The 108,655-nt window shown below is 31.8% G+C and overlaps 7 protein-coding genes, 5 non-coding genes and 1 pseudogene across 18 annotated transcripts; 2 read left to right on the top strand and 11 right to left on the bottom strand.

Moving 5' to 3' along the window:
* Positions 1 to 6,212: 6,212 nt before the first annotated feature.
* LOC129305115 (probable ribose-5-phosphate isomerase 4, chloroplastic) lies at positions 6,213 to 10,808 on the bottom strand. Of its 2 annotated transcripts, XM_054945046.1 has the most exons (9): positions 10,577 to 10,805; positions 10,072 to 10,199; positions 9,759 to 9,828; positions 9,311 to 9,415; positions 9,104 to 9,199; positions 8,966 to 9,022; positions 8,360 to 8,477; positions 8,204 to 8,270; positions 6,213 to 6,512 (listed from the first exon to the last, which is right to left on the bottom strand). In XM_054945046.1, exons 1-9 carry the CDS (start codon positions 10,739 to 10,741, stop codon positions 6,440 to 6,442), a joined length of 879 nt encoding a protein of 292 aa, XP_054801021.1. In that variant the 5' UTR covers positions 10,742 to 10,805; the 3' UTR covers positions 6,213 to 6,439. The 2 variants fall into 2 exon arrangements, with proteins under 2 accessions (XP_054801021.1, XP_054801022.1); XM_054945047.1 differs by lacking the exon at positions 9,104 to 9,199 and having other exon boundaries at positions 10,577 to 10,808.
* A 2,995-nt stretch (positions 10,809 to 13,803) lies between these two features.
* LOC129307221 (60S ribosomal protein L38) lies at positions 13,804 to 15,970 on the top strand. Its single transcript, XM_054948113.1, has 3 exons — positions 13,804 to 13,930; positions 14,689 to 14,872; positions 15,696 to 15,970. The coding sequence occupies exons 1-3, from the start codon at positions 13,928 to 13,930 to the stop codon at positions 15,716 to 15,718; spliced, it is 210 nt and encodes a 69-aa protein (XP_054804088.1). The 5' UTR covers positions 13,804 to 13,927; the 3' UTR covers positions 15,719 to 15,970.
* Positions 15,971 to 21,154: 5,184 nt separating this feature from the next.
* LOC129304431 (uncharacterized) lies at positions 21,155 to 23,582 on the bottom strand. Its single transcript, XM_054944080.1, has 3 exons — positions 23,200 to 23,582; positions 22,911 to 22,976; positions 21,155 to 21,776 (listed from the first exon to the last, which is right to left on the bottom strand). The coding sequence occupies exons 1-3, from the start codon at positions 23,371 to 23,373 to the stop codon at positions 21,252 to 21,254; spliced, it is 765 nt and encodes a 254-aa protein (XP_054800055.1). The 5' UTR covers positions 23,374 to 23,582; the 3' UTR covers positions 21,155 to 21,251.
* A 3,444-nt stretch (positions 23,583 to 27,026) lies between these two features.
* On the bottom strand, positions 27,027 to 34,978 carry LOC129306490 (putative hydrolase C777.06c). 2 transcript variants are annotated; one of them, XM_054947112.1, is made up of 10 exons: positions 34,687 to 34,977; positions 33,144 to 33,279; positions 31,607 to 31,734; positions 30,196 to 30,343; positions 30,014 to 30,119; positions 28,836 to 28,894; positions 28,106 to 28,141; positions 27,918 to 28,027; positions 27,372 to 27,428; positions 27,027 to 27,258 (listed from the first exon to the last, which is right to left on the bottom strand). In XM_054947112.1, coding segments are annotated over exons 1-10 (981 nt in total). In that variant the 5' UTR covers positions 34,887 to 34,977; the 3' UTR covers positions 27,027 to 27,257. The 2 variants fall into 2 exon arrangements, with proteins under 2 accessions (XP_054803087.1, XP_054803088.1); XM_054947113.1 differs by lacking the exon at positions 27,372 to 27,428 and having other exon boundaries at positions 34,687 to 34,978.
* A 3,644-nt stretch (positions 34,979 to 38,622) lies between these two features.
* Positions 38,623 to 47,014, bottom strand: LOC129305955 (tRNA-specific adenosine deaminase TAD2). 5 transcript variants are annotated; one of them, XR_008592078.1, is made up of 9 exons: positions 46,464 to 47,008; positions 46,142 to 46,276; positions 45,622 to 45,659; positions 44,612 to 44,678; positions 43,663 to 43,822; positions 43,478 to 43,568; positions 42,589 to 42,689; positions 39,158 to 42,332; positions 38,623 to 39,067 (listed from the first exon to the last, which is right to left on the bottom strand). XR_008592078.1 is itself a non-coding variant. In XM_054946195.1 (9 exons), exons 2-8 carry the CDS (start codon positions 46,205 to 46,207, stop codon positions 39,171 to 39,173), a joined length of 561 nt encoding a protein of 186 aa, XP_054802170.1. In that variant the 5' UTR covers positions 46,208 to 46,276; positions 46,464 to 46,997; the 3' UTR covers positions 38,623 to 39,067; positions 39,158 to 39,170. The 5 variants fall into 5 exon arrangements, 2 of the variants coding, with proteins under 2 accessions (XP_054802170.1, XP_054802171.1); XR_008592079.1 differs by having other exon boundaries at positions 46,641 to 47,008; XM_054946195.1 differs by having other exon boundaries at positions 39,158 to 39,208; positions 46,464 to 46,997.
* Positions 40,458 to 40,591, bottom strand: LOC129307501 (small nucleolar RNA snoR86). The gene has a single exon (XR_008592395.1). It is a non-coding gene; the product is annotated as a small nucleolar RNA snoR86 (small nucleolar RNA).
* Positions 40,999 to 41,137, bottom strand: LOC129307504 (small nucleolar RNA snoR86). Its single transcript, XR_008592398.1, has one exon. It is a non-coding gene; the product is annotated as a small nucleolar RNA snoR86 (small nucleolar RNA).
* Positions 41,464 to 41,603, bottom strand: LOC129307503 (small nucleolar RNA snoR86). Its single transcript, XR_008592397.1, has one exon. It is a non-coding gene; the product is annotated as a small nucleolar RNA snoR86 (small nucleolar RNA).
* On the bottom strand, positions 41,822 to 41,955 carry LOC129307500 (small nucleolar RNA snoR86). The gene has a single exon (XR_008592394.1). It is a non-coding gene; the product is annotated as a small nucleolar RNA snoR86 (small nucleolar RNA).
* Positions 42,241 to 42,379, bottom strand: LOC129307505 (small nucleolar RNA snoR86). The gene has a single exon (XR_008592399.1). It is a non-coding gene; the product is annotated as a small nucleolar RNA snoR86 (small nucleolar RNA).
* A 12,928-nt stretch (positions 47,015 to 59,942) lies between the features above and the next one.
* On the bottom strand, positions 59,943 to 70,603 carry LOC129305186 (CBL-interacting serine/threonine-protein kinase 23-like). The gene is made up of 15 exons (XM_054945156.1): positions 69,924 to 70,603; positions 67,556 to 67,618; positions 67,353 to 67,424; positions 67,122 to 67,229; positions 66,484 to 66,564; positions 66,353 to 66,406; positions 66,146 to 66,271; positions 65,450 to 65,539; positions 65,193 to 65,312; positions 64,617 to 64,742; positions 63,305 to 63,421; positions 62,596 to 62,652; positions 62,147 to 62,221; positions 61,020 to 61,092; positions 59,943 to 60,225 (listed from the first exon to the last, which is right to left on the bottom strand). Exons 1-15 carry the CDS (start codon positions 70,104 to 70,106, stop codon positions 60,206 to 60,208), a joined length of 1,365 nt encoding a protein of 454 aa, XP_054801131.1. The 5' UTR covers positions 70,107 to 70,603; the 3' UTR covers positions 59,943 to 60,205.
* Positions 70,604 to 83,089: 12,486 nt separating this feature from the next.
* LOC129304553 (protein FAR-RED IMPAIRED RESPONSE 1-like) lies at positions 83,090 to 84,532 on the top strand. Its single transcript, XM_054944239.1, has one exon. The coding sequence runs from the start codon at positions 83,090 to 83,092 to the stop codon at positions 84,530 to 84,532; it is 1,443 nt and encodes a 480-aa protein (XP_054800214.1).
* Positions 84,533 to 91,395: 6,863 nt separating this feature from the next.
* Positions 91,396 to 99,130, bottom strand: LOC129304632 (cysteine-rich receptor-like protein kinase 44; annotated as a pseudogene).
* Positions 99,131 to 108,655: the final 9,525 nt, after the last annotated feature.

Below are 108,655 nucleotides of genomic sequence, written 5' to 3'. Positions count from 1 at the left end.
AACTCCCCAGATAAAAACTTCAAACATAAAATATAAACAAGTAAATGGAATAGTTAATATTAAAATGTTTAAAAGTATGAATAATTGAATGGATGAACCAAATGACGATATATTATACCAAGTTGCCTTTTTAGGTCGGCTAAGTTCTTTCCTACCATTTTATGTGTTACTACCTTATGCAGTCTCCCCACCCCCCTAACTGGGATCAATTCTTAATTATGACTGCCTAACTCAGGCATACAAGTCTATGCAATGACAGAGAACAGAGGCATGAGAAATACACACACCAAAATTATGACTCCCTAACTCAAACATAAAAGTCTACCTTTTCATTCATGAGCATTGATATGCAATTAAAAAAGATTGTATAACTGAGGATTGTTTGGTTCAACTGATTAAGAAAGTTAAATTAACTTATCTCATAATCTTAAACTTAAATTTTGAAACATATAATTGAGTTAAATAAATATATTAAAGGTATCTCTAAAATACTCGTGAGGTCGAAGTTGGCAGTAACAATTCTACAAAACCAATGGCAAAGCCCAGACACACAACCAGGTGATACAAGATTATTTAATTTAAAAATAATAATTTAATAATTAAAAATGATAATTATACTAGGAAAATTTGTAATAATTTAAGTAAATTGATTGCCATTTTTTAGAAAATTATATTAAATAGGTGGATATGTTTTTTTTATGTAATATGCTATTCATATCTTATTTCATCATTAAAATATTACATTCATAATAAGCTGTTGAGATCAAATATTTTTTATTTAGTGTGGAGAATGCACAATTTACTGACATTACTTGATAACTACAATGCCATGTACTGAAGATGTAGAACTTGAAGCACTATGTCAATGGAATGAGGATACAATTTCTATTTGATATTTATAATTATATTTTTAAAGTACTATGATGCCATGTAAGGAAGATGTAGAACTTGAATTCAATTTGTTGGGAAGAATGCAGAACCAAAGAAGGAACAGGACCAAGAATGCAAAACCAAAACATAAGATGATGAAACACCATAATACCTTGGAAGAGAAGCTTAACGATGAAGACAAGGAAGAAGATGAAACCTTGAATCAAAACACTAGAACCAAAACAAATTTCCAAAACTAGGATAGAAGGTGATAGGTTCTTCATCTCTGCTCTTGAACTAAAATACCAAAGCAAAATGGAAAGCTTTAAGGAAACACAAATTTCCAAACAACAAAACCCAGAAAACAAAAGCTTTAATTCATGAACCTAACCTAGCAAAACCAGAAGATGTTACCAAAACCCAATTTCATGAACCTGAAAATAAAAGCTCAATGACAACTAGTCATGCAAGGAGGAAGTGAAAAGGTTAAAAAAAAAACCATCTTTGTATCAGACCTGTCGCGAGGCCTCGAGCTAAAGAAGGAGAAGAAGAGGCAATGCAAGCTGGGCAACAATGGAATGAGATGACTAAGTGAGATGGGGCAAGAGGGTTGCACGATCTGGGACGATGATAATGGAATTCGTTTATATAAAGGTTGGAGCAGTGAGGGTAACCAATAACGGTGTGATCCAGGTTGATGATGGAGAATTGAAATGGTAATATGAGTTGAGTTCGTGAGCCCAACCTACTAACTTGCAAAAAAAAAAAACGAGTTGGGTTGAATAAAAGTGGGTTCATTTTTATGCGGGATGGTTTTGGCCCACCTTGCATAGCTTGAACTTGCATCGAGCTAACCTACAGGGTGGTGGGTTAGTTCGCTTATTTTTTTTAAAAAAGATAAAAATTGCAGGATTATTCTTTCAATTCTTAAATCCTCGCCATTATTCAAATTATTAAAATGATTCAAATTACGTGCTTGTTACCTACTGTTGTTATTACTTGTCACATTTAATTAGCTGAAAGAGTTATAAATCCATAACCAATTGAGTGCATTAGTGTAGCATGCATTCAACTAAAGGTTTTTTTTCACAATTTAATTTGAGTAAAATATTTTTAAGTAGGCATGAGCAATATAACTATCCTTTTTTTAATGTTACGTGGGGTTCAAACTCTTTATCATTGTATTGCCATTTGAAGTAGTACCATCTCAAGTGGTGTATGAATCATTTTTAAAGTCATTTAAAATGATTTATATATTAACATTTAAATCGTCTTTAACAATTTTTGAATTATGAGTTACTAGTTGTCAAGTTGTGGATAAATACTAACTTTAATTTTTCATGTATTGTCATTGTTATTACATTTTATTTCAATGAATTCAAAATTTCTCAGCTAGCAAAAAAAAAAAAAAAACAAAAGGTTAGCCCGCTAACTTTTACTCAAATTAATGTCAAATTTTAATTTTACTACCTAGACTTCTTCATATTAATTTATTTTCATATTTAATTGTGTAATACTAATAATTAATGATAGATAAAGCTTCTAATATAATAATAATTTTGTAATTTTTAAAATTAAAAAATGTATATAAAAATATTTTTTAACCCACCAACCCGCTGAGGGTTGGTAGAAATACAACATGTACAAGATGCGGGTTATATCAACCCATCCAGCCAAGCCTGCAACTTGTTAGAGGTTAACTCGTTGGTCATGAATTGACCTATATTACTAGCTTTAATGGAGAGGAAGGGTGATGGAAAAGAAGTTCGATGGAGGAGAAGGAGGCATGAAGAAGAAGGTCAGCAGAGATGCAAAAGCGGGTAGGGTCAAATTTAGGCAAAAATGAGAGAGGTAGTTGTGTCAATAAAACTACTAACTAGAAATATTTTAGTAAAAAAAAATGTTCACTCCCAAAGAATGGAGCCATTTTAATAATTTTTTAGAGGGAGGCTCATTACTTCAAATGAGGTAATGGTCATTTCATAAGAATAACTATTTAAATGCACCAAATATTTAAAATAGGTGTTTTTTTCCTCAAAGAAATTAGGAGGTCTCGCCCTTGTGAGTTATCGACGTCTACCCTGTGCAAACTTTTTATTACGAAAAAAGGTATCATTTCATCTATTCCTATACTATCATCACCTATGCCTTATACCAAATAGAGCCACGTTGAACATCTCTTGTTGAGTTGATTTTGTCATAACAGTTTGATACACGTATTAATCCATAATTCTCATAATCAATATTATCATTACTATTTAAATAGAGTCCGTTGCTACTGTAGTGAGTGATAGGAGGAACATGGTGCTCCCTCCGTCTTAAACTAAAAAATAATTTAAAATAAGATTATGTATATTAATAAAGTTTAATAATAATACTTTACAAGCTTACTTTTTAAAATAAAAATATAAACTTTCAAATATATTTTTCATTTAATATAACTTAAATCTACACATTAAATTATTACATTACAAATATTTTAATTTTTTTCACTTAAAGGATAATATTAAAAAATTATCATTAATGAAACTTTTTTTATCAAATTATTTTATATTTTATGATAACAAAATACTTTTAAAGTTGTCTTATAATTTAAAACGGATATGATATTCTTTCAATCTCAAATTATAAAACATGTTTGTAAGAGATTTGATATCCTAAAATATATGATACGTTGATAAAAATAATATTTTAATAATATTTTTTTAATATTATCCTTACTATTATATTATCTATTTTTAATTTTTTTCATAAATGGAGTATTGAAATTTTTAGAAGTTTATATTTTTATTTTTTTAAATAAGATTGTTAGAATATTTAATTAGAGGTGAAAATATGAAGGAAAAATTGAGAAGAAAATAAATTTTTTTCTATTTGGATGAAAAAGAAAAAGTGAGGGGAGAAAATAGAAGGTTGGACCCATCACATTTTTCTTTTCTAAGTTTTCTCTTTATATATGAAGAGATTTTAGGAAGAAATATTTCGTGTGTGCCCTTCTCTCTTCTATTTTTTTTTTTCATTTTTATATTTTGTCAATCTCTCTCTTATGCAAAACCTCTCTCTATCTCACTCTTCTTTTTCTTCTTCACAAGTAGCTACGATGTCCCACTGTACCGTATAGATGATTTATATTTAATTTTAATAAATTATCTCCTTTTAATATTTTAAATAAAAATAATATATTTTTATTAAATTATTTGGTTTTAAAATATAATAATATAATAATATATTTTAATAAACAAATTGATTTTAATTTTTTATGAAGTTAATTTTAATATAATTTTTTCTTTTAATTTGTTTTTACAATAATAGTCAAATGAAATATGACATTTTTTCGTATAATGGTATTATAATCATTATGTTATTTGGTCATTTTTTTTACTCCCTATTCAACATAAAGAATGATACTCCATCTATTAAAAAATATAAAGTATTTTTTGAAAAAGTCAAGTATTAAAAAATGTAAGACATTTTTAATTTCTTAAGGTATGATTATTGTCTTTTTTTCAAAAGTACTCCTATTAATAATAACTTTATATTTATTGTAAGGTATTTAATAGATGTAAATATGGAAAGACAATGTTAGTTTAAAAATAAGTAACTATTTTATTGAGAATAAAATTTGATTAAAAATATCTTATATTTTTGTATGGAAGGAGTAACTTTTTTTTAAATTTTTTTCCTCTTTATTTTTTTTAACTTTTTTTTTTCATCTAAATAGAGGGATACAAGAAACATGGTGCTATTTTTTTGTGCCCCTTTTGTCCTTAATTGTCAGAGAAAATTGACAAAAAGGGAGAAGAGTATTTTTGGTATTTAAAGCAGCGCTGAGAATGTCGGCAGTCTCGTTACATTACAGCTCAATGAAACGATGGTTTAGTACTTTAGATATTGTTTCTAATGACGTTTCAAAAGTCAGACAGGATGTTGAATAAAAAAAATTAGATGTTCTCAATTTTCATGCTCTAACTGATCAGACTAATAATTAAATTAATAAAATAATAATTAAATAAAAGAAATTAAATATATATATATAAATATAAAAACAAACCTATATTATATTAATAAAATGACTATAAATTAATAATATTATAAATTATAATTTATCAAATATAAATAATTTTTGATTAAATTAGATATGAGTAAACTCAAAAACATCTATATTTATACATATAACTGTTAAAATACTTTTTTTATACATGTAAATTATTCAAAAATAAAGTTAACTTTTATTTTAATAAGGATCTAGCTTTGGAATATTTCTAGTTTTTAAATTTTTATATTTTTTAATATTATGTTTAAAATTGTCAAATTTTTTAAAAACCATTCTAATTTCTGATTCAATTTCGATTTTTAACTTAATAGCGGCTCAACTTTAATATAATCCAACTCAATTATTAAAAACAACTTTTTAATCTAAATTGAGTCATTAATGGTTCTGGTCAACGATCCAACCGATTTGACCTTATGTTTGATTCAGTTTTTAAAACAATAATTTATAGAATAGAATGATACAAGTGAAGCAGATTTAAGCATTTCATGGACAGAATCGCATTAATTATTTAATTAGTCGGTTACATGTTTGAGAAAATAAATACAGCCACCTTAATCGTCAGTTTTTTTTTAATTTTCTATTTTCATAATTATATAGTTGACAAATTAAAATTAATTTCATAATCATATCGAGTGGTTAGGAGCTGACAATTCTAATGTTAAGGTTCAACCAATGGAGGAATACTTTTAAGAAATAAACGAACCAATTGATGTGACAATTCTAAATATCAATCAATTGAATAATACTTTTCAAAAATCAACCAACCTATTAGCGGACGCAACAAATTAACAATGCTAAAGATCAACAACCAATAGAATAATACTCTTTAACTATGAACCAACTGATTGATGTAGTTGGGGCTTTCTTGAGGATGAGAATTGAGATGAACCAATTAACTGATTACTCTATTCAAGACTGACCGGTTGAGAGGGACATTCCACTCAGACTCAGTCGATGCAATATAGAGGACAAGCAAAATATGTTGGTGATTATGGCATGAATTCCAAATATATAGTTCAACTTTGTGTTTCCCCCCATTTTGGGTCCAATCTGTGTATAGTTCTAGTTGTTGGTCTCCTTATATTTGTTGGCCCAAGTACTTGGGTTTTTGGTCTAATTAAAAAAATATTCTTTTTTCTAATCAATAACAAGTGTTATTTTACTAAATGAGATCAGCTATATGAATTACATAATTTCATTATACTCTATTATCAATCAAGTTCTTAAAAAAATTATTCTCATTTACAGTGGATCTTTATTATTCGCATTAAATAAGCCAGCCTTCCTGTATTGGCTAATTATTATTATTATTATTTTTTTTTTTGTGAAACACATGCCGAGGTAGACAAGATCACAAGAAACAAATAAAGGGGAAAAAGATGAGAAACAAATGGACCGCCACAAAACTGCACCACATAATATGATAACTAAAGCACTACCTCATTTGATCATCTAAAGACACTTTAGGTGAAAAGTAAAGCATCGCCATAAATTATCACTTTGAGATTCAAATTCTTATCCCACTACCTTTTCTGTCAATTTGTCCACAACATTAAGCCCATTCTGGGAAGCAATTACCACTGAGCATCTGCATTACACAATAAGAAGCTATTTATAATTTTTTTTTCAACCATTTAAAAATTAGTTTGAAAGATATTGAATAGGAATTTAAAATTTATGAGCAGTGTAAATCCTACATAATACAAGATGAATGATTTCTTATAAATTGTAGTTAAAAACTTAAATAAATTTCTAAGCACAACAGCCATGTAGCAAAGGATCTCTATAAAAATAAGTCATTTCACAAATTATCATTCATATATTTCCAATTGAGTGAGTCAATCCAGTCAAAGGCATGTAATAAGAAAGGAAAATTTCCAATAAATCATAGGAGGCTGGAAACTGTCCTATCATCCCACGATTTAAGTGTAACGGCCACTCAAACATGGCGGAAAACAATTGATATGGGAAAGCTAAATTGCATCCCCTCCCACTCAATCGTATATTAATTTGTCACTATTTGAGATCATTATTAATTTGTCACTAATCATATAGGGACAATTATAGGAATACTTAAGTTAGTTATTGATCAAGCTTACTGTTGCAAATACGGAATTGTTATTCCATCATCTAATCCGATTATATTACTATTTATGCAAACTATCTTCTTCAAGAAGCAATGCTTCAGCCTAAAAACAATCTAAAAATATATGATTAGTTATTAATTTGTCACTATTTGAGAACATAATAAATAATTTGTCATCATTACCAAAAAAAAAAAATTGCCATCTACCATATTGGGACAATTATAAAATGAGCTAGGCAAGTTATTGGTTGTCAGGCTTACTGTTTGAGATAGGGAATTGCTATCCCTTCATATAATTCTATTACTATTTACGCAAACTATCTCCATGAAGCGATGCCACTGCCTTGAGTTCATTATTGTTAATGCAAACTATCTGCTTCAAGAAGCAATGCACTGCCTAAAAGTAATCCAAAAATTAGACGATTAGTTATTAATTTGTCATCGGGGCAATTTCAGGATTAGTTAGGTTAGTTATTAGTTTTCAGGTTTACTGTTTGAGGTAGGGAATTGCTGTCCCATCACATAATTTTATTAGGGCAAGATTTATATTAGTATTCTAGTAGATTAGAATATCTTATTTGTGTTGCTTATAAATAGGGCTCTAACTAGTCATTATCATAAACCCCTTTCTCACTGGTTATTAATATGGAGGTTTTTTAAATTTTGAAGTTCTATGTGAGTTTCCTATTGGTTCTACACTAACAAGGCCTTTTGGAGAATTACATGGCTTGACTTCTTTTACTTAATTTATCGTCTTGGTCATTGAAGTATGTCATCATAACATTTTGTTTCGTATTACCTGAATATTATTAACTCTCATATACCGTTTATTATGGCTTGAAGAAAACTGATACTATGGCAAAATAACGATGACACTTTTCAACTGAACTATAACATTTTATCATGAAATAAGCACATTTGTACCTCTTAAAATGTTAAACCTCATGCCAAGTTGTTCTTTCAATTTAATTACTTTTCAGTGTCATGTAAATTAAAGAAGGCTCGTCACACAATAATTGTGTCAGTGAAAGGCTCAGAAGAGGCTCAGGGAAAGGCTATAATTAAGATAAACGACTTAAGAAAAGTTCCATCCAGTGTTTCTGATTAATTACGGCAGAGATTCCAGAAGAAACGCAAATATGTGTGTAAGTTGGCAAATTTAAAAGAGCATAGGAAGGTGAAAGAAAACTAACGGAAATTTTGAAATGACTCCATGCCCTGCAACACCTTTAATTGTATTGAGGTTTTCTGCCACTTCAGCTACAAATAGAAATTGAGATGAAAACCAACGGACAACAAAGAAAACTGAGAAATGAAGTTTGAAACAGTCATCATTGCAAAGAATTTACCAAGGCTTTCAATTGGAGATGTAAAAATAACATCGAGCAAATTATGTCCCTCTTTGGTGACTAGTGGGAAGTCACCTCCTAGGGGACCAGCTTGCCCTATAGATGGTCTTCTCCAGACCTTTGTTTACAGAGATAAACCATAAATACAATCAGAACATGAAAGTATTGTTACCGAGCACCATTGAACAAGCAGTAATATTTTTATATGGAGATGCATCATATTCAAAAGAATAAAGCAGTAGCTATACATTAGATAAAGTGTTTCTTCACATGGGAAGTTGAATATTTTATCAAGTTGTAAAAGCAGGGGAATTAATTGAACTTTTATGTCATATCATATAACTTCTGTAACCAGATGGTCCTTCATGCAGCTAAGTAATGAATCATACAAATAGAGTGATCTGGAAAAATAAAAGCAAACCAAGTGAAAAAACGGATTCCTTAAAAACAAATTATGGCAAATTTTAAGTCCACAACCTTTTATAAAGTCAAGAAAGCTAGCAATAAGACATGCCATTCTAATTATCTGGACCATAGAAAAAGAAGTAACACCTCCCATTATGTGTATGAGACAAAATTTATTAAATGTTTGTATGTCTAGCAAACCTCAGCATCGCCCAAAAACATATCATCAATCGCTTCAGCTGTTTCCAACCAGTTTAACTAGGAAAAGATAGAAATTGATTATTAGTAATGTGCACACAAGAAAATAGTATTGACCTAACAATTTGCATAACCACTTACAGACTGAACTAGAACAGGAATAGAACCTTCCAAACCACCTTTGTACTGGTTTTCCTCAATAATAAATACAAGTTTATTGGCAGCATTTAGTATGGACTGGAAGCAAAAGGATAAAAAACAAATTTTCAATTACCAAAGATGGAAGTTCATCTACACAAAATCAAAAAGAAACACCAGGGGAAAAAAATGCAAGTTACAGTATCCCACCTTCTTTTCTAGTATGGATTCCTCACCATGCAATTTCCGGCGTCCGATGATCGCAATAAGTGATCCTTCTTCTATAACATCAGCATCATCAAATGCAAAATTAATCTGCAACAGCGAAAGTAGACATGAATCTAAGTTTTCAGCAAACAAAGCAGAAAAATTACTTCACAAAAAAGAAAAGAAAAGAAAAGAAAAGAAAAATTACGGATGCACTTAATTTTGTGGGTCGTCAACACTATGGGATAGAGATAATCTAATGTATCAAAAGAAGTTTCAAGAAATGCACAAGTTAGAAAATTCTATTTTGGCAAAGCCTTTACAAAGGAACGCTAACAAGTCATCACGTCCTTCTAAAATTTCTAGCAAACGTCCAAAAGCCTTATTAAACAAGATATGCTCGTGAAACAATAATGGAAAATGTATAAGATTATAATCATTTTGTGCACACTTGAGAACCCTCTTGGTAGCTATCCAGTGGAATTCCTGCCTTCGCCGCCTCGCTTGCACTTGTGACAGACCTGCATAGAGCAAAGCATCTATCTCACCTGATTCGGCGAAGTTACACGTTAAGTTCCTAATTGGAAGTGGTATGGCATAACGAACAACAGTGATCTAAATCTAAACCTGTTATACCCTTTGTTTAAAACAATAATAATTCAAAGGAAAGAAGTGTGAAAAAGGACGAAGAAACCCAAAATTGAAATTGGCATATAAATGAAATCAAAACATCCAACATAGTTATACAAGGGTATTGGACTCACATAGGGATCCCTACTACATTCTTTAAAGCACCAGTACGAAGTTGCTGGCCCAAATGCCTAATGGCCAAACCAGAAGCCTGACCAGACCCCAATCCTATGACCATGCCACTCTTTACGTATGTATCCACCTGGTAGTGAAAAATATATCACTAATCAATTCATAGAAATGAACAATTAAAGAGAAGAGTAGGAAGAGATCAATTGCGTTTCAATACCACGCTATTTAGTTAAATATAAGCAAAGCAATTGTATAAGACTTAACCGCCGAAAAAGGGGATTGATCCATAACAAAAACAACTTCCATCAAATAGGAACACATTGCGCAAAATACAATGTGAGCCATTGTTCGCTGGTGTTAGTGAAAATGCTGAATCAAAGTTAATTATCGACAGATTCTGTTCGAAGAACTTCATATGCGTGTGTGTATGTAAACAGCGTGATTAGAGAGAGAAAAACACCGTTTGAATAGAGATTTTGGGAGTTAAAGTCCAGCTAGAAATCATACAGTGTATTGCGCTGCTTGAGACAGAGAGGAACTATCATCAAGACAAGAGCGAGTGACGATCCTCAGAAAATTGGACCTCGCTGTTTTGTTTCCGTTACCCCATGGAGGAAAATACGATCGTGTGAGGGCAGGGAAAAACGATGAAGATGAAGCTACTGAAGCCATTGCCGTTCACTTCATATCCTCGCAATTTCTGAACTTGTGGATAAAGGCATTAAAACAGTCGCCAGACTCTCAACGGACTGTAGCCGGCGTTCGGTTTCTCTCATGGTCGCTTTTGTGCGGTCAGGACCAGAAGCGAAATCGCAGCCGTCAAATTGATCAAATGGTGGTAGACAATTCACTTAATAAAACGACGCTAGCATCAAGAGTGTGAGGAATCCAATCGTAACCATCGACTTCATCCAGATGCGCGGGAAACCAGATTTGGGACGAGAGGACAGCGATGGATGGCTCCTGAAATGTTATGCAGTAGTAGAAGAAAGGAGGAAATTTTTACGGAAAAATGAACTATCAAAACTTTCATTGCATTAAAAAAAAAAAAACTTATAATGCAAGATTGTATTTGAATTCTTTGAATGTTACCCTTAGGCCTTATTTGATACGATGGAAAGGGTTTTTGATGAAATTAAAATTAAAATTGAAATTAAAATTAAAATAAAATAAAATTTTAAAAATATATTTAATATGAAGATGGAATCTTGATTTAATTTTAATATATATGTATTTAAAATATGAAATGATCAAAATATCCTTTAAAAAAAATCATCTCTCTTATGTTCGTCTCTCCTCTTGGCCATTGTCACCACACGAAGATCTTCGTAACTTTTAGAAATATGGGTTGAACCAGAAAAAATTTAGAGCATATTCATACCCCACAAAATCCCCACGAGAGAACCGTCGAACTTGATTCCATGGTTGGGCGACCTCTGTGCTATCATCCCACCAGTTTACCTTTTGTATTTTTTGTTCTTGTAAATCACATGTCCTTTAGCTGGTTCATCACGGCAGCAAAAGCGGCAATGATGATTGGAGTTTAACAATGAAGTTGAAGGCAAGTAGTTAGAGGCGGTTGAAGGTGAAGCAAATGATGATGGATGAGGGTGGAGTCGTGGAGGAGACAGACAGTGATGAGGGTAGAAGTGGCTTTAAATTTTAATTCTAGAGAATCGAATGGATTTCATAGAGCCTGAGATGGAATTGGATTATACATATTTTGTTGGAATTGGAATTCCAATGAATCCAAAATCTATAATACCAAACAAACTTACATCAAGAATTCATTTATGATTCCATTTCCAGACTTAGAATTCCATCATACCAAATAGGGTCTTCGCCCTTGTTTGGTATGATGGAAGAGTTTTTAATGGAATCAAAATTAAAATCAAAATCAGAATTGGGATTGAAATTGAAATCAGAATCGAAATAAAATTGAGTTTTAAAAGTGTGTTTAATGTGAAGATGAAATTCTAATATAATATTAATTTATATATGTACTTAAAATTAGAAAAGACCAAATTGCCCTTTCTTCTCAAAATTAAAAAGACTTACCTCATCATAAATGAATAAAAAAGATGAGGGTAGTAGGGTCCACAAAATGAATTCAAAGGAATTGAAGCAACTCCATAGTCAATATGATGAAATTGAATTCTAGCATTTTTGATGGAATTAGGATTCTTAAGAATTGTGGTTCTTGTATACCAATCATGTTTAAATTAGGATTCCATCTCTGATTCTATTTTCACCTTACCAATTCAATGATACCAAACATGACCTTAGTGTTTCACTTATAATCATTGAATTTTATGTATATTTAAAAATTATTAAAATATATTTTTTTAAAAAATTCAAAACAATTAACATGATTAGAATATTCATTATTTATATTGTACTTCCAAAAATTTAAAATTTCAAACTTTTTAAATATTAAATAACAAAATTTTTGATAGCCATTCAATGAAATCATATCATTGCCATCATATCACATGAAGTACTCATTAAGTGAGTATAATTAAATCACCAATCGGATCCAAATTAGCTTACCAGAGTTTGTAGATTATCAGATTGGGGGATTGGGAGGCCAAGAAAGCAGGACAAGAGTGAGAAGGAAGTGTACGGCAGAGAAAGGAAGGGGAAATTGAGGGCTATTAAGGGTGGACGATCCTCTTAGCGCGGTCCAGTCTACTTGAGGGCAGTAACGAATCTAGAAAGTGATGAATTGGGGTGACTTGAAAATAAAACCAAAAGTGAGGGGCCTAAAATCTATTTTAACATTTTTTATAAATAAAAATTATATTTTTTTTACCAAAGGACTATTTAAGTCTAGATTCGTCCCTGCTTGAGGGTCGTTTATTGCTGCAGTATCACTACTGTTACTCAATTGGAAATGGCTTAAATTTCAGATTTTGGGAAGATCCGCTGATCATATGAGGAAGATTCGTGGATCATATTCCAACTGGGGATGCTCTGTGGAAAAAGCATTGTGCAACTCATCTTTTTATTTGTTTTGTAATGATTTGTAGGAATCTGTTTGGCACATGCTATTATTTTGTGAGAGGGAGAGGCTTTTGTGGTTTGGGTCTACTTTAGGGATCAGACTTGAAACCAATTCTGCTTATCATTTAGGTGCATGGCTGCTGCAACACCTTACAGCTTCGTGACCATTAATCTTGATCTTATTGTGGCGGATTTGGAAGGCACGCTATGATATGATTTTTGAGCAAGAAGTGTACTATCCTATTTCTATATTTGGATATTTTAAAATCAACACTTCAAATCATTTTTTAAGAAATTAAATTTTATTTGAGATTCTTATATTATTATTTTTAATATCTTATTATGATTTTTAAAATTAAACATTAAAATTTCTTAGAAAATAGGTTCTCATGTTTTTAATAATAAATATTAACATATCAAATACATATCGTATCGTATCTCTACATTATATCATGCAATTTGAATTTTAAAAAAACTATATATCGCCGATCAACATTTAACTCCATTTTTCATATAATTAAATTTTGCTAATTCCAAAGATATAGATTCAGAACATCTCAACACCAAATAAAATATCCTTCAGTTGAAAATATTTTCTACCCACACATATTTATTTATAATATATATATATATATATATTCATGCCTTGTTTTTGTGATATTTTTTTTTTACGCCTACCCTTGATTGGGCCGAGGCCCATACAGACCTTTGGGCGGATAGAAGAAACCAGGCTAGGGTTTATTAGCCGTTGCAACTTGCAATTCCCCTCTTCTACCCTCAACAACTTCTTGTGTGCCGTAGTGCCGGAGCTCGGAGCTTTTTTAGCAGTTGAATCAGACGGTCACGGTCTTCACGATGGTACCCTATTTCCATTGTTCATCTCGTCTTTCTTTTCATTGTAATCAATGAAGTTTCCGTTTCTTATCTTCATTCACTATATAATGGAAGAACTAGAATGGGTCCACATGGGTTAACTTAATTTTTGCACTTGTGTTATGGGGACACGATTTCATTATGCTTAAACTGTGCAAGTTGTTGTACGTTTACTGCATAATCATGTTTTAACAACTTTCTCATTGTTGTTTCATTAAGTATATTCTCATTCTTTAAATATCATCCAACTGAATAATTTTTTAGTGTTTAGGAACATTTGGGAACACTTTTCAGAAATATGGGATTTGTGCATCCAGGCACAATCTTAGGAATTGAATATTCAAGTAACTTGGATGCGAGCTTTTGCTGATTAATGTTGTTGATATGTTGAATGAACTGGTTGGTAGCTCATTCGTTTAAAATCTGGATGTTGTTGTAGACTATATTAAACTGAATCAAACTTAAGTCAAATTTCTGGTTTTCGTCATTGATACTCTATAAGTTTATGCTAAATTAATGAAACCATTCGAATAGTTGAAAATTCGGTAAATGTGTTACCATATCTTCGGATTAGTTCATAACCAGTAATTTTTCTGGATGCATATTTTACTTATAGAATCTAGTGGCTCGTCATGTTTAAGTTCCTCAAATGTCAATGCCTCACCAAGTTGGCGCATATATTATGTCAGTTCTGCTGTAATTACGCCTTTTCTTTTCTAATGTCTTTGCATTGTTCTATACAGCCTAAGCAAATCCATGAGATTAAGGACTTTCTTCTCACTGCCCGAAGAAAAGATGCAAGGTCAGTGAAGATCAAGAGGAGCAGAGATGTTGTTAAGTTCAAGGTTCGATGTTCCAAGTATCTCTACACTCTCTGTGTGTTTGACCCAGAGAAGGCTGATAAATTGAAGCAATCACTTCCTCCAGGTTAGTGATGGATAAATTTTCTGTTTTGGGTGATATTTTATTTTCTAATTCTGATAATATTAGTTATCATCGTATGGCAAATTGTGATTGCTTTAACAAGTAAAAATGTTATTTGGATGAAGTTTACGTTCTTCCTCATCAGACTGAAACTGTATTTGTTTGGTATCTTGTTGCATGTGGCATTTGAGCTAGTAAGTACTCTTGGAAATTACTATGATTTGAAAGTTTTTCATGATTGTATAATTTTTCAAATCAATAAACTTGTTGCATGCTCTATATTCAATCTCAAAACTGCTACGATAACATCATTCATATACCTTTGGATAAATTGTCTCTTTGTTTTGGGATTTTTTTGGCTAAGGGGTTGTATGGTGACATTCTTCTGGTAGTTATATGATATGTAATTATAAATAAGAAGAGGATTAAGAATTAGTTACAGTTATATTTAGGATTTTAATAGGAATGAAATTATATTAGTAGGATCTAGACAGGAGTTAAATATTATCCTTATATTTGTAGGATTTAGATGGGATTTGGTTGGATTAGGATATAAGGCAATGCACCTGATTCTTGAACATGATTCTTTTATATGTGCATTATTCAGATATCTGTCTTTCTCTTTTTGCCGCTACCTCTATTTTTTCTTCTCTCTTTTCCTCTCTCTGTCAACTAAATTCCACAACATTATATGTTTAAAATTGACCAGGGAAGAAATTTAGTTTCAAGATAAATCCGAAGGTGCTGCTAACATTCATAACAAAAAAGTTGAGCGTAAATTAGTTTGTTGTGTGATCTTACCACTATAATCTCTTAATATTTGCAGGCTTGAGCGTTCAAGACCTTTGAAAGCACGGAGTGCTGGAGCAAAATGCTAGCATATTTCTTGTAGTTGTCTGATGCCTGTTTCCTTGTAGTTGAACCTCAAGATTTTGTGGTCTCACGTTTAGCGAGTTGTTGGGTAGAGATATACTTCATCTACTGAAGCGAAAGTTGGTTGTCTTGCGATGGATTTTAGACTTGACTTCTCTAGACCGACACATCAATTCGTTGTCCATTTAATGTTTTTATCAATATTGAAGCTAAGAAATTATTATCAAACAGTGCGTGGAAATTAGTTAAAAAAAATCAATCGTTAATTTTCCATTAAACGTTGTTGGTAACCACGTCATATATGTTTCTAATTTGCATGTTAAAAATTCTGCTATAAATTTGGTAGTTCTATTTAACAAATGGGATTGATTGGTTATTCATAAAATTTTGAAGGTAATAGCAACGATTTTAAAATTGAACTGAATCAAACGGTCAAACTGTTGACTGAAATTATTAATGGCTCGGTTTGACAAAAAAAAAAACAAAAGAAAATTATTTTCATGATTGAGTCTGATTAGATCAGAATTGAGCTGAAAGCTAGAGTTAAATTGGGAACCGGAATACTTTTTAAAAAATTAAATAGTTTTAAATATGATATTAGAAAAAAGCTTAAACATTTAAAAAATAGAAAAATTTAAAAACTAGATTCTATTAAAAGTCAACTTTATTTTTGAATAATTCACTTACATAAAATATGATTTGAGATTATTTTTTTATAAAGATATTGACAATTATAAATATAAATATAGATATTTTTGAATTTATTCATACCTAATTTAATAAAGATTCATTTATATTTGACAAATTATAAAATTATAATTTATAATATTATTAATTTACGGTCATGTTATGTCATTTTATTAACATATTATATTTTTGTCTTGTATTTATTTTATACATACATGTAATATTATTTTTATTTAATTATTACATCATCAATTCGACCACATGCTTGGGTAATAGCCATTTCTCTACTCATACATAAGAATAAGAACCTTTATACCTTGTTTGGTATGATAGAATTGAAACTGAAAAAGTGGAGGTGAAATTGGAAAAATGAAGTGTTTGGTATATTGAAATTTGTTATTTTGAAAACTCACATCCATCAAAATTGATGGAATTGACTTCTCATGGAATTGGTTCGTGAGCATTTTTGATATTTTCATATTATAATATGTATTTTAATTAAAAATTGAGAGAATCACATTTAATGACCATTTGAGCAAATTATTCGCATGTAAAAACTAATAATAAGTTCAATTAAAAAAAAAAAGTCATGTTTCTATTTTAATAATAATTCATTCCATATTGATCTTTATTTATGAATAATTTATTTGAGTAGTAATTGAATGTGACTCTCTCTTAGAAATTATATCTTACTTTCATGTATTTACCAAGCATGCTTTAAAACTTCATTTTCACCTCACTTTTTCTTCTTTCTTCATTTCTATAAAAAACTCCCCTATACTACCAAATGGGTCAATATGGAAACTTTGGCGAGAGGAAATGAGGCTTATGGGCGTGTCAATTTTTGTTCTTTGTACTGAAACTGTTGGTTCCTCAACTTTTAGTATATTTTGAAATTAATTTTTATATTTTTTATTCTTTCAAGTCCTTTTAAGTTTTTATCTATTTGTGATGTTTTGGAATTATTTTGTATGTTAACTTGTTAAAATTTTGATAAGTTGTATAAAATTGAGTAAAAGATTAAAAAATGTAAAACATTAAATTAGAATTTTTAAACGTGGGATCGATAAGATGAATAGTTAGGATAGATAAGTAGAAAAGTCACTTTCGGACTTAACTTGGTTAGTGACAATCAGCGCTGACATTGCAAATTGATTAAATTTAAAGGAATTGGAGCAATGCCAAAAAAACTTTAGAAATTAATATTAAAACATGCTAAAATTATATGATGAGCAATTGTATTTTCTTTTTTTGGACCTACTATATATTTTCTTGTTTCCATGACCAAGTCTCCGAGGAATTAGTCTCTTTCTGAACATCAATTTCAATAGTTCGATACTTCAATTACTCTTTACTTTAGGAATGCAATGAGTGATTTAAAATTTTTAAGGGCAAGCTCGAGATCCTGTTATGCAATGTTCTGTTCAATGGAGAGAAGGGTGAAATTTTAATGATTCATTATATGGTTTAATTGGAGGGGAAGATGAGAAGTTTCAATAATTATTTGAAGGGAGGGGATATATTTCAATGATTTCTTGTTTGGTTTAGGAGTGGCAATTGATTAAAAATTAATTATTTAATTCTTATGAAATATAAATTATGTTCATTTTTATGTTCTTTTTATTTATTAGGAAAAAAGTTATAATACAACCTATCAATTATCACCATACACTAAGATTTAATTTTACTTTATTCTTTTGTAAAAGATACAACGGACGCGAGCAGTGGGAGAGATGGAGGATTAGGGCATAACATTTAGATGGGGTAGAAGAGGAATTTTAAAATTTGTATAACACTAATTATGTTAACATAAAATTCAAGGAGAATTTTAGTTAAGGACCACTATAGAGAATTAATTTCATGTGAGTTCAAAAGAATTTTGACATTTTAATTTCATTTTAAGAGAAAAAAGTCAAAAGAATTTTAATAGTGAAAAGATAAAAATACCTTTAACTTATTATGCAGAATCATTAGTTGTTAATTTTTTTATTTTACTTGTTAATTTACAAATATGAGTTACAAATTACATGAGTTGACATGTCAATAATTTTATAAGACTTGGTATCAATTTTTCAATCATAAATAGCAGCATCAATTGTTAAATTGTTAACTTTACTTATTAATTTACTAACATCAGTTGTAAATTACTGACAAATTTTGTAATTTACTAATATTAATTATAAATAACTGACATGTCTTGTAATTTACGATTGATATTTGTAAATTAACAAGTAAAGTTAGCAAATCAATAGATAATGTTAATAATTGTCTAACCAACGGATGTAATTTACAAGCGATATTGGTAAATTAATTAGTGCAATAAGAAAATTAACAACTAGTGATTCTGCATAACAATTGAAGGTATTTTGATCTTTTTACCATCGAAATGTTTTTGACTTTTTTTTTTGGACTGAACTGAAATGTTATAATTTTTTCTAACCCACCTAAAATTAATTTTCTATAGTGATCCTTAACTAAACTTTTCCCTAAAATTTATCTTCAATATCTCACCCTAAAAAATCATGCTTTTGGAGGGGAGAGACTGAAGCCTAGAGGCTAAAAGTTTTTAGAAATAAATGAGGGGAGGTGAGCCTTAAAAACTTTTTGGACCAAACAACATTAATGATAAAAAAGTTCTAAATCTACAAATTAAAAAATAAATTATGAATATATCATACTTGAAATGTGTCTAACTAAATGACTTGAGTTATTTTAATAAAATAGACCATTTTTAAACATACTTAATAAAAAGAATTTAACATGATATCAAGAGTTATTTGATGGGGCAAAAAAAAAAAAAGGAAATAATGAAAGATGATGAAAACAAACTAAGAGACTAAAAAGAAAGAAAAAAGAAGAAAAATAAAAATTAAATAGACCTGAAACTTTTGCAACAAAAAAAGTACAAGATCGGGCAATAAGAAGAAAAAAGAAAAATGAAGAAAAAAATAGTAGATAAAACATTAAAAATAAAAAGAAGTCCCTCTTTCAAAAACTAGAAGATATGTCATGAATATATAGAACTTGGGATATATTTAATCAAATAGTTTAGTTTATTTTAATGAAATAAACTATTCTTAAGCATATTTAATATAAAAAATTTAATAAATAAGGAGGAAAATAACTCACCTCCCCTTCCCTCCCTTCAACAAACCTTGAACCAAATAGAGGGCATGATGTTTTATGGATACTAAAAGTAACAATCTAAAGAAAACTAATAATAATAATAATAATAATAATAATAATAATCATCATCATCATCATCATCATCATCATCATCATCATCATCATCATCATCATCATCATCATCATCCATCCATAGCAATTGTTTTAATTGATAGTTCCTAAGAACAAGATGTTTGACTTGTCTTCATCCATGTAACCCACTTAAAAGTTTTATGCTTGTCTACCCCCACGTGAAATGCAGTTGTGGCGTGAGATGCTACATAGGCTGCCCTTGGCATGCCATCTACTCTTTTTTGATTGAGCTTCTCTCACTTTAATGGTGGTGTATAAAGTGACAGAATTACCCTCCATGTTTGTATCATAAAAACTAACATATTTTAAGCAAAAATTGTTGGTGTTGCATGAAGGCATCATATGTTAATGTCAGAGCAATACGACTGGCCCAAAGAAATTTCAGACCAACATGTATTTCGTCATAAAAGAGGAAAATGAGGATTATATCGTCTTGGACTGTCATTTTCTTAGATTGACTTGTTTTTTTTGTCATTGATGTATACTGGTGGAAAATATTTGTCACATGAATATAAATGAATGAGCTCAATTGTAGATGCCCTGTGAAAATTGTGAATGTTATTTTGTATAGCTTGAGTGTGTATTAAATTTTTGGTTAGAAAATACTGACCATGATTTTAGTGAAAGTTAAGTGGATAATATAATTTTGGTGGTTTCCAATATAATCTCAGCCACAAACGCAATCTAATTCTCAAAGGGAAGTTTCTCTTGTTATAGTAAGGTGAAAAAGGAAACCTTTCTCATAGCAACATTAGAACTCCATGACACAATGAACATTAAAATGCATTAATGCTACATGATAATCTATTCCATCGATCACAATGTAATACATTTTCTAAAAACCAAAAACCCCACTTAGTCTAAAATACAAAAAAATTAGTAATTTTTATATTTCAAATATTTTCCTACTTCATTCATTATTATCATTATCATTATTAAGGCATTTGTGTAAGATATTTAATGAGAGTATTATCAAAAAGATGAACTCCCTACATCTCAAATCATAAGATACTTTTGAAAAAGTTTTGACCTCTCAAAATATAAGACGTTTTGAAAATATTTAAGTTTCATTAGATAGTTTTATTTCAATATCACTCTTGTTCTCTCTCTATATTTAATTTATATCTCCCTCTCCTTTTAATATATTAAAGGAAGGATATTTTTAAAAGTATATATTTTTATTTTAAAAAAGTTAAGTGTTAAATGATGTTTAATGACATGCAAGATTTTTGTCCAAAAGTATATTATAATTTGGGACCGATGGAGTAAATTTTTTAAGAAATTAATATTTTAACTAGCTCTTTTTTTTTTACAATTGTAAAATAATTACCAATATTCTATATTATAATTCAGAAGTATTAGATTTTGGTGACTCTAATTGGGAATCTCTCCCAATAGACTGCAGTACATTTTCATACAAACCAAAATTTCAATTCAGATTATTATGCCCAACTTAATATATATATATATATATATTCATAATATTCTCAGGAGCGCTCAAAGCTGATATACATCATTTACAAGGCAGAGAGAAGCATATAAGGAGCTAGGCTGGAGTTTGAATTCAACAGGACTTAGCATCAAGTCTAGTATTACTATCTGAGAAGCTTTCTGTTGCATTCTCAAACATCTGATGATGATGTGGAGAAGAAGCTTGAAGATTGATGACATTAATGTCAGCACTAACATAAACTACTCTATAAACATCATACTTTATGTCAGAAGTAGAGAAACGTTCAAGGTATGGAAGCATCCACTTTCTGTGATCAGAGCTGAGAATCCAAGAGTAGAAAAAGTGGAGAGAATTCCAGACATGAATGCATATCACTCTGGGCATGTTTTGGCCTTTCACACACAAACCTGAAGCCATGCCCTCCATTTTGGCGAACCGGGACCGGAACAGCGCCAGCACGGCGTAGCACAGGTCACTCAGGTCCTTGCTGGTGGTGGATGCAGAGTGCATGGAGATTATATCACCACTGCAGAATTTTGCAGCAGAGGAACCATCTCTTGATTCTCCAGCATATGCATCAAGGAAGCTATGCTCTACTAACACTCCCATGCTTGATACACTTTTTAGCATTGATAACTGAACAACAAACAAAGGAAAATGGTCATAGGCTTGCTCTGATATATATATATATATATATATGGGGGAAAATACAACAGTAATTCTTGTTTTCTGATTGCTCTAGTTTCTGTAGTTTTATTTTGTTGTTTCCTTTAATTTGATTTGTCTGCAATGTTAGTCGGTCTTGAGAATGTACATAAAAACTAGAAATTGACACTCAGAGTATTTAACTCTTGTAACTCCTTTACTGATATGCACTTGATTGCGTCTTTATCTCCTATATTCTATTTAAGCTAAATATGAAAGAAATTTTTTTTTCCCATAGTTGCATTCTATTTTTAATCATACCTAGTCAATTTATCTCCATATCAACAAGGAAATTAATAGAATTACGGCGAAATGAACTCTATTAGTGCCAGCTCATAATCTTTGTGTGCATTTTTAAAATGGTAAAAATTAACGTTGTAAATAGACCAAATCAAAAGAACGAAAAACAATGAAATAAAATTATAAAAACTAAAAATAAATTCAATTAGATATATATCATACAAACTCAATTAGATATGTTTTTTTTTTTTTCATGTAAACGATATTTTGTAATTTGTATTCAATACTGCCACTGAGTCCCAAATGGGGAACCATGAGATTTTTTTCATTTATAAAACTCAAACTTGAGACTTTACTTAGAAGATATCAAGTCTCTTATTTTTCATCCAACCATATATACATATGGCTATATAGATTAGATTTGAGCATTGTGAAGCTCAATTAAAGTAGTTCTTTCAAAAGTCTTTTCTATATTTATATGGATTTGAATTTCAGATTTTGTATTTAAAATATTATAATTCCTTTCACTAGGACCAATGCTTGTTGGTCTAACCAGATATTTTAAACAAATTGTATGCATGCATTATCATTGAAATAGTAGATAAAAAAAGAACCAATAAAAATTGAATCTCATATAAAGGATTAGTCCTTTACAATATGACGAACCAATATTTAAATATATGTTAGAAGAGGTACTTATATTTAGTATGCAATTGTATTATGAATAAGATTGTTTCTAGAAAAATAAATGTGGGCAATCGAAAGACACAAAAGAAAATAAAGCAGGGACTGAAACTGAAGTAGTTATGGGATTACGTCACATACCAGAGTTTCTGCCAATTGCTCTTTCTTCTCGCTAGACCGCTTCTTCCATGCTCCATACCATATGATCTGTTTAAAGGACAACAATTTTTTTTTTTTGGGGGAATTCAAAGGACAAGCATATTAATTAAAGTCATAACTTCAACTTAGAGCCAAAAAACAGAGTAGAATATTAGAGCCAAAAAACAACAGAGTAATCTTTGTTGCCTTCTTTGATAACATCTATATGTGAATCAACAGTACCAATAAGCATAGTAAGCTTTAAAGTATTAAAGAACAAAAATCACGTTACCCGGTTTCCATGGATGCTTCTGAATATAGAACTCTGCAAACAACCAAGCGTTTCGGTCTGCGAGGAGAATTGTTTGAGACCATGAACAAGATTTTCGACAAGAACAACGGTTGGTTTGAACACGAAGAAACTTAAGTCCAGATTTTTGCTGTTGAATGGGACACAGCAAGCCATGATTTCTTTTTTGTTTTTTGTTGGTTCTTCTGTTGAAGTTTTCGATCGGGTCTGCGAAACTGAGGATAGGATTCAAATATGAGAAGGGAAACACAGAACGCGCCTACGACAAGCTTCGATCAAAATCTTCACACAAAGGTTGCTGCTTTATTGAATCATTCCAAATATTGAATTTATGCAGAGGAATTCAGTTTCGCTTCTTTATTTTGTTTAATTTGTTTCAGTAAACAACCAATTTAATTTGATCAATATTATAAAGGAAGAAGACTTTGAAAGACTTTGCATCACGTTTGTTGACTGGCTCAACTTGTTTGCTTCTAAGAAACTTCTCTTTGATTTTTGTTCCTAGAAGCTTTTTGAAATTTACTAATCCTTGGGTTTGAATACGTTGTTGTCTAACCTCGTTGTACTGAGATGGTATATGATGCAAGCGCGTTTGGTTTAGGGCCCATCACTTGATGAGCATGGTGCTCTGTTCATCATTTGATGAACAATACCGTCTAGTTTTTAAAATTTTATTTTATATTTATGATAAAAAATTATAAAGTTTTAATAAATCTATCTTATTATCAATTTATTTGAATGATTTAATTTATTATTAATTTTTTATAATCTTTATAAATTAATTACCTAGATGTATTCTAGACTAGCTAAATGTAATAATAATTTTTTTAGAATTTTATAAATTCTTATTTTAATAAATAAAATATTAAAAAATAAAAATAAAGATAATATTCAAAAGCATCATTTTAAAAGAATTTTAAAAAAATTACAACTTGAAAATTTTAAATCCAGATTATTTAAAGTATATTTGGATAGTCAATTTATAAAAATTATAAAAAAATTTAATATTAAATTGAACAATTCAGATTAAATTTATATTATCCAAATTAATAATAAAATAAATTTATTAAAAATTTATAATTTTTTATAATAAATATAAAAATAAAATCTTAAAATCTGAATGGTCTATATCACTCATCATGTGATGAGCATCAAAACTACAATAAACTTAGTGCATGTTTGAATAATTTCTAGGATCAATTTTAAAGGTTAAAACCATGGTAGATAATTACACTTATTTTTATTAGATTACATGGATGTGATCAATATCCATGCTGTATATTTTAGTAGTGTTATCTTTTATTTAAATAAGAAGGACTAAATTGATATTACAACAAACTTAAATGATTAAATCAACAAAAATTAAATTTAAAGCATGAAATTGACGATTAAAATAATTTAAAGGATTAAAAATTTTATTGTCCCTTTAAAAATTTTTAAATTGAGAGAAAGTAAACTGTTAGTTTACAGATTGCTATAAATTTTTATTAATGTTATATGAAATTTTATACTTTTGCGTTAATAAATTATTTCTAGTCAATTTTGTTCTATTATTTTTTTGTCATGTTTTAATAATTATAAAATGAAAAATGATAAAGTTATTTAGAAAATTAAGGTGAAAGTAAATTGTGATTGAATATTGTTAAACATTATTGCATTTTGAACATATTTAAATTTAAACATATATGTTTTATTTTTTATAAATATTATACATACATACATATATTAATTTTTATATATACATATAAAAAGACCTATTAATCTCTGGTTTTGCATTTGGCTTAGCGTTTAAAATCAATTTAAATGTATTGTAGAAAGTTCTGATGGGGTCATCACTTTTGCATCTGCTATCTTAAGTATGACTTCTTAAAAGTAAAAAAGATTAAAGTATACAAATATTGTTAGAAGTCCAAGGTGACAAGCTAAAATTTAAAAAAAAATTAATTATTTAATTCCTATAGTTTTAATATTCACAATATTTAAAGATTAAAATATTAAAATTATAATATTTTAAACTTTAATATTTATAATATTTTGAATTTTAATATTTAAAATATTTATAATATTAGTAATAAAATTATAAAATTAAAATTATGTTAAAATTTGTTACTAATATTTTAAATTATTAGATCATTTTAATCTTTATAAATATTAAAAGTTCAACATATTTTCAATATTTTCAATTTTATTTTTTAAAATATAGGGGCCAAGATTTAAGTCACTAGAATTATAAGGACTAAATTGTAAAAGATAAAAACTAAAAGATTAAGTTATAATTGAGTCAAAATTATAAAATTAAATGATTAATTTTTTTTAAAAAAATTCTCATTTAAAACTCTGATGTCAAAATGATGAAAGCATTTAAGCACAAAAAGTGACGCAGCCACATAATTATGATTGTGATGAACCTGGCCTTTTGTAACGAGCTTCTTGTAAATGCAATTAAGCCTCATGGAAGTTGATGAAAAATTATAGTTTTCCTGGTAGTTGAGGGCCCACCATAAAGTTTTCTTTTATTATTATTATTTTTTAACAGGTATCCTCTTGAAGATAATCCATCATAATATTGATCAGAAGCAAATTAGATACAAAAGAGATATATCATGTGTCATCTTCATACTTACAAGACCATTTAGTATATGAGTTTAGCTGTAAATTCAAGAAACTAGACAATGAAACTTTCTCCTGACCTTTAGTTTCTTTATCCAAATTGACCAACCAGCATGATAATTACCAATAAGCACAAGGGAGGATGAGGACAGAGTGACTTTAGTGAAAGAGCTAAGGTTCCATTGACAAAATTGATGAAATAAAGCATATTAGCTGTTGAACTCTCTCATCATGTGTTGATGGATGTGTAATAAGACCCTAATGAATTGATAGGTTCCTTGAAAACCAAATGACCATCCTGATAAAGTTTCTTGAAAGCATGCAAAATTCATTCAATAATTTCCAGTTTGGGAAAATTTCGAAGTACGGATGGATGGACAAGCAAACCACAAAGACTTGGAATAACTATAATGAGCAAAAACATGATCTAACGTCTCATCTTTAAAACTATCTTAAGTATGTTTTATTGCCTAATAAGGTACTTATTTTTTTTTTCCTCGAGTTAAAGGATATTTTTGCTTCTCAATTATTCACTTGAAAAGTTTGGTTCCCTAAACTTACATGTGTTGTAATTTTTCCTTTTAACATTTAAAAATGTGTATTGGACACCTTGCTATTAAAAAATAATAACAATAACTTTGACCATTAGTAAAATTACAAAAAAAGGCCCCCCAAAATTACATTTAAATATCCTATAAAAAAATTAATATTAATTAAATCTCTTAAAAACTATTACTTCATCCAGTTCTATTTAAAAGTCATTCCAGCATTTGCAACATAATCAAGAAAAACTTTAAATTTTATTATATCTGTTTAAAAATTCAACAAGCTTCCAACATTACCTCATTAAATATACATACTTTAAAAATCAAATGCTTAGCATTTAATAATCTTCCCAACATTTAATAAGAGCACAAGAGTAAAAATCAATACAATAGTCATTGAGATGTCCTATAAATAAGATCAAAATAAATACTCTTTCTCTACCCTGTATAGAGGACAGGAGAAGTAGCTATGGAGAGATTCACAGAAGCAATGTTAGGAAAATGATGTCAATATAAAATACAAAAAAGTAAAGGAAATTGCATTATTCAAAAGCTGCCAATAAACCAGCTCATATTGGGCACTCTATCATGTAGCATGATAGCGCTGATAATGAAAGGATAAAGGCAAACACCAAAAAAAAAAAAAAAAAGACAAAATGGAAATGTATTTCTCATTATTGCTATGTGAATGTGGATGGAAAAAAGGAGAGCTTTCCATCCTGTGTTAATGATACAGAAGGCAATTTCATAAATGATACGCCTACAGCTAAGTTAATGGCGACATGCCATTAAGCTCGCAATTATCAAACAGAAAGGGAAAAATGTCATAGTATGCCACAATGTGCTTATCTAGGAGGGCCACCCATTCCAAAAAGGGCAAGACATCCTACAAATGAATGTAAATTATATCTTAGTTTCCCGTTCATAATCTGCTCATCCATGTAAACCATTCCTGATGCAAAAAAGAGGCTCGGATCCACAAGCTTTGCCTCAACTTACTATAAGTCTATGGGGACTCTCAAACCATCACGTGCAAGCTGAACTGGAATTCCCTCCCTAAGCACAAGTACCTAAGTTACTCTCTCGTTTGACCACATATACAGAATAAGATAGATCACTTAAAATTACTTGCGCATCAGATTCACAAGGCCTCATTTTTTATGAGCATATCAGTCATTACTCAGGCCCTTTTGGTTTTTGCAAAGGAAGGGGAATGGGATGGATTAAAGAAATAAGGATAAGAATAGAATGATCAAAACATGAAAGAGCAATTATTTAACCATGTTTATGAGAAAGATAATTTAGTTCATGAGGTGAAGAATCAGGATTCATAACATTTATAAAAGATATGGTGATTCCCATATTTGTGCTAAGTGGTATAAGGTTTTACTATATTTACCATGAGTGGGAGGGCAATTTCGTTCATTTCTCTTCTCATTTCTTTAATCAATTCCATTCCCATGTTCCTTAGCAACCAAACGGGTCCTTGATGTATTTACAGAAGGGAAACTATGATTGCTTTCAAGAAATGGCCAGAACATGTACCTTTTGGACCACTCCATCAAGTATTCATTGTCCTTGTGGTAATCAAATTCGTGAGTCATTCCAATAAATAGGGTCTGCTTGGGACATAATTTCTTCACAGCTTCAAGAGCCTGTATGATTATCAATTGATAAAATTAAATTATCAGCTACATAAAAGTATAACATCAGTTTCAAAATGCAATGCAAACCTGCGGAAGACAAAAGTGCACGTTATGAGATCCAGTCTGCAATAAGACAATACAGAACATCAAGAAGGAAACATTTGTTATTGGGAAGTCTAGCAATAAGAAAATATATAAGGAACTCAAAAACAAGTATGACAAATGCAAATATGAGGGAAAAGGTCAGATAATAATGGGGTCGCAAAAGCAAAAAAGATGTGCCAAAATATTTGATCAACTGATAATCGTTATCTCTTTGAAGATGCTAAATGTAATAACAATGACCTTCTTATTGAAATAAATTAGTGTCCGGAATTTCTTTCATGAGATGTCCATAAAAGATTGAGAGCACAACAAAAATGGCAAGCACACCTACTTTTCCATACATAATTATATAAAAAACAAAAGTCTGGATTCCTTATCAATGATAATTTCTCTCAAACAGAGGTGCTTCAGCTCATTCTGGTACAATTTACAATCTTCAAACTCTTCTGACAAGCATTACTGGTGGACCACTCCAAGAAGGCTAAATTCCCTCTTCCAAGGATCATCAAATGAATCTTGGAGTTACTAAACTAAACTAAAACTTGTGAGATATATCTACCGATAAATTTAAGATAATTTAGCTTCATTTTGATTGCCAGTGCTTCTATGTCCTTTGGATATATACTACACAATAGCTTTAGCAGAATGTTAAAACATAGTTACATATCAAATACAGGATTTCTGCAATATATTGAAGATGGATATTACTGACCTTGTATAGAGCGTCCAGTATAAGAAGATCCAACTGCCCAGATCCACTTTTTGAAATGACTGAAAAAGAGAACATTTATGGCCAAATGTCAGAAAGCGCACTGCAGCAGGGGCTTTCTGATAGCTTTATAAATTTAGCACGTTCTTGAAACCTGAAAAAGGACTAGTTTTTGGGAATTCCTTTGAAAGTCGTACGTCAAATGGAGTTGTTTTACTGAGTTGATATACTCTTTTCACGTTTCTCCACATTAATCACATGCTACAGGCACAGTGTCACTCTTTCTTTATAATAAGGTGCCATTTTATGGTTTTTCTCCTCCAAAAAAGAAAGAAATCACTGGGTTTTTTTTTTTTTTTTTGCAGACATACAAGGCTTTTTGTCAAGAAGTGCCACAAAAAATCATTAACGGCCCACTGATTATGACCAATGTAAGTTTAAATAAGAGCATGAAGAGTTGATGGTAAAGAAAAAAGGGCATAGACAGTTGATAGGTAACTTGGAAATCTTGATGACCTGTTGTATCCGATTAAGACCAATGTAAGTTTAAATAAGAGCATGAAGAGTTTATGGCAGAGAAAAAAGGGCATAGAGAGTTGATAGGTAACTCCGAAATCTTGATGTCCTGTTGTATTCACGCACATTTTATTAAAGAATGAGAATATTAGCTCAACTTCAAAGACGATCAACAATATTGTACCTTATCAAATTAATAAACCATTAATTGAAATCCAAATAGAAGCCAAGAAAACAATTCTATCCTGTAAAATATGATATGCAAGAATGTTTACCTGAAAAATTTTTCTTCAAAATTTTATAATGCTATCACATAACCAAAGATTAAGACAAACAAAGAAACAAACCCATTTACGGTAATGGACAGAACTATGGATGTCTATATAGCATTGCAACTAAAGCTATGATTCAGATGAACTGTTTGGCTCATTTCAACCTTACAATGAAAGCAAGTTAATGCATCGTCTCTCGTAACAAGATGTTTTGACTTCGAGTCAAAGGTAATTGACATCAAAAGATCCATAACTGTAAGAGTTTTTAAAATAATTCCAAACTTTTGTGAAACAATCTATTGAATAGTCTCCTACAACAGTTCAAGTCTAGCTTTGCAAGATAGCACCAACACATAAATTTCCAAAAAGGAGAAAAACTGATTCAACACATACCATATTCTGTGCTAGCAGGGATCCGTGAAACATCAGATATATAAGCCACCTTGTTTTTCTCACCAAAAAGAAAGCCCAAACAGATGTAGTCCTCCCCATGCATAATCTACAACCAGAAAAGTAGAAAGTCCTTATATATCACTGAATTCTTATGGCAATGACAAAGATTTGTGGTTATTAACTGGTAGAGGAATAAACTTCAAGCCTGATGCATGAAATGGTTGCTTGCAGTCATCGCTAATTATATTCCAGTCCATCTGAGCCACTCTTCTTATTTCTTGCCCTTCCTTCTGTTTCTTGTGAACCAAATAAGGGAACTTCTCTGCTATACTGTTGTAAATATGTAACATAAAAATTCAACTACCATGTAGCATAGGTAGCCATAGAAAGCAAATGAAATGGATATAAATATAATGCTGACATAAGTTCTATATAATAACTACACAATTGTTCAGTTGCACATATAAATTTATGCTTGGCAGGTGAACCCATATCATATTAATCTCATTGATATAAAAATACAGCTGCGACAATTTAACACTAGAGTAAGGCTAGAAAAGCTTAATTTTCTAAATGAACCCATTTTCTATGACTGATTTTTTGCATTTAATTATAAAATCATAGCAATAAGAATTTCAAAACTTATGTTAAATTTGAAGAACCACATTACCTTTGATTTCTAGAATTGAAAAAGTGGCACGACTTTTGCCTATTATACTAAAGAATTAGTTAAATGCAAGAGAAGAGTTAAAAGAAGACAAGTAGTAAGGAGGTTTGAATTGCATAACTGACCATAAATATCATTTATCCAAGAGAAGAGTTAAAAGAAGACAAGTAGTAAGGAGGTTTGAATTTCAATTATCTGTAACTTTAAACAAAAAGCTTAACCAGGAGCATGAGTGCTCTACATTAAAACTTCTTCCTTCACAAAGTAGTGCAAAATATATTAATAGCAATGCTAGTTGCTGATATTGCTATTCTGAAATAGTGGTTTGAGAGGTATCCACTGCTCCAGTAAGACAACCACAAATGAAAGTATACAGTTGAAATATGAGATCCTTCTCAATTCTTTATTAATTATGAGGGATCAATTCAACTTCAACTCAATAACTTAAGCCATGTGTGAAAGACAACTATAAGTTTAGTATACTCTCTACAATACATTTCCATGTGAAAGCCTCCAGAGCTTTAAGTGAGAACAGAGAACATGTCCACCATACCTTGTGCTGAATAATAATTTTATTTTGGAGATAGAGGGTGATAATGATCGAATTCTGATTATTTAGTCATAGAAACTAATATAATGTTAACGAAAAATTCAACCCAATAGCTTAAACTTATTAAGTGATGGAGACAGGACTTTGTTACAATCTACGAGACAAATAAAATATATGAAAAGTAGAAATTACCATAACCATCCATAAATTTAGTCACCTCCCCTTATTTTTAAAATAGATAGAGAAAGTAAGTGTATTAAGTTCAAATCAGAGGAAATAGTAAGTGTATTAAGTTCAAATCAGAGGAAGTAGTTGTAATATTCTCAGTAGATAAATAATATATACAAGAGCAAGGATCAAAGGTTATTAGAGATACCTATCCATAGAGTGACGACTTAAATATATGGGCGTGGGATCAATATCATTTGTAGGACTAAATGGCTGTACAGCACGCATATCATCCAATCCAAGGACTGCATCAGCATGTTCGTGAGTCAAAATAATCTGCATTCAAACAAAAAGGAATTTATTCTCAGAGAAAGTGAGCATCAGCTTGACAATTACAAAACAACCAAGAAGTAAAATATATCAGGCAAGGTGCTTTCGAATTCTAAGCATCAATAGCAATTACCATTTGCAAAATGTGCAGATTTGTCAGCATCTGATTAGTTATGGAGTTTTTTGCAAATGATTTTTTGACCCCTTTTCTAATCAAAATTTTGTATTTTATTTAATACATATATCAATGACCAAACACCACACACATCTCAGTAGTTTGGGAATGTGTCAAGTTGTCTTTGCTTAGTAGCAGCAGCAGCAACAAATCTTATTCCACTAGGTAGGGTGGGCTACATAGATTGCACAATGCCATTGTGCTCTATCAAGAAAAATTCCCACTCAGTAGTCTACTTAGCATTGAACAAAAATTCCAATCATAATTACAACATGTAATGGAGGAAAGAACAACCCTAACAATGAAGAGATGAGGAACAAAATAGAAAATGAAGCCCCAAACTTGAAGGTAAAGATGCTTACGACAAATAGATGATGTATGATGCCCTTCCTCTAAGCTAAAACCATTAGTATATTGATAAATAAAAATAGGAACCGACTTCTAATCCTTAAAAGACTAGAATGAGGCAATGAGTTCACATATGCTACAACTTCGCATGAAGGAAGTTATCGGAACTCATTGGCATGTGTTAATTATTCATACACATATTGCAAGTACACAATAGTTAAGAAGAAAGTTCATGCAATTCAATGTGTGAAGTAGTGGAAGGCAATAAATATGCTTGAAAAAAATACCCATATGCCAAATGAAATAGATCGTTTCCTCTCATTGAAAGATATTTGAATTTCATCAAAAGATGAAAATCTTCATCCAAAAAGTCATAAATTATTTGCTACAATTTTGCAGCTTTTATAATTTTCTTATCAAAATCTTGTGTTTTGTTTTCTACATTATTGATCAAACACCATGGTACTTGAATATTTTTGGCATGTTTGCAGCCATCCCTGCTTAGCATTGAATAAAATCAACTGCAACTTCAAAGCACAAGGATAGAGAATAGAAACTGACACACGAAATGATAACATAAAGCTACATACAATAGAAAGATTATTTTAAGGCAGAAAGTTATAGGCTAGTTTCTATGCCTCAAAAAGGTTATTAAGTCATATTTCAACATTGTATGTACAGTGCTAAAAACAATGAGCTTACTAACAGCTGCATATCAAGGAACCATCTCTAACTTGTGAAATTGCAGAAAATGCTTGTATCCTAAGGCCTCAACAGAGTTTGGTAACAAGAATCTCAACAGAGGGCATACAAGGTTAGATTGGTGTTAAATTGAAATTGAAATTTTAAAGTAAAAATCATCATTGTTAAACGTTTTAGAGGATTGACTCACAGAATCAACTCTTGGAATCTTATGGAAAGTAAACCATCTAAGTACTGTCTCCCGAAATGTCTTCCCAACATCAATCAATATATAGTTGTGTTTACCATCACTTTGGCAATAATCAATTAGAAGGGATGTATTGCACCTGCATGGGAAAAAAGAATTAAAAATGCCACTAAATCGACACAATTTCATAGTAAACATATAGAGAAACAGGAGAAAACCAATCACAATATATACAGTGAAAAAGCAAAAGCACGATCCAATATCGCTTCAACAAGTACGGATGTTGTTCAAATATCAAGTGTTATTCATTTTCTAAAATCCCTACAGTATCCAAACAGTAACACCACGTTCTCTTTTGGTTCTGTCCCCGTCCACATTTCTCTAAGGCTCATATAAAGAACATGTCCTTGTTGGCAAGAATGGTTCTCTAAAAAGCAGAAGAAGAAGAAAGTTGTGCACAATGTCTTTAGGACAACATTTTCATTTAAGCTTAATTAGCCCCAACCGATTCCAATATCCGGGTATAAATTGGGTTGCTGGTGAATTTCCTTTAGAATACAATAAATACACTTGAGTATGGTTTGCACTCCCAAGATTTAAGATGAGACAACAATGGTATTTACAAAGTGATAATTTGACCTTTTCTCTCGCGTGCTCAAAGACAAAGGTCATGAATTTGGATAGATATTCAGATGTAATAAATAAGCGATGATGAGGGATATTTATAGATAATGAAACAATGCATTGAAGTGGTTCTTTTTAAGAAATAAAACTTTTTCCTTAAAAGTCATATCCCTTGTGTTGTTTCATGAACCAAAATAGCTAAAATAATTAATAACCACGGTTATTTAAAATAACCTTTCATGAAGAGGAACATCCTTTTAACATGTAGAACTTTCTTGGAAAATAACAAATTCCTTTCATTAAGTGGTGGTTACTTCATCTTTTGGTTTTTATAACATTCCAAAGGTACCTTCAGAAATTGCAGTGACATGATCTTGGCGACTTTTAATATTATAAGACCCTAGCTAACCCTTAAAAAAAATTCCTTAATTTATAAGGACATAATTTATTTATTTTTGACTCTTCATTTTGAAAATATTCCAACAGACCAACAGTCCATCGCTATAAGCACAAGGAAGAAAATACTGTTCAACAATAATGATACCAATAATAAAGCTTTGTCTCCCATTGCATTAGTTAACAAAGCTTAGTCCCATTGCATATTGCTCAAGAACTCAAATGGAAACCATTTCCTGTACTAAACATTGCCTTTCTAAGCTTTCAAAACCAACACTGGTTATGATATTTAAGTTGTTAAATGATTCATTCCCTCCGAAAGTCAAAAACAAAAGAAGACAATCGACACCACATAACAAAAACGTATGTCATGCCTCGCTCCCAGACAAAAAGTAACGAAACATTCAACATTATTAGTCCCCTCTTGTTTACTGAAATCGTCAAGGAAAACAAGAGCGAATTACATAAAATAGTTCCAACTTGAAGAAAGTAACCAAATCACAACCCAAATACCAGATACAAATACCTGTAATTAGGGTTGCGCTCAGGTGGGACCGACAATGCCTGGAAACAGACGGTGCAGGGAGGATCTGCTGGCTGGAGCAGGCACATCAGGTTTGGGACCATGCTGGAACACCCGGTCCCAAGAAAGATCAATGCCGATCCGGCGCCTCCGGAGACGGCGTCGGACGGAACAGGGTGGTGGCTGTTGTTGTCAATGGACATAGTTTGGTGAAGAAAAATTGCATGGAAAAAGAAAGGCAAAAGAAACGGAATGGAAAAGAAATAGTTGTCCGTGAAAAGTAATACAGCTGCCAAGTAAGAAATTTGGGAGAATTTCAACAAGCAGGCCAAGGCAAAAGAAACGAAGGACCACAGTAGAATCTTATCTAACAATGAAGCCCAAATAATTATGAAAATACACTAAGAGCATGTTTGGATAAGTGAATTTAAATTAAAAATTTAAATTAAAAATTTGGTATTTAAAATCTCACATTTAAAATTCATAATATTCTAAATTATTTATTTGGATAATATAAAAATTTTAAATTATAATACTAAAATCTTTTATTTAGATTTAAAGTAAAATTTTAAATTTTAAATTTGAATTTAAAAGAAACTTGAATAACTGGTTAAAGTCGATATTTGAATAACAAATTTCCATTAAGATCATATAGTCAAAGTCGATTAGGACTATAGCATCGACGATGATTGGGACAGGACAGCTAATTACCAATAGAACTGCACCGACGAGATGACGACAATCGTACTATTGACTTCCACCAGGACTAGACTGATAGCGACGACAAGGACTGAACGGCTTCCTTCCACTAGGATCGAATTGACAACGACAATAGGAATTAGGCTATTGCCTTCCACCAAAACTGGATCGCCTATCTCGGTGGAAGTCGCCCGTCTGGTATCGATTATTGTCATAGGTCTAGTTTCAGTCATCACAGTTAGTCCAGACCTAGTGGAAGGGGGTTTTCAATAGTCCAATTCTAGTTGTCGCTGTTAGTCCAATCCTAATGGAAGGAGATCTTTGACAATTCAATTTCGATCATCGCCATTAGTCCAATCCTAACGAAAGTCGGCGAAATAATTACATTCTAGGAATAATTTATATCAAACAAGCACTCACACTTCTTGTGAAATAACTTACTTATTTCATACCGATGTCACACACTATAAACTTGTTACAAATGTATTGTATTTAAGATGAAGATGATGAAACTTTCTGTAAGATAAGTTCAAACTTCACCTCAACAGCGAGCTAAACTTTTTCTTCTTTAGCCCAACATAAAATCTGTACATTAAATCGACAAAAATTACTCTAAATGAGACATTTAAGTAATTGCATTGTTCATAGAAGGAGCAAAATGGCCAATTACATGATTTACCACTTCATTCTTAAAAGAGGATGGGGAAATGAGAAGTTGTGTGATGAGGTAGAGTTTAACAACTTTGTGCATATTTTCTTCTATGTTTTTTAAACTATTTTTCCTTTCATTTAGCAAGGTCATTTCAATCATTTGGCATCACAATTTTATTTTACTTTAGTCTTAAAATTCTTTAGTGTATTTTCTGAATTGTTTGGGCTTAATTGGTAACTGAGGTTTTAATGTGGTCCTTTATTGAAATTTTCCTAAGAAATTTTTGTTTTGGACCCAAAGAAAGGAATATTCAAGGCAACTTCAGGCCATTCATAATCCGCCAAGTCAATGGTTCCCTTTCACTCCACGTTTCTTCACGTGACAAATATGAAATATGTAAATTTTTTTAAATATATATAAATATATATTCCCATGAGAAAGCATTTTGAGCTCATCTAAACTTTATGACTCCACACGCAAATCACTGTTATAGAGCCGTGTAAGCCACTTGGCTTGTTGAGTTACATGGTCTTATTTTTGGGTACATGCAAAGCTTAAAATCTGGGGAAAAAATAAAAACCACACCTAAGTCCACTAGAACATATTTAATTACCAAGAAATCTAAAAAAAAAAGAAGCACAAAGTACTCCCAAATTATAAGTTCTACACATTTGTAATTTGATGAAGAGCATTTATAATTGAATAAAGGACAATGATAACTTAAATATAAGTTTAATAACAAGTTATAATTGTCTTCTGTCAAGTGTAAATGCATAATATTTAAAAGCTAAAAATATTTTGAGCATTTCATCACATTTCTAATTAAATATGTTATATAAGACTTAGGTGCGATTTTCTCCAAAATCTTGAATTTCGTGTGGAGCCTCTTCTTTTCTACTTGTGTTGTCTTTTCCATGGTTGAATGAAATTTAATTCATGCAATAAAGCTTCCCCAGTAAAACCCATCCCTCAATACACATCACTGAAAAAAAAAACCTAACCTCTTTTCTTGACTGGAAAGTAGGATGGGATGAAAAGTTTTATCAAAGAGCTCTATTGCAATGGAGTCGGTCAAAGAATGCAAGTTTGAAGTAGTCTTCTTCAATTAATATCACTTCCCTTTTATCTTCAACTCTTGGTTTATCTTATTCTTTTTCTTTAGGCACGGAACCTTAGATTTTATCTGTGGAAGACTCATTCATTGGGTGTGGGTTCTTAATTTCTCCCCCTCTATTTCTGATTCACGTGTTTTATATTGTAATTTCATATCTTTCAATATTCATTCTTCATCTACAATCTCTATTGCAATCTTCCAACCTTGCGTTTAAGATAAAGTTGCATTTGATTTTTTTTGTTTTTGGTTTCAATCTTTTTAACAAACTTTGGAAAGCTGTAAAAAGAAAGAAATCCAAATTACCTTATATTAGAGCCATACAGGACATGGACATCAACTATTATAAAAATGTCTAACGTTGAAATAAAAGACTTTTTTATAAAGTTTGGACTATATCAGATATCATCTTTAAGTTTTATTCATTTGACCTGGTTCTAAATATTTTGACTGAACATATTTAAAACGAAATCTCCCATTAAATGCTTTTTGCGGGTGATATAATTTTTATTGTGGAGACAAAAGAAGAAATTATCTGCAAACTTGAGTCATGGAGGAGGACTTCAGAGTTGAAAGGTTTCTATCTAAGTAGGAGTAAAAAAATATTTAAATTGTAATTTTGATAAGAGATCAATCATAAAAATTTGAAAATGAGGTTGGGAGATCATAACATATCTCAAATGGAAAAATTTATATACTTGGAAGCTATTATTTAACATGATGTGAAGATTGATTGGGATATTGTATATAGGATACAAATTAGGTGGTTTAATTAAAAAAAAGCTAAAGGAGTTATTTGTGATTAAAAATACCTAATAAACTTAAAGGAAAGTTTTATTAAACTACTATAAGACTAATTATGTTATATAATAGTAAATATTGAGCTTTAAAAGGATAAAAAGAGTATAATATTGGTGTAGCAAAGATACAAATGCTGATATGAATATACGTGCATACATGAAAAATAAAATTCAAAATAAACATATATAAAAAAAGGTGAGTGTGACATCTATTGAAGAAAAAATGATAAAAATTATTAATATTGTTCAGACATTTGTTGTGAGAAATAACTTTGATCCTAGTAAAAAGGGTAGAGGAAAAAAAAAACACAGAGAGAAGTTGTTATACAAGACTTATTAATTAACAATATTTCTAAAACTTTGATTAATGATATAACATAATGACATTGTTCAATCCATATAACTAATCCCATCAAATGTGATAAAATTTGCAATGTTTTTAACAAACTCGATAGTCTTCTTTTCAGTTAAAATTGTATTTTATTTTGTTTCAATCCTTTAAACAAACTGGATAATTTTTGTGTGGTTGTGGTGGGTAGCACATGACATTGTGTTGACTGATTAAATTATAATGTTAATGTGTTGGCTAATTGGTCTGAACTCTATCTTCTTCATTAATCTTTTTAGTTCATTCATGTGCAGTACAAAATTCCGACCAAAGTTCTACAGTTCAACGATTAACAAATTCAACATGACACTTCATGCTATAAATTGTTGATGTTTTCGATGCTACTTGTGAATTTCTTATACCATAGCTGTTATTTCTTATACAAATAGTCACATGCAACAACCTCCAGTAAAGGATGTCAACCATCTAGATTGAGCATTCGAGCATGAGAGGCAATGGTGACAACTCCAAAAAAATGAAGACTAAAAAAAGACACGTAACATTTTAATATTAGTGAAACTGGAAAGCTTTAAATCTTTTTGGCAATAAATTTGCATTTCTAATGCAGCAACATTCACTCATGTAATGACATTCGATTCATTTTTCATTGATCCAAAATGTTATGCTGTATCATGCGAATGCTTTATCTTTACATCGGTTGCTTCTTCTGCGTGAATGAACAATCACACACCAAGGAACCCGAGTGTATGCAGTAGCATTAACAACATTATCATCTGTAAATTTAAAAGAGAATCAGTTTCATGGCCAATAAACCTAAATAGTGCTGGGGCCCAAACAATCAAAACATAATGTAATAAACTTACTTCAATTTCAACTTCATGGCTGGCGAGTTAGAGGCCTGTGAGGCTTTGGAGCTGAGAAGAAATAAAAATGAATCATAAATAGGAATCAAGAGGGAGGGAAAAACTACTAGTCCCCTGATCATGTCCAACCCATAATCAAAATTCTCCAGTGTCAACTATCAATTTCAAGCCTTTTAGCAGTATAAATTATTCTATCAAATAGCCTCAAACCACATGCAGTAACACTGGGATTATGCTTTTTGTTTTTTCCTTCCAAACACAAGATCAGGAAAGCAAAATTAACAGTCACGTGAATAAATAATAAAGTTTAGCAACAGTACTTATCCTACATGCTATGATATACTGATTCATTAACAGTTTCTACTAACGAAACTATTGAACCAAGTTAAACTTTTTTCTGATGAGCTTTGACTCAATAGTACTTTTAATCATCTCTGTAGTTGAAAGTTGAAACATTCAAGCTTGTATAGCAGCCGGAGTCATGTTTAAATAACAGTTAAAAATAGAAAAGAACAATCCAGCATGTTGGCTGCACTTTATCGCACCTGCCTTTGCTCTGCTGACACAACACACCTCTGCAACTTAGATGCATTTAAAAAATAAAAAAACCTGAATCGTCCAGATTTAATGCTTTAATTTTTATTTTATATTTATCAAAATAAAAAATTTATAAAATTTTTAATAAATTTAAGCACCTGTCTGAAAAATTCAGGTTTAATATAAATAGTCCATATTTATAAATTTTTTTGATAAATTTATTAAACAGTCTAGATGCTTCAGGTTTAATATGAATGATCCAAATTTATAAAAACAATTAATAAATTTAATCACCAAGCTGAACAATTTAGATTAAATATGAATGGCTTGATTAAAAGTAAAAATTTATAAAAATTATAAAAATTTTAATATTAAATTTACACTAACCAAAGTACACCTAAATAATCAGCTTATAAAAATCATAAAAAATTTTAACATTTAATTCGAACAATTTATATTAAAACTGTGCAACTTGGTGATCAGATTTATAAATTTTTTATTTTAATAAATATAAAATTAAAATTAAAATTAAAACATTAAATCTGGAATATCCAAATTTATTTGGACAGTCCAGATTTTTGTCATAATGCGGTGAAATTGCAGAGGTGCATTCTGTCAGCAGAGCAAAGCCAAGCCCCACTTTATCATACCACCAGTACATGCTTGTCAATGCATCAATGTGAAACAGCCCAAAGGCTAGCATGTGCTACGCTGCTACTCATTTTCCTTGTATATTTACTGGGAGTAAGATTAAGTACAAATAGAAGTTGCGACTTGTTCAAGGCCATCATCAAAATGGTATAAAATCAATTTGATAGGCACGGAGAATCGCCAGTTATTTTCGCCAATTCTCAAGGCAAGATGCACCCTTGATTTTTGCAATAGATGCTCTTGCTCTGCAAACTGGCTTTCACATTCACAACCAAACACCTTTCTTTTTTTGGTAAAAAAGAACATCACACGAAAATGAAGTGACAAGCAATAAAAAAAATTACAACTATCACCGCCTGACACTTGTCAAACAATACACAAACACATGCCAATGAATTAGAACAATAAAGCAAACCTGATGTCTTAAAAGATGCACCAAGCAAAACTTAGACATCTTACCACCTTTACAGACTTTCTATGAAGATTAAAAACATAGCAATATAGATGAGCAAGCAAATATGCATAGCTTATTCACTTTATTATGCCACCGGACCAGATATACTTGTCAATGCACCCCTGTATAACAGCTCATGGCTAAACTTTGCTACCCATTTTCCACGTGCATTTACTGGGAGTAAGATCAAGTACAAATAGCTGTTGCGACTTGTTCGAGGTCATTATCAAAACAGCATAAAATTAATTCATTAGGCACGGAGAATCTCTAGTGGAGTTAATTTTGGCAACCTTCAACGCAAGATACATCATTTATCTTTGCAATAGATGCTCTTGCTCTGCTAATTGGCTTTCACATTCACAACCAAAACTAGTTAAACACCACAAAAACACATACTAACGAACCAGAAGAACAATAAAGCAAACCTGATGCCTTGAGAATGCGCCTAGTAAACAAAACTCAGATAGCATACCATCCTTTGAAGACTATCAATGGGGATTAAAAATATAGCCATAAAGATGAGTAAGGAAAGATGTTGTAAAGCTTGTTCACTTCATTATGCCACCAACACAAGCTTGTCAAGGAATCACTGTGAAACGGCCCATGGCTAAACTGTGCAACCCATTTTCCTTACACATTCACCGAGTAAGACCAAGTACAAATAGATGTAGCAACTTGTTCAAGGCTGTCATCAAAACAATGCAAGAGCAATTTGATATGCACGGAGAATCGCTAGTTTAAGTTATTTTTGCAAACCTTCAAGGCAAGATACGCCATTTATTTTTGCAATAGATGATTCTGCTAATTGGCTTTTCATATTTGTGTTGAACACCATGTGTCTCAGCCCGAGAGTTTGGTGCCTCCTCTAGGGTTTCAGCTTATTCACTTTCCTTTTTATTGTATTTTAGTCCCTTTATTTTGCCATCAGTACATGGCTGTCAATGCATCACTATGAAACAGCCTGGGTTAACCTGTGCTACTCATTTTCCTTGTACAATTGAGAGTAAGATTAAGCACGGGTGGATGTTGCGACTTGTTCGAGGCCATCACCAAAACAGTATAAAATCGATTTCATAGGCATGGAGAATCGCTAGTTATTTTTGCCAACCTTCAAGGCAAGATGCCCCGTTTCTTTTTGCAATAGATACTCTGGCTCTGTTAATTGGCTTTCAAATTCACAACCAACACGCTAACGAACCAGAAGAACAATGAAGCAAACCTGATGTCTTAAGGATGCACCTAGCAAAAACCAAGACATCTTACCACCTTTACACGCTGTTTATGCGGACATATATATGACCACAGGAAGATGTTGTATAGTTTATTCACTTTACTATGACACCAGTATGTTTGTCAATGCATCACTTTGAAACAGCCAATGGTTAAATGGTGCTGCTCATTTTCCTTGTGCATTGACGGCAAGTAAGATCAGGTACAAATAGATGTTATGACTTGTTCGACACCATCATCATAAGAGAAAATAATTTATTCGATAGGCACAGAGAATCGCCAGTTCCAGCTGTTTTTGCCAACCTTCAGAGCAAAATGACCATTTAGTTTTGCAATAGATGCTCTTGCTTTGTTAATTGACTTTCACATTCACAACCAAAAACTTGTCAAACAACACACATAGACAAGAGCTAATGAACCATAAGAACAATAAAGGAAACCCCATGTCTTATGTGGTGCACTGACACTAACGCTCCCAAATGCTGTAAATTTTAGTGATTTACAACTACTTGCCATCTTAATGCCAAAATATGGGCCAAAAAAAAAAAAAGGAACTTACCATTTGGATTTCCTTGTTCATAAAATGTTCGCAGAAGAAGGACTGCTTCTGATGCCATTATGCCACCCGTACATTTGAAACCCTTTCCTGGTGTCACTTCACTATCAAATAAGAAGAAACATATGCACCATCAATATCAATATATATATAGTCCATTAGTAAAGAAGTAAAATGAAAATCATTTAAGGATTCCTTAATTAAGAAGAATATTTCCCTTTAAGGTAAACCATGAGAGGCATAGCCCTAGAGGTTCAAGACAAATAAAAGTTCTTCAATAGATAAACCCACCAATTACAAAAGAAATTAGGTACTTACTTTGAAGGTTTATAAATAATATATATTATATGAACTTGCAGAAGAATACAGAAAAGATCACCTTAAAAAAGCCCAACTGATATTCTCACTTATGTCCAAGCTATACAACTATACATCCATGCAGTGCAAGCAACTCTGATAGTCTGATGAACATTACTATGTCGCTGTCATAATCTCAAATCATGCAAATAAGATATTTCCACTTACTAAGCTCAAAATTCAGTCACTAGAAATAGAGGTCTTGAAAAAAATAAAAACATTTTAGAATTTAATTTTAAAAAATAACAGCTCTTCTAAAAATAATTATCAGTTTCCAGCTTTTTGGCAGTTAAGTACTCTAGATTTTTCTTTTGAAACTAAGTATAATCTTGTTAAAGCAGAAAGAGACAGATTGCAAAAGAATATGAGATATAAGTTCCGCTATATTAGAATTAGATTCCTAACGATCTTGGATCAACAAAACAATAAACAAAGATTCACAAACAACCAAAATGGCTTCCACTCTAGAAAACCTAGTATAATTGACATTTAATATAATAAGAGTTTAGAAGATGCTGCAGCTGCAGAGGCATACTTATTTATACTGTCGCCTGAATGTAATGCCAATATTGATCCACATCCTCCAAATTTATCATTTGCACATCCATAATATACCTCCCTTATACCTGAGGAAAAAATATGCCATTAAATGGATTAAAAATAGGGTCAAATGACTTAAACAATGTGCCTGTTATACATAGAATAATTGAAGTAGCATACCTAGAAATGATAAAGCTGAGGCACACATTATGCATGGTTCACATGTAACATATAGGCTACAGCTTGAGAATTTTGTAGCTACTTCAGACACTGAAATTCCATTTTTCTGCCACTGTTCCAGAAGAACATCTATAGCTTCCATTTCTGCATGCCTTGTGGCCTGTGAAGAAAGAATTAGTGAAATGGAAAAGATGAAATTGAAAACAAATGGAAAACAGGAAGTAATTACATGAATTAAAACATGCAACAATGGAAAATACATAGAGGTTGTTACTTCAAACCAGAAACAAAATTTCCCATTTTTCACCACACCTTTAATAAAATAAGAAAAGTTTGATTAGACTAAGTCAGGTCCTTTCCTTCCAAGAGGCAAAACAAAAAAATGGAACAAGAAACTGCCATTAAATGTGAGAACAATTAGCTTTGGAATAAAATGAATGCCGAAATTCTGTGAGATTACCCAACTACTCCTAAGCCTATAATAATGTGCAAGCTTAGCATTGATCATTAAAAAGATGCAAATTGAAACCTAGGACTAAAGTAGCTCCTTTTCAAGTCTTAAGGTTATAAACTATATACATTTTCAAGCAAAAGATCACATTTCTAATTTTAGAAATTGGATTTCCTTTTCAAAGTAGCATCCGCAAGTCCAGTCCAGTTGCTTCACCTTCCTGGAGCTGTAAATGTTTGAAACTTTCACTTGAAATTTAGCGATGACTGAAATTAAAGTTGTAGCACAAATATAACATGCTACTGCCTATTACTAGTAAACTGAAAAAGCCAAATCTAAGTTTCACAAGTTTAAGTTATTTCACTAGTGTAGGTTACAGCCAACAAGCACAAAGAATCTCTCCAAACAACAAATAGATGATTGAAGGAGCAGTCAAAACATGAAAGCAAGCACAAATGATGATAATATGAAATTAAAATAAGTCATTAATCAAATTACATTCCGCGTCTCAGTAGTTCGATTCCTCCCAAATGCTATAACCTTTCCATCCTCAACAATCACGCAGCTGGCAACATACATCATGGTTTAAATTAAATAAAAACTAATATATAAAATAATTGTTTTTCAATGAAAAAACCGACACAACCCGTTACATTGTATGATCAAGTAAAGAATAAACAAAGCCTTGTTCCAACAAAATGGAATCTCATTTACAAAATTAGACACCCATTTAAGGGCAAAATTTAGGAATAATATCATTCTGTGTTTGTTAGATTTCAACCATCCTTTGTACATTCAGAACCTTTGGGCCATACAAACAGAAATAAAATAAATCCTGCAAATAAATTGCTGAAGGACCAAAAACAGAGAAATGAAGAAGGCAGAAACAGGAGAAAAAAGGATTAGCAATATTTCATTCTTTAAAGGTGACTTGCTCTTTGGTTCATGTAGTTAGATTGGATGATAGTGAGAATAAACCACCAACAGGATACTTTCACGGCTAGCATACAACTAAGTACAGAGAAGATTTTAAAATTATTGACTGAAAATAATGGGTTCATCCTTGACCTTCAAATTCATTATGCAAATCTTGATGATATTCAAAATGATGAAGGGAGTTTAGATGTGAGAATGAACACAAATATGATTCCAGAATCAAGGGATATTGATAAAGTTTCAGAGGAAATGACTAAAGATAAGGAAGCAAAAGATATATTCATTGGCCATTAGATAAAGGACAAAAAGGTCACAAAGTAAATGAAATAATCTCATCGTATGTATTCATCTCAATTTTGTATTCGGTCACAAGCAAATAAATTTTAAAAGCTGAGTGGTGGAATATGTTTGATGCAGTTTCTTCTAGTTCCACGTCAAACAGCATTGCAAAGAAACCTTCCATATTAAATTGCAATGCAGCAAGATTTGAAAGAAAATGGAGCATGTTTGGAAAAATGCACATACAACTATTTTATTGTATCATGCAAGAGAATAACAGTGAAAGAATTTACCCAACAGGAACTTCAAGGACATCCAAAGCTATTTTTGCCTGCAACATAGAAACAAGCAAGAGCATAAGGAAATAGTTAAGTTTTAGAAGAGTAAAGGTATATTTAGCAAAAATCCCTTTATATTTTAATCTATAAGGTTCGCTAAGTGACTGCTAAGGCAACTTATAAGAACCCACACACATATTGGGTGCAACTCTCTTTTTACACCTACATTTTCAACTGCCCTACAACTAATGCCGTGTCTTAAGTGTCTAATGATCATCACTTAACTACAACTTCTTTTCCATTTACAATTACAATTTCAAACAAATTGTTCCCACCTTCTGTTACTACAGTTTGACCATTATATATATTCCACAAGTGCATTAATTGTGCTACCTATGCTTTGAAATTATATATTTGAACTTAAAGAAAGAATACACCAATAACTAACACTGTGACATAAACATAATTGGAACTGCACAAACAGGGGATCTAAAATCTATCCTTGTAAGTATGATAGAAAGATCATAGCAAATACCTGCTGTAAGGCAAGTTCCATAAATGCATTAGTATCTGTCAAGCATTCTTCTAGCGGAGAGGTCATCTTGATAAATTTGTAATAAATTAATCATAAACAAGCTTATAAACCATTCAAAATTTGATTGCCCCTGAACTGCAACCACGAAAATGAAAAAAGAAAAACAACAATTAAAATGGTCAAAACCATTTCATAATCTTCAATACAAATAAACTTACTTAAATATGCACAAGTTATCTCTAAAAGTGCAGCATGTCTCGAAAAGAAAAACGGAAAAAGGAATATATATATATATATATATCGCAGGGAACTGAAAACTTACCACAATAAAGTCCATATAGAAAACATAATCAATATTCTTGTCGCTAAAATGTTCATCCCAAATGTTTATAATATGAAGTGTAAATCCATTTCTTCTTCTTGATTGCAGAAGGCCAAATTCACACTTTTGAAACCAAACCCACGAAGAAGTGATATTATGGAATTCCGTTACACTGACCATGGCCACATTTGAGCAAAAAACCGAATGACAAGTTAGCCTAGGCAGCAATAAGATGGAGAAGCCTTAGCATAGTAGCATGAAGATTTGGAACGGCGAGAGCGAGTGCGGCTGGAAAGCGAGAGAAACGGATGAAAAAGGCTAAATAAGCTTTGGATTCTCGAGTGTGGAGGGTTAGAAGGCTTAATGATAGGGATTTAGCATTTTGGGTTTTTGGGTATGTTTGGGATGGATTTCAAAATAATAATAACTAGGATGCCTCTGGGTTCAATGCTTAAAAGCCAATTATAACTGTGGCTCGGTTCACTCCTTCTGTGGACAAAAAAAATAATAATAATAAAAATCAGCTCCACATATTTGGCATAGCATCTTCGGTGGGGGAGCTGTTTCCTCAATCGATTAGTAAAAACTCAATAATGGAGCTTCAACCAGCTTCTGGTGGGTCCCATTGGGTCAACCTTTGATCGGTTTATCTCCAAATTTGATTTTCAGGTTGACCCTCAAGCTAAGGTTTGTGATTTCATTCTCCCGTCGGGAAGCTGGAATAGAGAATTACTCCACAAATATTTTCAGCTGATGTCATTAACAGAATCACTACAGTTCCTCCATGCGTTAACCAACATGAGGATATATTTTGGTGGAGAGCAGAGCAGGGAGTGATGGGAGGCTTTCGGTTAGTGCTGCTTACAAATTCCGGGAACGGAGAGTGTCTACTACTTGGGATCCGCTATGGAAATACTTATGGAAGTGGTCATTACTGGAAAAGTTGAAATTCTTCTTTTAACAAGTCTTACATAAGAAAATTTTAGTAACCAATTGAGAGCTAAGAAAATATTCACGAATAATGATCATTGTTCCTTTGAGTGTGGGTGTGAAGAGGGTGTTATTCATTTTTTGAAAGACTGTTTGAAAGCAAAAAACTTGTGAAAGATTATGTCACGTACCACCAAAACAAGTGTGAATGGTAAGAAGAACAAGATAAACCTTGCTTCGTGAGCCTAATCAATTTATAATGTTTCTAATTACACTTAAAAAAAGACTTCATTAATATAAGGACAATTAATGTGTATAAAATTCAATAGTAACTCCTTCAAAAGTTGGATTATTATTATTTTTAAAATGAAAATGTTTAAGACAGTCAATCAACTTTAGGTGGAACAAGTTATAAGAGTTCTTCCCTCAATCTTTAAATAATTCAAATCAAAGAAATGGAAACCTTGCTTATAATTTTATAATAATTTATTTTTACAACAAAATCATAAAATAAATTTACCATGAATACAGCTTAAACCCAGCAATTACTACAACTATCAAACAAAGGATCCTCTTTCTAATGAAGATGAAGGAGGTGGTATGTTTCTATTATCTGAAATGCAAATAACTTAGTAAGTTCACAATAGTAAGGTTCATTATTAAAATATTTAAGATATAAACAAATAAATAAATACTGAATCTTGTTTAATTTCCTCAAGATGAGAGCCACACCTTGATAATTTGAAATCTTTAAAACACTTAAAGCACTTGTAAATCAATATGGTTACGCATTTGTAACATTGAAGATAAAAATTAGAACAAGATTTTTTTAAAAAATATTTTTAATTCAATAATAAGATTTTAATAAAAGCAATTTTCTCAAAAATTAGTTTTTTTAAAGGAATTGACATGGTGGAACAGTCCTCAACCCACTTTCCTAGAGGTCTTTTAGATCGGGTTCCAACACTTCTCAAGGAGCCTAAGCTGGCTTTCTCCAAAGTGATATTTGGATTATTCTTCACCCCACCAAAAAGATCTTTTAAAACTTTTCTAAACTTGAATCTCCAACCTCTACCACCTTAAGAAAGTTAAGGTTAAATCTGGTACTATTGAGTCAATTTCACTTTTTCCCCTTTTTTCCATCGTTATAATAATTGTATTTCTTTTATTTTGAATTGATTTATGCATTGCTTTATGTTGTATTGTATGAAAGGTCCTTACTTATCTCATGCTTTATTTTAATCATAACATATTTATGGAAGGTCTTTGAACCTTAATTAATCACTTATATTATACATATATGTTCATTCTTTTTATTTATTTATCTTATACTTTTATTTATTTTTTGCAAATTAATTTTATGATTTCAAGCAGCAAAAAATCAAAATAATGATGGTGATCAATTAATCATCTTCATGATTATATTAGATGCATTATTTAAATCTTCATGGAGAAAATTCATCATCTAATAGCAAGTAGCAAACATATAAATATCTCAAGTCTAAATATTCAAAATTTCAAATATTACACTATTTAAAATTAATACTTATATTCATAGTTCCACACACACACACACATTCAAAACATAATATCCATCTCTCAATGTCATAATATCCACTTAAACTATACCAATTGTCTATTATCCTAAAAAGAACTAATATATTTAATTATAACTTGTATTTAAACAAAAAAGAGACATTCATATGTTTAAAATTATCCATAAAAGTCATTCCATCTCAAGCATCAATCTATTATTATCTAAGGTATAACCCCTGCAATGAAGGAGGAAAACAAGTTGACACATGCATAAAAAAAATATTGGATTGGTTTACTAGGTTGGGTGATTGGGTGTTGGAATTAATTAAATAGATATTATATAAATAAATACTATTTTTTAATCAGGCTTGGTTCAAGTTCAGTTCAATTTTCAGATCTTAAAACTGAAACTAAATTGAATCAATTGGATTGTATGTCATAAAAATAAAAAAAAAACTTGATTAATGGTTGATTTTTGTCAGTTTATTTTAGTTTGGGTCAATTTGGGTTGGTTCTTTCAGGTTAGATTAGTTTTAAACACCCTTACTTCCGACAAAATAAAATGGGTTTCTCTTGCTTAGGGGATGGAACGTACAGATGTGGATGGATCTTTGAATATTTCAAACAATGCAGCATATGGAGAATTGGTCAAAAATGTTGAAGGCGAGTCGTGAGGAGGCTTTGTCAAGAACCTTGGTAACATTCCTATTCGTACTGCTATCAAGAAGGAAAGGATTTACTTAGATTCTGTTGGGGGTGATAAATCTCATTCATGGAGAGGCGCACCGATCACCCTTTTTATAAGGATATTTCCTCTGTGCAAGAGCTGGTTTTTGCGCGTAAGGATTATAAGATTTTCCATGCTCCTGGTGAGGTGATGTCATGCACTGACCATACGGCCAAATTGGCACATGATCAACCTAATTAACTAACTCAACTTTTTGATATTCTTGGAGTGTTGTACCCCTCATTTTATTAGACAAAAGTAGGGATAAGCTTATCCCACGGATGTTTTTTTATTTTTTATTTTTTTTGCTTGTTTGTACTCTTACTCCTCTAGCCACTTTCAACCAAAAAAGAACTAGGATAAAAATAAACTTCAAGATGTGTTGACAATTAGTGTATTCAAAAGCGAGTCAAACTAATTAATCAAATCAAGTCAATTAAAACTCAATTAGAAGTGAAATTAGATTCATTTTAGCTTTTTGTCATCCTAAATCAAGCAGTTCAGATTTAGTTCTTACTTCAATTCTGAGCATAAAAAACATGAATGACATGATCACTAGTCTTGATAAGCAGAAATTACATAAAAGACTAAAGGAACAATGAGGTTCAAAAGGAAATATTCACTATTCAACAACCTTAAAACAACATATATATCATGCTGAAGCCAATCATAGCCAAAATTAAAGCATTAACAATAGAGTTCATAAGGAGAAGAAAGAAACAGAGCAAAAGGTTCAAAGAGAAGAGAAGTAGAGTTAAAGGGAAGGCTGTTCACAAATTTCTTGACACCCTTTCTGTTGCTCTTCTTTAGCTTTTATTTGTCAATCCCATTCCCTAATTTCTACTACGAACTCAAGCCCATTTAGTAAGGCTTTGGGCTCATTCTTTCAATTGGGTCGATTCTTGACATAACCTCCCCCAATAAAATGGACCTCTTCCTCAAAGTTCAAGTTTGAAAGAAGAACTTGAAAAAAATTTAAAGATACACAAAAAGGCGGATCAAGACCATTTCAAGAGATTAGAATATGATAAACTGATGAAAAACAATTTAGTATCTAAAAGTAAATAGCTCTTTGTACAATGTCAAAAAATGATATATCACCCATTATAAACGTTAAACCAATAATATCCCTTGGAAAATCCTCAGGGTCCAAGGATGCATGCTTTAATAGAGTGCAAGGAAGCTTTAAAAGCCCAATAACTATACCGGAGATTGGACAAATGTGGTACCTAATGCAAAGTCCATATATGATTTAAAGAACTCCTTCGCACTATGATCCAAACAATACTTGGATGTTTTTCTTCCATATCACCGCCATTCCATGCAATTTCAACTTTGAAAGAAATAAGAATATACACCCACTCAAAATTAAGTAAAGTAGAGGATTTGTTGGCAAAATTCCTCAACACCGTCATGAATATTATATACTCCACCCTTGTACTTGGGTCGCACGTGTTCTTGCAATACACAATTGCTTTTGTTATAGTAATTTCCTTCAACAAAGTAATAGAACATGCAGCAAAAATTCCAAGAGCCTAAATGTGATAAGTAGAATGGAAAAATAGGAAATTTGGATGAACTCTATAGACATGCAAATCATGTGGCAATATAGTAGCAAATATGCCTATTAATGCAAGATTTGAAATGAGCTCAACTAATAAAACACATGGAATAAACTGATATGTAACTCTGATAGAAGCAACTGTCCTTTCATTCGCATTTTGAATTTCCCACAACATAGTAACAAGGTCTTGCCCACCATTTAAAAGTGATTGGGACGATAGATATGATGGGTTACTAAACTTTATGCCAACTCTATAATGCTTAAGCCTAACTGTCCTTGAGAAACTTCCACTTGAGCTTTAAGGGCACATGAGAAAATGTAATAAATGAGCAATCTACTTCTCACTATATTCATCAAATGAGAGCTGAGTACATATATACAGGAATAGGAGTAATAATCTCTCCGAAAAATAAGGGACCAGTATCGGTCAATAGCTAGAATAAAGGTAATATCTAATTAAAGACAGATCTTACCCAATCTCCTAGGATAACGAATATTAAAAGGAATATTTACATATAATTATCTAATAATTACATGGTCTGACCACACTCCCTCTCAAGTTAGTGCATAGATGTCAGTCATGTCCAACTTGCATATACAACTATCAAATACTGGTCTATGTAGGCCTTTGGTCAGTACATCTGCAGCTTGTAGCTTTTTAGGGAGGTATATAAGACATACTACACCGTCTTCTACCTTTTCCCTTATGAAATGCCTGTCTATCTCCACGTGCTTGGATCTTTCATGCTGAACTGGATTCAAGGCCATTCTTATTGTAGCCTTGTTGTCACAATAAAGTTTCACTGGTGGATCAACCTTGACATGTATGTCCTCCATTACGCATCTTATCCATAACCCTTCTGAGATGCCTTGGGAGAGAGATCTTAGTTCTGACTCAGCACTACTTTTAGAAATTACCCTCTGCTTCTGGCTTTTCCAGGTAACAAGATTTCCCCACACAAATGAGCAATAACCTGAAGTTGATCTTTTATCCCTATAGGTTTCTCCCCAGTCTCCATCCAAGTAAACTTCTATTAATCTTTGCTCTTACTTTTTGAAAAATAAACCTTTTTTGGGTGTACCCTTTAGATACCTTAGAATTCTGTATGTAAAATCCATATGGCTCTTTCTCATATCACACATATAATAGCTAGCAATACTTACAGCAAAAGCTATATCAAGTCTAATGTGAGAAAGATAGATCAATTTTCCCACCAACCTTTGATATCTCTCCTTGTCTGCAGGCTCATCTTCTTCATTCTCTTCTAACTCTTTCTCAAGTTCCTCATCTGATTCTTCACTTTCTTTTTCCTCTTTGGGCTTCTTTTTTACCTTCTTCACTACAATTAGCGTATCTACAGGTCTGCACCCCAACATACCCATTTCCATTAGTAGATTGAGGATATATTTCCTCTGAGACACATAGAGCCCCTGTTTCGACCTTGCAACTTCCATTCTTAAAAAATATTTTAAGTTGCCAAGATCCTTTACTTCAAACTCTCTACTCAAAGCATTTTTCACTCTCCTAATCTCTTCTTCATAATCTCCTCTTACTATTTTCCATTCTCACAAACATGGTGTGATCTGAGAGACCCTGCTTGTACCCTTCAGCTTTCAATACTTTTAAAAATCTATCAAACCATGCATGTGGGGATTGTTTTGAGCCATAGAGTGATCTTTTTAGTTTACATACTTGATTTGTCCTGTGCTAAAACTTGGAGGTAAACTCATATAAACTTTTTCTTTAAGATCTCCGTTCAAAAAAGCATTTTTTATGTCTAGTTGATGTAGTGGCCATTCAAGATTTACTGCCACAGAAAACAAAATTTTGATTGTATTTAAATTAGCTACAAGAGTAAATGTCTCCTTATAGTCTAAGCCATATGTTTGTGTAAAACCTCATGCCACCAGTCTTGCTTTTAGTCTATCTAAAGCACCTGTGGAATCATATTTTTGGAGTAAAAACCCATATATACCCTACTACTCTTTTTCCTTTGGGCAACTCCACTATATCTCATGTTTCATTCTTTTCTAAAGCTTTCATCTCCTTTATAATAGTAGCTCTTCATTCTGGTATGCTCAAAGCTTCATATACATCACAGGGAATCTTCATTGTATCAAGATTAGCCACAAATGCATGAAATTGGGGAGATAGAGCATGATAACTTACAAAACTTTTGATAGGGTGCTGAGTACATGATGTTGGTTGCCTTTTAAGAGCAATAGGTAGATCTAGATCATGTATCTACTTCTCTTCAGCTATACCTTTCACTTCTGGTTCATTATTTTCCATAATCTCACCTTCAGGGACCTCTATCAGTTTTGAATTTAGTAGTGCTATTGGCATGACAGCCTCTACATCTCGCCTCTTTTTCCTTGAGTAAGTTATGAGTTCTTTTTTTGGTGCTGTACCTGCATTACTATTATTCTTCAAAGGACTTTTCATTTCAGTTTCTGGCCTAGAAGTTCGAGTTTCAAGTGCAAGTATGTTTGAATCAAGAGGTTCAGAACAGTTTTGAGGCTGTTCTGGCTGGTCTGGAATAAGTTCAGGCGAGTCAGGCAGTTCTGACAATTTGAAAATATTTTCCTAGTTTTCCTAACTCCCTAAATACTGAAATCCACTCCCCCTCTCCCCCTGAATTGAAGAATTTAGGAAAAAAGGAACAGATTCGAAGAATGTGACATCGCAGCTGATATATAATTTCTTGGATGGGGGATCAAAACATTTATACCCTTTTTGAGTGGAGGAATAACCAAGGAAAATACATTTGACAGCTTTTGGATCCAATTTGTGGGAATGATGAGGGTGGACAAATGCTGTACAACCAAAGATTTTAAGAGAAAGATGAGTTTCAAGGTGAGGGATAGAGTGAGATTCTTTCAACTTATCAAGTGGGGTAACATAAGACAAGACCCGGCTAGGCATGCGATTTATCAAGTAAGTTGCAGTGAGTATTACATCACCCCATAAATATTTAGGGACATTATGTGTAAACATGATAGCATGAGCAACTTCCAATATGTGTCTATTTTTTCATTCAACAATACCATTTTGTTGTGGGGTGTTGGGACATGTACTCTTATGAATGATGCCATGGGTTTTTAAGAAAAGATGCATAGACTTATTGCAATATTCAGTTCCATTATCTGTATGAAGTACTTGGATTGTGGTGTTAAACTGAGTTTTGATCATGGTATAAAATTCAGAAAAAATAGTAAAAACACCAAATTTATCGTGTAATAAGTAAACCCAACATAATCTAGTGTGGTCGTCAATGAAGGTAACAAACCATTTAGTATGAGTACGATTAGGAACACAAGCAGGGCCTTATACATCACTATGAATACTGGAAAAAGGACGAGAAGATTTATATTCAGAAGATTTGTAACTAGATCTTTGATGTTTAGCAAGTTCACAATCAATACACTGAAAGGAAGACAACTTATGAAATTCAAGAAATAAATAACATAAATATTGAAAGTTTGGATGATGCATTCTCTTATGCCATAACATAAGATCATTAAAGTCCTTATTCTCAGAGGTAGATGCAATATTGCATTGGATTCTAGACCAAAGATTACTCACGATTGATTCATCGAGATAGTAGAGGCCATTATGCTCCTTAGCACTGCCAATCATCCTCCCCGATAAGAGGTGCTAAAAAATACAATGGCTAGCACAAAAATGAGCCTAATACTGAGCTTGTTTTCTCAATCTACTAATGGACCATAAGTTGTATGCTAGGTAAGGTACATGAAGTACGTCTTCTAATTTCATGACATCAGAAATAATAACATTCCCTTTACCCGCTATAAATGAGGCAGACCCATTAGTAGTATTGACAGTTTCATGCCTAGCACAAGGTGTATAGGAATTAAATAACTTAGAATCTAATGTCATATCATCTGTGGCTCCAATATCAACAATCCACTTGAAATTACTAGAAGTAGTTAGTAAAGCACAGTTACCTTTGTGCACTATTTTTACAATGTGACCTTGCTTCTGATTCGATTCAGCCTTTTGAATCACATCAAGCATTTCAATTAACTTACCTAGTTATTCTTTGTTTATCAGAGGTAATGAATTTGAGTCAGTCTTCTCTTGTAGAGTGTTATGAGAAGTCTGATATCCTCTTGTCTTTCCCCTTCTAGGCTTCCAATCTGCTGGCTTCCCATGCAATTCCCAACAAGTCTCACGAGTATGCCCTTATTTCTTGCAATGTTCACACCAAGTCTTTCCTTTTTGGCTTTTATGATCTGTACCTTTACTAACAAGTGCAGCAGAGTCCAAAGATGGTAAAGAATTGGGAACCATACTAGGGAGCATCACCTTACGTTGTGAAGCCTCTCAGTGCACTTTAGAGAAAACTTCTCTTGTTGAAGGTAATGGTGATTTGCTGAGAACACGTCCACGTACGTCATCTAGAGATTGATGTAACCTAGCCAGGAATTGAAAAACACGTTCATTTTTGAGTTGCTCCTTATAACGAGTCGCATCAGCAACATTTGACCACTCCACCTCAGTCATTAGATCGAGTTCTTGCCACAATGCAGTGAGCTCCAACAAGAATGCAGTAACATCTTGTTCACCTTGTTAAACCATCCATGTCTTTGTTTTGAGTTCATAGAGGCATGCTAAGTCTTTTCCATCTGAATAAGAGTCTCGCATAGCCACCCATATCTCATGCGCAGAAGGTAAGAACATAAAACTCTGCTGGACTTCAGGTGTCATCGCATTAATGAGCCACGATGAGACCAAAGAATCATTGGTACACCACCGTTGCCTTTCTTTGGGTTTGGTTTCATTTGGGATTTTGGACGAGCTATCTAGAAAACCTATCTTACCTTTGCCTCCAACAGCGAGTTTCACGGCCTATGCCCATGTGCGATAGTTGTCACCCTTTAGCTTCATAGTCATGATTTGCATCAAAGATCCCTCATGGTTAGTAGTCAACCCAGAGGGACCACCAACCTTATTCGAATCATACAATGAGGACCCATCACTCTGCGTCATCAGTGAAGACAGGCGACTGGGGTACAACTCATCTGTGATGCTTTTTGACTCGTGCTCGACGTAAAAAATATCTGGAGAAGCAGTCGGCTCTAATACCATGTAGTAAATGAGCAATTTGCTTCTCACTATATTCATCAAACAGGAGTTGGGTACATATATACAGGAATAGGAGCAATAATCTCTCCAAAAAATAAGGGACCAATATCGGTTAGTAGCTAGAATAAAGGTAATATATAATTAAAGACAGATCCTAACTAATCTCCTAGGATAACAAATATTAAAAGGAATATTTGCACATAATAATCTAATAATTACATGGTTTGACCACAGAAAATCAAGTTATGAAGACAAGTCATGAGAGGAGTCACATGTCCTACACCGAATATCCCATACCGAACTGCCTTAAGAATTAGATGAGATGGACCATTAAACCAAATGATAAATCCAAAAAAGTTTTACATGGCATCAATTAGACTCCTCCATTTGACACATGTAATAAAAACGAAAATACAAGAAGCCAGGTGTGCACATTGAAAAAGAACAAAAGATATGAGTTAATCAGTAGCAGCATGTTTATAGGCAAACATTCTATATGCCTAACATGTATAGTATCCATAACGGTAAAAAGCGTCACACAAAGGCAATTGTGGTATGGATGACCAGAGTTCAACAAACCCCAATTCTAGAATGTAATGATGTAAGTGAGGAAAAAGGACTAAAAGAGCTTTGCATGGTGGCAGCCACGATTATAACGACTATAATAGATAGTAAGTGAAAGAGCCCATTAATTAAATGCAAACAGCAAACACCTTTGATAGCTCCCAGTTCAAACATGTAGATATAGAATATGAATGAGGATATATATTCCAGGATCAAAGATAAAAATGGAAAAAGTAGGATTGACACAGCAGAAGTCTAGTACAGTAAATATTATAGATCTAGAACCACCTTCGGATTGCAATTTGTGAAAATAAAATATAACCCCTTTTAGTTGACAAGGCACAATAAAGAGCATAGCATCAATGATGATACAAGGATCATTACTGAAGTTAAAGTTCAAGCTACCAGATGCTTGTAGTGACACATGTGCGCCAAAATTCAAAGACAAAAAGGTCAAGCCAATACGTTAGAACAACAGCAATCAGTAGAACAAGAGATCAAAGGCATTACTAGAAAGTCATTCTCTACTCCACAATCAAACAATGTAGTCTTGATGGTGGCTTTAGGCACAATACAAGATAAAGGATGAAATGGAGGATGTTCATCAATAGGTGGATGTCTATGAGCAATAAAGAAACACCTCTATTTTGAATGAAAAGTAAACGGTATGTATTCCAAGCTTTTTAACACAAGATTATTCTACTAAGATCTTACTTCAGTTGAATGAAAATTAACTGGAAGAAAAATCAAATTTGAATTCAAAGTTCAGTCCAATCGCAAGTCAAGAGTATTAAACTAAAATTATTTCAAAGAATACATAATGTCATTTGAATTGAACTTAACTGTAAGAATATTGGGAATCTAATTCCCTTTAATGTTTTTTGTAATGCCATTCTTTTTAATTTCATTTTTTTAATCATTGAGTTCTATATAGAATAAGATATATTTTAATTTAATTTAATATTTTGCTATCTTGAATCTCAAAATAATAAAGTTCAATATCTTTACGATCTTTTTAGAAAAATTATTAAAATCACACAATTTTATAGTGTTTTTCCTTGAAAAATTGAAAAAGAAAAATTATAAAACTCTACTATTTGGAGATTTTAACATATTAAGATGTTTCTTATTTTATGTAAAAGTTAATGATCCAATAAAAAAAGAAATACAAAATTGAGACGACAAAGCATTACAAACAACATTGGAAACTCCAAATTCATTTACCAAAACCTAGAGAATGCACGACTCCTTTACTAAAATTAGAAGTCGACCTTCCCCTTCAAAAGTCAACCTTTGTGGCTGCTAGTTCTTAGAAAGAATCCCTTTTATAACTATGGAAATTGGCATGCTTTTCTATAACTCCACTTGCCTTTTGTAAGAAGTATTAAACATGGTAACTCAATCAATTAATTTTACAAAAGTATCATTGATCATTATAGTTTTATCAGGTTTTACTTTTAGTTCTTATAGTTTTTTCAATCCTTATAATTTCAATAAAATTGGGTGACATTTGTTACTTAAGTTTCTATAGTTTTAGTATTTTCAATTCTTGTAATAACTAAAAACACTAGAAAAAAAATATAGGGACTAAAAATAAAACCCGATAAAATTATAAAAACTGAATATTGTGTCTTCTCTTTTACAAAATGACATCTTGGGATTGCTTCTAGCAATTATAAGACCTTTGAAATCTATACATAGCAGCGTCATTTAATTAGGAAGGTTATGAGCCTATTGAGTTTACATGCTAAAGATGTTTTACATCAATCTCCCACATTAAGGCCTATTGAGATTAGCATGGCCTCAATACAAGGATGACATGCACAAATCAAAAAAGGCTTTTTTAATGAAAAAGCAAAACTATATGCGATAACCAAAAAAAAAAAAAACAATTAAAAGAACACACCACCAATACAATATCTAACCATCTATCAACCTTCCATTCCCTGTTATGAGATGGCAATTGACGGAAGTTGCAAAAAATTTCCTTGACTATAATTAGCAGTCCTAACCAAAGCATAAGTAAAATGACATATAGCACTTTACGTACTTTTAAATTTCTTTCTTCTCGTTTGTGAGGTTACTCAGTACGAGAGATCCTTGAATGGGATTTTGTTTACACTTGTAAAGGAGATTGTATCTAGGTTTTAAGACTCGGAGAGAATTTAGTTTGTTTTATGGCAGCAAGAGTCCAATATTAAATCTGACAAAAGTTTAGTATATGGTCCCCTATGATATTGAATATATCAAATAGTTCTAGCTAAACTAGGATAATTTTTCTGCGTTGTATTGTACCTCTTCTCCTTGCTCTTAACTGATTTTGTGCATCATCTAGCCGTTATGCTCTACTTTTCATTCTCACTTAAAAGTTTTGAAAATTCTGTAAAATACCTGATTCATCTTCTTCATGGTATACGTATTCGGTAATGCATTGCAGGCGTGATTTGAGCGAGCTTTGGGTCCGTCTATTTATAATGCCAACAATGTAAACTTTCCCTGTCAAAGAAGCTATGGGTTATGGAGCAATCTGATTGCTCATTCGGTGACAAGAAGTAATGGGAGTGGTGTGGTGAGCAACTCATGGGATCATTGACTTGTCAAGTCACAAAATTTCACTGCCTCCCCTGAGGCGATGATGGACCATCAACATCAAAGTAGACCCAACGCACAGTTTAAATTAGAGTGTGTATAAATAACAACTCTGACAACCCAAGATTTAAAGGAGCGTATGGAAAACAACTTTGAAGAGAATTTCAAGATCATTTTTTTTTAATTCCATCATTTTATATCCTGAAAAACCTTAAAATATTATCACCTATCTAAAAGAATCCAAACCGCTGCCGTGTGAGATCGTTATTATCAACGGCAACTTCATAGTTACCTTAAAAATGCCTTTGAAATATCTATTTAATGTAATTATATATCTCAAAACTCAAACTTGAAATTTCAGAATAAGCTTATTCAACTTTGTCAATTAGTTGAACCAAATGCTCCTTGATAGGGTTTCAAGGTCATTGATAGCCAATTTTGTACCTGCAGCCTCAGAAATTTTAACCAACAATCCAATAACCTTTCCAGGCTTTCATGACATGTTTGATTGATTACAACCCTCTTATTAAATCCACATAATTTACATAAACAAGAAACACATAACTCAGTTTATCCGATCAATTCTCACACACAACGCACAATTAAAAGCAATTTTTTTTACAGGCTCGATCACAAAGCATCGTTAACGGTCTCTTTCAAGCATCACTCCTCTCCAACAACTAGGCATAGCATATGTCCAAACACAAAGATTCGAGTTTCCATTATGCGGATGCTCTAGCCCCTGTACATACAAATGTTACAAAATATTCAACTAAATCATCTCTTTTCCAGTATAGGAAAAACCTTCAAACTAGCATGCATGCATGTAAAGGCCCAATTTTTTAATTCCAAAAAGTATGAATAGTCAAATTTATATTCCAACTGATCTCAAAATATATAAGAACAAATTACTACCTCACTAAGGCTTAAAAAAGGTGGTTATCCTTCTTAAATGCATCACAAATTAAAAAATTTTCCCACATAAATGCCTCCAAATTAATGTTTGAACTTTTACCTCATATTTAATGATTACTAATTACTATTTCCAACTTAATGAAGGTATAAATTTTTTTTTTGGCCAAATAATGAAGGTATAATTGAAATTATGTAATTATTGCATTAAACATAATTCTATGTTTACTTACTTTAATTTGAACCAAAACAAGTCTTCCAAAATTCTTATATTTAAGACCGAAAGCAGTAATTATTTTTAAGAATCAAATGAAAGTTACAATTAAAATTTACAAGAATTTTAAGAAAAATACTACTGTCCATTTACTATTATAAGGCATATTTGTAAAGGTTTTATGCTTCAATTTCTAAGGCATTTTGTAGGATATTAAGAGCAATTAATGTATTTATTCTGAAAATGCTTCCAACAAATAAAAGAAATCACTTGACTCCTACCAATTTGGTTCAATTTTAATGAAGGGTATATTTGAAAAGATACGAATATATTAGGGATATTAACTAACCACATTGATCTGTGTGATTTGGTTAAAAATGGGATATAACACTAAATGACACAGTACTAACCATCAGGCTCTTCATCAATGGGATCCGCTTTCCAGACAATGTCTTTCAGTCCAGTCGATAGATTCTTGTAAAACTGTACAATCAAAATTCAAATTAACAAAAGTTATATAGGGGGAAGGGCATTTGGGTCCAGCTCGTTGAAGCAGAATAAAGTTTAATATTGTTTACATTTCCCAAAATGATGATCCCGTATGCATGGTTTAGTTTGGAAAAATATGAAGGATCCAAGCAAGACAAGCAGACAATTTTGTTTGATTCAATTCATCCACGGGAAGCCAGACTTTCAACTTTGAAAACCATACTTTTGTTCTAAGAGCTTACAGAAATGTCAAACTCATCCTCAAATTCGTGTGTAGCCTTCTCCAGAACTGCTAACAATCAGGCTTTGATAATAATTGATAGGTACCTAAATGGGATGAAAACCTTACTCCAAAAGCTAAGCATTGAGGTAAGAGAACCACTCCACTTAAATAACTCATTGAACATCCTTTACTACTCAATGTGGAATTTGATATCCCATACAACCAAGTCTCCATCAAATTGCCTAATGGAGAGAAAGGCGATTGAGCAATGAGCAGTATGGAGTTCTTGAGACCCCTAGTTTGATACACAATCATGCACCAGCTTTTGTGATTGTAGGCAGGTTGAATCATTTTATGCACGTCATTTTGATTTCCTCAAGCTCTGCCATCTAGTCTCTCTTCTCTCTGTTCTATATCTATCTAATATCTATCGTCCGTTCTTTCATTCTACCTGTCTTCCACCAATCTATCATCTCTATCATATCAGAGTGAAGGAATTAGATGTTACTATTATACAATGGTGAAACCAGGATCCTAAGGCCAGTCGGATCATTCGCATGTGCGAGTCCAAAGGATTTAAATCTTCAAAATATGTGAGAATATAATGCCAAAGCTCTATTACTTTCTCAAGAGATGTGATGATATAATATCAAAACACAATATCATTTACATACAATTTTATGATTTTTGAGGTATGGCATCTGTCCGACCAGACCTTTATAATATGGCTCTGCCTCTGCTATGATATAGCAGGTATAATTTCACTCAGATAGGAAAACACAAATAATTAGCTGTAGATTAAACATTATGAATTTTGAACCTTACCTTGTGAAATTCCAAAGTATCTCCTCCAGATTTGCGAACCTCAACCATACAAAGTGATGGGGCTACCTCAAAGACCTGAAAAATAGAAGTCAAAAAATAAAAGCATCGGAATCAATATCAGTATACCATAAAAACCAAAATCATCCACCACTATTTATACATGAGTTATTTATGTGACATCAAATATAAAACTAAATTATCTATCACAATTTTATTTACTACCCATTGGAGTGATATTCTCTAAACATGTCAGACACACTTTTTCAAGTAAGATCATCAAAATACTTTTTCAAGTGATGTGTTTCATTTAAAATAATTTGATTTTGAATATTCCCATGCAACGAACAGGAAAAATATCTAATTTATAAGTAATCTTGATCCTGATTACAGTCAAACTTGACTTACAGCCTTGAATATCAGAAAAGAAACACTTTTGGAGAATCATTTACCTCAGTCACCACAGATAGATGGCCTTTGCGTCCAGTCTTTTCCCCTTGAATCTTCAACTGAGACAGATAGTTAAGAGATGTTATCAGATGTAGATATATCCAACAGAAAGATATTGGTGTTAGAAATCGGCCATGAAAAGTTTATGAAAAAAATTCCCATTATTGGTTTTTGACAAATAGGTGAATTTTCAAATTTTGACTATCTAACATTTATTTCTTTCTATCTCAATCATTAAAATGCTCGCAATCTTTCGCTTCCACTCTACTTCTGTCCAAAGTTTAATGCCAAATTTGGGCATTTGGCAATTTCTTAACTTTGATGTTTTTGGCCAACAAACTTGGCACAAGTAATATTGCAAGTATTAACAATAGAGTGACAAAATTGAAGGAAACGACCTCTAGAGGACCAAATTGAAAGCTCACCCATCTCTTTTATGGGACCAAGATAAGATTTTACCAAGCATATTTTACTGAGAACAAGTAATAATAATATAATATCTTTCTGCAGGCATTTAGGCAAAATAAGTCAGACAGAACCAAAAGATAGGTATGAAAAGCAGAAAAAACTATTACTGCTTCATATACTTGTTGATTCTTTGCATAGTACTACCTTATACAGCAAAAGAATCAAATGTGGTACTAACTAGGTTTAAAATAGAAATAAAATGACACAAATTAGAGGCAGGAACGGGAATAGTAGTACTTTTACCTTATAGTTGTTCTTCTTAACATCAAAACCCAGGGGCATTGAAGCTTGCTCAATTTTTGAAATTATCTCGTTTGCTGAACATTTGGATGTGAATCTTGTTTGCCGTTTAATAAGTCCCTAGTTGCAAGACAGTAATAAGAATGACGGCCAGTTCAAGCAGTCTTCAACAGGCAATTATTTTATTTTGTTTTGTCATTTAAATGTTTTGACGGAACATATTCAAGAGGAAATCCCGAAATGTATGCTCTTCGCGGATGATATAGTTCTTATAGCAGAGACAAGAGAAGAGGTTAATTGCAAACTTGAGTTATGGAGGAGGACATTGGAGTCGAAAGGTTTTCGTCTGAGTAGAAGTAAGACGGAATATTTATATTGTAAATTTGGTAAAGGACTATTCGAAAATAATTTGGAAGTGAAATTGGGAGATCAAATTATACCTCAAGTGGAAAAGTTTAGATATTTGGGAGCCATTATTCAAAATGATGGCGAAATCAGTGGAGATATTTCACATAGAATTCAAGCTGGGTGGTTTAATTGGAGAAAAGCTAAAGGAGTTATTTGTGACCGTAAGGTGCCTAATAAACTTAAAGGAAAGTTTTATCGTACTACTATCAGACCGGCAATGTTATATAGTAGTGAATGCTGGGCTCTAACGGGACAGCAAGAGCATAAAGTTGGAGTAGCAGAGATGAGAATGTTACGATGGATGTGCGGACATACACGTAAAGATAAAATTCGAAATGAGCACATACGTGAAAAAGTGAGGGTGGCACCTATTGAGGAAAAAATGGTAGAAAATCGGTTGAGATGGTTTGGGCATGTACAAAGAAGACCAAGGGAGGCACCAGTGAGAAGAGTGGAACATATAACTTTGAGTCCGATTAAGAGAGGTAGAGGAAGGCCTAAGAGAACACTCTTAGAAGTTGTTGAACGTGATCTCTTAATTAATAATATTTCTAAAAGCTTAATAAATGATAGAGCACAATGGCGTCTTGCAATCCATGTAGCCGACCCCACCTAGTGGGATAAAGGCTTGTTGTTGTTGTTGTTGTTGTTGTTTTGTCTTTTAAAATATATATTTCATCCATTCCATAACTATATACCGCTTGCCAAAATTGAGTATAACGGAGTAAACCATAGGAAGCATGAATAGTTTAAAGATTCAGTATCTAACATATTAGTTACTCTTGATAGATATACGCATATGGACACTTAAATTGCATCATAGTATTCTTTAGGTCTTCTGTCCATGATAGCGTCCATCTGCCTAGGGCATGCCAATTGTTTCACTAATAAGATAAAATAAACATACCATTTGCTTCTCAAAAAGACTGCTAAGGTTGAGACCTTGGGACGTAGAGATAAGCTCAAATGCATTCATAGTTAGAGGTGCTGCTGGTGCCTCTTCCCGCCTCTCTACAACAAGATTTTCAGAATCCTATGCACCAGAACATACATTGAGATCAAACTTAGAATGCATATAATCTTATGGGGGAAAAGGTTAAAGGAAAAAAGATAAGATCCCCTTCAATTTTCAGTCATCTGTAGGCACCTCCTTCAACTGTAAAAATTGTAGAATACATTTCTTAACTATCATCCTTCAGCATTTAAAGGGTACTTATTTTCTTGTGTTTAACAGAGATGCTACCTCACTTGTTTCATTTGCCGTTTCCATAAAAATTGGAGTGTTCTATTTGACCAATGAAAAAATTTAAGGTGAAATCTCCATTATTGTGGTTATCAGAAATGGACAAAAGGATTTAATTCATGAACTGTGCTAGTTAAGGGAATTTTTTGTTTTTGAAAAATGAAGTCACATTTTCAAATTGAAGGATGAATTGTATTTTTCCAAAAATCAATCAACAAGAAAGTAAACAAAAATTCTTACCGATGAATCACCAAAAATAGCATCTACATCATCAAGACTGACATTGGCCTGCTCAAATCTAGGAGGAGTATATCCCTTCTTAAACCATTCATTCTCAATGAGTTCAGCCATTGTAATACGCTGTTTTAGATCATCAAAATAAGAATAAAGTTGATATTTTCTGTTGAGACGGAAGAAAAAACTAAATATTTCACATAAATCAAATTAGTAGCATCTGTGGACCCAATTAATTAAAACAACATAATCCAGGGGCATACTGTTGCAGGATTGGGATCAAGAATTCTCTTAATTAATTTCTTTGCACTTGTAGAGAACCATTGTGGACATGTAAAGTCAGCCTTGAATATCTGTAAGGCATAGCAAGTTAGAAACCTTGTGAAGCAGCACTATGAACATAAAAGATAAAACAAAATATAGTACCCCATATGAGGTATAACTGTAACAAAAAGCTCTAATGCCTTGAAGTCAAGTCTTCAAAGTATCAATATAGCTCAAATAACATTTAATTGGCAGAACAGATACCTTCATACCAACAACTCCCTCCCCCCACCAAAAAAAAAAATGATAATGTTGGGACCTCATTCCAACTAATAAGACATAAGCTCCATATTGGAAGTAAGAGAAAGTATTGTTGGATATAATAAGGACTTGGGATCTCCAAACTTATAAGCTAGCTTTCAAAATATAATTCCTCCAAAAGTTCTTATCAACTAGTATCAGATCCTTCCACTACTTCCTAGATGCAATTATTGCTCTGTGTGACAACACTGGAACTAAGAACTCTGGTGAAATTTTAGGACTCAATTGCAAGGTCATGTATTTTGATTAGGATTCATAGGTGATACAGCAAAAGTACAACCTGATTTTAGAAAATGAATTCCACTCTCCTTTCAAGATGCTTAAGTCTACTTCATTTTGAATTATGAGTTCAACTTGGGGGAAACAGGGATCACCTTTTTATACAAAGCCACAAGGTTGCTTTCTTCAAAAGGCAAAAAGCCAGCCAATAGAACAAAAAGAATAACACCACATGACCAAAGATCAGCCTTCGCACCATCATAACCTTTGTTGTGGATAACCTGTAATAGGGAAGCAGTGATAAAGGAAGAAAAAGGCCTGTGAGGCAAAAATAGAGTAACTTGCAGCAATAGCTACCATACCTCTGGGGCAACATAATTTGGCGTACCACATGTTGTGTGCAGCAAACCATCTTCCTGATACAAATATGATAATCCATTAAAACCTGGATATGATTGTTATAATTTTATGAGGACTTATTCACTGTACTCACTCGGACTTGCTGAGGAAGTGCACTTAAACCAAAATCTGATACTTTAAGTACTCCATTAGCATCCAACAACAAATTCTCAGGCTGTAATAGACAAAATATAGTGATGTGTTAACCTTTTCTTCCCTTCCTTTTGCTTATTTGATCTCACTCTTTTATCTCTCTCTCGGTTGGGTAAGCACATAAACTCTGAAGAAAAACACAGTAAATTACAATTCTTGACCATACAATATAACAAAGCTTTCAATTTGATCCTCCAAAGTTGAAGTCTCGTGCACATTTTATTGAATAGCTAACCTGACTGAGCAAATTCTTATACAACCATTATGTGATGAAGTAACCCAAAAAAATTAAGAAGAAAGTCCAATAATTTGGTCACTAAAATGCATCAATTATGGCTTTTTGGAAGATTGCATGGCTACTTCATCATATTCATGGTCACCCAAATGTTCTATCAAGTTAGGTTAGTACAGTTCAATCAAATTTATGTCATTTTAACATGATAAGGGACAACACTGGTTAGGAAAACTCAGAGTACCATTCTGAGTTAAGGAGTTCACTGGACAATAAATTCTTCCACAAACAAATTGAAAAAAGGTAAAATAAAAAGATGGAACAACTGTGTTACATGAGAGACACACCTTTAGGTCTCTATGGAAAACACCTCTACTGTGACAGTAATCCACAGCACAAATAAGCTGCTGAAAATATTTTCTGGCTTCATCTTCTTTCAACCTCCCCTTGCTTGACTGTCTCATAATAATAATAATAATAATAATAAAGTACATAAAACTTAAGAATTTAACAAGATTGTGTTAATAAATTGGACTTCGATTGCCATCAATAAAAATAGAAAGACAAAGCACTCTTACAATTTTATCAAATAATTCCCCTCCAGTCACAAATTCCAATACAATGTATATCTTTGTTTTGCTAGCCATGACCTGCATCATGAATGCTGCTGTCACTTACAATTTTGAAGGAAGCAAGATAGATTTTGATAAAGTAAAACTTGAGTTAAAAAAAATGCAAAGTTGCAATAATAGTTGGACAAGATCAATTGCTGCCTTCTAACCTCGTACAAACGTATGACATTTGGATGTCTGATCAGTTTCATTGTTGAAATTTCTCGTTTTATCTGCATAATGACAGACAACAGAAGATTTGGTAGGTGAGACCAGCATGTTCATGTTTCCAAGGTTAAGTTGGTTGAAATTCAACTCCAAAAATTATTAACTACACTAATTACATTTGATATTATACAAACTAGCTAGTGACAAACATAAAAGCACTAACTTGTCTGTCTGTTTTGGCCAAAGAAAAACTTGTCTGACTGCTAGTATACATATAAGAAACAAAACTAAAGCAGTAACACAAATATATTAAGCACCATCTCATAAATATTAACAAGTATACCAGTCAAATTACTTTTCTTCTTTTCGCCCTCCATAAAGCTGAAGAATAAGATAACGATTTCTTCTCTCTTTAAGCTTAACTCAGATTTTAGAGAACAGACAGTTGTACATGGCTATGCACACAGAGCTCACCTATTTCTTAAGCTCCAAAGTTAAGTGCTAATACAAGTTTACAACCCAAGTCATCTTCTTCATTTACCCTTTTACTATTTTAGACTACAACATAGTGGAAGTCTAGAGGATATTACACAATGAATGGGGGCATATATTTTCAGGCATACTGCCATGATACACTAAAAACGCATGTCTGAGAAGTGTTTAGATAGAAATATATTTTTCAGCTTGAACATATGTCAACTTGGACATGGCTTGTACGTGAATGTTTGGAACGTTAAGAGCATATGCCAATCTTGTTTACCAATATATTTTGGAAAATCACATTGTCAGATGCTCACAACACGAAGCCTCCTTTTCTTTTTTTTCTTTTTTGTAAGAGGCTAATTGAATGGGAAGCTTTTGGCCAAAACAAAAACAACAGGAATCATACCAATTAGGATTTAGATATTTTCAGGAAAACGATAAGATAACTTTTTTTATATTGTATTCCTATTTCACTCTACATCAATGTTATAAATAAAATTGATGTATCTGTAAAAGTTGTAGAAAATGGCACAATTCGTAAGCTATGAATAACATGAGTCATCTCAAGTTTTGTGCCAATGCATAAGGCACACTCTAGTTAATATTTTTTCTTTATATTAAAATATGATATATTAGGTAGGTGGATGGTTGTTGATGATGAAACATTAGAATTCAAGATAAAAGGAGAGGTCTTTTTTTTTTTTGTAACAATTAAAAAAAATCAATGCATATATATATATATATATATCTAACCAAAACAAAAACCATTGTTACCACACTGTTTTACTCAAACTCCATGCAATCTTTTAAATAATTTTTTATATCCCTGGAATTGCAGGGAGTTAGTCTAGCTCTTTTAACTTTATTTTTGGTTTAACTAGTTCTGTTATCTTTTATGTAATTTAACTAGTTTATTCATGATATTTTTATTTTTAAAACGACAAATTGTAATTTAGAAGGTTGTATTTATGTTATTTGGAATTTTGAATTAACTTTATCTCAAGGCCAAAAAGATTAACTTAATTTTAAAAAATTCACATGGTCTAGCCTTCAAGCTGAATGAAAATCTTTGGCATTTGGTATAATATTATGAATGTAATTGTCTATGAATGCGTTAAAAACTAACACGTTACGTCATAAAAAAATTATTTTCAAGCATTTGAAGAGAAGACTTCTAGAAAGTCAAAGTTTAAAATTTAAAATATAGAATATACTACTGTTGTAAAGTTGAACGTATACAATGAATTGCATTATTATGGCAAATAAAAGGGGGGGAAATTGCATTATTTATGATACATCAGTGAAATAGCAGTTGATGAATTCCCAAATCAACAAAAGGGGAAAAAAGAAAGAGAGATGGAAGAGAAGTCCAACAAGCAACATTTTGAAAGTTGAGACAAGGGTTCATTAAAAAAATAAAAAAATGATGAGACACGGGTAACTGTTGCAAATATGACTTTTACCAATTATCTTCAACAAGAAAACTGTAAGACGCGCAACAAGATCCCACAAGTACATTTTTGGTGTTTTAGATAGAAGTATAGAGGAAAGATGGGGAGCAAAAGATGCACCCTACTCCAACAACGTGAAAGATCCCATACTTTTTCATCTTTATCTTTCTCCACACTTCCACTTGCACTTTGGATCCAAACCAGACGCACCATGAAGTCAAGCAAGCATCTTTGAAGAATTAAAAAAAAAAAAATCGAAACGAATACGTAGTTTTGAAAAGCTTGCCCTGTGATTATAAAAAAAGCAATCCAAATACATGCGTGAAATCGAAGCATCTCCAATCATCTAAGTCATGCATTAAAAAAAGAAGTGATTCAAAAGTATGTATTATATATATATATAGCACCGTCTTGTTGATTGCATTAAGATACATACCTGACCAATCATTTTGTGCTTGAGAAGCTTTTCTTTGTCTAGAATTTTGATGGCCACATTTTCACCAGTCTCGGTGTTGCGCGCAAACTTGACCTTTGCGAAATTGCCTTCTCCCAAAGTCCGACCCAACTCGTACTTGCCCACTCGGATCTTGCTGCTGTTAAACCCCGAACGCGATGTCATCTTCTCGAATTCTCCTTAAAATTCAGATTTCCAATAGCTCCTTCTTGTCCCCCCTGTCTCTCTCTCTAACTCTCTCTACAGTCTAGAGTTTCTCACACGAACTATCAAAATCTTTTCTTCTTACACGGCTGCCATACCTGAGACTTTGCGACACTCATTTTTCCTTCCTTTTCTTGAGGTACACTAACAAATAACTAGAGCTCTGAACTGGTAGGCACCCTATAATTGAAGAATCGAAGCCCAGATTTAAAGAATTTTGTGCTTGAAGAACGAGGTTGGGGAGAAGTTGACCGTCCGATCTGACAAATATCCCATTAATTCCAATAAATGAATCAGCAGGTGGGAGATTTGCGCCAGAAGAAAAGAAATCAGGATTCGGTTGGAGAACTTGGGATCGAAGAGAGAAATTGAATCGGACAGGAAAAGTGCTCGCAGCAGGACTTGCTTCTCGAGGATGTTCGTAACCAGAAAGATTTTCAGAATTTGACTCAATTTGCACTTAGAGCGGAATTAATATAGTCTAGGACATTATTAGTATGCCAATTATTGTCATTTTATATTAATAAATCTAGAAAGAGACTGGAACTAGATACACCCTCCCCGGCAAGGAGGTTTTCAATTTTTTCATGCTAGTCCGCAATGGCAAATGCACTGACGTAAATAATAAAAAAATTACATCGATTTAATCCTAAATCCTCATCTCCGTTATAAAACATTTTAAATTATCGCATTGAAATTGAGGAGAGGAGAGAAAAATTAAGGTGATTAAAGTTTAATCTATATCTATATAAATTTAGAATGTTTGATAAACAGTAAATTACTAAAAATCCCCCGACTTTTTTTTCCTTTTTTATCTTGAACCATTTTAACCTGATCTACGGTACCATGACTTTTTATTTTTTAAAAATTTGTTCCCATCGAATGGTACAGTAAATACACTATACAATCTGACTTTTTCTTTTTTTAAAAAAAAATTGTTGTGAATCCTTCATTTTCTCTTTTTTTTTTATTTTTTAAATGGATAAAGTACATATAGAATTTATACTTGAAAATAAAAAAAATATTTTGTTTACTTTTATCTTAATTAAGGATATCTCATCTCTTTTATTTTTTAAAATCTATATGAAGATTTTTTGGTATGAATTGTTATAAAATACAAACCCTCCTTTTATTTTTAAAATTTTATTTTCATTCACCTAACTATTAATTGATCATTAAATCACATTTGTTGGACCAAAATATTCTATTTATTTATCTATATTTATATAAATTTGGAATGTTTGATGAATAATAAATTACCAAAAACATCCTCAATTTTTTTCCTTTTTTTATCTTGAACCATTATTGCCTGATATACAGTATCATCTGACTTTTTCATTTTTTTTATTTTGTTTACCATCAGATGGTACTGTACGTATACAGTGCAATTTGACCTTTTCTTTTCTTTTTTAAAATTTGTTATGAATCTAATGTTTTTATTTTTTTTAAAACAAAAAAATTTTAAATAGATATGGTATATACGAAATTTATACTTGAAAATGAGAAAAATATTTTATCTATTTTTATCTTAATTAATGATACATCTCTTGTAATTTTTAAAACCTATATGAATATTTTTTAGTATTGATTGTTATAAAATACAAGCCATCTTTTTATTTTTAAGATTTTATTTTCATCTATTTAATCATTAGTTGACTATTAAATCACGTATGTTAGACTAAAATATTCTGATTTAATTATATATTTTGTCCAAAAATTATTTAAATTACCAAAAAATTAATTTTTTATCATTTAAATGTATTTACTTTGTAACTTTTTTAAAACATTAAATATATAAATTAGCCAAAAAAATATTCAAAGATGTAGTATATGGACTCAATTAAGAGAAAGATAAAATAAAATAATTTTTAATAATTTGGGATAGTTAAACCATTATAAATAAACTCAAAAATTAAAGATATTAAAAGTCATGCTCGATTATAAATTTTTATATATTTAGATATTTTAAACTCATATTAAGGCAATAAGGTTAATGAAGGGAATGTAATATAATATTAATAAACTTGATTTTAAAAAAATTGAAGTGATGTGGTTTTAAAAAGTGGTGTGTAAGACCTACCATTAAAAATATGAGTGGGGTCAACATTTATAAAATTAAAACATTTAAACAAAATGTAAAAAATAATAAAATTTTTATATTTTGAGAAGTCATGTAGGATTTTACACTAAAAATTGATAGTGAATATAAGAATTTTTGTAAAATAATAGATGTTAAATATATAAATAATTTTTTTATATACTCTCTCTATTAAAAAATATAAGATATTTTTTGAAGGATTGAATATTAAAAAATATAATAAAATTTTAATCTTTTAATATGTAATCATTGTCATTTTTTTTAAAAATATTCATATTAAATAAAGCATTTTATACTTATTTTAAGATAAAACACCATTTTAAATAGGAGTAAATATAAAAAGTAGGATTAATTTGAAAACAAGTAATTACTTTATTAAAGTATGATTTAGTTAAAAATATTTTACATTTTTATTATTAACATAGGGAAATCAAAATAGCTTGTGTGAGCATGTATAAAATAAGTTTTTGTTTATATTTTTCAAATGTATGAGGAATAGAAATTAATTATTTTATTATTTATAAGTAAAAGTTGATTATGATTTGAACACCTATAAAAAAATATTGATGTAATTATATGCCTCAAGTTTGAGCAACAAAAATTATGGGCTACAAATTAATTATATAATATTAATGAATTTATTCTCCATTACACACCTAATTTTTTCTTAATTATCATTGTATTACTTGCAGATATGTGTTTGAAATATCATTTTAGTAAACTTACATTCATTACAAAATATAAGGTATTTTTTAAGGGTTATTTTTAAGAAATTAAATATTAAAAAATATAAAGTATTTTCAGTGTTTAAAAGTGTAATTATTGACCCTCTTTTTTTTCAAAAATGGCCATGATGAATAAATTATTTTATATTTATTTTAGTGTAAAATACCTAATTAAATAATAAATATGAAAATATGGTGTTATTTTAAAAATAAATAACTATTTTATTAAGGGTGAGATTTGAGTAAAAATATCTTATATTTCTTAAAAGATGGAGTATGTATTTAATTTTTTAAAAAAAAACTAAATAAATTAGTTTGTACGACTAATAAATTTGAAATATAAATAAAAATTTAAAATAATATATCAAAAATTATACTTGTCAGTTAATGATTATATGGGTGAAAATAAAAAAAATTAAAAGTAGAAGGCATATTCATATTTTGTAATTCTTAACTATTAATTTTAAGAATAATTTGTATATATTTTAAAATAAAAAATATTTATAATTAAGATAAAATAAAGGAAAAATAAAATATTTTATTTTAAGAATATTAAAATAATTTTTAATATTTATTTTTATTTTTATTCTCAAAAACTAAAATATTCCCCTACATTACACGAGACATAAATCTAGTTTTATTTAAAAATAGAATAAGGTTTTAATATTACTCTTATTTAATTAAAAAATTTAAAATTTATTACATTCTCTCATAATTAATGAATTTTAATAGAAATAATATTAAAAAATGTGGTTGATACTCCCTTCATTTTTTGTTATTAGATAAACTATCATTTTTTACTTTATTTTTTTAATAAACAAAATTATCTATTTAATAAGCATTTATTACACATTTCATCAATCATCCTTCATAATTTACATTAATGAGAAATAATTTATGTGTGCTTATATTGATTAATACAGGGCATTTTAATCCTTTTTTTTTTTACTTTAAGACATATTCCCTCCATTCTTTATTATAAGACATTTTCAACTGTTTCATACGTCTTAAGAAAAGTTAATTTTTTCTTAATATCATAAAAAAGTGATATGAACTTTTATTTTTACCTTTAACTTTAAATAGTAATACAACTACATTAAATATCTCACATTAGTCAAGAAGAAAACAGTTGAAAAAAGTAATTTAATTATTATAAAATGTCTTATATTTTGAATTAAAAATTACTTCTAAAATATGTCTTATAAATAGAATTGGAGGGAGTAATTATAATGGTTAACCTAATACATTTTTTCCTCTTATATATAAAAACAGAGGGAATATTTCATTAGGTGCATTACATTAAAGATAAAAAATTATTCTAGAAGATATTCTATAATAAATATCAGAATAATACTACCGCCTTAAAGTATAAAAGAAAATTTAAATTACTTTGTAAATTTAGTATATGAATATACTTCGAATTACTTTACTTTACGCATTTTATGGATTAATTAATGACATTTTAAATTATACATTATATTTATATTTATATTTATATTTATATTTATTTAATAGAGTGTTTCTATTAAAAATCTTATTAATCACCTCCATAGCTGAAAGCTTTTTCTCAAAAAAGAAATCTTATCTTATTAATTGTGTATTGAAAGACCCAAAATGTATTCCATTTTAAATATGATACTTCAAAAATATACTCCTCTAATTTTATTTATACCCAATCCTCTTGAAGTATTTTAATTACTTTACATGATATTGAAAAATAATTTGAACATTCTTTCACATACGTATGAGCCTTTCAAGCCTACTATTGCATTATTTTCACTTGATCTCCTATTGACCCTTGAATTGAAAATCATGTGATTTTTTTTTTTGAAATCCACATTAAACTCTAGCCTCTACAACTTGAAAAATTATGAACTACCTTTATTTTGAGATAAGTGATAAAAAATTTGTTAGTGGTGAACATTAGTTTGGTTGTCAATGGAGGTGTTGTTTTTGTAAATTCGAATGTAAGGAATGAAAATAAAATTTAGAATACTACTAATTGTGCTCCTAAAAAAATATAAAAAAAAAGAGATATATATATATGGAAAAAAATGCAATGAAAAAAAAAAGAGTTTCAATATCAATAAATTTAGAGCATGAGGAATGGTGTTTGAAATAAGTTTGGGGCAAGGTATTTAGCTAATAAGGATGGAATGGTTTATTTTTCATTGTCATTTATCTTAAGTTCTTAGAATTTCATTTACCCTTTTCTTTCAATTAACTCAAAACCTTTGGCCATGTTATAAGCTTACAAAGTCCTATTAATTTTGAATTATGTGAAGTAATCTTTTTTGTGGAGAGAGAGGAAGGGTTTAGGTATATGAAGTCTTGATATTGAATTTGTTTCATGCATGTTGAGTTGCTACATTTTTGACTTAATAGTTGTCGGGGAATCATTTTCTAGTCTCACACACATACATTTCTAAATTGTTAAAAAGCATGATCTTAATTTGTGAATCGGGCATTCTTTTATATTCCACTGCTACCCGCTTTGATATACATCTTGAACAACTAGTGAGAATATTTTTATACATGCTTAGTGGATAAATAATTGATCAATCTAACTGTTTTACTACTTGTTTTATTCGAGGATGAGTAAAAGTTTAAATTTGGGATGTGTTAACATCTATAATTTCATATCATTTCATCATATTTTTCTTAGATTTTAATATATTTTGGTTTAATTGTATATATTTTGGATTGCCCAAATTAAAAAAATGTGCATTTCATTTTGAGTTTGCATACTTGGCTTTAATTTGATTTTTTTTAGCCTAATTTGTATGATTTTCGTTTAAGATTTGATTAGATGCATTTCTAAACTTTTGTTGATGCTTTTGAAAGGCTTTTGGATAAAGAAATCAAGTGCAAAAAGGATAAATTTTGTTAATTGTAAAAACAGTTGAAACTATTAAAGTCATCAAAAAGTTGCAACTTTAGTTTGTGACTTTTGCCGTTGTTAGAAAAATGTTGCATTTTACTAATCTTAAATTGGTTGGGTATGACATATTTATGCTAAGAGCTCGACCCAGAATGCATTCTACTCACTTTTAGACACATATAAAGCTTGATTGTGCTATAGTTTGGGCATTGGAAGAGTTAAGATCAAGAAATTGAAGCTTTTGAGACATTCGGAGCTCATTTTCTTCGGTTTTTCTATTCCTCTTCCCTTTCCTTTTTTGTAATCTAAAATGGGTCTAATTATTTTGTATATTTGTAGCTTGTGGATGATTATAAGTAATTAAACTCTTTGTTCTAGGATTATTTAGAACTCTTGTATGGATAACACTAAGTTCTCCTCTCTTCTTGTGATTAATGATATATGTGTGTTTATTTTACTCTTTTCTCAATACTTCTAAATGATTGGTTACCATTTAGATGTTGGGTTCACTTGATTGATGCTTGAGAGGGCTATAGTTGAGTATAGAACTTGGATAAGGTAGTGCAAGAACTTGATATTTACATGTTGAACGGATAGTTTTCCTAGTAAGATAGAGATATATTTGTTAGCCTTGTATAGCCATAGGGCTGGTGTTTAAAATTGAGTTTTATTAATTGTAATAAGAAATTGGGCAATTAATTTAACTAAGCATTTGTTCATGACTTGAGAGAGCTTGTCCAAGTATTTTTAAAACTCTAGGTTAGCACTTATCTTCATTAAAAGCATTTATGAGAAGAGGTAATTTTTGTGTTATAAAATACAAGGGAGATAAATAATCTTAGGTTTCAATTTGTGTTTAAAGTGTGTGAATTAATTGCTTTTCTTTTCTTTTTTTTTTCTAGTATTAGTTTAGTTTGCAAAATCAACTTTTTCCTAATTATATTTGGCTCAACTTAGTTAAACTCACTTAGTCTTTTGCTCGATGATCATCATTTTTAAATAAATTATTAAGGGAATGATACTTACTCATCTTATATTACTTGCTACGATCCGTACACTTATGATAAGCAATAGTCATAATCAATGAGAATTTGATCTAGATCCTCATTCTCAACAAAAACTTGATAGTTGTTAATGCCAACAAAATCAAGAACCAATTTAAAAACTCTAAGGGGAAATGATTCACTATATGCTTATTAGACAAATTGGTCCCATAGACTTAGCTTGCACAACTGCATCTTTCAACCCACTTTATCAGATGATAAGGTCTCCTATTAAATTTTAAAAAGTTAGTAAAATGTGCTTAAATTTAATGAATTCATGACAATTAATTAATTTTATTACTAGATCTTGAGGCATTCTAGCAAGTCTCTTTAGCCATAAGGTAAAAGTGCCCTTAGCATCTCTTACTGTCCTGATCTCATCAGTGGGGAACCGGACATGAGCATTGTCAATTTTGACCTCTTTAATGGTGACCTTGACAACATCTTCAGCTTTCTAGAAGTGACATTTTGACCTCTCATAGATGCGACTATGTGCTATTAAGTGTTTGTTTAGATCCTCCACATACAAAAAGCATAGCTTAAGATCAGGAGATAAGACATCATCTGAAGGAAGTGGAACGATGTTACTCTCTTCAGTGCTTTAATGACAAGTAGGAGAGTGGGTATGTGGGGCACTTGACCCTTTCTATGAGCTCATCATTATTAACATTTCCTCCTTCATCTTTTACAATTTAGCTTCAAAGGTAACCTCAGCCTCTACCCTTATCTCTGCTCTTGATTAAGCTAACATCGTAGTCATCTCCTCCCTTGTCACTCATCTCCTCCCTTGTCACAAGTCTTAAAGGATGGCGTTGACGAGGTTATCCAAATACATATCTTATGCTCACCCATGATCCAACTCCCCTAACACGTCCAAGATGCTCTTGCTTCCCTATAGCAACGATTAGGATGTCATTCCTTTCCTCTAGAATAAATGATCCATCGGATTGTTTTTATTTAAGCTCATTCTGCAGAATACAAATAACAAATAATTAGTAATGTTTTATGTTTAAAAAAATACACAAAGGGTAATTGCTATACTTATAATTTTAGTAGCAACATCATGAGCATACTCGCTTGAAAAGGACCTGTCCCTTTTTTAGTGAGCGTGGACCCATCTCCCATTATGACGTACTAGAGATAGTGAAGATAACAAAATAGAAGGATCAGATTTAGCTTCTTCTTCTCTCTTCATTCTCTTGGCTTTCATCAAGACTTTATTGGCCAAAGCATAACCCTTACAAGACATTATTTGAGGACAATTATTTATCATCCCAATCTCTTGTGCCCTTCTCTTTCTTTCTTGTGAATTAAAATTACAAAACACATTTAACTTAAATGAACCAAAAGAAAATAAATTAAAATAAACCTACTCACTAAAGCCTCTGGTGTAGTCTGAAGTCTAAATAATTCTTCAAAAGTAGCTACATCCAAAAATGTATATTGGATGCAAGGATTAGGCCAAAGCTATCCTTTTGGCACCTTGACATGCACATACCTACGAGCTAGTGATGTCTTGAAACTCCTCCAACGCTCACAAGCCTAAATCATCAACCTATGTTTAAAGTCTACACTGAGAGGGACTTTGTAAGTGACCTACAATACATGTCATGATAATTGTTAGTGACATAGTAGCAATGATTAATCTAACAAACTTAACTCCACAGGTTCAATGTGAAAGGATATAATAAAGAATAATTCTAAGAGACATTTCAACAAACACCCTATATATGTAACTCAAACACAATGAGCTAAAGCCAATATCAAGCTCTGTTTTTTTTCAATTTAAAACCAGTATTAAGCTCACAGTCACATAATCAAATTCAAGGATAGAAGCTTGTGAAAATTAATCAGCTAATCGAAGATCAAAGCTACAAATAAAATGAAGCTCAAATATTGGAATTTTAGATGCTTCATAAGAATTAAATAAAATAGTTGGGTTAAAGCATGACCTAACATGAAAGAATGAAGCAAGAGAAACAAAGTAAAAAGCTCTATGAAGGTGATGAGGCTCAGTGATTGTGCGAAACCTAGATTGAACCTACGAAAGAAGAACACAAACCCAATAGATGAACAAATCATGAAAGAACAAGAATTTTACGACACAAGAATAGTATTTAGAGTTTAAATTTGATCTCTAGGTTTCAAGATTTCAACTCTGATTATAGGTGATTCAGGGTTTTAGGGTTTGTATTTCAAGGCTTTGCACGATGAAAGAATGATGGAGACTCTATTTTAGAAATGACAGAATAATATCTAAACTAGTTGTTAATTAAAACTGGTTTAGATATGTTAAAAAATTATTTTTTAACTTATCTAAATTGGTTGGTAAATATAATCGGCTTAGATATGCCAATTTTTTTCCAAAAATTATAATGTATATCTAAATTGGTTACTCATAATAACCTGTTTATATGTTATTTTATAATAAAAAAATTTAAAATTTAATTAATATCTAAACTAGTTATAACCTGTAACTGGTTTAGATATCACTTCAACCTTTTACTTATTCACAATAATACCATCGCCTCCCTTTTCTAAACTGTTTGTGCATGACTTAATTTAGATTCATGGGTTTATAAAACATATTTTGTTATAATGAGAGTGAATAAATATTAGGATCAAGCTTGTATTCCAAAAGGAGTTACACTATTCCTAGCCTAGGCGTCCAGCCCTTTCTTTATCCATGGCTATTTGTAGTTAGATATCCTTCTATGCTTTTTAAACCATTCCTAGCCGTTTCTAATGGCTCAAAACACATTTTTAAGGGCGCTCAAGCACTCATTAGGATACCCTAAAATTTAAGATGATGTAAAATTGTATTAGTTTTTATTGTTGATGAGGAACATTGCATCCAAAGAAAAACTAAGATCCCAAACATCTTACATGAATAATTGAAAGGTAAAAATACTATTTAATCCCATTTTCGAAAGGAAAATCAAGTTGCATTTGTAACATATTATCTCAATCCATCATCTCTTATAAAAAAGGACTGAGGGAGTATATGTATGTATTAGAGACAAATCCAAGGGGGGCATATGGAGGTGCTTCCCCATCTAATTTAGATAATTTAAAATTTTACTCCCGATACATGACATGCTAGATCCATCCTTAATATGCATATCTATACTCTTTTCTAGTTTTTTTTTATAAGACAGGAGTTGAGGAATTGTTAGTCTTTTCTTATAAGATATTTGATGGGGGTATTTATTATATTTTTCTAATGTTATCACTATTAAAAATTTAATTGTTAGTCTCTATCTTGAGTTTCTTATTGGTAGCTTCCTCTTCTTTCTCTTTCATTTCTAACCTTAATGTACAACTTAATTCCCTCAAATATAATTTAAAATGATTCATTTGCAGAGTCAGAGGATGTGCACATGTAACTCCCCCTCAAATCTTTTGATTCATTCTTCCTTAGTTAGAACTAAATGAGGCTCATAATGTGAGGGCTTTGAGTAAAGATCCTCTTACTGTGCGATAGACATTTTTGCACTTCATTATCTCAAACATTGCTCATTATTCTTAGACACTTTATGAAAGAAACCAATTGAAAATTTTGTTTCCAAAAATCCTCCCATGTCACAGGAGAAAACTATGTTTGCCTTCCTGACTATATGGAATGGATTCTGTGTATCTAGACTTAAGTATGCATAGTATTAATAATGCATTAAAATGACATACGCTCCTATGAAATAAAAGTAACAGTGTAACATTCAATTCATACCATATGAGCCAAAAAAGCATAATTGAGAAGGTTAGTAAATCCTTGCTTTATTATTGTGTCAGTCTCGGGAAGGGGAAAAAAATCCTTTTCATTTATATTCTTTTTCTTTTAATTTTGATATTATCATGTAAATATACCAGGATGTCTGCTTTTTCAAGTGTTAATAAACTAACCTAGCTACTAGCTAGCTAGCGGTTGTTTGAGGTTTTAATAGTTTAATAGTATAAAAAAGTAATATTCACGCGCGTCTAATGTTGCCGCCTTTCAGCATCGATGGTTCCTATAATTCTGAGATCCCAATTTGGCTTCAAAAGTCAAAACTCGTGCTTCAACCCATTTTTGGTCAAATATTATTTTGACCAAACGAGTGTAATATGCAAATTTACATCTAAACTCTAAAGTTTTTTATGCAAATACAATTACGGCCTTTTTGAATAATTGTCAAAGACACATTCAAATTAAATTTAAAATATACTTTTATTAAATTCAATAAATAATTAAATTTTTAAATGAATTTTTGTGAATGTAAACTAAATACCAAGCCTATATTTACTATTTTAAAATATTTTTTAACACAATTTTGTTTTGATGTTTTTCAAAACAGTATCATGTTGCCATAAATTAATAAAAAGTTAAGGAACAAAAATACCCTGTTAGTTTTTCGAAAGGAGCAGTAGGTATTCTTATCTTTTTATTAGAGTAATATTATCCTAAAATTTTTAAAAATAATTCTATCCTATTGATTGAGTTGACCATTTATTCTCTTTCATTTGTCACATGACAACACTTGGCATTTCTAAAAATTGAAAAAAAAAAGAAATAGATGGCCCCCATCGCTTTGGCTTATTTTCTCTCTCTCCCTTCTTCCCTTCTTTCTCTCTCCTCTCACCACCTCTCATAGGATCCAAGATTTTCGGGGTCGGCTTGTCTCCACTGACTTCTTTCTCCATTTCCTCTCCATTTCGTTAAAACACAACATTTCACTTATTGAAAAAAAAATATCTGGGCCATTCACTTTCTTCAGTTTTCCAAGTAAAAATTACCCATCATTACAACTTCATTTCAGGTTGCATATGTTTCTCTAACAGGGTGGGAAATTCCTCAATTTGCCTCCAAAACCAAGAACTTTACAAGTGCTGTGCGATCAAGAAGAGATAGTCGACGAGCGTGCTCATTGGTTTCATCACTTTGCTAATTATTTCTTCTTTGGCTCTATACACATGCACAGATGCTTCCCTAAGTTATATATGTCAATTATTTTAACTCTGTTTTTAATACTTCATTTAAATGGTGCTGGTTTTCATAGTTTGCTCTTAATATACATTACAAATTAAAAGACTGAAATAGTTAATTGCATATGCTTATACGAAGAATAGGATAAACTAAAAGCTGCATGACATCAATGGAAGAACAATGAGGGGAGAAAGATGAGAGACATACGTAAAGCATAAGACAGGGTTCATTAGAACCTCCGGGTAGTGTGAGTGGGATGTTTAAATTGAAGTCTTTTTGGTCAGGATTTAGTGACGCAATTCCAATGACAAGACTCTTGTTCTTAGGCCTCTGATTTAATCCTTGCATTACATGGTACATCAGTATCCAGTTAGATAAATAGGAAGAGTAGGAATCTATATATGTTGATTTTGTGTGGCTTGGAATGTACTACTCAAGTATGTGATATTCTTCTTTCTTATTATTTATATAAACTTCTGTTAAATTATTTTACAAGTTTTAGTGTAATATTTGTGCATAAGATTTATATTTACAATCAATTTAAATTGGGTGTCTACTTGTCTATTTTTCAGGCTTATATGATGGATATAAATTTGACTCCTAGACTTAATCTTGAATTTGACAATATAGAAGACTCATGGAAATTTTGGCAAGATTATAGAAGGAGAACAGGTTTTGGTGTTCGTAAAGAGAGATTTAATAAAAGTAAAAAGGATCAGTCATATTTAAGTTATCTATATGTTTGTCGTAAAGAGGGGGTGCGAAAACCCGACAAATGAGATAAATACACTAAGAATCCTAGACCTGAGACAAGATTAGGTTGCCAAGCTAGAATGAAAGTTGTACAAGTAAATGGAAAATACAAAATAAGTGAAGTTTTTCTTGATCATAATCATGACCTCCAGCCCCCTGAAGCTGTCCACATGTTTCCATCATTTCGTGAACTAACATCGGCTCAAGCTTTTAAATTAGAAACTGCTGAAAAAGCTGGGATTAATCAAAAGTCATCATTTAAGTTGACGAGTGAATATGTAGGAGGAAGAACCAATCTGGGATATACAAGAACTGATGTAAAGAATTATCTTAATTCAAAAAGACAACGAGCTATGTCATATGGTGAAGCTGGATGTTTTTTCGTTACTTTGAAGAACAATTGGTGGAAAATTCATCTTTTTTTCATGCTCATCAAATGGACTTAGAGGAGCAAGTTACAAATGTGTTCTAGGCAGATGCATGAATGTTAATTGACTATGCTTACTTTGGAGAAGTCATTTCACTTGATACAACTTATTGCACAAATCGAGATAATAGACCTCTTGCTATTTTCTCTGGCATTAACCATTATAGAGGAGGGGTAATATTTGGAGCCGCATTGTTATATGATGAGACCATTGAGTCTTTCAAATGGCTCTTTGAGATTTTTTTGCGGGCACACAAGAATGTAAGGCCACTAACTATTTTTACTAATCAGGATGCTGCAATGACACGTGCATTACAGGAAGTGATGCCAGAAGTAAAACATGCCTTGTGTACATGGCATATTTCAAGGAATGCAATGAAGCACCTTAATAACTCAACAAAGGATGGATCCCATATTATGTCTGATTTCAACCATTGCATGTATCATTGTTGGAATGAAACAGAGTTTGAGGAAGCTTGGCAAGAATTATTATCAAGACATAGAATGGAAGAAAATGCTTGGTTGATATCTATGTACCAAATAAAGGAGAAATGGGCAGCATGTTATATTAAGGGGTCAATGACGCTTGGTATGAGAAGCATTCAAATTAGTAAAAGTATCAATTATTGTGTAAAAAGTTGCACACATCCAAAAAATGATCTTAATCAATTCTTTCAAAAATTTGAACAAGCTATAGAGGATAAGCGTTACACGGAGTTAGAACGTGAATTTGATACACGTGATAAGTTGCCAAGGTTGATATTGCAGAATTCATGTATGCTTCGTCAGCTTTCTGAAGTCTACACTCGACCAATTTTTGATTTGTTCCAGTTCCAATATGATTTACGTGATGCTACATGTATAAAAGAGAGAAAACAAAGGAAGACAAATGAAGATGAAGAGAATTGTGCCACCTTGTTTGATTATGTCATCACCATGGTTAATAAGAGAGGAGTGTATAGTTTGACATTTGATCCGTTAACTGAGACAATTACTTACAGTTGTAAAAAGTTTGAACGAGTGGGCATATTATGTTGTCATGCATTAAGAGTCTTGTATGATCGTGATGTCAAGTTACTTCCAGAAAAATATATAACAAAGAGGTGGACAAGAGAAGCACGAAGTGGTGTAGTGTATGATTTGAAGGGAAAGCAGATTAAAGCCAATCCCAAACTAGAAACGTCAAGACGATATAGGCAATTATGCCCTATGGTTGTTAAGTTAGCCAGTGATGCATCAGAAAGTCTTGAAGCATTCTCTCTAGTTCATGAAGGCATATTGGAACTTACTAAGAGAGTGAATGAGCTTCGCATAAAGCAAAAAGATAATGATGGTGATGGGGATGGTGAAAGGAATCATAAGAGTATCTATGTTGATGGAGGTAATGGTGGTGATAGTAAAGTAATTGGCTTTAAAAAGAGAGATGGTAGAAAAAGCAAAAAACGACTTAGAAGTTGTGTGGAGAAATCAAGTCAGAAAAGACAAAGAATTCAAGCCTAAAAACAATCTTTACAAGCTTCTAAAAAATCTTCATCATTAGTCATTGCCTCTAAAAAAGATTCAAATGTATGCATTTTATTAATTTTTTTCTTTCGTTCTATGTTTTTTTTGCCTAAGATGCTTGACAAGTAATCATTATTTCTTTTCCAACTACAGCAAGGTCAAGTACATCATGATCCAATGATGTTAGATATGCTTGAAGAAGATACCTCATCGATTAAAGTACAACATGATCATATGTTGTTAGATACACCTGAACCAAGTTAAATGACTTTTACCAATGTATTGATGGTAATCATATATTCCAAACTATTTTGTTAATATGTAACATGTAATATTAAATCATTTTGTCTCTTTTCTTGAATATAGGCACCCCTTGATTGTGACATGACATCACTTGAAGCACTTCAAATCAGCCAAGCATTTACAAATGGTAAGTCATTAAATTTCAAGGAAAAACTGAGTCACTTTTATTTAAATCAATATAACTTTTTACACTTTATAATACAATACAATATCTATTTATACTGTTGAGGTAAATACAAGTTCAGATATGAATGTAGATCATGCTAAATGAAGTCATCCAATTCAACTCTTTTCATTCCAGTTGCTTCATTTGAACTACTTTTGTCACAGGTTCTGCTTGATATACTTGAGGTAATTGTGTAGTATTTACTATACTTGAGTTCTCTTTTTGGTCATGGTGGCTCTTGAGATGATTGTATAGCATTCACTCTTCTTGTGCTACTCTCTTGTTGGTCATGGTAGCTTTTGGGATGATTGTATAGCATTTATATTCTTGAATTGCTCTCTTTTTGATAACAGTAGCTCTTGGGATGATTATGTAAATGATTTTAGTTGCCACTTTCTGTTTGGCCTGCAATTATAAAGTTGACAGTGTAAAGTTATCATCACTGTCTATCAAAATGTATTAATGCAAATGTGCAAATATAAAATCTTGAATAATCTCTATTTATGCATTTCCTCTATCTAACTTTATGCCTTAGTTGTTATTTGCTAGAATGAAGATCATGATTACAATCATCAATTCTTGAACTGGTGATTACAACTTTTTTAATAAAAATGGATACTATTAATAATCAAAATTTACAAGAAGAAATGTAAAAGTTCATATGCACAATGATATAACATGCATTCAGAAAGAGCATTGCAAACTCATCATCATGGTACTAACAGTATCAATAAGATTATCATAAGCCTCAGCCATCTTTGTCCAACTCTATAATTCAAGAAGCATAGTAATGCTAGAAAAAAAAACATTACAATGAAATAAATTAGCACTGTCTGCCATCAAATTAATATCCCAAAGAAAAGAAAGCCTTGGTTTTCACAGTCAATGTAGTTATTAAGCATAAATCTTGCATAAGATACCATAATATAATCAACCATAATCACAACTATGGATATATCTCATGCTGGTTAACCAATGAGATGTCAGACAAGGATATATTGTTTTGGCTTTCACATCACTAGACATAAAGGGTAAAGCAAGACTCACTTGAGTAGGTTAAGCAACCTTAGAATTGAATGGTGTGCATTTGGTTCTAAAAATATCAGCCCATCATAAAGGAGATAATCAGATGATATATACATAATGTTGCCAAGAGTTATTATAACCCAAAAAGAAAAAAAAAATTGTTTTGAGAAAGCCTACCCTAAGTAAGAGAGGAATGTGTAATGTTTGGGACATCATAAATATTCATAATATTATCAATCTGTGGAGACCATAAAAAAACTCTAAAATCAATAACTTCATTTTGAGGTAAAGATAAGATCAATATCTAAAAAAATGAATCCTACTTGAAAAATGGTAAAACTCCGAGCACCAAGCTAATTTCACCAACAACTTATCAAAACATGAAAAAACTGTGAGAAATAGTCCTTCATACTCTCCAAAAGAGGCTGTCACATTCAGTATCAAAATATTGCACTTACTATAGACATAATTGCCAAACTAAAGAATGCATTTTAAAAGCACAAAAAACTCTACACCAGTTCTTCTAACAAGAAAAATGAGTATAAGGAATTAAAATATATCATTGCAGTCTGATGAAAGAATTGAAGAGGCAATGAGAATTTTTGACAAACAAGATTGAGTCATCTTCTAATCCTTTTCCAATCTACATATATGCACCAATTTTGAAGAGCAAGTAAAAAGGTCTGTACATGCGCATAGAAGTTTTATTTTGTAGTCACCTAGTTTATTTCACTGCACAAATCTCAAAACCAATAGCCTTTATTCAACTATCAACAATGAATAAACATTGATATTTTATTCTATACATAATGTCCTCAAATCCCACCAGATCACAAAATCCCAAAAAAGACAAAGCCCTTTTTTTACTTTTTAATTTTGTTTTCTACCCTTAACAACTCTCATCAGCCAACAATGCCTACCTCAAGTTTAATCTATCGGATATCATGTATGGTGGAGGAGATTTTCCAATAAAGAGGGCAGCCCATAGAGAAGAAAAGAAGAAAGAATAGAACAATCAAGACAACACGGAAAGCAATCCTCGATGTAGATGACATCATGAAATTGTTCTGTTTCAGTCTCTTGTTCTTGTTCGACTTAGCTTCAAAAAAACCTGCAACCTGATTACCTAAAATGAGAGCAAATGGAGAAAGAATTCGATGGAGACAAGCTTGCGATCTACAACTAAGTTCGACTTGGAAAACTGAAGAAGCAAACGGCTCAGATTTTTTTTTCCAATAAGTGAAACATTACGTTTTAATGAAATGGAGAGGAAATGGAGAAAGAAGTCAGTGGAGACAAGCCGACCCCCGGCTTCTTTCTCTCTCCTCTCACCACCTCTCATAGGATCCAAGATTTTCCATTGTATACCAAACACCAGCTTGATCAGCCAAATGCATCACATGGATAAATGGAACAACCTCAAATGGCTTGATGAAAAACACTATGAGGAAATGGAAATCATAAGAAGTCAAAAGATTGAATTACAATTAAATCAAATGTAAAATTTGAAGGGAAAGACAAAAAAAGGATTTTTCACTTTGTGAGCATAGTGAGTGGCTAGACCCAACCTAAAAGGGGTCAAAGAAATTAGCTCAGGTGAGGCAAGGCCATAACCTAGAGGTGGAATGTTCATCCATGGATGAAGAATTGATCCGTTATTGCATTAATGATTATGGCTGTTCACATTCTCACATTCTTGTATTGCTTAACGCCTCAAAAGCTCATTGCCTCTTGAGTATCAACTCTCATTGCCATATCTTAGCCTCAGATGTTTAGATTTTTAATTTACGTCTACTCTCCTTTCACTCAAAACCTTCTTCTTATTATGTCTAAACCCCACTCTCAAGCCTCTTTGAATCTCCATTGGTTCTGCTAAGTAGAAGTTGAAGAGATAGGAGATAGAGAGGCCACCTATTTCTGTTTTTCCTTTTAATTTTTATAAAATGCCAGGTATCGCCACGTGGCAAATAAAATGGAATAAATAGTCAACAAACAATTAACCCTAACAGTAGGGTAAAATTACACTATTTTTAAAAGTTTTGGCCCTCAGGGCAACATTACTCTAAGTAAAAAGCAAGGGTACCTACTGTTCCTTTTAAAAAAATTTCAAGGCATTTTTGTCAAGCGCATTCCATGTTTATCAACATTGATGAGCAGGTGTGCTCATCACTTTTAGGACTCATCTGAGCTCTTAATTTTATCTTCAGTTGATCTCTACCATCCATTTTAAATTTTATTATATAATACTGTTTAATATTATATTATAAAAATAAAAAATTATAAAAGAATATGAAAATTTTAACATTAAATCTATACTGTCTAAAGTATATTTAGATAGTTAATTTATAAACATTATAAAAATTTTAATATTAAACTAAATTATCCAAATTATATCTATGCTATCCAAAGTATATCTAGATAGTTAATTTATAGAAGTATAAAAAATTTTAATATTAAATTAGATAGTTCAAATTAAATCTATACTGACCAGATTGATTATAAATAAATTTATTATAAAAATTTATAATTTTTATTTTGATGATTATAAAACTAAAATAAAAATTTTTAAATTTGAATAGTCCAAACCTCATCAATTGAAATGAGTAACGTGAGACTCATCTCCAATTGAGCTCAGAAGACATTTCATATTTTTGTTTAATAATATAATGTTAAAAATATAAATTTAAAATAAATGGTAGAGATTGCATGATGATAAAATTAAAGATTATGGTGAACCTTTAGGCAATGTTTGCCACAAAGCATTAAGAGGGTGGGATTGGGATCGGTATTAGGCAATCCCACCTTTTCATGTTTGGTATGGGATAATAGAAAATTTAATCCCAATCCCAATTCTTCTAAAGTGGGATTACTCAATATCACCTACCCCCTGGTATTAGAAAATCAATCCTGCGATTGATTATTTTTTTAGCCAAAATGCCCTCCACCCCATACCTCTCTTGTCTCTCCCTCTAGCCCTCTAGCATTTACCCCACCTCACAACTCCAACGAGGGTGCCGACAACAGCCACACACAAGCACAACATCGACGGCAGCCACACATAGACATAATGGCGAGTGAATGATGTCTCTTAGTTCTCATCTCACTCTATCGATCTCCATCACTTTATCGATCTACATCACCAGTGAATAAGTGGCCTTCATCCATCAAAAACCAAAAAGCCATTTGCATCGCCGATCATTAGTAAGTATATCTTTATCACTCCATTGATCTACATGAAAACTAGAAAAGGAACAGCAAGAAGACGAAGAAGAAGATTGAGCATGGTAGGGAGAGCACAGGGAATGGCCTTGTGCGTCGCCGTGCTCTTTGGTGGAGATGCAGCATAATCATAGATGCACTGTTGTGCTCTTTGGGGGAGAAGGAGAGTAATTTGTAGACATACCACTATGCTCTCTAGGGAGGAGGGTAATGTGTTAGCTAGGTTATAATTTTTCCTTTTTATTATTTTAAGGATATTATAGTCTTTTTATGATTTATATTTAATTATAAAATAAAATGTAGATAAGTATTCTTTATAAATATTACTCTATATTAAACATAATTTAAAGCCTCATTCTGAATTTCAATTTTAATTTTAATCCCAGTTTTAATTCCTTTAAATTGAATTTGCTTACTAAACAGAGCCTTGAGATGAGGAGCACGGAATGCAACTACGCATTTTTCCCCCTTCACCCATTAATAAAAGTGATTAATGCCTAAAATTTATTAGGTGGGCCCCTTGATGAAGTCATGTGACGTGCTTGTCTTTTATATTTTTATTTTCTTCTCCCACTGACATTTCAACCATACCCCACGTCATCTTGGTCTCCTTCCTTGATCAATTAAGCCGTCTGTTGCTGCCTTTTTCTTCAGGACTACGGAGTTGCGTATTCGCCCATAAATTAAATAGAATGTGTAATTATTGAAATAATTGTTGAAGACTGATGAATATACAATCATAATAATTTATATGTTATTTTATATCTTTATAAATCTAGCAACTTTTGTTTGCCCATACTTTTCTATATTATATAGATTTGTATGTAATTATTAAGCATGAAAGGGGTTCAAAAATTCAATTTTTTTTTTATAAAAGCTAAAATCATTTACTTTGGCTTTTTAACTCCATATTATAGGGTGGATTTTAAAGGATATGAAAGGATTGTCTTATTCAACACTCCAATTATAAAATCCCTTTTCTCCTATTCACACCTCAAAATGCACCGTTTTTTATTGAGAGAGAGGCACTTTCACATCTTCTTAAGCTGAAACGGTCAGGGAGAGGAAAGGAAACTTCAATGTCAGGTACTTGGGCGTAAACCGTAACACATAAACCCAAGTTGCACAATGAACATGCAATAAAAGAAGAATCACCATAACCTAAGAATACTCGCCCATAATGAATTTGAATTCCCCCACAAATAAAACAAGTAAGTGCGTTGTGCTTCCTAATTTCGCACTTCGAGCAAATCCTAACTAAATTTCCCTGAATGATACTCATAATCTTCATACCAGTTAAAATCTATATGCAAGAAACCCATTTTAAGAGCAAGCAAATTCATCAACTAGAACAAGCAGTGGTGGAGGGGGGACCAACAATGGCAGTGGTGCAATCAATTTTTAAAATTTTTCTTTTATATTATATAAGTGTTACATGTTTTTGACCTTCTTTAAATTTATGAAAACTTTATAATATATATATATTTTTAATCTTGGTCCTCCTTTATTCTTAAATCTTAGCTCCACCCTTGAACAAGCACAAAGGCTCATTTTGAGAAAATTTGCAAGAAACCCATTTTAAGCTTTTAGAAATTAAGCAAATAATGCATTTGGAAGTCGGAAGAAAGTTGTCTGCTGGCAGGATTAAAGATTAAAAAAAAAATCCTGCCCTCGTGAGGGCAAGATGGAAAATAGGAGGGGAGGAGCAGGAGATAATCCAGCTCCAAGCTAAACACATATGAACATTAAGCAAAAGAAAAACCTCTCACTTCAGTTTGCACTGTAAAGCAACCCAAAAATTTGGCTTTGTCTCCTACAACCAATTTGGGTTAATCGATTCCCCTGCCAGCACACCAAATGATATCAATAAAGATGATAGCAAATGGCTAGGTGCGCGGCATTGGTGCCCCGATTTCAGGTTCTAGAGCTTGGTGAAACAGATCTCAAAGATTAGAAAAAGAAAAAGAAAATACCTGGATGAAGATTCCGATGGCACCTGCATAAAAACTTCTAGGGACAGATCTGTACATTAACACAACAAATTAATAATACTGATGATTGTTGACTTGAAAAGAAATACTTTTGAATAGAAGAAAAGGCTTGCATTAGGCCTTGAAGGTTTGTGGCTTGCTGGCTATACAACTGGCTAGCGAGGAAATAATTGACTCATTGACATTTCATTAGTAGAGAATGATTCTTGGATCCCATCAAAACTAGTGGTAGACTTCGTCTGATGACCAAGCAGAAAGAATGCAGGTTGTTGCGGAATTGGCAATTGAATTGAATCATTACTAAGATATGAAACAACTGTAGCCATAGTAGGTCTTGCTTCTGGATTTTCTTGAACGCATAACAACCCAATCTGAATGCACTTGATCATCACTTCATTATAAGATCCAAATTCCTTTAGATTTGAATCCAACATCTCCAACAAGTTTTTATCCATCCATTGCGTCCAAGCCTACATCACAATTAAGTAAAACTAATTATTTCAATCTTACCCTTTTATTACCTTGTTCAATTAAAATAATCTCTCTCTGTTTTGAAAGTTGAGAAGATTACATGAGAAACGTTAATTGAAGAGACTCCATTACTTACAAAGCTCAAGAGGCTATCAGCATATTGTGATTGATCATGAGAACTTGCATTCTTCTTCCCACTCATAATTTCTAAGACTATAATTCCAAAACTAAAAACATCTAATTTTTCAGAATATTGTCCAAACATTGTATATTCTGGAGACATATAACCACTGAAAAAACAATACAACATTTAAATATATCAAACCATATATCAAGATAGATAGAGAGGGTAAAGGAACATTAGAACTTACTATGTTCCAACAATTCTATTTATACTTCCCTCATTTTCATTGATGGCGACCATCTTAGCAAGGCTAAAATCTGAAATTTTTGGATTCACACAAAATATTGTTAGGTTTGAGATTACGATGTATAATTTTAAGGCGAGAATATTCATGAAGATATATAATTCCTCGAGCAACTCCTCCAACGATTCTATAGCGCTCCATCCAATTTAATACCTTGATTTTTTGGGAACCTATGTAGAAATTTGCTGTGAGTAGTCACTAAAGCAGCAGCAGTAGCAGCAACGACGACGACGATGACAGCAACAACGACGACGACGACAACGACAACAACAACAATAGCAGCAGTAGCAGTATTTGTCATAATGAACGCATATGGACCATAAATTATTTAAACTAAAAGTTAAAATGAGTTTAGAATGGTAAACCAAATAAAAAGTTGTCACGTCCCAAAAATAGAGGGTGACCGGCACGGGTGTGAACCACTCTCACATTCCCGTAAGCCTCCAAGTGAATATTTATTCCATTTTTTTTCATTTTTTTTAAGAAAAGAACAAAATTCAATCAAATCATATGAGAATTAAAATAACTTCTTTAAATTCATTATCATAAGAAAGTGTCAACGTTTTTGTAGAAATTTTGACAGAACCTCCTCTGTAACTAGGATCTCTTGAAAACTCTACAACAAAAATTTCTTTTACAAATACCAGTATAATTCAGGAGCATGGCTCCTTCCAGCCATCAACCAATATACAGATCTAAAATAAGATTTATCAACAACCTATGTGGAGCATCTACCCTTTCTTTCAAATCAAAACGACATACAAATCATATATTTACATTAAAGCAACAATACCAATCAAAAAGGTCCACCCACTGTAGCTAGTTGCCCTTTTGAGGTCGATGGTGGGATCATCGTCAGCTAACAAATCTAACGTCAAAGTAATTTTTCAGTGAATAGCATTCCCATGAGGAAAATTCTTAAAATTTTTTAATCAATAATCTCTAATAATGGTGTCAACTAGTTAAAAGTAATTTCACCAAAATTTATAAACATGTAAGTCATAACCATATTTATAAAATAAAAGTAAATTCAAAACAATTTATGTTATCATGCTTCAAGAAAACAATCTGCTCTCATATAACTCAAAGTGATACAAATTACTAGTCAAAATTAAATAAATTTTGAAAACACATATTAATCAACATTTAAAATTTTGAGAACTCAACAGAACAGGTTACAAACGTGGACACTCAGTCCACGAGAGTAAATAACTAAACATAGCTTATGCCACGAAAACAAACGTGGACACACCAGTCCACGAGGGTAAGTAACCAAACGCAGCCGTAGCTACGAAACAAACGTGAACACACAGTCTATGAGGGTGAGTAACCAAACACGGCTCAGGCCACGGAATCAAACGCGGGTACGAAGCCCATGAATACCAAACGTGAAAATCAAACTCACAAAACAAACTAGCTAGTGTTTAACCACAGCGCGCTGCAAGCTAACGGAATTGCCGTTAGCAGCAGTGTTCTGTTTAAAGTCCTCTCAAAAATCGTGTTTCAAACATGCGAGAAAAATAATTATTTCTGAAATATAATCTGCGTTTCCAATACCAAACTCGCATGCATCACTTTAAATTTCAATTTAAGACCTGTTGAAAATAGTCCTTCATAAAATAATATAGGAATTTACGTTATCTAAATAATCAAGAATTTCAAGAATTTAATAAACCAACTCATTCTATAACTCTTTGAAACACATTCCCTGAGGAAACAAATGCATATACCTTTCTTTAAAAATCTCGTATCGATATCACAAAGTTTCAATACTAATATAATTCACAAGAATAAAATATCTCAATGAAAATTTTATTGAAAATAAAAATACTAATAAAATAGATTAAAGGAAATGCTATTCACTTACTTGTTGAAGCTTTAAATTCTCAAAATGTTCCTTGCCTTTAATTTTGGTCAGGGTCCTGTTCTTCCTCGCACCCTATCAAAATATATATAAATAAATGAAATTTTTTAACATAATTCCAAATCAATCACTATCATATTTAGAATTGATCCAAGTGTTATCGTTAAAATCTCTAGTCCCCACCAATTTGTTTTAGCTAAACCATCCATTCATGATTCCATAGCTTGCACACTATATACTTCTTCCACCAAACATTATCCTTCATACTTACAACCTTTCCCACTTTTGAGGTAATTTTTTTTATAGGTTTTGCACCAATTACTTTAGGTGCATAAATTCTAATTATTTAAATTATATATCCAAATCACTCTCCTCCTACCTTTCGTTAATATTTTCTTTAACCATATTTAATTCAATTCAAATCCATTTAGCTCGTAGGATTATGACCCACACCAACACACATATATATAGCAAGTCTTTGAACAAACTTCCAACTTAAATTTGAATCTTCTCCCTCCTATAACAGCACGACATAACAGTAACAAAAGGCATGCATAATATATATATATATATATATATATTCCTTTGTTTTTCTCAGCCACGTACAGCCATACACAGTCACAGGGAAGCCAAATTCTTTTCTGCCACTTTAATCACCAGTTCACATATATACAGGGTAAAAGAAGCCTAAACATGAAGCCTTCTCACCTTGACTCACCACAACAGAAAACCAAGATGAAGAAATTGCAACAGCCAGCTGAACAGGGGAGATATAATCCGAACACTGTCACGATGTACAGCAATGAAAGGAGCTTGACTCCACAGCACTGATACAAGCTTACAACAATAACTCTACTCTAGTTTTGATGCTTTGTGATTTTTCAGCTTAGAACACCCGGACCGAAGAGCATACAGGGAGAACGCGAAAACAGGGAACACGTAACAGTAAAGCAGAGCACAAAGCTCACGGTTGAGCTGGGAAAGGAAGAACTTATGAGTAGAGTCCTCTAGCTCTAACGACCTGGTCCTTCACTCTAATAGCTGCTTGAACGTGAACAACACAGGGAAGCAACAAACTAGAAAAGAAGAAGAAAAACAAAGTCTGTCTGCGTGAAGGAGCGTCTAACCATCACTGAGTAGTGGTGAACCTTCTTCGTCGCCGGTGATAGCCAGAAGTAAAGAGGGGAGAGAGAGATAATTGGTTATGGTAGAAGGTTGGAGAATAATATTGCACAGTCTCAAACTTTCTCTCTGTGTGTATGTGTACCGATCAAATAAGAAGAATGAAAGAAAATTTATCAAATGAGAAGGAGGGCAAGATGGTAATTTCATATAGATAAAAGAAGTAAAAACTTCTCCCCAGTATTGGTTTGAACTTGAGACTTGATATTTACAGGACCAATATCGCCTCCACTGAGCCAATACTTCTCCTTACTATACATATTTCCAATTAATATAACCACTATTAAACACCAACTTATAAATATACACTTATTATTATTATTATTATTATAAATTTTTTTTCTTGGCTATTACAAAAGTAATCAAGACTCCTGTTGGGAACATATTCATAGATAAGTATTTTCTCTTGCTCTTCCACGCAAAATCCTAATAGTGTCACCAAATTTCTATGCTAAAGTTTGGCTATTAACAAAACCTCATACTTGAATTCTTCTACACCTTGGCCAGAACCTTTGGAAAGTCTCTTTACAGCTATTTCTTGACCATTAGAAAGAATACCTTGATATAATGGTTGATTTGGTTAAAAAGGGAAAATATATTAATATATAGATAAGACATAAGCCATCAGTAGTTTTCTAACCTAGTGGCATGCATGTAAACTCTCTCGTAGGTAGGAGATCATGGGTTTAATTTTGTTTATAACCTCATAGTGCTTGCCCCGCTAATTAAAAAAAAAAAACATGAGCATTGATGGCAATTTGTTACCTTATAGACTTGTCCAAATCCTCCTTTGCCTAAACTGTTTTCATGTGAGAACTTATTTGTTGCTGCTTCAATAGTAGCCAAACTGAATTGTAAAGATTCTAAAGTGGCGCCTTCACTTCCAACTAAACAAATAAATCAAAATAATAATATATCCCAATGATAGTTTCAACCAACCAAGTTGTATTTTTTTTATAAACAAAAAAAGATTTATAGAATGAGAAAAAAATTTACTTACAGTATTTTTGTCTTAGTAATATCCCACGACTTTTCTTCATTTTACCCCTTAAGGGATAGTAGGTGAAGCATAAAAGCATCACCAGAACAACAAGAGAAACTACAACAATCACACTAATCTTTGCTGCTTGACCTTTCCTTTTTACTGCATGAATATGAAATACATTATGAATACAAGCTAAAAAAAAAAAAAAAACATTTTAAGTAAAACAGAAGTAGTCATACTTGGCCTAATTCTGAATTATAGGATAAAAAAAATACAAATATGTAAGTTTATAATATCAAACAAAATACACACACACGCAATTGCCAATATCAATTCGTCACATGTGATCAGGCCTTTTATATACAAACTACAGACAATCACTTGCCAATATTAATCTGTTGTGATAACAAATAAAGTTAATTAATTAAATAAGATTAGAGCTTTTAAGTTAATGCTATTCCCTCCACCCCAAATTATAAAATAATTTTGAAAGTATTTTCTCATTTTAAAATATAAAATAATTTAATAAAAATAAGATTTCATTAATGATGTTTAACCATACTGTCCTTCAAAGGGAAATAGAATTAAAATAATCATAACATGATGATATTAAATTAATTCAGCTTATGGAGAGGCGTGTTGTACTGTTTTTTATCATCTTTTTTTTTTCCTTTTTCTTTTTTATAAAACTATCCGTTATTCATGAGCCAAATTAGGTAAAATCATAATTGTGTCAAAGCTATTTCAAAAAATATTTAACACAGCTGCTTTTTTTATATTTCTAAAATGATGTTAAAATCTCAAAATAATGAGAATTTATGATAATTAGATCCCAACAAAAATTTTTAAAAAATTAATTATAAATATTAATTTAGACAATCATAAATTTAGAAGTTTTAACTATAACAAAATATTTAAATTTTAAATATAAATTTCAATTTATAATTGTGATTCATACTTGTAATTTTTTAAATTAATATTATAATTTTGTTCGAAAACTAGACTATCATAAACCCTCAATTTTCAGGATTTTACTGTCACTCCCCATTTTTGAGATGCTAGAAACCCTGATGGCCCTGTGCCTCGTGTCACTAATAAATTCGTCATACTTTTGGTGGTTGCGAGTTCAAATAAATATAAAATTAAATACAGTTTGTTTATATCTATATATAAAAAACAAATTTGTAACATAAATCAAATTAAAATGCAATTATAATATTTATCTAATTGTATATTATCTTCTTAATTATCTTAAGCGGTAAGAAAATGGAAATGATAGATGAATTGTTCTTCCCCTCTCCTGTTGTTATTTCCCCATGTACTCTTTTAGAATTCATTTTTCTGCCAAAGTCAACACAATCTTTTTCATTAGTAGATTTATTTTTTCAAGCAAAAAAAAAACTCTAATAAGTTTGGAAAAACAGACAAAAAGAAATCATGATTAAAGAACATAAGCATTGCAGCTGGGGATAATATGAAAATACATGCAATCTGAAAAAAAAAATTCTTAACAAATTTGTAAACATAAAATCAAATCAATAAAATGTTTGACTTAAAAATAAATATAAAATAATTTATTTATTAAATATATTTTTTAAAAAATATATTAATTACACACTAAAATATTACAAATGTTTTATATTTTTTTAAACATCTAACCTTATAAAAAATATCTTACTTTTTTTAATGAATAGAGTATTTTAAGAGGTAAGAAAAGGGGGAAATGTATATACTAATTGTTCCCCTCTCCTAGTTATTTCCTCATATTATTTTTTTAAAAATTTTATCTTTCTGCCAAAGTCAACACACTTTTTTATAAGTAGATTTACGCTCTCAGACCAAAAAGGAAGAAGAAAATAAATCTTTTGATTACATTATTTTGACTTAATTACAATTCATGTTTGATTGGTAACTCAATTATTATAATTCTAATTTAATTATAATTTAATTTTTGAATTTTTATCTGATAAAATTTAGCCCACATAATTTCAAAAATAAAATTATAAAAATTAAAATTTCATTTTCTAAAATATAGGCACTAATAATTTAAATAGTTAAAACTATAGTGATTGAGTTACATTTAAATATTAAGTTATAATTGAGACAAAACGAGTTAAAGTTTAAAAATTAAGTTACAATTAAACTAAAATAATAGAATTAAATAATTAATTTTGTTCAAAAAGAAGTCTAATTAATATGTTTGGAAAAAGGAGACAGGAAATAAATCACAAGAAAAGAACATGATTAGCATGAGTTTTTCTTGCCGTGATGATCTGAAGAATTTGTGGACACTTGTGGCTGATCATCATCATCATAGTAGTGATACAATTCAAAACGAGAATTGCAGCTGGGATAGTAAATTCTTCCTCCTTGAATATTCAACTCACAACACGGAAGCTCCTCAACAATACCATTCAGACACAATGTGCAATCTTGCACTGATCAGGAGTACACTGAACAAGACAATACAACGTTTGATTCTTCCAAAATCTCACTTCTTTCGTCGCATAATACTTCTTCTTCTTCTTCTCCCCCGCACCAGTTTTGGTCGCCTCACGTGCCGTGTCGCTCATAGTACTGTTCAGAACATTCTTGAGGCCTGCCTGATCAGATGAATTGGCGGGGCTGAACACCACTGATTTAGGACTTGTATCAACGGTGGAGAAGAAGGAACGGTTGGAATACCGAACCATGCACTTGTCATACCATAACGCACTTCTGTCAAGACTGCACGGGGACGTCACCACGGCACATGAAGAGGCCGTAGACGGCGCCAACGGTGGTGTTGTAGAAGTCAGTGTTGACGGAAGTTAAGGAAGAGAGGAGCGCCGTTAAGTCCGACTCAAAGGTACTATCGACAACGAAGGTGTTGATGGCAGAACAATTGATAACCGGTAAGGCTTTACTAGTAGAAGAATATTTGAGAGTAATAAAGAAGAGTCAGAAAATTTTGTGGAAAGCCATATTTGATGATTAATTGTGTGTAAATTTATTGCAGTAGCATGTACAAGAGAAGGAACTGATTTATATGATGGAGAAGCTTGATGTAAGTGAAAGACATTGATGTGACCAATTCTAAGGCCCTTGACTTCTAACTTTTCCTATAATTACCTAACCTAAAATAAAATACATTATCTGATACCTTGCTATAGTGAAATTATAATTTTGTTCATGTTTTATATTTTTTAAAATAAAAAATTTATAGCTCATTTACTAAAATTGGATTCCGAAAGTCAATGACGTGGAGGGAAAATAATAAAACAACATGTACAAATAATATAGATAGAAACATAGGAATAGACTATAGACATAAAAAACTAACGCCACTTGTTGTCTCTTCAACTACTGCCCACCCTCTCATTGCATAGTAACAATATCGATATTTAAAAAAATAGTCCCATTTTTGCGACATTTGAGAGTAATGCAAATGCCAAATTATGGGATGGGAAGAACGAAGAAAATTAGATCTGAAATTATATATAAGGTGACATGACGAGCAAGGCGCGATGACAGAGAAGCAGATATGAGAGATAGAATCCAGATTCGATTTTTTTTTTTTTTTGGATTTTCCAGTGTATGCCTATAACCATAAGACTAATTTTTTGAAAAATTTTAATGTCATTTAAAATGTTATTTTCTTTTAAGTATTGTTCTTCATGTACACTTTCAAAAATTGAACCTTAAAATGGCACTTGAAGAGCTCAAACTACTATTATATATCCATCAGTTATACTTTTCCTCTAAACCTGGCTAATTAAAATGCTACATTGAGACTTGAACTTAAAATCCTATGATAAATTAATTCAACTCTGTCAACTAAAAAAATTTGAATGAAAGTCGCCAAAAGCAACTCCCAGTTGCTTCTAAGGAAATGCCCATTTAGCGGAATCATTCGTTCACTCAAACACTGAAGCGTAAGTGATGCGAAGCAAGGAAAGAGAAAAGGAGAAAAGGAGAGAAAAAGAGGAGAGAGAATACAGATATGAGAAAAATTCAGACGAGCGACAAAAATGATAACAATTTTTTTCAACAATAAAGAATGCGGTATCCCATCGATGAATCTGGTAGAGCCATAGAGGGGTAGAACCGGCGTTTTGACATTCAACTTGCATTTGGATTATGGGCCATCTAAAAATGCTCATCAAACAACGTACTTTTGATTTTCTTTTTACAATAAATATTTTATTTGAATGAAATTGTCCTAACTAATGAACAAGACTAACTGTATAGTTGGCCAAAAAAAGACTACCTGTATAACTCATGCCAAACGAATGGTTGATACTTCCACTTATTGGGTCATCTTTCGGCTTAATATAATGAACATCTATAGAAGGGCCGAGCTCCTATATCTTGTTATTTGGGCTTCCACTTGCTAATAACTAATTACATTTTTTATAAAAAAATTTTTAAGTGAATTAGGTTCTAAGATTCATCAGAGCATGCCTCCATGATAAAGGAAGGCTTATAAAAATATTTACAGATCACCTACTAATAAGATGCTTGCATCAACAGTAGGATTTTAATTCTACAATCTTGTTAATAAAAAACTAAATCCTTACAAATTGAACTAACATTTGTTGGCTAATTAATTACTTTAAGTTTTGAAATATTGGAATGTATTGTGCTAGAAACTAGAAAGTGTTCATGGGATAGGTACTACATGTAAGACCTATATATGGCCTGTTTTGGTTCATGAAATCATTGAGAACATAATGTAATGGAGATTATAATAATTAGTTTGGGGTATTTAATAATATGGGAATCAAATTAATATTTCTAATTAATTAAACTATCATAAAAATAAAAAGACACAACTACCCTTGTGACAAAAAAATGAAGTTTCTAGAGAATGAAAAGAAGGTGGACAACATTGTGGAGAAGCTGAATACCAATGATGTTGCCGCAGAAGGACGGTGACAATGGGGATGGAAGAGGAGTCCGTTTGATTTTTAAAGGGCAATAGTGTCTTCTCATCTTGTAATCCCTTTTTATAGGACTCAACTATCTAAATAAGATGCAACATTTTGACGAAATCTAAATTGCAAATATATGATGTCATCCCTTTTACACATTAGTAAGCCCAACTGACCATTAGAAACCAGCAAAATGCATGGAATTAATGGTTCACCCAAAAAAAAACAAAGAAAGAAATAAATCAGCAAAATGCATTGATGCATGGAATTAAACCAAACGTGCTACTAATATTTTAAATCAATGGTTCAAGTAAAATTTAAAACTTTAAACCTTGATATATATCTAACTTAGGGAAAATTTAAACCCTTTAAAGCATTTATAAAGCTCAATACAAACCTAATAATTTAAGAGAAGCCTAGAAGGATCAATGACTGGATTTGACTAATGAAAAATGGATTATTTTTTTTTTTCGGAAAGCCCTCTCAAGTGATATATATATATATATATATATATTTTAGTATAAGGCTATGATAAAAACTGTGCAAAAAGATTAAAATCTACACATATCAAAAGCCACGAGGCTTATACAATCAAGAGGCAGGTTGATAAAGATTTAGGTATCAAAATCTTCATAAAGAGTCTTGTGAGCCAGGAGGTCAGTGCAATTATTTGTTTCCTTATAGACGTTGTCAAATGTAACAGTCCAATCTCTCATAGAGAGATCTCAAATATTTTTGACAATCCCAAAGAGGGGGTGGGAGTCACAACATCCATTGTTAATAAGTGATAGAGCTTCCAGAGAGTCGGAGTAGACATTAATTTTAGTGAGCTTCTCGTTCCAATAAAGTTTAAGGCCTTTTAAAATTGCATATAGTTCGGCTGTACTAGTGGGGTAATAACCAAGGTTCTTGGAGAATCCCTTAATCCATTTACCCTTGTCATCTCTAATAATGCCTTCACATGAAGCAACACCATAAGTATTGACAGAGCCGTCCACGTCAAGTCTAACCCAACCAAGTTTAGGAGGACTCCATTTAGGTTCATATCTGGTGCTATTGTTGTTTAATTTGTTAATCCTAGATTGAAGCTTTAGGTCATTTGTAATCTATTGCGTGCTGGAGAAGGGAATGTCATTAGTCAACAAATCATCATCAGAATAGATTTTTCTACATCTGGCTTTCCATATATTCCAACAAGCTTTGCATCTGCCACGGGATTCTTCTAGTTATTTGACTGCCAACTTCATTCTTTGAGTTCCAAGTTATCCAATCCTGCACATTATGAGAAAAGAAGGTGTTAAAATATAAAGCATTAACTAAGCTTTTCCAAACCTCTTGGGCTCCTTTACAATCCTGTGGAATGTAGATAGAGGAATCAGAAGCATTACATCCTAGGGGACATGGCCGTTGTTGAGTGTAATTGCATTGAAGACGATCCCAAGCAGCCTTCCAAAGAAAATATTTAATTTTCTTATAGGTGGGCCACTTCTAAATCTTGGACTAGATGTCAGATTTGTTTTCATTATTTTGGATCTCCAGAGCTTTATAGGCAGATTTAATGGAGAAATTTCCATCAGAAGATGCCCTCCAAATTATAGTATCTTCTTCACCTTGTTGTGTAAGAGGTCGGACAAGAGCAATCTGTCTCAACACGTCTAGATGAAGATAGCACTTTAAGAGATCAAAATGCCATCTGCCTACAGTATTGCAGAAGTCTGAGACACGAGCATGGAGAACATGGTTAGCATTGTGGAAAGCATATTTGACAAGAGGGTCAGGTAAAGGGGACCATTTATCATACCAAAGGAATATTTGATCACCATTACCCACTTTCCAACCAACCTGAGACATAAACTTATCCCAGACTTTACATATACCGCTCTAAGTAAAAGAATAAGAGCTAGGATAAATTACCATAAGGATAACAGGTTTATTACATTTGTACTTGTCACACAATACTCATACCTAGAGGCAATTGGGTTTTGAGATGAGACCCCGGTAAAGTTTCATGATATAAGCTATATTTTGACTCTTAAGCTTCTTAATGCCAAGTCCACCTTCCTTTTTATCAAAAGTAATGCGGTCCCAAGAGAAAAGGTGAGGCTTTATATTTCCGTCTGAAGAGTCCCAAAGAAAATTTCTAGATATTTTTTCCAGATCAGTCAAGATGTTATCAGGTAGAAGCATAATTTGCATGGCATAGCTAGGTAAAGCGGATAAGATAGACTTGATTAGCATAGATTTTCTGGCAACATTAAGATGATGACTTCTCCAACTAGCCAGACGGGAATGTGTTTTATCAAGAAGAGGAGCAAAGGTAAGCTTAGAAGCTTTTTCATGTATAAGAGGAATTTCAAGATATTTTTCAACATTTTTAGTGATTGGAATTCGTAACTCCTTGCTAATTTGAGTAGCTCTACTGATGTTAACATTCTTGGAGCAGAATAATCTAGATTTATCAGTATTAATTTTTTGACCTAAGGCACTACAGAAGTCAATGAGACATTATTGTATGGTCATTGCTTGAGATAGAGAGGCTTCTGCAAAGAGTAACAGATCATCAGCAAAAAATAAGTGTGATATAAGAGGCCCATTAGGAGTCAATCCAATTGGCTTCCATTCATTTTTATCAATACTACTAAGAATGCAATAACTTAAACATTCAATACAAAGAGCACATAGGTAGGGAGAAAGAAGATCCCCCTAACGGATGCCTCTTGAAGGTTTGAATTCTTCAGAAGATTCCCCATTTCAAAGAACTCTCATCTTAGTGGAGGAGATGGCAACATAAATTAATTTTCCAAGAGGGATATTTATTCCAACTGATATAAGAGTATCATTAATGAAGTTCCATGATAGCCTATCAAAAGCCTTCTTAAGATCAACCTTCAAAGCCATAAAACCTTTTTTTCCTGTTCTGTTTCTCATAGAATGAATGACTTCTTGGGTAATAATGATATTGTCACTACTTTATCTACCTTGGATGAAGTTGCATTGATTATCACTGATAAGATGATTCATACAAGCACGTAAATAATTAGAGATAATCTTGGTGATTATTTTATAGCTCACATTGCAAAGAGAAATAAGACAAAAATCTTTCATGCAAGTGGGGTGGTCGATCTTAGGAATCAAAGTGATGAAAGTGTCGTTTATCTCTCTAATAGAATTGGAATCTCTAAAAAACTTTTTGATAAGATTAATAATGCTATGTTTGAGATCTTCCCAATAAGAGTGGATGAACCCGCATTAATGCCGTCAGGGCCTGGAGCTTTAAAGGCCTCTATGTCAAAAGCGGCATTCTTGATTTCTTCTTCAGTGACGTCTCTGTGTAAGGATTGCAACTGAATATAAGAGAGAATAGGGAAGCTTCTTTCAGTGGAAAGTATAGGGTTGGAATTATCTTCTTCCTTAAAGAGCTTATCAAAATAGGAAACAGCCATCTTTTTAAGGATAGTTTGGTCTTGGATCCAAGTATCCTCATCAGCTTTGAGGGATAAAATTTGATTCCTTTTTTTTCTAATGATGGATGTAGCATGGAAAAATTTATATTCTGATCTCCCCATTTAAGCCATTTACATCTTAATTTTTGAAACCAAATCAATTCTTCTTGCATGAGGACTTTGTTATAGTCATCCCAGAGAGTCTTTTCCAACTTCCTTAGAAAATGATTATATCTAAGATTCCTGTTTTTATTAATTCCTTCCAGCCTTTGCATAATTCTTTTCTTTTTAGAAGAGATGCTACTGATGTGTTTGTTATTCCAAAGGGTGGTAGAGGTAGCAAATTTGGAAACTCCTTTATTCCAGCTATCAGTAGTCCAAGAATCATTAACAATAATATGAAAGGATTCTTCAATCATCCAAGCAGCATGACAACGAAAAGGTTTATTTTGGTGCTTTTGTTGTTCTTCCTTTCGTAGTTGAACTCTGATTGGACAATGGTCAAAGCCATATTTAAGAAGGTGGAAGGAGTTGGCCTAATGAAATTGGAGTCACCATTCTGTGTTATAGAAAGCCCAATCAAGAAGTTCTTTAATATTGCCTTTTTTCCAAGTATATCTGTCACCATGGAATAGTTTAACTCAATTAGTTTAGAAGAATCTATGCAATGTCTAAATTGTTTCATAGACCTTCAATTAAAACTATCACCCCTAGATTTATCTTGACATGAAAGATACTAGTTGAAATCACCAATAATGAGCTAAGGTTCATCAGTATTATGTGCAGTAGAAGTAATAGAATTCCAGAGGAGATCATGGTTATAAGGGTTAGGATTACCATAAACACAAGAGAGCATGTAGACATTATTTGAAGCTAAATGGTTGACCCTGCAGTGTAATAATTAGACATTAGAATATATATATATATATATATATTCAATATTGACAATATTATTATTCCATAATAACCAAATATCGCCAGTATAACCAGTAGTCTCGACACGAATCCAGTCAGAAAAACTAATTTTTCTCATAATTTTATCAGTCTTAACACCACTAGCTCTAGTTTCCAATAAGATAAAAATTTAAGTATTATACATTTTGGTGATTTCTGTGATACAATTAGGAAAGGTTTTTGCACAAGAGCCTCTACAGTTCTAGCAAATTATATCCATAGAAAAAGAAATGAAGAAGATAAACCTGGATTAAAGATTATGCTTTTGAGATTTATATAACATCTTCAAGTTGATCATCACTGAATTCATCATCTTCTAGATCGTCATTTTGGGCTTGAATATTATAATCTTCATCATTGAGAATATCCTCTTCAATATCTTTTTGGATGAAATTTTCTTGGATAACATTAGAATTTGAAAAATTGTCATGAATTTCCATATTGAAGAATTCGTTGAATTGAGTTTTAAGGACAATGTTATGGTTAAACGCTAGGTCAGGTGGCTCCTTTTGATCGAGGAGAGGACTAGCAATGACTAGGGGATTAATTTGAGAATTTTCAGTGACGTTATTATTTGTTGTCCAAACGTTTAGATCAGGGGAGAAGTGAACTCCAGCTTCATTATCTCCAGTCATGTTGTCTCCAGATTCAGTCTGTATAATTATCATGTTTTTGGGCTTATCTGAAGAGTCTAAAGTTCTCTTGCTCCCGTTAATAACATTGTGAATTCTCTTTGTGGGCTTATGGATTGCGTTATTGGGATGAGGTATACTTGGACCATTGTTTGTCAAGCATATTGTTTTTAGGCCCTCCTAATTGAAGCTTGGCCTAGCTCTTATAACCCTTTTTCCCTTATCCTACGTGCCCGGCTCTAATATCGAAGATGGTTTAGTTGCTGCATCTTGTTCGCTAGGTCTGCTCCTTTTAATTCCTGCCACTTCTTTCTTCTTCTAAACTTATCTAATAGATTTCGTAGGTGTGTTCTTAACTGTACCAGTAGCAGGGGCTGATTCAACTCTTCTCTAGTCTTCGGTATTGCATTCTAGGGTGGCTAAGACATCAAATCTCATCCTAGATGAGAGATTTGGTATATGATTATGATGTGGTGGCTTGCTATCTATTGGGTATCTTGAACTTTGAGCTTTCCTTGAGCATCGGACTTTCATGAATTTGCCAAACTCTTCTTCTGGTACGTTCTGGCTTTTTTTTGATGAACTGATGTTCTATTTTCTTTTCTCTACCATTCTTGTCTGAACGTCTGTTGATTTTTGATTGGCTAGTTGTTCTTTAATTCGATTTCTGTGGGTTTATTTTTGGGGTTTTGAGGACAGTTGGTCTTATTATGGTCGTAGCATCCATAACCGAAGCAAATGAGGTTTAAGCTCTCATATTCTATGTTATATAACTCGTCTCTGATAAGAATTCTAGGGATAAGCTTTTTTTGGAGATCAACTTCTATACTGATTCTCACAAATTTACCCTTTTCAGTCTTACCCTGCTCATCCTTAGATATAGAATCTGATAGAGAGTTGGAGTCTACTTTAAGCATTTTTCCTATACGATTACCTAGCTACCAAAGCACTTCTTTATCATAGCATTGTATTGGGATATTGGTCAGCCTGACCCAAAGAGCGATTTTACCAAGTGAGTTGGAATTATGATTAATGTTAGGAGAACAACGTTGAACAAGGATGCAATGGTCAGAAATATTCCAAGGACCACCATTTAGAATATTGTCATACGCAAAAAGGTCCTTAGTTCTAACAATGTAATAGCTATTTACAAGATCTATCAATTCAAAGTCTTTGAGCTTCCATAATTTTGCTAACCTTAATTTAAGAGATTTGGGGTTTAGTTGTAACCCCAGTGTGTTGATGACAATTGCATCCATCTAAGGCAAGCAAATTTTTTTCCATTCTTCATCAGAGATCTATAGTGATGGGTATTGAGCCATCAACTTTTTAGTTCTTTCAGAAGGTGCCCAATCTTGATCTAATTCTTTTGCAAGTGATTCATTTCTGCTATTAGGATTTCTGTCTAAATTAATACCATAGCAGCCATTATATCCAATCAAAGAATCTTTGCAGGAGAGGTGCTTTGGTCCTTTGATGAACATCTAATTTGCATGATTGGATTTGATTGTTAGCAGCTTCATTCATCTGCATATCCATAGGTTGCCCTTGTGGATCATTGTTCTGACCTTTGTTTGAATCTGAGTTGTTCTGTAGAATCTGTAATTTTAAAGCTTGATGTGTTTCTGAATTTTATCAGCCATGACTTCATCAGCTTTAGTGGTATTTCTAACAAATAGAACAATATCTTCTGAGGACGCAGGGGGATTTGTAGTCTGCTTGTGATGTGAGGAGGTAGAGAAGGTGAAGTTTGCATCAATCTTGGACTTAAGATTCATGAGGAAGAAATAGAGAGAAAGCTGAGAAGGATTCAAAGAAGATAATCCTTCTCTCCAGCAGGCTAGAGAGAAGGAGGAGCTTCTTAACTTGTATGGACCAACATTTATTCTCAAGTTATATATATTTCACTACAGTGAACCACATACGCTAAATAGCTCTCCAAATTCTTTTGATACTTTGGTCAACTCTCAAAGTCTATATCTTAGGCTCTATATCTCCAACCAAGCTGGGTCAAATGCCCACATGAAGAGAGATTTGGATAAGAACTAACCAAAAACATTAATTTTAGGGAGAAGCCATAGAAGGTCCACCAAAGAAACAAAATTTCTCTGCAGACTCAATGAATTCTTGTATTTATCTGGAGAACTAAAAACCTCAAGTGCAATTATTTTTTAAGATGAAAAGACTATAATGTCTTTAATAAGTGAAAACATATGTGTTCAAAAGAAATTAACAACAGAAGGTTCGTAAATTACAAAAAGAAAAGTTTACTTATTTACAATAAGAAATCTGCTTATTCACAAAAATCCATGTGAGTTTATATTTATACTTGAAAAAATTTAGAATCAATAAAATTAACAATAGAAATCCATGAATAACAAGAAAAATTCAATTATTTATGGCAAGAAGTTCATTTGTTTATAAGAGTTCATGTTAGTTTACACTTATATTTCAAAAAAATTTATAAGTTAACCGAAAAGAAATAACAATAAAATGTTCTTAAAATAACAAAAAAAAAGTCCAATTATTTACAATAAGAAATT

This window comes from Prosopis cineraria, unplaced genomic scaffold, assembly GCF_029017545.1.
Source record: "Prosopis cineraria cultivar Desert tree isolate PC_DT_omini unplaced genomic scaffold, ASM2901754v1 PC3, whole genome shotgun sequence".
NCBI lineage: Eukaryota > Viridiplantae > Streptophyta > Magnoliopsida > Fabales > Fabaceae > Prosopis > Prosopis cineraria.
Note: the sequence above shows the minus strand (reverse complement) of the source record. Positions and strands in the feature narration are given on the sequence as shown.

Excerpts from the sequence above, each read along its gene's own strand:
- LOC129305115 (XM_054945046.1), bottom strand. The coding sequence starts at position 10,741 with ATGGCTTCAGTAGCTTCATCTTCATCGTTTTTCCCTGCCCTCACACGA. Across the intron at positions 9,200-9,310 it reads AATCCATACTAGAAAAGAAG|TCCATACTAAATGCTGCCAA; the intron begins GTGGGATACTGT and ends TTTTGCTTCCAG. Across the intron at positions 8,478-8,965 it reads TGTTTTTGGGCGATGCTGAG|GTCTGGAGAAGACCATCTAT; the intron begins GTTTGCTAGACA and ends CTGTAAACAAAG.
- LOC129307221 (XM_054948113.1), top strand. Across the intron at positions 14,873-15,695 it reads GAAGCAATCACTTCCTCCAG|GCTTGAGCGTTCAAGACCTT; the intron begins GTTAGTGATGGA and ends TAATATTTGCAG.
- LOC129304431 (XM_054944080.1), bottom strand. The coding sequence starts at position 23,373 with ATGGCTTGCTGTGTCCCATTCAACAGCAAAAATCTGGACTTAAGTTTC. Across the intron at positions 22,977-23,199 it reads GAAGCATCCATGGAAACCGG|ATCATATGGTATGGAGCATG; the intron begins GTAACGTGATTT and ends TCCTTTAAACAG. Across the intron at positions 21,777-22,910 it reads AGCAATTGGCAGAAACTCTG|TTATCAATGCTAAAAAGTGT; the intron begins GTATGTGACGTA and ends TTTGTTGTTCAG.
- LOC129306490 (XM_054947112.1), bottom strand. The coding sequence starts at position 34,886 with ATGTCCATTGACAACAACAGCCACCACCCTGTTCCGTCCGACGCCGTC. Across the intron at positions 30,120-30,195 it reads TGAAGTTTATTCCTCTACCA|ATTATGCATGGGGAGGACTA; the intron begins GTTAATAACCAC and ends TTCTGGTTGTAG. Across the intron at positions 28,895-30,013 it reads CCCTGCTAGCACAGAATATG|TCATTTCAAAAAGTGGATCT; the intron begins GTATGTGTTGAA and ends TCTCTTTTTCAG.
- LOC129305955 (XM_054946195.1), bottom strand. The coding sequence starts at position 46,207 with ATGACCTCTCCGCTAGAAGAATGCTTGACAGATACTAATGCATTTATG. Across the intron at positions 45,660-46,141 it reads TGGAACTTGCCTTACAGCAG|GCAAAAATAGCTTTGGATGT; the intron begins GTATTTGCTATG and ends TCTATGTTGCAG. Across the intron at positions 42,690-43,477 it reads TCAGGCGACAGTATAAATAA|TGAAGTGACACCAGGAAAGG; the intron begins GTATGCCTCTGC and ends CTTATTTGATAG.
- LOC129305186 (XM_054945156.1), bottom strand. The coding sequence starts at position 70,106 with ATGACATCGCGTTCGGGGTTTAACAGCAGCAAGATCCGAGTGGGCAAG. Across the intron at positions 66,565-67,121 it reads TTTTCCATAGAGACCTAAAG|CCTGAGAATTTGTTGTTGGA; the intron begins GTGTGTCTCTCA and ends TGTCTATTACAG. Across the intron at positions 63,422-64,616 it reads GTCTTTTTGAGAAGCAAATG|GGACTTATTAAACGGCAAAC; the intron begins GTATGTTTATTT and ends TCTTGCAACTAG.
- LOC129304553 (XM_054944239.1), top strand. The coding sequence starts at position 83,090 with ATGTTAATTGACTATGCTTACTTTGGAGAAGTCATTTCACTTGATACA.